This window comes from Lepisosteus oculatus, chromosome 7 (assembly GCF_040954835.1).
Source record: "Lepisosteus oculatus isolate fLepOcu1 chromosome 7, fLepOcu1.hap2, whole genome shotgun sequence".
NCBI lineage: Eukaryota > Metazoa > Chordata > Actinopteri > Semionotiformes > Lepisosteidae > Lepisosteus > Lepisosteus oculatus.
The window spans coordinates 16,423,952-16,568,130 of NC_090702.1; the positions used below are offsets into that span (position 1 = coordinate 16,423,952).

Below are 144,179 nucleotides of genomic sequence, written 5' to 3' on the forward strand. Positions count from 1 at the left end.
TGCAGTGTAGTTGTTTAGTAGAAAATAAATCTTCAAGAATAAAAATGGCATGTGAAAACACTTTCAAGACTGTGGAAACCATACACTGCAGGTGATGCATCATAATGATGTTACTATTCACAAAAAGGTATGATTGGCATTAATTTCCCTTCTTTATGAAAAATGGCAATCAGGACTAAACAAAATAATTTTCTAGAAATTTACTGAAAAGCAACAAAAGCCAAATATAGTACATGCACATACAGCAGTGGTTATCAAACTGTGGTTCACGTACCACAAGTGGTACACAGAGTGCCTCCAGGTGGTACGCCAGACAAATTTGTTGTGTGCACTGAAAAATTGGGAATTAAAAATTGAAGAATTAAAAAGTATGTAAATTTTTCATCTATAATTTACTTAATCGGTTTCAGAAAGCTTGAGACAGGTTTTCATATTTTCTATTTTCATAAAATTAGTTTGTGAGTCAAATACGCAGCGTACGTACTATGTTGATACACCTTAGGGTTTTCAAAATATCACACTTTTTATGTTCATTGGTAAAGTAACATTGATGATGAGAAAAGCATAAGTCCCTTCTGCTGCAATAACAGTATGATCTGTTTTTCTGCCAGATGTTACAAAATAATCTGTTAATTTGGTTGAAATCTCTCTCCTCGAATTGCCTTTTTGTGTTTGTTTGAGTCAACATGAGCTTGGAAGTCAAGTTCACCTTTATTTGTCACAGAGATAAAAGTACCAGGCTTACACACCAAACATTCAGCTTCAGCTTCCCATTCTTCTCTGCCACTTCGAAAACCCAGAAATGTATTTTAAGCTCTGCTGTGAATTTACACTTTGGCATTGTGTTTGAGAGTAGGAAAACGAGAAACAATTTCGCTCTCTCGTGACATAATCATACACATACAGGATGCAAACTGAATGACAACATAGGTCGTGATGCGAACTAGAGAAGTTAAGAAATTCTCCTTGTAACTATCTTTATAACTTTTGTTAATTATTCTTCATGGTGAAAATAATGGGGTTGAAATCCCGGACTTTTCTGGATATTTGAAAATTTCCCCCGGATGGAGATAGAAGGATCAAAATCAAGGACATCGCCGGGAAAATCCAGATGTATAGTAACCCTATCGGCCACCGACACTAGCTCTTCAGCTGAACCTAACACAGACAACACTGCTAGTGTTAGCAAGCATTGGAAAATGGCTACAAGGTGGTACGATCCAAATTAACTAAGTGCTCAGTGCTTTTTTTATGATGTATGTGATTTTGTGTGCACACTCATGTTGGTCATTGAGATTTTCAGTGGTTCCTATGAGAGGATGACTTGTAGGTGGTACTTGGATGGTTTGGTTTGATCAGGGGTGGTACTTGGTCCAAAAAGTTTGAGAACCACTGACATACAGTTTTGAGAAGGAAATTAAAAAATCAACATGAACAGCATAAGCTGTCTCTTACTTGTTTCAGAATCAATCAAAATCTGTTATTGTCACTGTTTATCTTCTTTACACAGCTTGCTCCATTACACAGTTTAACGTTATTAAGAAAACATTATTTTATCCAGATACATTGGTTGAAATTAAGTTTACAATTATAACCATTTTTGCACAAAGACAATCCAGTGAAAAAAAGAAATATAGTAAAAACTGTTATGGACATAATAAAAAAAGGATGTTGCAGTGTTGCTACAGTATAAACAGAGAAAAAGATGGAGATAAGATATTTTTAATGATTTTGCAAATGGCTGAGGTTTTTCTTTTTAGCTACAGTACCTAGAACAATTTAAAGCATAGGTACTTTAAATTAATAAAAAAGGGTTGTGCACAATTTTTGGAACCGTTCTACTTTTGTTCACTTTTCATGACTGATTTAAGCAAACTGGCTGATTACAAATTTAAAGATGGTCTTCTCTACAGTAACTCTGAATCAACTTGCACAGTTAGGTTCTCCATATAGACTAATTACATACAGACACATTAATTATTTTCTTTATCATAAAGACTTGTACAAGACAAACCATGATTAACATGCTATGTGTTCTATGTACTGCCTTCAAACCCACAGATGTTTATACAACTGGGTTCAAAACAGTTTAGCTGAGGGTGAATAAATGACTGACCCTAGCCATATTTTGCAAAAAATTACCATCAATAAGGACCAATTCTTAGAATTGTATTATTTCAGTTATGAAGAAAAACACTAAAATATAAATACATAATAGATGCATACATTGTACAAAACGATAACAAATGGAATTGTATATTTTGTTGGTTGTGGTCACTCATTCTAATATTAAATGTTATATACTGTATTTAAAGCAACGATATTGGGAAGGTTTGTCTTCAAAGCTTCATTTATATCCTGAGAGATATTCTCTATTCTCATAGGCAATAGTGTGTTCAAAGTTTAGTCAGGACTTAAAGGAATATACAGTATAACACTGACAGGCTCAAAGAACTGAACCTTTTTGATCTTGAAGAATAAAGAATATGAGGAGACCACTCTAAAGCATACTTTCTATTTTTATTCATTATTCATTATTCACTGTTTCTATCACTATTATTCACTATTTATTCATACTTTCTATTTTCATTGCTAAAATATGTTTTATGAAATTTCTGGTTGGTTTGTTTTAGACTCATGATCCTCTGAAATTAACAGAAATATCTAGGGAAAATAAATATGGGAAAGCGCAGTGTACAATTTTAACGCAACACCCCTTCTACACTTTCTTAAATCCATGTATTTATAAATAACACTCCAAGAGAAGTACTTCACATTCCACCCCTGACTTTCGTGTACAGTTTGTTCTGCATCTTTGAAGCTGATGCAGAAAGAGGGTTAAGCACATCTTTTCCAGCTGGAAAAATCAAAGCAGTGTCTTTGCTTTCAAAAAGAATGCTTACTATGTACTTTTTTAGAATGATAATATACTGTACATACCTTCACCACTAGCAATTACCTTCTGTTCTCAAATTACCATGAGCTTGTTGGATAATGTGCTGTGGTAATTTGAGTGAACCCAGCAGTGTTGCCAGGTTTTTAAGGAGCAGTGTATCCAAAGGCACACAATGACTCTATTACCTGGTGGACAGTCCTGGTCATGTCATGGAGAGCGTGAAGTAAGACAGAAAAATAGGAATATATTAATTTTTTGTAAATATTTTGTGAAAACCATCGCATCTATCGCAGTCAAACTTAATTGCCTTACTGATCAGTAGAATTAAATTCTATTTTACTGTTCCTGGCTGAAGACCGTGGAATCCTGGAATACTACAGTGAGTCCAATGCAAAGAAGCCAACTGGAAATAAATAAAGCTTATCTCTATACTAAAGACACATTCCTTCATATTAAATCAATCATTATGGCACTTCTTTCTCTCTGACACCCTCTTGTGGAAAATGCTTTCTGACATTTTTTGCAGTTCATTACTATTTACTGTACAGTATGTGTACAGCTTACCCCCTTTCAATGATGGAAAGGTAATGTTGTACCCTGAAGTCCCCCTGTATAAATTCTTTGTGAGGACAAGACAAGAATACATAATCAAGGTGTGAGATTCTGGAAAGCAGGAGGAATATAGCCAACTCTATAACTAACGAGCTCAAATCCTGGCTATCTCAATACATCTGTCTGTAATGTGATGCTGTCTGTAAAGTGTTAACATCATTTAATATTATCAACATTTAAGAATAATGTCTAGTTTCATGTATAGGACCTGTTGTGGGCACCATCTCATAGCACTTTCAAAACTAGTACATACAGTACAAGAATACAATAGAAAGTATAACAAATAGTCGGAATTCATACTAACAATGAGAGAACATACAATATGAATAAGAACTGTATAGTTGTCAAAAAACAGAAACAAGATTTAATTTAGCATATTGCAACTCTCACATATGATACTCTAAAAGCCTCTAAATTACAGTGTATTAAGAAAAAGCCACAGAAAAAAACACCTAATATACTAGAAAAGTACAAAATGTTAAAAAGCTTTTAAAATTACAGGAAGGTTTACAAGATTAAGATTACAGATCAGTTGTTGTGACAGTGGTTTTTGTCCTACAGATAACAGGTTTAAAACAGATGTCTGTTATACCTTTAAATATCACTAAAGCTTGGAAAATCAAGGCAAAAACAGATTCATTGATCTCTTCTGATTACAAAAGGATAATTTGAATGCCACTGATAAGAAAAATAGAGCATTAGCCTGTGGGGCTTTTTAGTTACAGGGCTACTCATGTGAGGGTTGTGGCTGGGCATGACAGGGAGAGTAATGGCCGATAAAGGGGATATATAGTATAATATATGGTGCATATCTATCTCCCCTTGTCAAACTAAGCTGACAGGCAAAAGATCAAGAGAGCAATCTGAAGGGCTTCAGTAGGAGATTGAGCACATAATGAATGAAGGAAGACTAATGGTGGAGCAGCAGGCAGGGAGTTGGTAGTGGGTGCTTAGTATTATTCATTTTATTAAAGATCTTTTCCATAGTTATTAAGAGTGCAGTTATGTTACTCAAGCTTTTGGCTTTCTGCAGTCAAAGAGTAGCATTTCCTCACACCAGCATGAAAAAGCCTATCAGAACAGAATGGTGTACAAGAGCTTGCACAAGATTTTAAACATTGTCCTCCTCTGGTGTTCAAAATGGTGATCTCTGAACTCTCATACTGTACCTCTAAAACTGAGTTGTGTGAAAAAGATTTAAATCATCTTCTGAATCAATCATTATTGATTAAGTCAGACTGTAGAGCAGTACTCCACCCTTGTCACATGTACTGTATATTAGACTGCATAAAAAGAACTTCACATAAAGAGTTCAAATAGTATGAGTTATAGTAGTTTGTAGTTATAAAAATATGGATAGAGAGTGTAAAACATGGTAAGGTTTGTGGGAGTGTGCAGATAATAAGAGAAGTGGAAGGGAAACACAACTGAAGTTATGGTAACAATAAAATGAATGTGTGAAACAAAAATGAAAACAATGTAATAAAAAGAAAGGAAATAACACAGTCCCCCTTGTTAAGTCAAATTTTGTTTTCATGGTATCTGGTGGTTGAAGCAGGAGTCTGTTTTGAGAGTGCTGGTCTTCGTCATAATGTGTCATCCTAGACAAGCACAGCAGATTAAGATGCTGATATTTTAGAGCTTCCTTAAGAAGTCAATTGAATGCAATTTTAGAGATTAAGTAACATTGAAAGTTCTGGTCTGGTGGGAGTTTTAAATACTTTCAAAAGACATTAGTCTGCATAATTTAGGTGGGCAGTGGGTAATCCAGATATGAACTGTGTGCCACTAACAAGTTAAATCTTAACTGTATTTAAGGAATGCAGTCTTCAGTTTTAGTTTGCGTGAGTGAAGAAAATAGTGTTTTTTGAGTTTCACCACATAAAAAGTTTTTTTCATTGACCTCTTTAGTCATAACTGAATATATATCACTCTCATCTGTGCAAAAATGTATAAAAATGATCATTTAATGTACCTAATAAAGCAGTATATGCACACCTTATATTAAACAAGTATTTAACAAAATAAAAGCATCAGAATATTTAATATGTGTACATTTATCATAGGTCCAGAGAGACATGTTAGTACTTCTAAATTCTACTGCCTGTAATTACTGTTGGACAACAACATTTTTTTTAGTTGTTATCTATCTAAGGAAGCATTCCTAAAATACATGAGCACTTACTACTTTTTAGTAGTAAATAAATTACTTACATAAAATGTATCAGATTTTGATTAAACAAAAACAGAAATGTTAAGTAGAAACTAAGAAGTGTTTTCTGGAAGTGTGCACCTATTATTCTATATTTGTAATTATGATAAAGCATAATCAAGAAAATATGCCCTCATGAATGTTTTACATTTTTCCTATCATTTTAAAAAAGTTTAATGTGGTCTAACATGCTTTCTCTGTATTTCACTACACTGGTAAATTTACCAAGGGATCTTCACTTAATAAATAAATTAGCCAGTGCCTTTTAAACCAATCTGGGTTCGATTTGGAAGAATTGCAGTATTTATGAGAACATCTTTCTTGGAAAAAATGTAAAAAAACATTTATTGGACAAATATATGTATCTCCTAGACATTTTTGTATTTTGTAGTTATAAAAGACATAGATAAATTAATGCCATATTGTTAAGTGTCTCATATTCATTCTTCCATATGTCCAACAGAAACAGATGAACAGCAAGCACATTTCTTGGTTAATTTCCTTTGGAAGATGCCAGATTATTTGGTGAATGGTTTGAGGTTTATTTTCTGCTTAGTTTCTGAAATGGGAATTCCTGCAAATAATTTAAGGATGATCATTTTATTTTATGTTTCAAAAAGCAAAATCCTAAATAACTCATACTATAAACCTACACAATAATAAAGTGTGATTGAGACTTTATTAATGATTTATTAAGTATCTTCATATTATAAAGACTGTGCTTCACAAGTGGGGACCCACTGCCTAAAATTAATACTAAGTGGAGTAAGTGTTAGTAAGCCATTTCAGCATCACACTGGCTCTGAGAATAATTACAGCTCTTCAGGGTCTTGCAAGTATAATCCAAATTGCATACGTAACTAAGGAACAACTGCTGTTTGTTGGTTTGCTATGGGTCTGACACTGTTCTTTACATGGTAAATTATCCATTAAAGCAGAAAAACACTTTACATCACATTGTGAGCATATGTTAACTTCAATAAAAGACACCATAGGCTTGCACTTGCACCTAGAGTTAAGAAAGGATATACTTCAGTTCTCTGAACATTTCATATAACTGTTGTCTTGTTTCCTTGACTCAGTGAAAAAAAGATGCCGGCAAGGCGGAAATTGACGTAGATGCCTGAAGAGACAGGATGCGCTAGAGGAGGCTAGTTGGCGAGGCAATGGACCGGCTTTGGTTCGAGATGCCACCTCAGTAAGCAAGTTGTCTTGTTTCTCCTCCCTTTTCCCTTAAAGCAGCCTTTGTGTACTTTACAAGCTGCTTTGCCAATAATAAGCTAAAGCCAAGTCATTACACTACTATTCCAAGTTAAACTGCCCATTTTCTAGTAGTTAGGAGACAGTGTGATATGAATTTGTGCAGATTAATCTCTTTAGAAAAGTATGGTATAGAAGCTAGTTTGATCCCAAGTATTCCAACAGTGGAAAAAGGCCTAGGTAGAGACAATAATTAGAAAGGCAGTAGGGATATTTAATTATAACTTAAAACCTGTCCAGTTTTGCTTGTTAATGTACTATACTAAGCTGACCTTGACATAATACTCCTTTCAATGGATAAAACCCCATACAGAAAATGTAGTATGCTACCTTGTGGAAGATGTGACTAGAGTCACATGCAACTTGATTTAACAGTTATACTGAAGAGGGTGAGCATTTGAATAGCCAAGAATAGTGAACCTTTTTTCAGCAGAATCCGAATTGCAAGCCATCTGCTCATAATCTGATTAAACTCCCTCATCATGATCCAAACGTCCCATATCATCAAGTTCCTGTTCCCAGTATTAATTCTCTACTACCTTTTCTATGCACTTACTGTATACATCATTGATTGAACTATACCTGATCAAAGCAGCATGATAAAATATCTAGCTCACAGCGATCATTATCACTAATGCCTTTAAAATTATGCCTGTCAACAAAGTGTGGAGCTTGTAAATGATGGTAAATTGAGGCATCTGCAAGAGTCAAAAAGGTTTTGGAGCAGTACAAAAGCAAAAGTAAAACAGATTGCATAATACTATTTATCTTGCTGGCATACCTACTGAGGTTCCAGAGGTTTACTCAGGCTTCAGGATCCCTGGACTCATGGATACTCTCAGATTCCTTTGTACTGTATAGCAAACCGTGCTCTATAATTAACACTCCTCTTACTTTAGACTTACATTTGAGCCAATATCTGTTCTCACCTATTCAGTCGTACAGTATATCCATAGCTAACATCATAGATAGGAACATTTTATATCTCTGCATATTGTCAGTCTTCCTGGCCCCTCAGCTTTCTTTGCATCAGTGGCCATTTCTTGCACTGCTCATGTTCCTAGTTACTCAAACCAGTTTGATGGCTATCCCTTCTTATAAATTCAGCACTATTCCTTTTTAGAGTTCACCTTCCAGTGTCTATTCCTCTCTCTGCTGCATTAATTTGTCATATCACTGTTAACTGTTCTCCTGATCACTGGACCCAACAAATTTCACTCATTCATTGCTTCAAATCAGAGACTGCATACATTCATTTTAAATTCTTAGTGATAAATTTTATCACTAAGACCAATTAGTGAAGGATCTCATCTACCCAGTCCAACCTACTACTCATTGTTTAACAATGACAGCTTTAGCAAGTTTGGATTGGTGAACTCACTATTTTTTAAAATTAAGGGTTTTCCATTAGGTAGCACAGTGGTTAGAATTTCTTCCATGCAGTCCCTGGGTTAATTTTCTGGGGTGCTATCTGCACGGAGTTGTATATTCTCCCTATATTTGCATGGATTCTTGTCCAGGTGTCCTGGTTTCCTCCCATAGTCCAAAGACAAACTGGTAAGTTAATTGCTTTCTAAACCAATGGACAAGTGTGTGTTTGTGCCTTTATGTACCTATGATGGTAGCCGATATAGGGTGTATCCAACATTGCTAGGATTGTTTCTGACTCCTCCATAAACTTGTACTGGATAAAATGATTAGAAAATGGATGAATGAATTATCCAAGAGTGTTATAATATTCTCATGTATTTCCCTTCTTCACAATAACTCAAAACATTTAAAGGCAATATGTCATTAACTCTTTCTGCTGGAAATGCTACTAAAGTTCTCTTCATACTGTACCTTTTATATTGCTCTTATACAGTATGTTCAATCTGCAAACTTTATTCTTGACACCCAAAGAAGGCTCCAAATAAACATTTATTTGTTCCTTTGCAAACTGTATCCTTGTTCATATTCTATATCTGGTTTTAGTAACTTGAAAATCATAAATTGGCACAATGGGGGTATCTTTCATTTCTTTCATATCTCCTCAGCCAGGCAATAATGCCCGGTCAGGTTCACTGAGTCAAATTACTTCCTTACTCATTTTAATTAGGTTTACTTGTCTGGAATGAAGTTTGAAACCAATGTTTAGGAGTGAGTGAAACCCTGACCTTGTTCACTCTGGCCTATCTATTTAAAATATATTTCTAGCTTGAAAAATTGCAAATCATAAATGCATACTCCTCTCCATCCCATCTTCAGGCTTGCAGCTTCCTGGATCATTCCTCATTAAAAGGGGGAGGGGGTAGAGTAACAGTTCCTGTTGACGTTCTCAGTTATTTGAGTATTGCCAATATAATAATACAATTGCCAGTATGAATTGCCAGTCCAATAATGCTCACTATTTCTAATCTATCCTCTTCTTCATTGTAATTATGGTTTGTTTGAAGTACTGAAATGAATTAAGTCAGATGAAATTGATAAACTGTGACGGAAAACAACATACAGTATGTAAACAGGATAATGTCTGGCATAAGATATTTTCAGGACTAAGTGCATGTTTCAATTTTGTGTGTTTATAACTAAAAAACAATAAATAAATGAAGAAGAGGAATATTCCATTAGGGGAAGAAATTAGATCATACAAAATTGTGGGGACAAGCATATGCAGTTACATCTGATGCTTAAATGAGTTCTTCACAGTTTCTCAGAAATTAAATCAAGAATGTAAAAGTAACAAACTTAAAAAAACGAGATGTTGTAAGAAGCCCCTCATAGATTTCTTTGTGGGACTGTGGTGGTGGATGGGAGGGGTATTACTGACAGCTTTGTTTATTGCTTCCAGATGTGGTTTACTGAGCTGAGGGAAGCTGTGACAGAATTCCAAAGCTTCAGGAAGATGAAACTGAGAATGAGTTCCATATGTTCTGTGAGAATGAGAAAGCTATAGAGAGGGGGTTGGGATAATAATGACTTTTGCCTTTAGACGTAAAACCACAAAGAAGCAAACGGTGAAACTGAAAATATAGTCTTACACAAGGTATTTCTCCTTGTTTCCTAACATATTTTTTTTTAAATACATCATTTACACTAGGTCACTGTGAAATGGTGTATGAGTAGTGATCTGTGAAGAATAGCCAGAGCGGATTTAAGAGGCCACAATCTGGGTTTAAGAGGCCACAATCTTGAATCCTAGCAACCCTATTGAAAGATGACAGTGTAAGACAGCTGAGATAGCCTTTTTCCTCCATTGATACAATGGTTTTAAACTTATTTCCTGGCTTTGAATGGAAGGTAAAATGTGCACTTACCTTTTCATTTTTATTTTTTATCTTTCCTACTGTATTTACCTGCTACATTCTTATTTTCCTATATTCTTATTGTCACATTATTCTGTTTCTTCTTAGATTTGACTTATATGCTGTCTTTTTTATTTAAATTACTGAATGTTGTTTATCCTATGTTGGATTTTTTTTGTCAATTTGCTAGTTTTGTTTATATGTTTTTCAGTCCTTTGCTTCAGCAGACAATCACTAATGCATACCTGTATGTCCAAAAATATAATTAAAACCACATACAGTATGCATATATACTGTACATCATGGTCCTATGTCAGGGATTGATTAGTGGGTTTGAATAACATCACCTGGGGAATAAAAACTCACCAGTGCCTTGAGCAGGACAGAAGAAAAAGAAGACAGTGAAAGACAGGACTACAACTAGAAGGCATCAATTGCAGGCCCTGGGGGAGACTCCATGAGCACCTCTTCTGCTTTATAGAGAAAAAGGGTAATATTCCCTCCCGTAGGACACGTGAACTAAATTATCTCAATTGAACTGTCGTGACAAAGGTACAGGACATACAGTACCAGAGTCACAATAAATGTATAGGCTAGAGTTCATGTTCCTGGTTTCTGTAGAATTAAGCAGACTGGAGAGCATGTGATTATTGCTGCAATACTGGACTATCGCAGGGGTTATCCCCAGTAATGATGATCCTCATGAATACAGCTGAGAGGACTGGAGTACCTGGGGTAAAGTAAGTCACTCAAGGATACAACAGCAGCAGTGTCCATAGTGGGGACTTGAACCCCCCAAACTTGCTTGTTATGAGTCCAAAGGCTTCTTAACTATGCTAAACAGCTCACCTGTACCCCCTGGTGCTGCATTTAAATTTAAAAGTACAGTAGTAATGGTCTGCAGTACTTTAATTCTAAGAAAGTTGTATTCGTTCTGGCGCGAGCCTCTTCTTGTCTTTTGAATCTAGACAAGGAAAATTCAATGGATACATTTATATTCATGGGAAAAATGAACAGGTAAAGAGAACATTTAAAATTTAAACTTTTTAGTAAGAAAATGTATGAAAAATTATATATATATTAGTAAAAAAATAATATGGCTAATTGTTTAATTCACAGCATGGGTTAGTATGAAAACAACAAAAAAAAGCCTTGCTCTAAACCTTTGTTCAGAAAAATATTTTCCACATTATACCAACATATTTTTAAATACAAATAAATTCCCATTTACTGTTAAAAATATTACATAAAACTACCAGTATGTCATAACACCAATATTTCCACCAGAGCCCCAGTAGGTATTCAAAGGTCACTTTTTGTAACAGACTTTTAGTACACTGGCATAATGGCATAAGTGTGCTTACTTCTGCTGCCTTGCAGCTCATGGGTCCAGGGTTGGTTTGCAGTCTGTAAAGTCTTCTATTAGCAGTTGTTGTTTTCCCCCGTGCTTGTATGGGGTTTTGCCAAGTTCTCATCTAAATCACATTATCTTACTGTGATTATTTAAGATATTAAAATAAATCTGTGTATCTACAAGTAAAGCTTATTTGGGACTATATTTGGTTCTACTATTGCTATGATTTTATATCACTGTTTTTCCTGGTCTAAATTGCAATGGTGAAATTGCAAATTTCTGAACTAGAGTGTATTTGAGTCTTTTGTGAGCCAGTTGCTCACACTGAAATCAGAAAATCATACTTTGAATGAGAATGTCTGCATTTCCTTTTCACATATTTTTTTCAATATACTCAAGTCATATATTGCTTTATTGTTTTCAGGTCAAAGTTCAATTTGCATTTTGTATGACGGTTGTACAGCCTATATCAATTTACCTAATAATTAAACACATGTAAGAAAGAAAGCTTGAAAATATTTTAACAACATAAAATATTTTGTTTTAATTTTTCACATGAATTTAAATAAATTAAGCATAAACACAAAGTTTCCACTGCCCTCTAGTGTACACAAATACTTTTTGGGAATTTAAACATTATTGTACATTATTGTTATTATTATGGTTTTAAATTCCTTTTAAATCACTTTAATAGTGAAAGCTAAGAAATTACATTACATGAAGGTATATGAACATAATGAAGTTAACAAATGAAATGAGGCTATTAGGTCCATCAATTTCATTTTGAATTAGTACAAATGCATGTGCATCATACAGTATGTAAAGTTTCTTTTGTGGGGTAAAACGTAAGATAAAGAACATATCTGTATTAGATACACTGAAGTAAATGTAATTAATCATTTAATTGCCTCAGACCTAGACTTAACATAAAGGGAAAGGGACTCTTCAAAGTGATGAAAACTATAGAGTAGGTTATAAATTTGAATATGGTCATCAAATATTAACATGATTCATGTTAAACCGAAACATACAGGGTTCTTCAAAAGTTGTGGTTTAAATGAAAGGGGTTGCGTAAGCTATGGTAAGTGCCTTCAGAAATATCCTGGCATCTTCTCTGATACAGTTTGCTTTTCCAGAAGAGTTTCCGTAGCCCTGTAGACTTCAGCTTCCGTGAGGGTAACTACTTAATACTGGAAAAGTAAGAAAAAACATCCATACTCATTTTGGAAAGATGTTTTTTTCCTCTCAAAATAAGTAACCATTAAACTCAAGTAAGAAAGAGTTTATAGTCATAAAAATATTTCCAGTCAGACAGTTTCTCTGGTTAAAACATTACCATGGCTGTCTGTTTGGCAGAGGGAATTCATTACATAAGTTTCTCAGGTCAGACAAGACAACAATGGTCTGTTTCCCACGGGTGTTTTGCTTCAAATTAAAATATCTACAGTATATCTTAACAAATTAAGGTCTTGTCATAAAATCTGCAGCTTTTCCATGCAAAATTCCTGGGATCATCTACATTCTTCATTATGTGACACAAAAATAAGAGGAAATCAGCAATAGGTGAGCCAAATCCCTCCCCCCCAAAACATGTGAATTAAATAGGCAAAATGAGGATATTTCTTCTGGAAATTCTTCTTGATTGTCAGAAAGTCCTTGATGTCTTGCAGACGCCAAACACTTGTGATATGTAACACACTGGTTCAATCTCATAACTGCAGGGTTACAGGTTTAAGTCCATGGCATTGACCTTGTCTTGTACCTTCAGTAAAGAACTATAACCTAATTTAATCCACCAGCTATATAAATGGGTAACAGCTTTGCTAAGTGATGTCTCTGTGAGAGACTTGCATCCTACCCAGGGGGTACAGTCACATGCTTTCTCACCCACTTGACACTACAGAAACAAAGATCAGAACAAGATGTAAGAGGACCCGGGGAAGGTTCATTTCTAACAGGTATTTCAGGAACGAAACACTGAAAATACTAAATATGGACCTTAGCAAAATGGCGGCCAAAAGAAATCAGCTGACCAGGAAATGGAAAGGGTCTATTCAGAGAAACAACGAGACACAGCTGAGCCGCATCAGGAGCCGAAATATAAGTGCCCCGGAGACAGTGAACAGGGCTGAAGCCGGTAAGGTGAATGCGGTTTGGAGGAGAAGAGAGGAAAGAGGTGCATGTTAAGGATCGGGCTAAGGAATAAGGACTACTGAAAGGAGAAAGGGTTTATGGTTTTGGATTATGGACACTGGTTAAGCATACATCGCGGATTGGCTTTATTACGGACTTTTGGAAATCGGATCAGATCAGGACTAAGGGAATGGATTGCGGACTGTATTCGGAAGACAGTTGGAGGAAGAAACGCCACGGATCTCTGGAAAGAAAAGTGTGGTGTGAGTACTACCGTCATTTACATAAACTCTCCCCCGGAGACACCACAATTGGTGGAGGATGCGGGCAACTCCCGCTCGGGTTTGAGAATCAAAGAAAGCAAGTTTTTTTTTGTGTTGTGTGTGTGTGTGGGTTACGCTTTGCGAGTGTAAAGAAAAACTATGGAACAATTGATACAGCAGTTGTCCCAGGCCACCCTCGCCCAATTCCAGGCATTAAAAGGACAACAAGAAGCTATCGAAGCGCAACGGGAGGCGAACCAAATCCAAAGCGAAACTAACGAACGAATTATAGAGGAGCAAAAATTAGTACGCGCAGAATTGTACAGATTAAGGGAAGAAATCCGGCAGGCCCCATTAGCAGGGAGAGGCACCACTCAGGCGGAACAAATTACGCTACAAAAGATGACTGAGCTGGATGATGTGGAAGTGTATTTAACCACCTTTGAAAGAACTGCATCTCGAAACGCATGGCCCAAAGCGCAATGGGCTGGGAGAGTATCCCCTTATTTAATTGGAGAAGCCCAAAAAGCATATTATGATTTAAAAGAAGAAGATGCAGAGAATTATGAGACTCTGAAAAAGGAGATATTGGCAAGACTAGGGGTAACCATGGCGATACGAGCAGTCAATAATTCACAATTGGAGCTACCAGGTGAACAAGCCTACGAGGTCTCAGATGTTTGACCTGGTACATCTGGCAAAGAAATGGCTCCAGCCTGAAGAATTAAACCCAGGACAGGTGGTAGAAAGGTTGGTGTTGGATCATTTCGTGAGGAGTCTGCCTGTGCACCTGAAAAGGAAAGTAAGTGAAGGGGATCCCCAGATACTAGATCGGGCCGTGGACAGACACCATGCCACAGAGGCCCTGATTAGGGAGGAAAAGGGGGATTTTCGGAAGGAGGAGAGAAGAAGCCCCAAGAGTCTGGAAACCGAAATGAAGTATCGGCCAATGAAGTATAGTGATTACCCGGAACTTATACAATTTAAAAAAACACTTCAGGGGAAAGTCTGACTCGAGGCCCCGGCCATGGAAAGAAACCCGGCGATGTTTTAATTGTCAGGAAGAAGGGCATTTAGCCAGCTATTGCCCCGGCCTGCCCGAGCCCATGCAGGTAGACCCCAGAGGTGAAGCCCAATGTAACTACCTTACAGCACGGGTTCCGACCCGAGAGGATCCCCATCTTACGAAAATTGAGATGGGGGAGAACCCATCGAGGCCTTATTGGACTCTGGCAGTGCTGTGACCCTGGCGACCCCTACAATGCTTCCAGGAGAACTAGAGATTCCGAGAACAGAGGGAATACCTATTACTTGCATTCACGGGGACACCAAGGACTATCCGACGGTCGAATTGAACATCTCTACAGAACAGGGGATCTACCGCTCAACGGTAGGAGTGGTTGAGCAGTTGCCATACCCTGTCATACTGGGACGAGACTGTCCCCATTTCCTCCAGATTTGGAACACGGTCCAATCCGCTAGGCTAAGAGCAATCCCCTGCCCGGAAGACCGTGGTGACGCCCCTACCGACGACCCTGATGAGACTGACCCACAAGAAGGCGGAACTGAACTTGGAGTTTGAAAATATGGAACTACCGAACTGGGAACCCCCAGAACGTCGTGGTAAGTTTGGGACGGCCCAACTAGAAGATGGGAACTTGAGACATGCGTGGGGGCATGTCAGGAAAATTGATGGGGAGTGGTGTACTGATCCTAATACAGTGAGTTACCCATATTTTATGACAAAGAATAATCTCCTCTATCAAGTGCAGCAGAAGGGACAGGAAGAAGTGAAACAACTCCTTATTCCCCGGCCCTACCAGATGAAGCTCCTCAACTTGGCCCATAGCCACCTCCTGAGCGGGCACCTGGGGGTAAAGAAGACATCCTTGAGACTCCTCTCTAGGTTCTTTTGGCCAGGGATCTATAAGGCCATCGAGAAGTACTGTCGGGAATGCCCCGAGTGTCAGAAAAGTGCGCCACAACCTTATTATAGGAACCCTTTGATTCCTTCCCAATTATTGAAACCCCCTTCGAACGTATTGGGATGGATTTGGTGGGGCCCCTGATCAGAACCACCAATGGTCACCAATATATTTTAGTAATAGTAGACTATGCTACCAGGTACCCCGAAGCCATTCCGTTGAGAGCTGCCACCGCCAAAAACATAGCTAGGGAGCTAGTACAACTGTTCGCTCGAGTCGGAATTCCTAAAGAGATCCTAACTGATCAAGGAACACCTTTTATGTCTAAAGTCATGCGAGACTTATGTAAGCTACTGGGTATACAGCAGATCCGAACCTCTGTTTATCACCCTCAAACCGATGGTATAGTAGAACGTTTTAATAAGACCCTGAAAAGCATGCTTAGGAAGACGATGCAAAAGGATGGAAAAAATTGGGATCAGCTGCTCCTGTATCTCATGTTTGCGGTTCGAGAAGTACCGCAGGCTTTTCCCCCTTTGAATTATTATACTCTCAGAAACCACGGGGCCTATTGGACGTGGTCAAAGAATCGTGGGAACATCAACCTTCCCCTTTACAAACTATCATTGAGCATGTGGAACAGATGAGAGAAAGAATAAATGTTATTGTTCCCTTAGAGAAAGAAAACCTGGAGAAAGCCCAGGCTCAACAACAACAAATGTATAATAGGGGAGCAGTTACGAGGGAATTTCAGATTGGGGACAGAGTACTGGTTCTAGTTCCAACCCCAGAGTGTAAATTCTTGGCCTCCTGGCAGGGACCTTATGAAGTGGTGGAAAAGGTGGGACCAGTCAACTATAAGGTCAAGCAACATGACAGTAGACGGCAGCATCAAATCTACCACGTCAATTTGCTGAAAAAATGACATGGCTCCGAAGTTCTGCTCACCCACTTTTCCCCAGACCCTCTGGAAGAAGAAACAGGTGCGGTAGCTGTGGGAGACCTGGCTCCGGCACAGAAACAGGAACTACAAGAATTCCTAACCCAAAACAAAGATATTTTTTCCCGGACACCTGGTCGAACCCACCTTATACAACATAAGATTGTCACGGAACCGGGGAAAAAGGTAAGGCTACCCCCGTATCGAGTACCAGAAGCCGAAAGGAAATTGATTAAAGAAGAGGTGGGAAAAATGTTGGAGATGGGAATAATCGAGGAATCCCATAGTGAGTGGGCTAGCCCGATAGTTCTAAATAAGTTAATAATTTGCCTTACATAGTTTGTATAAATGGGATCCTTTTTGTTTCTCTGTGGTTTCTTATTTTGGCTGCTTACATTAATCTCTATGGCTTTCCAACAGATATATGAAATTATCGCTTTATGGTACCTGAGAATATTTATATTATAGCTTATAAGACCATGTATGAAAATGTGTTAATGTATATTAGTCGCACTTAGTATACCAACAGAATAGCAGAACATAAGAATGGTTAAGAACAAAAGTAGCCATTTGGCCCATCCTGATTATTTCCTTAAGTTTCTTTTGTAAATAATTGTTCCAAGGATCTCATCCACAATTTTTTTTAAAAGAAAACACCTCTCACCTGGAAATTCCACAGATAACACTATGATTGTGGAAGTTGCCTCATGAACATTACAGAGTTATCTTTAGCCATGTGAAAAATGCAATGATTCATACTGTAACATAGGTAAGAATAATGATTAGACTCTAAAAGTCAAAGGCAGTTTAGTTCTGCTCATGAATTACAGTCATTTTAAATGTGCAGTCAAATCACTGATCAAACTGGAAATTTTCATCTGAATTTGATTTTATTCTTTTTAAACGTTGATGATGCTTGATACTGTATGTCAGCTTATCTTAGCACATCTTTTATTTGGTGTATTGCATCAAAGTAATCGATTCAAACACAACTTTGAGTTTATTCTTAGGATTTAAGTTATTTTTAATCAATAGTAAACAAGTAAAGATCTGTTCATGAACTTACTGCTTACCATATACTGTAACTTTTGGGAAACTAAAAGTGATTCACACCTGGAATTTTGTCTTCTCATTCTTCCTCCTTTGTTCAAAGGTTGAACTTGATCCCTGCATCCCACCAATGCAGCTATCAGCAGTTTTCATAGTAACTGAAATCACTCAGACAGTGGGTTCTTGTATGTGCCTATATAATAACAGATTTTGAGATTAGCAGTTTTGTGGTCATTTTTATGGTCAATAACTGCTGATGCAGCAGGTCTCACTAGTCTCACTACTGCATTAAATTGTTTTACCCAGCTTTTTCTCATGCTATAAAGCATTTCAAATTTAAAAATACATTTGTGTCTAACGGCAGACCAGAAGCTTTAACTGAGCACTAAGGGGTGGAGTTAAGGTCTCAAAATTAGGCAGAAATAATTATAAGGATGCAAATTCTATTGATGCAAAGTTTCACCTGGGAGTAAAGATGAGACAACAGCACTTCATTATTTTTTTATGCTCATGTAAATTTCTAATAAAATACATCAATTGTCCCTTTGTGTTTTTTTTTACTTTTTGCAGAATCCTTTGATATAAAGAAATACTTCAATACACTGTTTCTTTTTAAGGCTTTAACACAATTATCAAGTTTAATGTTTCAATTGAAATTGTTCCAGTTATCATGTTAGGGATTTAGATAAAACTTTTCAGAGTAATATACTACTTATTATTCTCCTACATTCCATGATATGTAGATATATACAGCATATACTGTACTTTAACAGTGCTAATTCTCCAGGACACCTCTACTCACATATTTTTATGGTTATGCTTAGAATTAATAAGGCTATGTCTTATTCTAGGTGACCCATAGCTGTATTCCTTGAATTGCAGTGTATAGGAATATATACTGTATTAAATCAAACTTATCCTTGAAAAAACACAATGTCTATCACTGCACTCCTCCTGGCTTCTAAATTGCTGAGACATCCAACGGAGAGAGTACTTGGACTCAAACAGATGTATGTAAAACAATTTAATACAGTATGATACTGTATATGATAAGATCACTTTATTAGCCATATACAATTTCTTGCACTAGGAATTTGTCTTTTTTTGCATACCCCAACTTGCTCTCCATGAGACACACAGACAGGGAGAGAGAAACTTGGGGTCAGAGTGCAGGGTCAGCCATTTATACAGTGCCAATGGAGCAGTTGGGGTTAAGGGCCTTGCTCAGGGGCCCGACAGAGTAGGATTTCTCTGCTGGCCATGGGATTTGAACAAGCAACCTTCCAGCCATAAGCGCAGATTCTTAGCCACAGTGCCTCCGCTCTGCCCCTTATGTAGCCTTATGCATTCAGCAATTAGATCTTTGAACAAAAAAGACTGAAAAAAATAAAGATTCATATACTCATTTCTTCAGTATTTCTGCTTTTGCCCATTTTTGTTTTGCTATTTGATGTGGTTGAACATGTCTTGAAACACAATTACTCCTTGATAACAGCTAAGCATCCCCTAATCAAATATCGTTGTGGGAGCTGAACCCTTTCTTAGTTAAGGTTTTCCCAAGTCCCTGGATGTATCAGAATACTGATGATCTGATCAAATCGATGCTGCCCACTGAAGCAAATAAAAAACAAAACAATGTTTAGTAGGGTTTAGATCAGGAGATCTAAATCTTATTAAGGAGAACTCAATCTAATGATGAATCTAGCGATTAATCAATCTTTTTATTTGTAGCCACAAAGTTGGCAAGCACCATCATTCTCCAAAACAAACTACTCCTATTCAAGCATTTTTCCTATTGAATCATCTCGGTATGTAAGAATACCCATCTCTTTATTGCACCCTATCAGTCAACTGTTTGTTGAAAGAATGTAGAGTATTAGAGTGGAAAAATAAATAAATATGTAGTAGTGAGACCGAGAAAATAAAAAGGGTAGACTATGTAAAAAGTGCAGAGTGCTGATGCGAATTGCGTCTGAGGCCTGAAAGACACCACCTGGATTCACTTTCACAGGAAACAGTCTTCATGTCAGAGCAAGAACAGGAGATTGTTAGAGTTTTAGTCGTTTTTTAAGGTGTGAAAGGTAGATAAAAGTGCATTTTGTTCTCCTGAGAAGCAAGGTAAGGAAGACAGAACAAAATCCACAAATGTAGTGTGGTCAATTGATCACCAGTTGTGGAAATGTACAGAGAGTGAGAGGGGAAAGTTTGTAACAGGAAGTTCAAGAGATTAGCTCGGTGGTCAGAGAGGCCTTGTACAAGATAAGTGAGAGACAAAAGAGTTATTTGCAATTACTAAATCCAGGGTGTTTGTGATCCTTTGTTATGAGTGTGGCTAAGAACAAACTGGATAAATTAAAGCAGTGGTTCTTAAACGTTTTGGACCAAGTACCACCCCTGATCAAACCAAAGCATCCAAGTACCACCTACAAGTCATCCTCTCATAGGAACCACTGAAAATCTCAATGACCAACATGAATGCACACACACAATCACATACATCATAAAAATAGCACTGAGCACTTAGTTAATTTGGATCGTACCACCTTGTAGCCATTTTCCAATGCTTGCTAACACTAGCAGTGTTGTCTGTGTAAGGTTCAGCAGAAGAGCTAGTGTCAGTGGCCGATAGGGTTACCATACATTTGGATTTTCCCGGCGATGTCCTCTATTTTGATCCTTATATCTCCATCCAGGGGGAATTTTCAAATATCCAGAAAAGTCCAGGATTTCGACCCCATTATTTTTACCATGAAGAATAATTAACAAAAGTTATAAAGATAGTTAGAAAGAGAATTTCTTTACTTCTCTAGTTCGCATCACGACCTACGTTGTCATTCAGTTTGCATCCTGTACGTGTATGATTATGTCATGAGAGAGCGAAATCGTTTCTCATTTTCCTACTCTCAAACACAATGCCAAAATGTAAATTCACAGTAGAACTTAAAAATAAATTCTGGGTTTTCGAAGTGGCAGAGAGGAATGGGAAGCTGAAGCTGAATGTTTGGTGTGTAAGCCTGGTACTTTTATCTCTGTGACAAACAAAGGTGAAGTTGACTTGCAAGCTCATGTTGACTCAGACAAACACAAAAAGGCAATTCGAGGAGGGAGTTCTTCAACCAAATTAACAGATTATTTTGCAAAATCTGGCAGAAAAACAGAGGATACTGTTATTGCAGCAGAGGGGACTTATACAGTTTACACAGTTAAACATCATCACAGTTACTTTACCAATGAACATAAAACGTGCAATATTTTGAAAACGCTCTCCATCCCAACCCCCTTCCCAGATAAGGCAATAGGAAAGATCCTCAGGGTGTCCTCTTTTTTTGATGTTCAAATATGGTAACCCTAGTGGCCGATGTATAATCCTCCTTGTTCTCAACGGATGGGCTTGATCTATCGGAGCTGGCGTCGGTACTCTTGGCGTCTCTTCCTTTCAGCCATGACATAATACTTAATTTTTGCAAAGTATATTTATTTTCGATCACTTGTTCTGTTGGCGAATGTGGTCCTAAGCTGTATCAACATAGTACGTACACTGCGTATTTGACACACAAACTAATTTTATGAAAATAGAAAATATGAAAACCCCTCTCAAACTTTCTGAAACCGATAGATGGAAAATTTACATAATTTTTAATTATTCAATTTTTAATTCCCAATTTTTCAGTGCACACAACATATTCCCAGGGTTATATGGTTATATGTACCACAGTTTTAAGTACCACAGTTTTAAACCACTGGATTAAAGCATTGCAGCAAAGCTAGAAAATCCTTAGCTAAATTGGAAGACTATGAATCCACTGTATGTAGTAGTAAATAAACACTATTACTGTATATTCCAACAGTATATTTATTGAGAACACAAAATATGGAAGAAAGGGACCAGTGGTGACAAAAGGAAAATATTTTAGTTTTTTTAATTGAACTAGTGACTTTTGCTTGTGCATCTTTGTGCCATTTGCTTTTCTTTTATTACTCTACCCACTGGGGCCCATGCTCTCTTTAAACAAATTTCCACCTTCTGGAGCACCATGGACAAAGGTGGTTTAATTTAGTGCAGACCTTTCTTTGTAGTGCACTTCTTTTCCTCGAACTTAATAAATTATTGCTCTGAAAAAATAACTATAAAGAATGTCAGTGAGGTTTTTTATGTGCAACATTGTTCTTCTGATTAGAAGACTGGACTTTTTTCTCTTTTAATCATTTTAACAACTTTTGATACTGTGGAGTGTTTGTTTTACACCATCGTTTGAGTACAACGTAACTAGATTTGACATGAATATGTTATGTGATTGAAAGGGCTTGTAGGACACCATACAGTTTCAATTTATCAGCTTCTTCATCTGACTCACTTCCAAATTATTGGTACCATTGATAAAGATGAGCAAGCATATGCTGTATAAAATAAATACGTGTAATAAGTGAAATTTTATGCTCAAAAATATAAAGAAACTACATTCTCTAGTGTATAGTGAGGAGGCAAAGGAAATTGTAAGGTCCAGAGGAGACGTGCTGACCTTACGTTACATCTAGGGACCACCAACTATCCAAAACTGCAGTTAGATGACGCCTCCATGCCAATAGATTATTTGGAATGTATAACAGAAAAAAAGATCCAAGAGAGTTCCAAGAGGTCCAAGGCTAGAGGTCGGAATGCGGGTTAAGCAAGGCAAACAAATCCAAAAAAGGGCGAGACGAAAGGGTTGTCGAAAGGTCCCAAGTGTCAGTGGTCAGACATTTGAGGACGAAGCAAGCTCAGGAGGCGGATAGATTCCTAATAACAAGCGAGGACTAGGAGTGAACGGAGGGTTTAAATAGTGAAGGAAGAAGAGATTGAATAATGAGGATTAATTGATGCCGGCTGTGCTTGTGACAAACAAATGTGTTGGAGTTTGCTAAACAGCCTCAGTAGTAGATTTGAACTGGGTGCTATGGTCAGCTGAGATGAAAAAAGAGCTGTATGGGCTGTACAGCAGCGGTGGATCCTACATCAACAGAAGGATACATATACAGAAAAGAACATAATAATCATTTTATTTGTTTAGAACCTTTCTACATTAAAATGCAGCTCAAATTGCTTTACATAGTGAGCATAAAATAACACAAAATATGAGAGGATACATAAAAGAATATGATAATAACAGTAATAGCAGATATAAAAATAAATGGAGTTTATAACTAAAGTTCAGGAGGGATGACAACGACCACGCTCAGTCGTACTCAGCTGTCAGTAATTAACAATCACTCCCATCACTCCCTCACGTACGACTTTTGCATCCCACCTCCACCCCAGCTCCACCTCCATAGCTACCCCTTGGTTACCCTGCGTGGGGGTCCTGGCCTCCTTGTCCTATGGCCAGGAGGTCGACCCTCAGTCAAGCGAGTTAAGCCAATATCTGCTCCATAATAGTTCATCACACTTTGATCTTCGGTGTAAAATTCCTAGTGAAATAGTAAAAACAAGAAATTAAAGAAAAATTGTATTGATGCAAAAGAAAAAGATTAAAGATAATTAAGAAAAATAAAATGTCAACATAAAATACAAGGGAAAAATATAATTAAAGCCAGCAGCTACAGCAGTATATCACCCTAGATATAAGGTGATATAACTCTCTATAGACATAACTGGCAGCCTACTGAAACTAAGCAGGTGTGAGTCTGGCCAGTACCTGGATGGAATACCTTCTGAAAAAAGCTAATATTGGTGTTGGAAGAGGTGTTAGTGGGGCCAGCAGGGGGAGCTCAACCTGTGGTTTGTGTGGCTTCCACCCCAATATAGAGACAGAGACACTATACTGTAAAAGGGCGCTGTCCTTCTGATGAGACATAAAACTGAGGACCTGACTTTCTGTGGCCATTAAAAATCCCAGGGTGTTTCTAAAAAATTGTGGGGTGTTACCTCGGCGTCCTGACCAAATTGCCCCCTGGCCTTTAGCACTTATTATCTCCTAATAATCTCCATCTATGAATTGGCTTTATCACTTTGTTCTCCAATTATAGCTGATGTGTGGTGAACATTCTGCCACATTATGGCTGCCATCACATCATCATGGTGGATGCTGCAAATTGGTGGTGGTGGAGGGGAGTCCCCATTACCTGTAAAGTGCTTTGAGTGAAGTATCCAGAAAAAATATTATTTATATAATATCATCTTCTTCTTTAATACATATACTCTATATGCTGGACAGGACACATACTATAATTACACATAATACTATATTATATGGTTAAAAAAATAAAGTTCATATTTTTATTTGAAATTACATATTTATAAGATGAATTTTATGGGGGAAAACATGTCAGTTTTTATAAGATTTCAAAGAGGATCTATTAGAATTAGCTAAGATAAGAAATATTGTCTGAGACAAATGTGTTATACGATTAGATAAGTATTAAACCATTTTAAGGCAGTTTCAGAGATACGATTCCAGTTTTCTAGGTGTTTCAGGAGTATACAGGGTCTATAGTGTTTAATCCTACACGGAAATCTAAAAGTACAGAATTGAGACATCGTCAGCATGCAGTCTCAGATCATTTACCACTTTTACTATTTGCAGTTTTGGTGCTATGACAAGATTTTCAGGAATATTTTGTTTATACAGGAAGTCATTTAAACACTACCTTTTCTAAGATTTTGCCAGAAAATGCAAGCTAGAAATGCTCAAAATTAAGAAGTCAAAATTACTTTTCTTAAGCAGGGGTTTGACTAGAGCAGTTTTAAGTTCTTCAGAAAAATACCTCTTTCTAAGGAACAGTTCAAAATACCTAGTACACTATTAGACTATCTAAGACGTCTTTAAATAAAAATGTTGGAATCAGATCAAGAGAGCAGGTTGAAGAATTTAGCTTTGAGACAATGAATGTAGTCACAGCATACCAAGGTTAAGTAACTGTAGGATTATATGCTAGTTCAGATGGAGTGGCTTATACTAGATTGAATGTTTGTAGTTTTCTTATCATAAACAACACAAACCTCTCACATTTTGATGAAGACACCAGGATAACCCAATCAGTGGGGGGTGATGAGTTTAATAGGCGATCAATAGTAAAGAATAATACTCTTGGATTTCTACCACTATCATTAATGATCCTTGAGAAGTACAGCTGCCTTTCAGTAGTATTTCCTTGTTATATATGTCTATGCACATTTTAAGTATTTCTTTGTGAACTATTAATTTGGTAATGAAAAATATGGTGGTGAATCAGAGCTATTATGTGACTATTTTGCTTCTACTTATTCCTGGGCCCTTGTTAAGGTCATCAACATCATGAATTCTACCAAATACCAAGATATTTGTCTGGCAGTGAAATGTCTTAGGGGTAGGCTAATGACCCAAAGCACATATTAAAATCCATAAAGAAATGGTGAGACAACTATAAATTAACATTTTAAAATCTCAGTCTCTGGACCAACTGAAAACCTGAATTAAAGAGGGCTGTCCATAAGCCCAGACCCAAGGATATAAAGAATCTGGAATGATTCTGTATGGAAGAATGGGGGTGTATAAGATCCCTCCCAATATGTTCTCCAGTCTCATAAAACATTATTGGAAATGGTTCAGTGCTATTATCATGCAAAAGGAAGGTTACACAAAGTACTGAAAGCAGGGGTACCAATAATTGTTACACTTATTTTTTCGGATATCAATTTTATAATTTGAGAAATGTGGAATTTAGCTTTCTACCATTGAATCATTAACAAAGTCAAAATATACAGCATTCTGCAAGTTGGAAAATTTAAACATAGCTCATTACCTGTGATGTTTATTTTATACAGACTTTTAAGCTCATCTTTATGAGGTGACGATAATTTTGGACATACTGTATGTATTACTAAAAGGAATTGTGATCAGTGGACTAGGCAGGTGTTCATAAGCCAATACTGAATCATAACAACCTATGTTTGAGACGTTTTGTTGTCGTTTTTCATTACAAAACTATAAATGCAGTGAATAATTTAATAATTAATATAATACTGTATATCTTTTTCTAAATATGTTTTAATTGTTTCCGTCCATTATTACTATTGAATAAGTAGCTTTGAAAGCAAGTGTAATTTCTTTGATTAAACATTCTCATAGCAAAAAAAGCATAAAAAATGAATACAGACTTTGCAAATTTTGTCATCACCATAGAAATTCATTTTTAGTCTCAGATTAAAATAAATTTACAGTATAATGAAATGAAACATCTTTTAACATTGAAGGTATATTGTAAAGAATAATATACTTTGACTCACAGTTTTCTAAATTTGCTAGAGAATGAGGTTAGCTGTAGAGGTTCACATTTGCATCTGAAGATTTAACACCCAGCACTCAAGCCTGCATTCTTGTTTGGCATGCATGAAAAAAAAGAGAAATGGGCTATACTCAATTGATTCCAGACGTCAGTAACATTTGGGATAGAGGGGGGAGGGTATGAAGACAGGGGGAGGAGGGGGAAGAGAAACATCTTCAAAAAACAGAGTTCTCCCTATCAAAATCAAAAACTAACCTTTGCCATTGTTTCATTATTCCTGATGAAGTGCAGGGTAAAACTGCAGTTTAGAGTCAGATGCTGCTGATAATGAATATGGGCCTTTTGATGTGAAAGAAGATGAAAAGAAACTGAGATGTGTTGATTTATGTTTTGCCATCTGTAAGTTATTGGACATGGTCCATACCTTGTTTCTCCATGGAAGGTATTACGTCTTCAAAATAGAGAAGAAGGGAAAAATAAAGATTTTGGAAGTTAATAGTATTAGTATTAATTTTAGTTAGCCCATTCTGTCTTTTTTTAAATACAATTCTCAGCTTTGACTGCTGAATTATGTTTCTCTAAGCCATAGGCTGTTGGCTCCCAGTAAAGGCATCAGCTGATTTTTTTTCACCTTTTTCCATTTTTTAAACTATTGTTTGATTTTTCTGGAAAGGTGATTAAGAGGCTTACGGAAGTTTGTGAGGCTGCTTTTTTTAGCACACAGATAAATTATTTTATGTTTCTTCGAACTAATTGAAGTTTCACTAAAAAAGAACAGATGCAGCCAGGTATGCATATGTAATTCCTCTCTTATAAGACACTGAAGAATCATCGCGGTAGCAGATGTGTGACCCTTGTGCACCTGCATTTCGTTAGTGAGCCATATTTTTCTTATGCCACACCGTAAGCCCATATTGATGACATAGCAGCTTTATAGTGCTGCGTGACTACATTTGGTTGCTGTGTTTTGTTAGCTCAGGACCACAGAGGTCTGGCACGGGCTGCTTGCTTCCTCCTAAGCCCCTATTCCGACAACGAACGCTACCTTACTGCTCCTGAAGTTGGGATATCAGACACACCATAGAGGTGCAAAGAAGGTAAGTGCTTTTGCAAACGTGTCCTGCAGTTTATGGGTACTTTTTTTCTTATTCCCATCTGAAACTCAGAATGCAGATGGACTGTGGATTGAAAAAAAAACCACTGCAACTCCTCTGTAACTACAGACTGCAGTGTGTAGCAGTGTATAAAGGTGTAACATGTAAATGGAAAAGTTACATATTGGAGTTCCAGTTGTACTTATGTTTTATAATTTAGATAGCAAAATATGTTGACTTTAGTTTCTAACTAGTATTTTTGACAGGTTTTAAAAGACGTTTGCAATCTTAAGCATTTTATGTAGGTAATCTATAGATGCTTCACGTTTGTCTCAGACAATATTTCTTGTCTTATCTAATTCTGATAGATCTTCTTTGAAATCTTAAATATAAATATATTTATAAAAAACTGGCATGCTTTTTTTTTCATAAAATCAGCTTATAAACGTGGACTTTTTTATAATTTATAATATGAGCTTTATTTTTTTACACTTATAGTCTTATGTGTAATTATAATATGTGTCCTGTCCAGCATATAGAGTATATGCATTTAGGAAGAAGATGATGCTACTCATATCTATTGTTTATCTTTGCTTTCAGCATATTATCTACATATACTGTACATGAAATGTGAATGCCCAGAAAGGTTTAGAAAATTCTATTACTTTTTGCCAGAGTTTGGAAAAGTTAACAGGTCCATCTGACTGTTTTATGTGTAGCTTCAGGGGATGTCTATGATTACTGCAGGTGTTCAGACACAAGTCAAATTACTGTTCTGGTCTTATACTGTAAGGTAGTTTTATGGTTTAACATAGCAACATTATAATTGTTTTTCTTATTTTCATTTGCAATGAACTAGAGACAAGGGGCATCAGATCCATCTGCTTTTCTTAAACAAGGCAGAGAACTTTGTCATTATTACCATGTTAAAACCATAGTAGAACACAGGTAAACATTGCAAGTGCTTCAGATGGTCACAGAGCTCATTAAATATATGGTGCAGAAACAAACTTAAAGTTTTACACTTGTATGCATATTATAACATATTTGATCCTAACTTTTGCGAATATATTTTTATATTATTGATCATTAGGTGTATCAGCAGAACATCAAATGAATGTGCTGTGCTTGGCAAGTGATTGACAGAGATTTTGATGATGATGAGCATCTCTGTTTGGAGCTCTGGCTCTTTTTTTTCAGAAGCCCTGCAGGCTTTAAGTTCTTGAAACACAAGCCACTGTATATCTATCTGAGGCTCCAATAATGGGCTTGTACTTGTAGACTGCATTTTTTGCTACTGTCAGTCACAAAAATGTAGAACAATTTTTACCATAAATAGCAAATTTGGCTTATAACAGCCTATGACTTTTAAGAAACTGTAAAGTACTTCCAGTCTGATGTAGCTGAGTGATGAAACATGTATAGAAAAATATATATTTAGAGGTTGAATTAATGTACTGGATATACTGTATATAATTTATTCTTTTTAGTTCTAACAGCTTTTGCTTTTATTGAAATGCATGTTTGATAAGAAATCAGAAATTACACTAATGAGGACTATTTAGTATGTAGGGAAACAATCTTACTTCTGAACCCTTGGGTTCAGTTCCAGTCTTATAATTATTAAGGCCTCATGACTCATTAATAGGAAACATATTCTCAAGACGTCACAAAATGTTTTTAGTGGCAGGAGCACAGCTATGGATAACAATAAAGAACTATAGAAATAATAAGAAAAGGTGTGCGAAAGATTTGCTTATTTCAATGAATTGTTAACCAAAATAAAATCATTTAATATTGTTTATACAGTACACATATAATATAATCAATTATGCAAACAAGTAAATTAAAAATAAATATCCACGATGAGCACATTCATATTGCTTGATTGTGATATTGAACCAGCAGCAGTAGTAGTAATAACAACAATAATAATTTTATTATTAATAGTGATGAAAGTGATCACTTAAAAATGTATGATTTGCAAAGACTATACACCTCAACTTTTCATGACCTTTACACTGAAAAATTAAAAAAAACAGTTTTATGTATCATTCAATATTTTCAACCCATTGCACGATGTACAACTAAGTTGGCAGGCTTTAGGATACTGTGTAACTGGAAGCAATATACAGTTTTTTTTTTCAACAGAAATGAGGTCCTAGAACTATCTGAAACAATACAATTTTTATGTTTACATCCACTTATGTTTTATTGTTTTATGATTAAGAATACCAAAGCTATGAGTGAGCTCAGTTTAATCTGCAGCTATACTGTAATTAAGTTGTCAGATATAAACAAAATGGGACAAATTGACCACATGGAACTTAAACAGACCACTCAACCAGATTATTTTCTGTTGGGGCAGGGTAGGATAATACAATGTTAAAAGAAGTTTTTATCATAGATAGCAACCTCAGTCATAGTTAAAAAAGCCACACTACACTTAGCCCAACAATGAAAAACAACAGCTGTTAGCCATTAAACAAGCCATCAAAGTTCACCACACATCATGAAAAGCAGCAATGCCTCAATCTTGTGATTTTATAATATCAGTTTAAACTTTCTACTGTATAAAACAGTTCACAAAGCATAGCTGAATACAATGTTCCCATAGCTCAGCAGATTGTCTTAGTTCAAATGTGATGAAAAGTTTAAAAGGGAGGGGGAAAATGAGCCAATGAATTGTGATATGATGTGTCTAATATACGTTTCATAATAAAAGTGCATTTTTACAATAGTAGATTAATACTATAAAGCACTAAGAATGCTGAAGTCAGTGACATACAGTAATAGAAAAGACTACACAATGAATATTACACACGAGAAGCAGAAATTTTTTAAATGTGGTATAATGCAGTGTTTAAAAATAACTGTTTTGGTTTTAAACTCTTGTGTCCCATCTTATACAGCAGTTTATTGGAAAAAGTCTGATTTTAAGTAACAACAAATTAATTCAATTTGCTTCTTAAAAAAATATGGTGTACATAAGAAGACAGTACTTTAACACAAAAACCATGTATAAAGATAAAGATCTAAAAAAGAAAATGAATAAAAAATTTACTTCTTTTTCTTTTTTTCCCCAAACAGATTTTATTGCACGGCATTAAAATGAATCATTTCCATCTCCCACTTTTCGCAGCACTTTTGAGCTCTGTTTTGTGCCAGTATTATGACTACGGAGCTTATTATGACCATCCATCACCGGTGCTAGGACCCTCTGGACCAAACTGCCCACAGGAATGTAACTGTCCAGTCAGTTTCCCAAGTGCCATGTATTGTGACAACCGCAAATTAAAGTACATACCAATTGTGCCTTCAGGAATCAAGTACCTTTACCTACAAAACAATCAAATTGATTCAATTAAGAGTGGCATTTTTGATAATGCAACAGAGTTATCTTGGCTTATCCTTGACAACAATCAGATTGTTAACAGCAATATAGGGAAAAACACATTTTCCAAGTTAAAATCTTTGCAAAAACTATATATCAGCTACAACAACCTAACAGAGCCTGTTGGACCTCTCCCCAAAACAATGAATGAGCTTAAAATCGTTGGCAACAAGCTTTCAAAGTTCCCCTCCAGCCTCTTAGATGGACTGGAGAACCTCACAGCTATTCACCTTCAGGAAAATCAGTTGAAGGATGATGCCATCGCAGGAGCTTTTAAGGGAGTCAAATCCCTCGCATACTTGGACCTAAGCCACAATAAAATTAAAAGACTGCCTATGGACCTGCCAAGCTCACTAGAGATGTTCTATATTGATCACAACAATGTCACCAGCATTCCCAGTGGTTACTTCCAGAAGTTTCCAAAATTGCAGTATCTCAGAATCTCCCACAATCAGCTGGTTGATTCTGGCATCCCACAAAATGTCTTTAACATCTCATCTCTCATCGAACTGGACCTGTCATTCAATAAGCTTCAGTCTGTCCCAGCCATAAATGAGAACTTGGAAAATCTTTATGTGCAGGTTAACAACATCAACAGTGAGTTTCTTTTGATTTTAGTATTTTTTTCTAAAACACAAGATACTGTACCACGAAATCATGTAGCTGAAAATATATACAAAATTATCTTAATTACTGCTTTATACTACTGCCTTATATGACTTTTTCAGAGAAAAGGATTTATCACCCAAATCCCTGAAAATTAACTACAAAGGCAACTTTTCTCTTGTGTGAATTTCTGAAATATACAGACACTAGGGCAATATTCCTTAAACCTTTCTTCCTAAAACCTTTACTGCCACACCTAGTTACCACATGCTTTTTTCCTAATAAGTAATCAACACAACAATTACGAAAATAATCTACATATTGATCTAAATATTGTAAATACTGTAAATATAATTTCCTTAATTATTCAAGAAGTTTAAAATTTGTTTTTATGGCAAGGCCATCACAATGTAAAATGGTTATAATATATACATTAACTCTTATAACTGGAACCTCATATATGTTTTAGAAAAAAATCATAAGAAAAGTAAGATATACAATAAAATATATTTTAATTTAATGATAAATTGCACAATGAAATTTGCATCTATAATTTTACAACCCCATCTTTTCAATAATTTTATAACTCTATATTAAAGCAACTTTGCATTATATTAATGAAATCATGTTATGTCATTTACCAAGCCACTTTATACCATACGGTATATTAATCAAGTATTAAATAAATGTGTAGAGACGTTTTTCTCTTTTTCATTATATTAGTAATTTCTATTGCAATCAGAGTACAGAAGGAAAGCCCATCATGTTTAGTTAATGAAACCAGAAAAGCCTAAGTAGAAGCTACATTCATGTAGCTGTATATGGCAGAAAATACAGTACTGTCACACCATACTCTAGAATCAGTGTATAATATTTAACTCGGTTACCTTCAGCAAATACTTTCTAACCAGAAGCATTTCAAATTATTGGAACCAAGGTACATGTTAATAAGACTGAAGTACTTTAAAAACATTATTTTAAGAATATGAATGCTAAAAGAATACACAACCACACGTCTAAAAATGCACTTCATGTTATTAATGTATATTCATATATGAAATTTGATATGCGTTTACAGTAAGTTTCTATTCACTTCAGTCTCGCATAATATTGACTCACTAAACATTAGTCAGAATCTAAATAATAATCACACAATGATATGTATATTTCATTTGAATCTGACAGCACATTATTGAATAATAAAGCTGTGAAAAGAAAATAATTAAATATTATTTTTATATTTTCAGAGATTGATTTGTCAAGCTTCTGCAAGATTACTGGGCCTCTAAACTACTCTAGACTGAGACATCTGCGTCTGGATGGGAACAATCTGACAAGGAACAACCTGCCAGTGGACATGGCCAACTGTCTGCGCCAAGCCAGTGAAGTCATACTTGACTAATGGCTTCTTTAAACTTTTACCTTACTTTATAAAGCCATTTTTCAATGTTAAACCTTGTCAAGGTCTTTCCGCTGAGCTACATCTCTTATATTAACAACAGAATTGACCTAAAATGTCTATATCCAAGGCTTTGAACAATGTTTGAGATCTTAACTTGGTTTCATTGTTGCAGCATTGGACAGCCTGTATTTAGTACTGTCATGTCTTATACTTTACTAAATGCTTGAATTTAAAAAAACAAAACTTGAGGCCTCCTTCATTCTCTTTCTGAGTTCTATGCAGTAGTCCTTCACTTCCAGAAAGCTAGCGCTGAGAAATTCCACAGTCAGCCTCTGAAAATTGCAAAATTAATGACAAATAAATACATAAACTAAGCGTTAAATTCTCCAGTCAGATAACAAATAATACACTTGTACACTCAAGCAAAGTTCAAAGCTTTTGAGAAAATAATAATAATTTCTTGATTTAACAGTACTTACTAACAGGTTAATGCCTGAGCTGATAGTAATTTCATGATAGTAATACGATAGTAATATCCTGATCCACCAGGATGAGGATTTGCATGAACCTTTTTTCCTATCTTTTGGTAGAAACACACATTGGGATAACCTGTATTATCAAAGAGCTACTGAACATAATATTAATTTCATATTAGCATATTATATAGTATGCTTTCAAAAGTATTGTGTTTGTTGTTGCTTCATTCCCATTTTTCTTTTGTAAGATTGTCTTTTATTTACATAGAAAAGCTTTAGAACACATACTAATAGCTGTGATTATCTAGTGCTGCAGGGAGAAAAGTCAAATGATAAATAATTAATAGATGGCATTAAACACAAGCCAATATAATCACAACAAATTCTGAAAGGCATTGAGCAACCTTCCTGTATAGAAAATAAAACTATTTTGTGGACCGTGAAATGTAAATGTTGGTCTTTCAAAGCATTAGCTAAAATCACTATGGTGTTGGTATCTGATGCCTCTAGATGAATGTAGCAAAATGAAATGTATGTTTTTATGTCTTCTGGGCAATGGGAAAATAACAGCTGAACACTGAATAAATGCGATGTGTAAAAATACTCAGACTTTTACTGATTTTGGAGTTGTGTCACGTTGCAGTTCAATCATAGCTGACAAATTCTCATAAGCAGATTTCCGTTCATTTATATCATGTAAACATTTATGCAACATTTTCCATTACTTGCATGCATCTCATGATAACGTTTTAAAAAAATAATAAAACAGCAATTTAAGATGTTGTGTTTATGGTTACCTTGTTTATTGTGGCATACATGACCTTGTACAATTCTACTGAATTCCATATATGACTTAAACTAAAAAAAATCAAATTAAGCTTTGCAATATCTACTGTAAGGTCATAAAATACAGATCAATAAATAGTTTTTTTAAAACCACTGGCTTCAAATGTTTGGTAAATATGTAATACTGTACACTGAAAATATATACTGTCTGTAAATTTTGCTGACTTTAGGAAAAAAAATAATGAAATAATTTTCTCATAATACCTATATATTTTAAGAAGTAAAAAAAGGAAACAGGCACCAAACATTATTTCCAATAGTATCTTTATTGATGTTAATCATGCCAGACATTATAATCTAAAGATGCATGTATTATGCCTCTGAGGTCTTAAAGTAAGAGAGTTATATAAATATATATATATAAAATAATTTAATCTTATTTTGCCTAACATTTGCTTTAAGCAAGAGGTCATTCTGTAGCAAGATGGCATATCATAAAGTGTGAAAAATGTAATGAATCTGGACCTCTCATTTTACTTTGCATTATACCATACAAAGTCTACCATAAAGTCTTTTTAAGAGGAAATGGACATTTGCAGTGAGTTATTAACCCATTGAAGGGGAAGAGTTTTTAAATGCTGAATGTTGACATAAATAAATACGTATACAGTATATTATTAGTAATATATTAAATAATAAATACATATTAAAACAAATTCAGTCCATGAAAAGAATACAAATGCTCTTTTGAAGCAGTGCAGACCACTCTGTACTGCTCTGTATTGATAACTGGCAGGGAATGGGTTAATATCTCATGAATCAGAAGACGTGTATTGGAGAGCAAGCAGGTAATGCCACAATGCTCAAAGCCCACTTCTGCAATTTTCGTTGTGCAACAGTGAAAAATGCCAACAAGACATTTACATGTACTTGCAGGCCAAATTATTAATATTGACTAATACATGCCCTAATATAAAAAATACATTTAATAAAAGACAAAAAGGAATTGTTGCATGTTCCTAACACTCCCAGGCAAAAGCTGTTAACATAGTTAAATGAGTAAAACATGAATTTTCAAGTGTAAAACAAGCTTTATTAAGTTCTGAAGATGGACTTTGTTCGGGTAAACAGGAGGCAAGGATGCAATCTGGTTTCCACTGAAACATCTCTTTAATCTTGGCTCTGGGCTTCAGTTAGCTAGTTTTTGGAACCCTTTTCAATGAAATCCATCTGGTGCTTCTTCCTTTTTGCTGAGGACAGTGTCTGGAAGGGATGGATTTATACATTTGTTCCAATGGAAAAAAATAATAATTGGATGGGAGCTGGACTCTTTTTTTATCACTCTTTTTTTTTAACAACTTCATGAACATGCCTGATACATATCAATGCTTCATATTCAGAAGATAGTAAAATGGGTTTAAATGCATGAATTACTGTTTAAGCCAATTTGCAAAAATATAATATCCATTGTGTTTTGGTTTTTGCAATTTCAAGCAAAACATTTGTATACTGCTTCACTTGGAAAATGATTTTTTTACATACCCTTTACAGTTTCCCACAGCATATTAAAGATTTATTGAGGGAAGCAGCTCATGCCTTGCAGAAGTATGGAGAATGTGGTTCAGACAAGAATCTGTTTTTTGTCTTATCCTACTTCCCATTTGCACCTTTTATACACTTAAAGATTAGGTTTTTATACACTTATTAAGAATTTCTGTCATTGAAGCTTACTGTACATCTGGCCTTCTGTATTCACATACCACATTAATTATTCACAGAGAGAAATGAAGGCAGATGTTTTGTCATACAACAAACGTTAAAGTAAACCATTTTTTATTGTCATTTTTTTCACTTTGCATTTTTATTTCAGTTCTTGCTGAGAAAAAAATATTTCAACAGAACATTTGGAAAGGAAAATCATACAAAGCATAAACACATTACAAGAAACAATGTCAGTTGAAAAATGTCTCATATTTGCTAATGGGTATCTGTCCACTGGCATAAAAGTTGAAAAACAGGTAATGTACTGTGAAAGAAAAAAATAAAAAAGCATGTACATTTACACTTTTTTATCTTTTTAAGGGTACCTGAAATACATACTAAATAAAGGACAGAAAATAAGCATGTTATAAATAACTGAAGAACTGTAATATACAGTATCATAGTTGTATTTCTTAAAATTAAAAGTCAGTGCTTAAAATCACTTATTAAAAATAAAAAAATAATTAGCAAAACAGTATCCTAAACTGCAACATAATATTATTCTTAGCATAATATTGTGAGAAAATAAAGTCATGTGTTATCATATAACTCATAATTGTAATCCGGCCATCCATTCCTAATTACTTTATCCAGTACAGGATTGCAGGGGGACTGAAGCCTATCCAGGTAATAAATGGGCACAAGGCAGTGCCTGATTTCCCATTAGGCACTGTAGGCACAGTAGGCACAGTGCCTAGGGCCTATGGAATTTTAAGGGCATACAAAGAAGGGAAATACTAATGGCAAACGAAAAATAATCTGAAACAACATGCTTGTGATCGACTCTTGGTGCTTCAAATCAATAATCATATGCTATCTAGCGTCTGTTCTAGAAACTGGAAGTATCGAAGTGATGGTTTAGCATTAGAATAATGTAGCGCCTGCACTGGTCGCCTTAGTGGCTACATCTCCCCTTAGCTACGCACCCGCAAGGCAGGCTGGATTTGAGGTCAGTGTGTCGACCGGAGATTGACCTCAAAGTGTAAATAGTGTAGAGAGTTTATGAGGAGCCATTGTAAATAGTTATCAAGTGTTTGCTGCTTTGTAAACTGAAGTACTCCTCCTTAATTCTTACCCTGTGTGTGTAACCCCTTCAAGGAGTTTCAATCTCTATCTGTCAATGTCCGAAGGGCAGAGGTAAATAAATGTGTTGTTTCCGGCATATCAGGGGTGTGCTTAATTCTCGGTCATTACAATAGTTTAAAGTGCATCATGTCAATTGACGTAATTCAATTGGCGTTTACCCTCATTTTTCACATTTCGGCATGAGAGTGCCTAGGGCCTACAAATACCAAAATCCTCCCCTGGAACAAGGTAGGATACACCCTGGACAGGATGCCAGTCCATCACAGGGCACACACATAAACAAACACAAACTCACACCAGGGCCAATTTTCCAGAATCCTTTCAATCTACCAGCATGCATTTGGACTGTGGGAGAAAACTGGTGCACCCAGGAGAAAACCACACGAATGCAGGTAGAATATACAAACTTCAAACAGAGAATACTATAGTTATAGCTTATGTACTTTCACAAAAAGTTTAAATTTGTTTTAAGCCCTCTGAACAGCAATACAGCTTGTGCAGTGAAGTATTGCAACTTGGCGATCACACAAAAGCTTGTTAGGTGCACTTCTGCACAACGAGGTCCAGGTGGAACAATGCCTGATCAGGTCCATAATGCCTGGAATGTCAACAGAAGCAAGGGAGAGGGCCATTGGCATGCTGCAGGCAGGCATGTCATGTGTCAGCATTGCCAGAAACTATGGAGTAAGCCGCTCCACTGTGTCCTGACTGCAGAAAAGGTTTCAGCAGAATGGCAGGATCATGTCCAGGCTCCCGTGAAGTGTAATTCAGGACCCTATGCAGACAGTATAATCCAGAAGTAAGTGGAGTAGGACAACGGGGAGGAGACGACGAGGATCAGGGCAGGTTGACAGACAGGTGCGTGTGACAGACTAGTGCTCGGGGGACGTGGCCAAGGCAGACAAGTCCAAGGAGTCCAGGGGGGAAATCCGGGGCAAATTCCAAGGTCCAAAACTGGGTGATCCATCCGAGACGAAGCAACACAATGTTAAAAACCGTAACGGGATCCGGTACAGGGACAGGGAATAAAAACAGGATGACGAGGCCAGACGCTCTGAGCCCTGGACTCAGATGGTCAGGACGCCATGATGAAGCCTATGCCGTCGGGTCACTCCTGCGGAGATAGGTGGGCTTCAGGCGTCCATCTCCCAATGCTGAGTCCAGAATAGCGAGAGTGCTAGGCTTAAATAAGGAGGGGCAGAATGGGGGGCAGGTGCACTTAATCGCGCCCTTAAGAGGAGGGATTACGATCGTGACAAGTGAGACTCCATTCTACTGGCCTTAGAGCAAAGTGACCTGTCAGAGGCCCTCTGCTCACACCTCCTAGACGTCACACCCAAGTGGTTGGGCCAGACAGAGGCTGTGATGGACTTGTCAGCAGTGGCATCAGGTCCTCTTCGCAGATGAGTCACTCTTCAGCCAGTTCCACGCAGATAGGAGGTACAGAGTGTGGAGGAGGAGGTGTTGTGTTTCTTTTTTCCATCAGTATATATACTGTAGCTATACAAAAAAGGCAAAAATTACAGAAAGATGGCAGAATCAAGTCATCATCCTAAAAGTGAAGCAAAATGTGTCATTTAAAATAAAGAATGAATAGCTACAACATGGTTCATATTTAAAAAAAATCTTTCTGGAGTGATTGGAAAAATCACTCAAGGTCTCAAAGTATAGAATCTACAGACTGATCTGGCCATTTGCTATCGGTTCATAAAAACAGTTCATCGAGTACAGTATCAATAGACATAGATAAAGATAAATCCATAGGAAATAGTCAAAACAATTAGCGTAGTATGTACAAATGGAAATATTATTTCTCCATATTCAAATAGTATCTGCTTCAACTTCAGTCCAGTTCAAATACTTTGCTCATGCTACATCCATTTTCAATGTGATTGTAAAAAAACATGACAACAGGTGAGAGATTTAAGCTAAGGTTCAGGATGATGACTGAAAGTAAACAGAGGAAAAGACAGCACACAGGGAAAAAATGCACAAGAGCTGCATATTTTTAATGTTAATGGAAAGAATAAAAGACAGGAAAATAGTTCCACAAAGACTAAACAATTAACCTTTTTTGCAGACTTTACTGATAGCGGTGAGAGATTTTAACTGCCAATAACTTGTAGCAAGTGGAAAATATAACCAAGGTAATGGATTATGCAATGTGTTGAATGTGGGAAATTTGTTTAAAGAATCCCATTAATATACAGTATATATAATTTAAATTCAATGATAATACTGAAAAGGCTAGACAAGGTGCAAATAGTCCAAATAACATAAAGTCTAATTTTTAAATCATCTTGTATAGACATAGACTTGTGGGTTTTAACTGAATGAGTCATAACATAAAACAATAAAGGTCATTGCACTGTAGTGTTTTTTTAAGCAAAAAAGGGACATAAAATGAAGCATAACCTGTACTTGAATACCAAGGCTGAGAACAGCTTCTGTCACACCACACTTTATAAAGTTTTTAAAATGCCCACCAAATTCTAAAATAGGAAACCATTAAGGGTTTTCTTAGGTACACTGTAAGAAATAAATCCCCTTAATCTTAATCATGATCTCAAATACTTTGTTTTAATTCAGCAGTTTGTGTGATTGTCTGAATCCATGACAGCCCTTTTAATATTTTTCCAAGCAAGCACATATACAGTATAGTATGTGATCTAAAACGCATGCCTACAATGGTAGATTGTGAATTCTTTGTGATGGACAGCAAACATCTTCTTCGTAATTGCTTATGCAGCTTTTATCATAAACATAACATTTTAAAGTGCAATCAGAATAATAATTGAAAAGGTTGTCCTTTTTACTCTAAATTTTATATTCTTTAATTATTATACTACCTGTAATAGAAGTCTGCCGGATTAAGCCCTAGATCACTGCAACCCTGTATTGGACTACGGGGATATTGAAAATAATTGGATGGATTTGATTAAAATAGGTGTAAAATGCAAGACTGCTAGTATCATTGATTCTTTTAATACATTTTTCTCAATTTTCCAAGGTAATTAAATACACAAGCCATTCTATATTCTCACACTGATAACATAAAACTCATTCAATTTAAATCCAAAAAGCATAAACTTTTAGATATGTTTTTCTTTTTATTAGCAAAGAAAAACAAATAAGCCTTGGTGTAATTAAAAGAACATTGCTTTTACAATGCTTTCTCTCTCTCTTTTCTCTCTTTTTTACAAGCAAATCCTAACTGTTGAAATAATTTAAAACAACTTATTTTTATTCACAATACAATAAAATCTGTTTCATTTCATTCTGTTTTTTTATTACATCTCAGTGTTTCATTTTTCAAATGATTTTTCTGTTTCTTAAAGAATAAGAATTTTTAAAATTATTTTCAGGACTTTCATGCCTTGGGCATTAAATGTCATGATATCTTAAGTAAAATGTTCCAATTAGCAACTTTCCAATGGGAGTCTCGTTGTATACTTTAAGACAAAAGTTGCTAACTGGTATAAATTTGTATTTAACACAGGATAAAAATATTTTAATGTATTTTTAATTTTAAAAACAATTGTAACTATTAATACTTTCAAAGAAAAATATTTATAAGTTTTGCTCTATAATAATCTTTTTCCAGAGGAATAACAACACTCAAGAATTACGTGAATTTGAAAAATATATGTTGTTGCGTGTTTAGTCATGGAACACCATTTGTTCCCAACTGTGGCCCCAAAGACAAGCAACATTGGCAACATTTGAAAGAGGAATAGATGAGGTAGAGGAATGGGAGCTAAGGAACAGGGACTCCCACCAAGTTATATTGGACACAAGTGCACACGACAGGAGAGAGAGAACATTTTGAAGTATGCCTACTAAGCAAGAGATGGGACGCCGGATAGACCTGGGTCCAAGAAGGTGGAATCACTGACAACATGTGCTTAAAGATTGGAATTTGGACCCGAAGCCATAGAATGGATTGGAACTGAGTTGCATAGGATTCTGGGCACAGAGGTAGAAGAGAAAACAGAAATAAGGTTATAAATTAAGGAATGTTCATTTGATTAACCTGGGGTCTGAAGCTCAGTGGGTTTGCATTAAGGAGAAAGTTGAAGATTTTGAGCAAAAATAATTTGCTGATGTGGGGATGGATGAGTAGGTCACTGAGTGATGTTGAACAACTCAGGCAGAGAAAAATGTGGAATGCCTGCTAACTGAGCAGAGGTTAGGACGTTAGACAGACCCAGGGCCAGGAAGACAGTAGGGGCTGAAAGAAGAGGAAAACAGGGTTGAAGACACCACAAGTGATGATTTTGGACCATATAGGACACCGATGACAGAGATTGAGGAAAGAGTGGGAGTTAAGTTGAGTATCATTGAGAAAGGTTGTGAACCTGAGACCGGAGTGGATGAAGACTTTGGATATGGGAGCAGCAAAGGGCAAATGAGTAGACATAACAGTTTGGCTGAAGATGAAGCTGTCTGAGATTGAAAAGCAGGTGACGAGACAGTGAAATGACAGAAGGAAAACTTCTGACAGGCTGGTCATGAGGAGGCAAAGGTTTCCATCCATGATCAAGAAAAGGTCGATATCAGAACAGCAGAACAAGGAGTCCATGGGGGAGGCAAAAAAAAACCCAAGATGAATCTAAAGGAGAAAAGGCTGAAGTATAGTATTCATAGTTTATTAATGCAGAAAATGAGCTCCGAATGATTACAATTTCAGAAACATGAAAATAATTGAATTTTGCTGCTGTCACACCTTCTGAGCTTCTTTTGAACTGTTTTCACCCCTTCTGAGCAAAAGTGTAATATTGATCTTATGTTGTAAATTGAATAGGTTTCATAATGGGATCACATACTCGACTATAAATGCAGGGCACCAGACTGTCCATAGACTGTCCTTTACTCAGGTATCCCTCCAACAGCCCCACCCTGTAGCGATGTGCTAGTCAGGACCCTATTCAGACGGTATAATTCGGAAGTAACTGGAAAAGGACATGGGAAGGAGATGATGAGGAACTGGGCAGGTTGACAAACAGGTGGGCGTGGCGACAATGCACTGGTGCTTGGGGGGTGTGGCTATGGCGAATAAGTCCAGAGGAGTCCAGGGGTTAATTCAGGGGAAATCCAAAAGTCCAGAGCCGGGTGATCCATCCAAGACAAACAAGACAAGGTTCAAAAACCGGAATGAGATCCGGTGCAGGGATGGGGAATAAAAACGGGTTAACGAGGCCAGACACTCCGAGCCACGGACCCAGATGCTCAGGACGCTGTGGTGAAGCCTATGCTGTCGGATCACTCCAGAACACGCTGGTAGGCGGGCTTCCGGGCGTCCATCTTCCAATGCTGAGCCCAGAATAGTAAGAGCATTTGGCTTAAATAAAGAGGGGCTGGATAGGAGGCAGGTTCACATAATCAACTAAAATGAGAAAGAGCCTGAGCACAGTTAAGAGGAGGGATTACGATTGTGACACACCCTCAATGCCAGACCAGCAACCTATTTACTTAATATACCGTATAGCTAATTTCAGTCTATTGGCCCTTAAACCAGACAAAGTGAATATGAGGGTAATAGGTCCTAATTTAGATTAATAAAACACTTTGGGATCCTCAAAAATGATTATGTATGTTCAAGAGTATTCAGGCCCTTCATATGGTGTCCCATTTTGAGAACTTAAAAAATTATGCAATTTTTTTTAAACAGTTTTTCTAAACCTAAATGCTGAAGAATTCAAAGGGCAAGTGAATTTACAGTAGATGTCAGAACAATAAAGTAAAAACGATTAATAATATTGATTGCATATGATTCAGGCCTGTGAATTCAACATTTGGTGGAAGCACCTTTGACAGCAGTTAAAGCTGCAAGTTTTTTGGGGTAAAACTCTACCAACGTTGCATATGAGCTTGGTGCAAGTCTTTGCCCACTCTCTGAAGTTGCTTGGAGATCACTCATGGATAGCAGTTTTCATGTCTTTATATAGATCTTCAAGATCCTCTCCAGGGTAACTGACCTTGTGCTTTGGGTCATTTTCGTGCTGAAAGGGGATTTATAGCTCAATTTACAGTAGATCCAAATATTTATTTTCTCTATGATGTGCCGGTAGTTTGCTTTATCTATGTTGCTATCAGTATTGACAAGCATCCCAGTCCCTGTTGATGAGAAGCAGTGATTGAGTGCTGCACTATGTTGTGTCACATACTGTATAACTCTTTCCATTTAGAACAAAAAGTTCCAGTTTTGTCTTGTCTGACCACAAAATCATTTGCCATGTGTTTGCAGTATTTTTTTCAAATGTCTTGTCTCAAACTGGATTTGTGATTTCCAGTGGGTGTTTCCACTCTAATATACAAGCTAGCTTTGTTGATTGTCTGGGATATTGTTGAGTCATGCACATTTTCTTCCTTTTCAGCCAGTGAGTTTTGTAGCTCTATCAAAGTTACTGCTAGCCTGGAAGTTGCATCACTAACCAGTTTTTTCCTTGCCCAGCAGGTCAGGAGGAGCTGCAGCCAGATTTAGGCAGTGTCTGCGTGATATGATACACAATCCTTTTCATAATATTCCACTTCAAAATGTTAATTAGTGTTTTTCAATGTCTTTTATACTATTTTCCAAATTTGTGCTTTTCTATAAATTTATTTATATTGGTCTTAGTGCTTGAATTAGGTCGAAATTCACTACCTGAATGAGGAACTTGTCAGGGACAGGTGCATTTATTTTGAAATTATGTGAACTACCATTACTGTAAACAGGCCACACAAATAATAGTTTGAATAGTTAAGGTAATTTGTTGGACATAAATTAATTTAAGTTTTCCACAACAAGGCATTTAAATATGCAATCATGACTTTTTAATTTTTCTTTACTTTTTTGCTATGAATGTGTAGAGTAGGTTGTGTAAATTAAAAGAAAAATTAGTACTTCAAAGTGTCGCACTTGCTAGCTTTAAATCAACAATATTTGAAAATTGCAATGTCTGAATACAATTGCAAAGCACAGAAGATGCTGGAAAAGGTGTTCAACTTTTGGAATACTTTAGACACATATTTTGTATTTTTGTAAAAACAAAAGACAGATTATGAAATAATTTCTGTGGAGTAGTTACACAAAAATAATATCTGCTTACTGAAAAGGTGGCAAACTTGAGCTCCAAGATACAAGGTCCAAGTTAATCATTTTTATAAACAGGGCTTTTCCAGATGTTTAAACATTGAGTCATTTGTTACAAAATTGAAAAGCTAAAAAGTACACATTTTCAAAAGCAGCCAAAGCTAACTCATAATACAGCACCATTAAACACCCCTCACACTATGAGGATTAAAAAAATGTAGTTAATATTATTTTATTGGTATTTTATTGGTAGCATGCACATGGAGTAAACAAAAATGGAATCACCATTATTAAGTCACTTAATCAGGCATTGTACCATCAAGTGTGGCCCATATGCCCTAAGCGTGCAATTAAATAGAGTGTTCTAGCATCTTTACCTCAGAAGGAGGGTTGCTGCATCATTCTTGCATGAGAAAGTCAATCAGCTCATGTCTGGTTGATAGAGGTGGAAAACACTGTGTCTCAGTCACCATTCCAGAATGTCCCATAAATACTCAATTGCTGACTTATGGATAAAATCAGTGTCATGCTCTTCAAACTATTGGGCGGCCACACATTCTCTTTGGACAAGGGCATTTTTATTCTGGGCATCGTTGTCCTGGAAGACTCCCGTCCTGATGAAAATGTACCATTAAGCAGCAATTAGCATTGACATGACCTTCTAAGTAAACAAGTGTACCCAAACCATTTCAGGAGAATGTGCCCCATGACATTACAGAACTATCTGAACCCTTCACTTTTGGATCCAAACACTCAGGGCGGTTCTTCAGATTGACACCAGATCATATATCAAAAATAAGGTGAAGGAACTGTCTACAACATTTCTGAACCGCTCACTCAAATGCGCATTACCAGGTGTGATGAGTGGCTTGATTACTGTACCCAATTGGAGTATCCCTTAACAGTAACAGTATCCCTTTCTGTGCAGCTGTCAATGGACCATTGTTGATTAATATAACTGTGCATTTGCAGTAAACATATCTGCAACCGCTTTTCTGTTTTGCCTTGTACTTCAAAGAAACACAAGGATATCACAGTCCTGGAGTATGCACTTTTACCCACTGTTGCCCCATGACGCTGACATCACTTTAGACACTGTTCCTCATGAAACATCAGCAAGGTGAGCTGTCTCGGTCACCAAAGCTCCTGTCCAATGGGTCCTAGTAATCACCTCTCCTTCCAAAGTCACTTTTACACGTCTCTTGTTGCAAACATGCTTGTCATATTTGTAGGCAACCAGGTCTATTTAGAATGTTTATACATGGCCTTAAGCAGCTGGGATGTTATTTCTTTAATGTATAAGACAAAATGTGTGAAAGATCTTGCTTTTCTTTTTATGTCCACTGTCTGTATTATCAAAATTCAAGTTCTTCTTGCAACAAATAATTTTAATTTTTGTTCTGGCACTAGAAATCTTTATCACATCGGGAAAATACCTTACACCATCAGAATACGGAAGACAAGTTGTAGTTCTAATACCACAATTCATTCATTTTATCCTATTGCTTTTCCTAGATGTTTAGAGTAAAAACTAAAGAGCTTCTTAGAATGATGTCCTGTTCACTGCATAACTTTAAAGATTGTTCGTTGGTTAGGGTGACCATGTTATCCACAACAGCTAGGACATTTTAGAGAGGATGTGATCCATGGTTTTCATGGTATGACATAAAGGAAATTAAACCTAAATTATAATTGCATTTATAGTGCCTTGCAAACGTATTCAGACTGTGGCACAGTTCTCACATTTTGTTGCTTTAAACATTACTGTCATGACACTAAATAAGTTAATATTTGGTATATTCTACTCTATACATTAGGGAAATAAGAAATAGATAACTTTATGAAATTAAAATGGGATACGTTATGATTGAATAAGTATTAAAACCCTTTGATATGGCTAATCTAAATTACACAAAATTCATTAAAGACCACACAATTTGTTTAGTGTGCAATAAAAGAGGTTCAGATGATTTCACAAGACATGCACTTGTCTCTGTAAGGTCCCTCAGTCTGGTGAATTTCAAGCAAATGTAAACAAAATATTTAACCATAAAGGAGCTTTCAAAACAAATAATAGATACATTTGTGGAAAAGCACAGATAGGGAGAAAGGTACTATATATCCTTAGTATCTATATTCTTAGTCACTTCAAAAAACCGGTCTGCATGGCATAGTGGAATTCAGAAATCATCATGTTTGCAACACAGCTTTTAAGTCATAATGTACACATACAGTATGGCAAAAGGTTTTCTGGTCATACAAGATAAAAATAGATTTTTTGGTTTACTGTACATGCAAAACTAACATAGTGCACCACTCATTCAACACCATCCCAACTGTAGTGGTGGGCATATTGTGTTATAATTCTGCTTCTCATCAACAGGGACTGATAAGATTGTCAGGACAGATAGAAGCATAGATGATGCAAACTATTAGCAAAACATGCTTCTGAAGGAATGGAAAATGTATCTGTACATTAGCAAAATAGTATTATGCATTAACAGAATAATTGTAGGTTGTAAAGGAACAAGTAATAGGTTTATTCCATGCTGAAAAGAGAAGAAAGAAAACACACCCGAAGAACCCTTCACACCCGAAGAAGGCTCCACAGCCGAAACATTGTGTTTGCTTTCTTCTCCTTTACAGCCTACGAATGCAGACGCAGCTACCCACCTGAACTACTAACATAATCATACAGTAGGTTGTTTTGCAAAGGTTTGTCTTGTTTTCATCACACGTGCACTAAATTGGGATGAGGGGTCAAACAAAATGTACCTTTGGTTGTGTCTGTGAGCAAGTTTCAGAGGAAGTAAACTCATGCTTATTGACCACAAGGAAACTAACATTTATCACTTTGGGGTCATTTTCAAGTAGTAACTTAACAACTGACAAGAAGATTTGAAATTGGGTATAGGTTTATGCCATATGAGGGATTTTTGCTTTTCAATGTACTTTACTGTATGTTACAATGTACTGATATCCCCAAAGGCTTCTTTTTACATCAAATCCTTTTTACCTTAAATTATAGCTTGGTTATTTCTGTTCCTCAAAAGGAACCTTTTCCTTTATTCCAGCTTTTAATTCAGATCTAAAACTGAGAAAAAATATCTTTCAGCAAGAAAACAACCCTAAGCACAAGGCCGAAGCACCTGGAGTGACTTTCCACTTTCCAAGTGATATGATTTAGGTTTTAAGGATGTCAAGATGAATGGGCAAAAAACGGCACCAAGTTGTTTTTGGCTGCCAAAGGTTCTTCCACCAAATATTGAGTTTACAGGGCTGAGTAATTATGTTATCTTCATATTTCAATTTTTTTCTCTTTAGTTTTTGCTGACATTTCCTCAGCAAAAACTAAAGTATATAATCTTACCCTTAGAAGTCTGTAGGTTCAGCACTTAGGTTTTAAATAAAATATTAAGTTAAAAAGAGATACATACAGATTTTTTAATTTAAAAAAGGGGGAAACCAGATAAGCAGTCTGGATACTTTTTCAGGGCATTATGTAAGATAATTCACCTCTTGTTTATTGCAAAACATTTTCAATATATAAAAAAGTACAATGGGAGATTTAGATTTTACATACTGGTTCAGTACATACTGGTTCCAGTTTGGAAATGGTACTTTATTTACTGTCAGTATATGGGCATTTTCCAGTTACAGTGGGCTTCTACCATGAAATACACATTGCAAATGAATATACCCCAGTAAAAAATAAGATTAACGTGGTTTATACAATCACATTCGATTATTTAAATAAAACATGTTTTTTAAAGCATGTGGGGTACATATTGTTTATGAATTATTAAAATACAACCTACTTTAAATAAATCCTCAAAGCGCCATCACAATGGTATAGATAACATGAAAAAAGAAAACTGCATGATCTCCATAAATGTGTGCGTACTACCCCAAACTCCACCAAATGAAGTTGAGAAGCTGATAATCAAAATAATCTCCATTTTTTAACAGCTTTGAGGTTAATGTCTATGATTAAAAGGGGTTTAAACTGCAAAGAAAAATGTTGAAACTGTAATGTCTCTCTAAAAGTGTCACTTCTGTCTCAGGGGGATCTAAGGCAATGCACAGCAAGCCGGATGCTTCCCAATCGTTACATCAGCCTATCGTCATGTTAGAAGCAGCAGACACCATATACTGTAGTATTTTGTTTTTGTCACAGAATGAACAGATTTTCATGGAAGAAATGAAAAAAGGCTGTCAGAAAGCTAACAGAAGGATTGTTGGCCCTTGGGATTTGACAAAAAGTACAGTGACAGCACATGACTGTTACATGCCTTTCCTAACAGAAAGATAAATTGATGTCCTGGAGCGACCTCCCCATGCTCTACCATTAGGGATGGAGTGACATGCACAATTTAATTTTATTGCTGTTGTGCTATGCTTTTGGGAACATTTCTATTGAAACCATGTGAAAATTTTCATTTGATCCTACTCATAGTTAATGCAAGCTTCAGCCACCACCTTTTATGACAAAGTGAGAGAAAAGGGTGTTCCCCCAGTAAAAATAAAACACAAAAAAGTGCCTGTTAAAGTAAAGCACATACAGAAACAAAGCCAATGTGGGCATATATTTGCTCCATCTGTCAGCTACAACAATTAATTTAGTTTTGTAAGATGTGTTGATACAGACGTGTGTCACAATACTGTTAATTTTCAGGAACTGAAGCCGATTATGTAACCTACCGTACCATTTTAAAGTCCTAGGTGACAAAACACAGTTGGTTCCTCCAAAGCAGCAACAGTCCAGCACAAGACAGGTAGATACAATAACTGCATTCTTTTTGTGATATATATCAGCAATAATAGTAGAATATTACTGTCTAACAAGAAAAAATGAATCACAAAAATAAAATTATCCACAAGGAACTCATACCAAGAAACTGTAAACCACTTTCCCTAATAAGCTCCTTCCCTCGCACTGAAGAGGAGATACTGTAACTCCGCATAGTACAGTACTTCAGTTGGTTCTAGCATTAATTTTAGTCCCAACAGTATAAAACCCAATGTTTCACTTTATGTTCCCTGACCTGGCTGTTTGCAACAAAAAAGGATAGGGAAGGAGTTAGTGACTCAAAACCTATGATCTCCACTGGCCAAGGCTTATACAGTATATGATCTAGTTAGCCCACTGATCCACTCACCAGGTGCTCTTGTGATGATCTAAAGGCTTAAATGTGAGGTGTGAATGTTCAGGTAATCATGGGAGGCAGGCAAGTGTAAACAACAGGGGGCTACTTCCAGGTGTCATGGTGCACTATCCTTCCTTCCTTTATCTTTTGCCTTTCCTGTCTGTTCCTTGTCCAGTCACAGCATGCACTGCAATGTGTCATCTCTCACTTTGTGGTAATGGGCAAACAGTATGACATTCAATCGGTAATGATCTTTGTCTGCTGGGCTGTTTGTACTAGGGCATCAGGTCTATGTTAAACCAGCCACAGGGTAATCTGGGATTGTTGCCAAGCGGAGCCTCCTAAAAAGCCTTTTCAAAGTGAAGGACTTTGAAATTGTCTTATTAAAGTCCTTAAGTCACCAGGCTGTGGTCCTATTCTACCCTACTCTCAAGTTCCTTCCTGTGTTTACCTCTTGTAACCACCATATGTGAGCTCACTGTGGAGTTTGCCAACCAACTCCCTCCTAACCTTTTCTCTGTGTTTCATTACCCTTTCAGGATACGATATGATACAATCCAATAAGATCGTACAATGCTTTGTTGCCTGATTTCTCCAAAATTTGTCTTGCATGAAAGCAGCTATGTTTTACACAAAGATAAACTTTTAGATTATTCAAATGATAAAAGTAAACATTAGATTCAAAATAAATATAACATTACATAACAGACATCAAGCTATACATATTAATTTTATGTAACTCCTACAGGAATCCACACAACTACACCAGAACTCTGTAAATTTTCTCCCCCTACAATTATGCTAAGACCATATAATTACACATTATCCCTTCACTTTTGCACATGATCCACTGATTGCATTTGCCCATAAACAATTACAGTACTCCCTTAGTGATTATTTTGATTGATAAAATAATTCTTTGTTTTGTTAAGCCTACATTGAAGGACTCGTAAGGAAGGATTCAAAAGGAGCAGCTTTAAAGTGGTAGAAGTGGCAGTTGCAAAGATTTCTTGCTCTTTCTGATTTCCATTTGTCTTTGTAGAATGCAGGTACAGTACAACTCAGGCAAGTGGTCACACCATGTTACATTTAGAGATTAAACAATACAGGAAATGTCAAACACTGCAGCAGTAGCAGCAAATTGAGTAAAAGGACAAACACCTGGCACATAAAACTTGTGCTATAGTCAATGTCAATGCATGCATTACCAAAAATGGACAATGAAAATCTTTAATGGGTGGTACTGAGATTAAAAAGTTTTTGAATATAATAAAGGTGTTCTCTCTTTAAGTGTATTTGTGATCTATTAGACAATGTTGGGAAGTGATTAAAAAGACCACTAATGAAGTAATCAAATGAAGTAATGTTAAGATGATATAAAACTAAGATACTGTAGATCTCATTTAAGAGTACCATTAGCTGCTTTAGTTACCGTGTTATAAAAAGAAGAATGTCTTCTGGAATGATTTCAGACAAAATGAAGTAGATTTAAATAGTTCTAAACTTAAGAGAAATAAGATTAACTTGAAATTAAGCAAATATGGATTTAGTTAGGAAAACAAGATGCACGTCTTCACATAAAGAGATGGCTGTCATCATCAGACTGCCAAGCCATGTTTTTGCAGCTACAGGGTAATTCACCTCTACTGATGGCTGATTAACTATTCAAATCAATGCCCTGATTGCTTACTCACAGCTGTTATTGTGTGTGTATATATATAAAACAGTGTTTTATGGTCAATCAAGTATACTTCACTTCCTTCTAAAATAACTTGCAGAAAAAACATTGCAACCATTTAGATTTTTTCTACCTATGGTAATAAATATTTAATCAAGCATCCAGACAATCACTAGACTTTTCAATATGTTTTTATGAATTTCAAATATAAGCCATGTGTGTGTACAGATGTTGTCAGTTTTTCTATGATCCTTATTTAAGCTGCCTGTTGGACGAATATAAGCATGTACTGTAGCTGAATACAAAACAATATAAGGAGGACTTTCTATATTAAGAAACCACTCTATTTTTCCTTCATATCCTTTTACTAAGCCATTATCTCTCCCTTAGAAAACCTCTGCATTCTTTAGCCTAACCTGTCAGAGCATTTTTCTAATGTCTCTGGACAGATACTGACTGATAGATGTGCCCTACAGCAGCTGTTCTGTATTTCGAGTAAAGAGTGAAAAGCCGACTGGCGCTGAGGTATTGCGGTATTTGAAGATGCTTTGAGGGTTAAACAGTTTCTCGCCACCTGTGAATATATATTGGGGGCTGCATTTATACAGCCCAAGCATGCAGTCTTAAGTCAAAAAATCCATTGGCTAATAATCAGTGGTGAACATCAACTCAAGGAATTATATACCTAGCATAAGTCAATGTCAAAGGTATAACCTTAGGCAATAATGCTTACAACAATACCATTATAATAAGGTTGGCTACAAATGCATGGACACCACAGTGTGTGCTTAATGTTTGACGAGACACTGTCCTACTGAAGATCAGCACAACCAAAAAGAAGCCGGGATTTGCACTTCTTTGCATGTCTCATCAACCCAGGGAAGTCAAAGCTACATGTTTTGGAAAACCAGGTAATCTTTTTTTTATGTGTATGTGTGTTCAAGACTGTGGGGGGGGAGTTATTCACCTGTGTTACATTATAAATGTCTACATGAGGATTGATTTGGGGCTTGATATCTTAAAAAAAACATGTATCCTTTCAATTACATTTCAATGGTATCCATCTGTTTTGTGACCCTTAATTTCTTCACTCCAGAATAACAGTGAAAAAATGTAATGAATTTAATATGCTGTCTTGCCCATGAAAGATCTACTCTTATACTTTGGAGCTGGCTTTCTAAATAAGTCACCACTTTATTCACATGACAAGTTTCCCAATAAAGCATCTGTGCTCTCTACTATAACATAAACCAAATTATACTTAGATTCCCCCATCCCAATATTTGTTTTTTGTTTCATTTTTTATTTCTGTAAGTGCTTATAGGTTTTGGTTGTGCTGACTGAAAAAAACTATGTTGTAAAATACTGAATATTTCCAAAACATGTTAAATGCAGAACATTTTACAACAAAGTGTTACAACATTTTTTGCACTGCATGACTTTTGTTCTTGCAGTCTTATCATTAAAATTGCACTAAAAGTTTGTGGAAAAAAAACTTGAATACCCCATATTTTTTATTTATTTATTGTATTAAAGTCTGCCAAACAACTCAGGCCCTGCTGGAAATTCAGTGGTCTTTTCATTCAGTAAATAATCTGGCTCTCAACTAAACCATAAGATGAAACCTAACCCAAACCTTTTTTAAATGAAATATTTGCTATAATTAACATACTTGGCTTAATCGAGGCCATTTTCCACTAACCAATCTCCATATTTTTTTACCATTTATATTCAGAAAAAAAGACACACTGTAACCCAACATTTGTTTTCAATAAAATGCTTTTTTGAATAAATATATAATTCTTCATGTAGAAGAATAGCATTGTACCCTGTGATATCTAAAATCCTGCTGAATGTAGATAGAGTTTCTTTTTTTTTGCTCCTGCCATAACAACATGTATGACAGTGTTGAGATCTTATCTATACTAACAATTGTAAAGCTGTTAAGTAGTGAATGGCATTGAAGTGGTATTGAACATGCAGTAATATTATTCAGCCTTTTTTCACAGCAGGATTTCAATATAGAGTAATCGTATTTTTAAACAAATTGATATAAGTACTAAAGTGAAATGTTACAGTGGAATGGACTAGAAAAAGCCTTATTTGAGGAGGCTGAGGGGCAAAAATTCATGAACTATAAATTGCATTAACTTTGCCAGCCAATATCCATTACGTTTTTGATGTTGAGTGGGAATTAAGCTCTGGGTGTTCCTGTTGAAAAATATAATGACGTCAATCTCAGAAACTAGTCCAAATTAGTTTTTCATTCATATAAACAGTATATTTAAAGAACATTTATGATTCACTTTTGATACAAAAGACGACTGAACTGGTGTGCTTAACTTGTGCTTAATGTATTCACACTGTTGATGTCAGTTGTTATTAGATTGGGTATATATAGTATTTGCTTATAAAATGGCAGGGTGGCACAGTGGTTAGCGTTGCTGGAGCTCTAGGTTCAATTCCTAAGAACCTAAGAACCTAGGGTGCTATCTGTTTGGAGTTTGTATGTTCTCTCTATGTACACATGGATTTCCTTGGGGTACTTTAGTTTGCTTCCACAGTCCCAAGAAATATTGGTACATTAATTGGTTTCTAGGAAAATTGGCGGTGCTGTGAGTGTGTGTTAGTGGTTGTCCCTGCAATGGACTAGTGTCCTGTCTAGGGTGCATCCTGGCTTGTGCTCAGTGATAGGCTTTTCTCCTCATTTAGCCCCTCTCTTTATGAGCTTTTGAAATGAAATCTATATAATAAATTGGCTTTGAAGAAAATAAAAAAAAACTAGGCTTATAAGAATTGTCTGGAGGTGCTTGGTTAATAACTTCATTCTGTATGTTTATCCTCCATGTATCTAACTATATTTTCTGAGTTTGTCAGAATATTTTAACCCAATTTCTCTGACCCTGTAATAGGCTATGATGAAATATGGTGAAATGTGACTCTGATGTAGCTTGGTTTGAGGAAATTATTTGATCTTAATAGGTTCTTCTGTATAAAGAGAAGCACATTAAAACAAGGACTACAAAGGTATGTCTAGAACAAAACATTTTTGTTTACAATTTTCTTTTTTAATCTGGCTAAAGGTCAAACACATGCTTCTACTTTATTCCACCTTGACTTCAACATGTTAATAAATGCTAAAATCTACTGCAACAGGGCCATTCAAACCATAAACTATTTAAATAATACCGTAGGTAACTCTGTTAATATTATTTGTAGCATTTTGCATTTTGGTGTTTTATTTTATCCCCCCTTAAAATGCATTTAGATGTCACTAGATATTTAAATATATGAGATTGTATTGTATGTATGATATATTTAACACTATTTGCAATAAAATAAAGCAATAAAAAAGGTAAGCACCATGTAAGGCTATTGCATTCATATCTGCGCTTGTCTACAGAATTATTGTTAATTATCTTTCCTTTCCTGGGGAAACCTAGAAACCTGCTGAGGTGGGTAGCTGCATCAGCATGCATAGTCTGCAAAGGAACAAGTAATAGGTTTATTCCATGCTGAAAAGAGAAGAGAGAAAACACAACATTTTGGCTGTGAAGCCTTCTTCAGGATTCCCCCCCAAAAAAAACCATCTCTGTGCACATTATACATTAAAAAAAAAGTGAAATTATACATTAAACAATCATTCTGCTTGCCTCTGCCACCAAGGTTTTTGGACATCCCAAAAACCCAAACCCCTATAAGTGAGACTGTTAGCCATTACCCTTTCGGAGAAACCCCAGATCCCCTAAAAGGATTTGTAACCAGATACCCTTTAACTGTTTCCCCTTAAAGGCAAGCAGAAACTTTCCTTGTCTCTCTCCCTTAAACTTAACCAGAACCAGGAATAATTCAACCTTTAATTTTACTTACTTGACTGATTCTGTTTGGCCAAAGATGCTAATCAAAATCTTTACATGCACCCCTGATACTCCTGGCAAATCTGATAATATTTTCTCTAAGTCTTGTTGGTTACTGACGAGGAACCTTCTATCCAACCTAGTGGTGACTAATACAGCTTCCACCCAAGAGGTACTATTCCTTTACTAAATACAGACTGTTTTGTTTGGGCTCTCGATTCTTCCATGTGTTCTCTCCATGTACCTGTGTGATTTTTCTTTCCTTTTTTCTCTCTCTGTCTCAAACATATTTAAAGAGACTTCTAATTAACATCATCTGCAGCAAACATGTGCGAATGTGTGCACTTAATCCACATTCACACATTTGCCCCACTCTTTCGAATAACCTTGAACACAAGAAACTAATCGCTATATGATCCTACAAACACCTTTACCAATCACACTAAACTCACAACAATAGCTGCATCCTTACATCTATATAGTCAAAAGTGCAGAATCCAAAACAAGGGATGCTGTAAAAATTGTTCAATTCACTAATTAGAACTCATTTAGAAAATTGCGTAAAATGTTACCACATTTCAAAAAATATATTGTTGTCTGGAATCAGTACAGAGGTATGTCCTACACTGACATATGGAAGCCCGTTTCCGCCAGGGAGGAAAAAAAAACGCGCTATGGTATCTCAGAATTCCGACTTAGTATCTCAGAATTGCGACTAAGTATCTCAGAATTCCGACTTAGTAAGTCAGAATTCCGACTTCTTTGTATCTCAGAATTCCGACTTTGTATCTCAGAATTGCGACTTAGCAACTCAGAATTCCGACTTAGTATCTCAGAATTGCGACTTAGTAAGTCAGAATTCCTACTTAGTAACTCAGAATTCTGTCTTTATATCTCACATTTGTGACTTCGAAATAGCCATATTTCATTGTCTGTCCTTTTGTTATTGTAACGGATTCGGGTTCTAGGGCTTGTGCCCTCGCTGCTCCCACCCTAGTTCATGCCTCGCTGCACTGGCTCGAACCTGAGTCTTGCCAGCTGAGCTAAAGAAGACCTTCTTTTTTAAGTAAAAAAGGACATACAATGGAAATACGTAAAAAGTATGTTTCAGCTTTTATAATTGTGAATTCTTCTGGATGTGAAGTGCCTATTTCTGTATCTTATTTCATATTCTGTCTACGTAAATAAAAAATATTTTTAAAAAGCCCACCGTGCACTATTCTATCCGGGTACTATGGAAGCCTCACTGGCGGAAATGGGATTCTATAAAAAATAGTGTAATTAATTTGATTTTTATCAGGGCACTATACAGGACAAGTCTTCAGGCTTATAGAGCCTATGATCCTGTACGATTCATGAAAATAGTGTAACGAAACGGCCGACATACAGGTTGTACGATCTGGTTGCAGTACACCACCCTCCCCTGCGCATAACAGGGATGCTGGCCGCTGGGGCTAAAGAAAGTGTTCTTAAAGAAAGTGAGCCAGTGCAGCGAGGCACGAACTAGTGTGGGAGCGGCGAGGGCACAAGCCCTAAAACCCAAATCCATTACAATAACAAAAGGACAGACAATGAAATATGGCTATTTCGAAGTCGCAAATGAGAGATATAAAGTCGGAATTCTGAGATACTAAGTCGGAATTCTGAGATACCATAGCGTGTTTTTTTTTTTACTCACTGGTGGGAACGGGCTTCCATACTGACAGGCTGAAAGTATGGAACCTTTTAAGTCTTGAACAGAGAAGACTACAAGGAGACATGATGCAAGTTTTCAGAATCTTCCAGATTATCGACAAAGTCAATGGAGTGCACTTCTTCAGAATGAACAGTGAACCGTGACACAGGAGGATGTAGAAACTCATCTAAAACTCGCAAAAACAGCCACTTATGTCACGAAGCGTTCTTTCAGGACCCTATGCAGACAACACAATCTGAGGGGGAGTGAAGAAAACATGGGGAAAAAGGCATGCAAGGGGCTGGAAGGAAAACAAGGGGCGTGTCCATGGTGCGCTGGTGTTCGGGGGAGGTGTGGCCGAGGCAAACAGTCCAAGGGAGTCCGAGTCAAATCCATGAGTGAAGCAAATGTCCAAGTCGGAGCAGGATCCGGCGGAGGTTCAGGGGAATAAAAAGAGGGTAACGGGACCAGACGCGGTCTTGTGGGTAGGTGGGCTTCCGGGCGTCCATCTTCCAAAGCTGAGTCCAGATTGACGGGAACGTCTGGATTATATTGCATGGGGGGGGCAGGTGCGGGAGATGAGTATAAAACAAGGAAGGGCTGGAGCGTCCTTAAAAGGAGGGGTTTACGATCGTGACAACTTTTTTTACTGAAAGGGTTGTAATATGGAACAAGCTACCCAGTCATGTGGTTGAAGTCGATACACTGGCTTCCTTCAAGAAATGGCTGGATGACATACTTAGATCAGTAAAACATGATAGTGCTTTAGGCTTTACAAAAATTAACAAAGTAAAGAAAGCATTCCTTCTGACTATAAACATTTAAATACAAGAAAGGACTGAAAAAGTCAAGCAGTCAAAAGATTTTTGTATTGTCTTAAACTTACATGTTATGTAATATGTATTTGTCTTTTTCACTACTATACCAAGTTAAATTGGCTAATTATCACAAATGTGCAATAATACTGGGTTATCAAACATTAGCCAAAGAGTAAGCTCATTTCTCTCCCCCATGTCACAGTTGTGGTCACAGCCATTGGCCTGGATTTAGTTCAAACCTTGTTTGATCCATCATAGCCAATTCACAAAGCAGACACCTTCAGTGATGTTACCGTCCAGTATCACATACAGTACACAATACATGCCGTGGTTCTCTTCTGCTATCCAATCACAGTGGTCCTCTTTGACAAATCAAATGTCACATATCTACTGTAGCTCGATAAGAGCATGTCTTTGCACAAAATATGATAGACCTGAACACACACTCCTTCCAGATCCGTCCTCCAAATTTGGATCAAGCTCAAATTCTGAACCTCCCTTAGTCTCACAGTAACATTACCTATTTTTTATGATCTCAGAAGGTGATTTTTTAAAATAGTAGGTATTCTTTGTAATTATGAAATCAAAGAAAAGCACAGCAAATAATGTCATGTGGTTGAAGAGAACTGGAGAAATTTACAGTATATGTTTTTATAAAAGTGAATGGAATGCTAGGTTTATATTCATCTGGTTATTACTTTCCAAAAAGCGATAGCAATGTTTTGATATCACTGATATATAGCAAATAAATAGCATGTCACACATTCAGAGTTTATTTTTATGTCACACAATGTCCCATTCATCTTGTCTTTTACAGATCCTGTTTTCCAGTTAAAAACACTAAAACTCTGCTAAATACGAAGCAAAGCAAGCTGCTTCTTACTTATTAACACAAGCACTGTGTTACTATTTTCTCTCCCTCAAACAGGTCATGCTGATCACTGATCCTAGAGCCAGTATAACGTATATTTCAGTCCTGCAGATTACCAACCGATATATACACCCCTCCTTTTTAATATGAAGATGATTTATTCCTCTAAACTTCATAATGTAAAATTTTGCATAAAGAAAATTAAATTTCTCAAAATTAATTTTACATTAACACTGCCAGCTTACTGTTTTGGTCTTGAGATACAATTGGACTAAGATTCAAAGTAATTTAGCACCAGGCTGTTAATTTCCATTGGTGGTCGTGATTAATTGTTATTTCACAAATGTTTATTTGTTAGCCATGAATGGTTTAAGTGGCATTTATATCACCATCTGTTATTTAAAAAAAGTATAAAATGTGGAAACGTACCTCAAATGTTTGATTAAAATTAGTAAAAAGTTAGATATATTTATTCATTTTTAATATTGATCTCCATTCACTTTGTAAATTACTTTAAAATACAATCAGTTTAAATACAAATACAATGTCTGGTTGCTAGCTTCATCTGGCAACTCTCTTTGAGATGTTATCAAAAACTATTCTTGTTTTGATCCAACACAGTGGCTCAGTGAGAAGCTTAGGGACGTGGAAAAGAAAGAAGAAAAAAGTGGTTTTGTGACAGAATAACTAAGATACATTTAATGAGCATTAAACTGAGTTATGTTCATCAATAACATCACAAAAACATATAATAAAAACAATGTGAGAGCTTTCTTTTAATAAATCAGACTGTATTAGTGTCACAGTAACTGGACCACTGTCTCGATCATAAAGGGATACTGAAGCTTAGAGGCAATTTGCTGTGGGATTATACTGTAGCTCTCGTACTTGTAACCGAATTGACGAAGAGGGTTTGTGATATCCACAAATTAAGTGATATCTAACTGCCCCCGCAAGTATAAGGGAGAAATAGTCTGTTGTCTGTTTCTTGAGCAACTGAGACATACAGATCATTTTAGGTAGGTTCAGTAAAAAAAAATTGAACTTATTTACATCATGAAAATCTATGCAATCCACAACCAATCTAAATAAAAAAAATGTAAGTCTTTTAAACCTAGATAGTTTGCTTTTCTGTATTTCTACAGTATGTAATATATTTGTTACTGTATATATTCCTTGCGACTATGACAAGGTGAACATCAAATTAAGTTCATATGTCTGTACATGCCATCTGTATACTCCTAATTTGTACCTTTTGACACATGCTATAAACAGGGTAATGTAGGTGAGATGAGCAAGGCCCATGCTGTTACAGTATTCAACAACAGTTCTGTAAAGTATTGTGCCAAGATTGTGCCTGTCCACCAGCTGTACTACTTGTTTCTTTGATCTGCTCCTATATATGAAAAATCAAGAGCTCGGGAAAATTAAATCCAGATGTGTTTGGAAAGAAAAAATACAGAATCTAAACTAGCACCACATGACAAGTAAATGAACATCTAGAAGAACTGCTACAGAAAAATAATTCCTCAATTAATTGCTCTTCTTTCTTTCCTATTAGCAGCCTGTAACATGTAATTGTATACAGCATTATAGGCTGTTCTTTCTAGGGATAAGCAATGTCAAACATAAAACCTTAATCAAAGGAGACAGCATCCAAAATTTTACCAATCCAATAACATCTGCGCTTAGAAGCCGAACCAGTGGTGCAACATAGTTTTTAGTTAATTTGCAAAGTGTGTTCATACAGCAAAGATCAGAAAATTATAAAAGCTTTAATTTACATCAGACAAGTACTGTATCATTTCATCTTATGGACATAAATTGAAAAGTATTTTTCTTTTTAGAAAAATGGTTTACAATGGTTGTGCTGATGCAGAGATTTATAATAGTAGATTTGTCTATTTGAGGTCTGGTTGGTTATTGTGAGCAGGTTTTATGTGCATGACTGGTGATTTTTACTAGGTAAAAACAGGTATTTGATGACCTAGTCCAGGTTTCGAAAAGTTGCTGAATGTGCAGTATGTGCAGTATGTGCAGTAATTAATGCATTAACATTTGATATGCTACATCTGGCAGGAGTTATGCTAGATAATTTTGATTCTGTTTGTTGTGATGTGATGGTTTGTGCTGTTGAAAGACACAGTCCAGTGACATAATAACAATCCATATTCAGCTCAGTCACATACAGAGTTACCCATAAACGTACAATCCTAGCTCAGCTGGAGAAAATAGCACAGCACATGCATATATTTTCTTTTTCTTGATAGGAAAACATAACTGGAAAAAAAATAATTCTTAATAAAAGTTACCTGTTCTTGTCGAACATATCCTTTTTCTCTCTGTGAGCTTTTCTTAATAAAGTTTTTTTTCAGATAAAGAAAAATGTAACAAAATAATTATTTTACAAAACAAAAAATTAACTGTCTCCAGGGAGTCTTAATCCCTATCTAGTGTGTTATTATATTTTAATAAATTACACATTAATTGTGTTAATAAAAAGGCATGAATGTTGTGTGGTAGTAAAACCAGTATCTTATGAATATTGCCCTATATAATTGTCTTGAAGGATGATACATATATAATATTACATTTCTCTTTTGCAGGCTGAATACTAATATGAAGATGTTAATTGGGTTTACTGTTTTGCTACTTGCTAGCGCTGCCTGGTCTCAAGAAATGCCTTATGCTGAATACCTAGAACAAATTCAGGCATGCCCAAAGGAATGCCGCTGCCTTCCAAGCTTTCCCAATGCTGTATATTGTGATAGCAAGGGGTTGAAGCAGATACCCACCATCCCCCCATACACCTGGTACTTGTACCTCCAGAACAACTTAATCGATGCAATTTCAGAAAAATCCTTCAAGAATGCAACACAACTCAGATGGGTGAACCTCAACAGAAACAAGATCACCAACAAGGGTATTGACAAGAATGTATTCAAGGCAATGACACAACTGCTGTACCTGTATATTGAAGACAATCTGCTAGATGAAGTGCCCTCTCCTCTTCCAACAAGCTTAGAACAGCTCCGTCTGTCAAGGAACAAGATCTCCAAGATCCCTGCTGGGGTCTTCAACAGTATGGAAAATCTTGCAATGCTGGACCTTCAAAACAACAAACTGGAGGATGCAGCCATCAAAGAAAATACCTTCAAAGGCTTGAAGAACCTTATTCAGATTAATCTATCCAAAAACAAACTGAAAATAATGCCTCCTGGCTTACCAGCAACCATCATGCAGTTGTTCCTAGACAGCAACTCCATTGACAAGATCCCTGACAACTATTTCAAAGAAACACCCAAGGTCTCCTTTCTGAGGCTTAATTACAACAAGCTTGCCGATGGTGGCCTACCAAAGAATATTTTCAACATATCCACCATCCTAGATTTGCAGTTATCTCACAACCAGCTCAACCACGTGCCTCATTTTCACCCTAGCTTGGAGCACCTGCACCTTGACCACAATAAAATCACGAGTAAGTAAAAGCCCAGTTTTGTTTATAATTTTTAAGATTTTATATTAACATGCTAAAACTGTCATGTATCTTTTTAAATAACTAGCTTTGTCTTGGAGAGCTGCATTATTTACTCATACTCATTTTCAATTAAGTAATTGAACGAATTGTAGGCATACTTGGCTTTATTACTTAAAATAAATGTGATTATCAACCATTGAAACAAACCTATGAAACTCAGGACCATTGTCCACTGTTTTTTTATCACAATGACAGAAACTTTGAAATACAAAATATTCAATTGTGAAATGTTATGCCATTATAGCTTCCATTGATAACAAATTTGGGTATTTAAAAATGACTGGAACAGTATTGTAATGAATACAATTGAATTATTTGAAGGCCATATATCCATGTATTCATTCCATGTAATAAATCTCATCTTTTTGTATAAGAAACAGTTTGGAACCGAAGGAATTGATAAACAAAAAATAAGGCGTCAATAAATGTCTCATTTATCCTAATTTAAGAGGTCTATAATAAGAAATTGAATATAATTTTTAAAAGTTACTACTAAGTACTTTATTTTATGATATTTTGGGTAAACAAAAGATCTTTGATCATCCTGTGATTTTTGATTACATAAATTAACTTCTATATAAATATTCTGTCTGAATACTGATAAACCACAGGAACAAAGCACCATTTTGCTGATTAATGAAAAATAAAAGGTTTGTATGAAGTGAACCCTAAATCATGATTCAATACCTTTAAGTACCTCTAGGCTAACTCAAAATTTCTGCACTGCTCTAACTGGTCCATCAATACGAAAGTGATAAAACATCAGAATTACTTGACAGTCATGTTCCACTTAAAACATGGGTGCAAGACACATAAAAGACACATACATTCACTTTCAGACATTACTTGTCAGGATGCCAAATCTCAGTGATTTTGAGAGAGAGCATACTCTAGTAATGCTGATGGAGGGTCTGATCTGGTATAGCCCCACGAGAGCACTGGCAGCCCCAAAGATAATCCCTGTCCAGGTCAATCAAGGATATGGACTCCAAATCTGGAATGACATTAGGAAGGACCATCTAAAAAATCAATTCTGTACAGCTACAACAATGGCTGCAAATAGACAGGGTAGATTTCATAATGAGAAGACTATAATTAGATGTTTCCCTCGATTCAGAATGCAATTTAAACATCCATACAATGGCAACATCCTAAACTCTGAACCAAACACAAGAATGCACATCACAAGTAATAGTGAAAAGCCATAGTAAAAGTTAACAACACATGAAATCATATTGCTGTATAGTTATCTTTGAGGTAATGCTATTCCTTCTTCCTTAACGTCCCCCTTTCAGGCCATAAAGGCCCATGGGGAGGGCCACCATTTTTCTCAACCATCTGACACTAGAGGTGGAAGTGATGTGGTCAGCATCATGCTCCAGCTGGCCAATTACTCCCAGAAGGATTAACCTCCAGTACTCATTTGGAAAGCAGGCTGAGTGGACCGGGGAACTGTTTTGGAACGAAATTAGCACATGCTACCTTGCTTGCCCCTCCTACCTGGGATTGAACCCAGGACCTTCCAGTGAGGAGCTAGACGCCCTTGCCATCTGAGCTAACATGGCTCCAATGCTCTTTCATCGTACACTATATTCATTTGATGTCAATGCTACACTTCTAAAGTGTCTTAGTATACAGTGTAAAGGCAGAAAAAACAACAGACAAAAAGTCATCTACAGTAGCATACAGTACCGTGAAATCAGAAGAACTTTTGACAATGTTTGTGCTGTTGAGTAATCATACTTTTGTAAACACAGGAGTGAATGGAAGTGACATCTGCCCCATGCCTGTTGGAGCCACCGATGACTACCACGATGAAAAAACTCCACGCCTGCGCTACCTTCGCCTTGACGGCAATGAGATAAACCCCCCCATTCCGATGGACCTTATGATGTGCTTCAGACTTCTGAGGGCTGTTGTTATTTAAGTTGGGTATAGAGTTCAATTTAATACATCCTTTCCTATGTCCAATATGCGAAACAATTCACTATACTAACCATGAATAAGTCAGTGAAATAATCTGTAGATACAAAATGATGTCAGCAGTGTATTATGAAATTGCCTCCAGCAGATGAAACTAATTAAATATGATTTCAGGAAATAAAGATAAAAAGCCAAGCCAAAACAATAATGTTAACAAAGAATACAATTATTTGTTTTTTAAATATATTTTGTAAATATCAAATTTTGAAAATATTTTTCACAATTTCTGTACCATTCAGCCTATATACCTATGTACACAACTACATTAGTATTAAAATAATGCACAATACCAACAGTAAAAATTGAACAAGCTCTGTATATTTGAACAGGTTTTCTGTACTTTAAAAGTAGGTTTTGCGGGACTATAATATACAGTAACTGTTTTATTGCTGTTGATTGTTTGATTCTACCAAGTGTAATAATATCATTCTATTTACCTGAACATCCATCCTACAATGGAACAACAAAACAGGAAACTAAAATAAGAATTGTGTATAATCTGGGTTATAGCTGGCCTTTAAAACATAAAATGTTTTCATTTAATGTACCTAGCTTTTGTCTTAGAACATAGGAATAATGTAGTCAACATGTATTATACAATCAAGTATTCCATTCTATTTAGCCTCACACTTATTGAGTAAATCTTAACCCATCTCATTTGCCAGTCGGACTGAGACCTCCTCTTTTAGTGTTGTCACTTAGGTTCGATCTGATTCATCTGACAGTTGAACTTCGTTGTTCACCCTGTTCTCCAAATGACTTGGACTGGCCCATACTGAGTACAAAGAAAAATGCCAGTAAGAGCAGGTCTCAAAAAATGGCAATATGGAAAACAGAATAAACTTGTCATCGATTGCTGTCGTGTATAGTACTGTAGCTGTAGCATGTTTAAATGAAAAAAGCCAATGCTTAAATTTATTCTTTTTGTAGTTACCTTGTCAATAATGATTTGAATTTTCAGTGCACATTGAAAGAGAATACAACAATAGTTAAAAATAGTACAATAACAACATTGTATTAAAATATTTTAAATTTAACTTAATACATAGTCTCTAAACAAAAAAATATTCTGTAACAAAAAATGGTGATTCAGTATAGAGTTTTTTTTCACTGTGGCTTAGGCACATTACACTGCTTTAATTATACTAGATACAACTATTTATTAAAACATTTACTGAAATTAATAAATGGTTGACAAAATGTTGTTATTTTGTTACCTTGAATATGTGTGTGTTCTAAGAGTGAAACAAGGTTTGAGTCTTTCAGAGATATGATAATGTGATCTGTTCATTTTAATGTTAATAAACATTTATCAACAAGTCTGTCATTTTATTTTTGAAACATTTGTGAAACAAAAAAGCTTACTCACTCATCACTGTGAGTTCTTTTGCACAATTTTTGATCCTGTTTAAATATTTCAATATTTTAAGCCTTAACTGAACCAATAATATGAAAGTTGACCTATTGAATCATGTTCATGGCTTAAATATGTTAGAGGTTTCAATGTAACAATTATATTTCCTAAGTAGTAGTCTCCAACTTTACCATTTATCCATTTTCAATAACTTCTGAGCTCAGGGTCAGGGGTGAAGTGAAGCCTCAACTGTAACGGAGCAGTTCTTTCTGGACCCTATGCGGCCGTCACAATCTGGGGAAACTGAGGAAACACTGAGGAAAAAAATAATGCAGGAGATGGGAATGAGGGCAGGGGTACGTGTTCATGGTGCGCTGTTGCATGGGGGAGGTGTGGCCAAGGCAAACAATCCAAAAATAATCCAGCAGGGAATCCAAAAAAATGGGCAAAGTCCATAGCCAGGTGGTCCATCAGGAACAGACAGGTTAAAACCAGGAACTGGGACGGAACTGGCAGGGGAAACAGGAACAGGAACAGAGACAGAGACAGAGACTTAAAAACATGACAGAGCCAGACGCATCAGGACCCGGGCTCGCATGATATGGGAATCAGATGCAGAGCCTGGAACTGAGTGTCTGGCTTTTAAGGGGGGCGGGAATGAGGCTGGAACAAGGGGCAGGTGCACAAAATTAGGTCCAAAGTGAAAAGAGCCGGAGCACCCTTAAGGAGGAGGGACTACAATCGTGACATCAACTGGCAGATAATGGGTGTGATGCACCCAGGACATAAAAGGTCTCAGTTCAAACAATGTTTCAATAAAATGAAAATAGAAAGAAAACCAACAGTCTACGATTCCAGAGTCTCAAGGTCCAGAATTGGGAACCTGTGGTTTATAAAAACCAGTAGTCACAGACCTTAATTATCACAAGTCCTGGAAGTACGTCTGAGGATGACTTTTATTTTATAATGCTAAAATTATTTGTATATGTGTGTCATTGAAATACTTAGAAATGTGTGTTTGTTAAAATGCTAAGAAAACTTGAAAATATGTATCCCAAATTCCAAAGACAGGAGTAATAATTCATAATGACATGCATCAGTGAGTTGATGTCATCTACAACTTTGATATTTCCTCCTGGTGTTGGAGGGCTCTTCTGGTTTTCATTCAACCCTTGGTGCATAGCAATGTAATTCAAATCAACTCTGCACTTTGATCTACATGAATTACAGTATATTAATTGGTTGAGTATTATAGGTTACCTATGGAACCCAGTGAACTGCAGCCCTCCAGGACAAGCTGTGAATATCTCACATACAGTATACTGTACAGTATATACTGAGTATACACTAATGTAGAATTTTATTTTTTTAACAATGAGGCAGAGAGTGGAGAGCATAAATACTGTATATTATAGAACCCAAACACCATGTACAGCTACACATAGACAAATTTATGTCAGTTTCTTGTTGGTTTTCATACACTTGTCTAACTTTTTCTTCTGACTATTACTATGACTAATAGGTTTAGATGTGACAAATTTGAGAATATGAATATAATATGTGTATGTAGAAGTTTAAGGAGGTATATTTTGATGTAGCTGTTAAGTTTCACTTAGGGTACATGTTGTCTACTATCAGTGAAAGTGTAGTGCCATGCTGAGTGCCAGTGAGTGTCACTAAATAAGGATTATTTTTTGCTATTCCACACATTAAAAAACAGAAAAAATAAACAATATGAAATAAAATTGAAAAGTCCTGAATGCATACATTTTCAAATCCCCTGCTGTGGCAAACCTAAATTGATTTATCCCAACACAGTCCATCAACTAGTCACCACCGTCCCTACTGTGAAGTATGGTGGTATCAGCATTATGTTATGGTTCTGCTTCAGCAGAGACTGGGCAGCTTGTTAAGACTGATTGGGACATACTGCACATGCAACAGAGTTCTGGCAAATCTTAGAAGAAAATCTGCTTCAGACTTAAAACTGGGACAAAAAGTAATCTTTCAACAGGACAATGACTCAAAGCACAAGGCCACATCTGCAGTGCAGTAGAGAAAGAATAAGTAAGTAAATGTCCTTGATGGCCCAATCAAAGTCCTTACTTGATTAGTATTGAGAATTTGTGGAAACACTTGAAAACTGATGTCTAGTTTGAGCACTCAGTTTTTAATATAATATTAAGTTTAAAAAATGTGTATGCAACATCTTGTGATTTCACTAATTGGGACACTATATTAAGGGTCTGAAATAATTTGCAAGACACTGCATTTGTAAGTTCTTGTAATCTTCATACTTACAAGTCTTTGTACTTTCACTAAATTCCAGAAAAAAACATACCTATTAAGAGAGGCAAATTGAAAATGTAAAAAGCACTGAAACAATGGAGGATGTGGAAACAAACATGAAAATAAGACATAAGTAGTAGTATTGTATCAAGCAAGAAAATGTACCTTCTAATATTCCTGAGGACAAGGAGGCAGAGGCTCTTAGAATTGAACTCAAAAGCAAGCATGCAACAGCAGTCAGGAAAGGTTAAGACTTAGCTGTGAGGCAAGTATTTTCTGCTTTTCACCTGTTTTATGAATAAGTACACATTCACTTCACAAGCGGAAGATGATATGCACTTACTGATGGACTTCCCATAGTTTTTACAATTTCTATGAGCTTCTGTATATGCTCCAAAATTGTATTGGTGGAATTTATACGAAACCTTAAATTGACAGGTATAAGACATTAAACATTCCCTCAAACAGAGAACCAAACTTCTGAGTTTTAACTATTGAATATCAGTGGAGAGTAGCCAGCAAGTGGAGATGGTAGATCATAACCTAGATTCAAAACTTGAGTCACATCTGAAAAAAGCACACAATTTTAGTAAATTGAAACCAAAATTATCTCATTAAATTAATTAAATAACATAATAATCACGAAATACTGTAGCATATCTAGCTTCAAGTTAAACATTATATCTGTACATGCATGCATAATCCCTAAATTCTCACTTTCTGCGTCGTAAGACTTGGCACCTGCGTACTGTACTTGCCAGCAATAAAGAATGCAGAGGCCTTTTCTTTACTTTAGTCTTCCTTAACACTCGATTGTGAAATATTACTGACATTGCATTTAAATTGCTTTTTAATATGCTGGGTTTTGAATTGAATTTTATTCAATTATTCCTTGTCACGTTAAAAGCAAATGTACAAGCAATAGTTAGAAGCACAGTGCCTAAAAAGGATCACCTTTCAGGGGTGTGTTATCTTTAAGGAGCAAGCAGTCACTATGAATTAAGGCAATTACTGAAGAGCATGGAAATTATGTAGGATTCACTGGTACATGCCTTCAGTGGTTTGTCAATTAATAAAAACGAGTGAAGGTTTTAAATCTAGTCCTCACTAATTTTTCAATGTGTTCCACAGGATCCTACACACTTGGTTCTTGGTCAATTTATGTGAATTTTGGTTCAACAACCATGCAGATCACTACCAATCTGATTTTTTGCAGACCACAAAAACCATTGCTGCTCTGGTTGTCACATCTGAATCTGGCTAATATTTAGGTACTGATGCAATGGAAACTTCTTGAGGTAAACTGTGACAAAATTTAGGTTATGCTTAAACATAATCTTGAAAAAGTTGGTGAATTTAGTGTTGTTGAGTATGGTGTGAAAATAAAACATCATTATAGTGAAACAATATAGTGACGGGGACACTATACTGTAAAACAGGTGCCGTCCTTCGGATGAGACTTAAAACCGAGGTCCTGACTCTCTGTGGTCATTAAAAATCCTGGCCAAATTTCCCATTGGCACTTACCAATCATGGCCTCTTAATAATCCCCCTCTATGAATTGGCTACATTACTCTGCTCTCCTCCTCACTGATAGCTGATGGCTGCCGTCGCATCATCCAAGTGGATGCTCCACATTGGTGGTGGTGGAGGGGAGTCCAGAAAAAGCGCTATATAAGTGTAAGCAATTATTATTATTATTATTATTATTATTATTATTATTATTATTATTATTATTATTATTATTATTATTATAATAAAACCTTTGAGAAAATTTTAAAGCCTTGATGTTACTTCTAAAACTTTGTTATCATTTGAAGCATATGTATGTCAGGAATGTCAGAAGACTGTATTGTGTCCATGCACCTAATACTGAAATACTGACATATGTTTTTATTTCATCGAGATAAGAATACTATAGTTTCTTATTTACAGGTGTATCTAGTAATATACTAAACAAACTAAAAACCTCTGCATCAATAAATGCTTTTAATCTATTAGTACTGTAAGTTATTCTCTTTGTTGAATTGTATTAAGAAATATAGTTTCTTATTTACAGGTGTATCTAGTAATATACTAAACAAACTAAAAACCTCTGCATCAATAAATGCTTTTAATCTATTAGTACTGTAAGTTATTCTCTTTGTTGAATTGTATTAATTGTGCTTTTCTTCTCTTTCCTTTAACTTGCATTATATTTATACATGACCTACAGTATTATGCAGTTCTTTGTTTTTTTAAGAAAAGTAAAATTATTATTATTATTGTTATTGTTGTTATTATCATCATTATTAAATGACACCTATTTCTAAAACATTCAATTTATTCTGTATAAGACCATCATTCTTCTGCAAATTCTTAACGTATTTAATGTAAGCCTGTTGAGTGCTTGTAGCCCTGTAATAATGCACTATTGTAAAATATTGTGTGAAATACGCAACATATAAATGTGCTGTCAAAAAATATATTTTGGATAGAAATTGGGAATATTTACCATCTATACCAAGAACCTCACCTATCTTTCTCTTGTTTGACCTCATGTTCATGGGCTACAATTATACCTTAGGGCTTACCTCTACTTCTAGTGCATTCCTACTGTCAGTCTACATAAATCTCCAGGTTAGATAAATTGTGTTGTAGTCTCTGAAGCTCATTTTTTTGTAAATCTGATTTCTTGGTAGATCAGATCCTTATGCTGAGGGTTCTGACCAACTGTGGAGACACAGATATAGTTGAAACCACAGCAATTGCCAAACATACTTTTGTAACACCGTCACTCAAGTGTGGAAAAACAAATTTGGTCAAAGGTTTAAATCTAAAACATCTTTAGGCATAACTCCTCAAAGACATGTAACTTGGAACAAGGATATTGTTTTAGTTTTAAAAATAATGAGGTATTCCAAAGGAATGGTCTTCATTCATAGATTCTAAGATTTAATGGCAATAAAAAGTCTCTTAACTGTAATATGTTTGAGTTATTGCAAGTAAGAAAAACTGGATTGATAATATGTAATGACGAGCAAAGAGCACTTAAAAACAAATGATTGTTAAATTACTTTTGTCATTTTAAACAAACATTTGCTTCAAAATCATAAGGTTTTCAAAGAACATACAGGTATACTGATGGTGCATCTTGAGAACAACATACTGTAGTATGTGCTCAGAAAATCAGCTTTCCTGAAATCATTATACCATGAGAATTGTATTTCATATGGTGTCTGTTTTTTTTTTCAAGCATATCTAAAAATAAAGTGAAACAAAACTACACAGCGGTATGGTTCCTGTGATCCTAAGAATGGGCAGCAACCTCTCTCCAGCCTGTCCCTGAAAAACAGTAAAGCAGAAAAAAACAAAATATTACAGGTCTCTATTCTTGGTTTATTAATAGAATAGAAGAAAATTATAAGTATATACAGTATAATAGTATGTTAGAATAGTAATATTTTTTAGTAGTAATAGCTTATTAAAATTTAGTTTTTGGGAAAGTCATGTAGGTAGCAGTGTGTATACAATATGTCATTACGGCTCTGAACTTGTGACTGATATGTTATAACTTCAAATGTACTGTAGCAGGGGAGGCTTCTGCTCTTACACCCAGAATGGTATACACTTAGAATGGTAAAATGATCTTCTGAACAAATTGGCATGCTGCAGGCTGTTAATGTAAATGAGAATTTGATATAATTGCCTTACGTGGTTAAATAAAGAGCTAATCACAGCTCCTTTGCCCTCCTGCCTTGATTCCACCCTGGGGATCCTTCTGTGTGGAGTTTGCAAGATCCCCTAGTAGATGTGTTGGTTTTCTCTGGGTGCAGGGAGATATTCTGCCTAGGTTAACAAGTGCCTCAGAATTGTGTGTCCAGTGACAGACTGGTTTCCTGCCCAGGATGTATCCTGCCTAGCTTCCATTGTGTTCTGAGATAAGATCTAGCTCACTGTGATCCCGAAGTGTAATAATTGTAACTGAATTAATGGTGGCACGGTGGTTAGCATTGCCGATTAATTTACATTTAAATGGGAGTTGAGTAATTTACATTTGAGCTGGTTGTTTAATAATTCGAGCATAAAAACATGTTTAGTAGGGTTTACTCACTTGCATTATCCAACCAAAAATCTCCACATTCAATGAATTCAGTATCAGAACCAAAAGAAATTTCATAAAACTGTATGAAAAACTTTAAATAATAAATTAAAATGATAATCATACTATTATTACTATGACTACATTATATGTGTCACGATCGTTACTCCTCCTCTTAAGGGCGCTCCAGCCCTTCCTCGTTCTGTCCCATTCCCCACACCTGTTCCTTATTCCAGCCCCTCTTTAGTTCCACCTTTAAAGCCAGACGCAGGCGATTGCTCGGGGCTTCTCATTGATTTCCGTGTCGTGAGAGCCCGGGGTCTTGCCACGTCTGGCTCCGTTATCATTTTAGTTTCCTGTTCCTGTTTCCCTGCCCCGCCGGTCCCGACCCGGTTCTGGTTTTAACTACGGATGGATCCCTTGGTCTTGGACTAACCTCCCGTCTTGGATTCCCCCTCTGGATTTACCCTTGGATTGTTCGCCCTGGATTCACTCCCCCCGGACACTAGCACTGCATGGACACGCCCCCCTGTCTCCTGACCGACTCCTGCATGATATTTTTCCCTTTTGTTTCTTCACCTTTTGGATCGTGTCGCCCGCATAGGGCCCGGAAAGAACTGTTCCTGACAATATGACTATTTAAGTTAATAAAAGTAATATTTTTATTCTAAAAATAGCACAGTAGAAGTCTAAAAATGTGCTGTTATCAACTGAAGAGAACTAGAAGAATGAGACTGAAAGACGAATGTAATTTTAGCCTGATCTTAAAATCATTTTTTTTCATAGTGTGAAGTCTTCACAATAATACTTGAATGTTGTAAATAGAAACAGCAGAAAACAGTTTGCCTTATGTTTGACGTTTCAGGGCAAAGTGCATTCTGACTTTTTGCCTCCTTTCTTTTTCACACAGTTTTACCCAGCAGGGGCATGAGAGAAAATTGTTATTGTTTATTTTGTTTTGTACCTCCATGGCACTGACTGGAAAGGTGTATGAAATTGCCCCAGAAACGTGACTAAAGACACACAGTTAGCAAATTAAAGCTGCACTTCCTCTTCTTTCCTATTTCAGGCAACACAGCATATACTGTATTATTGCAACTCTTTACCCATTGCTGGAAGAATGTTGACTGAATTTGAACACAGAGACTCCATTGTTTAGTTGGGCCCTGATGATTCTCAAATGTAAGCAAGACATGCACTTTTTAAACCAAGGTAAAATTCAGTCATTAAACCATATTTTGAAAAAGGAGCCCATTACAATAATGGTATTTTATCTGAGAACTGTTGGTCAGTATTGAGTTACAGCCAGTGCATATAAATAAGTTGCTTGCTGACCAAAAGCAACTGCTTTCCCCTCACTGTGTCAGTCCTTTCTTCCACACAGTAGGGCACATATCAGGACTAACTGTGATACCACCCTCCCACAGCCACTGAGACCCCTTGTAATTGGGCAGGTCTAGATACCCTGAGCTCCTCAATCTTACAACTCAAGACCATTTGAGAAGGTAGAAGGCAAAGGTAAGCTTTGAGGCTTTCTTGGTTTTATTTCTCAGGTTTAATCTGTGCATTCTGTTTTAAGCCTTAAAAAGACTTTGCTTGCCTATGCTCAACACCTACAGTACTCTAGCAATAATGACATTTGTCACATGGTCCGCCGTAACCAGGTTTTGGCATAGTTTTCTTAGAAACCAAACAGCCTTTTAGTATGGGGCTTAATTTTAGTGTTAAAGGTTTTAAATTCCCATGTGATAATTATGATATCTCCAAGACAACTGACATGAAGGGGGGGGGGCTCAGAAATCATAAGTCTGATGTCAATTTTAATCATTTTGCTTTGTAAGATGTTAAGAAGTTGTTGTCAGGTAAGGAGAAGTTAAATTTAGACTTTAGAATTTTCTTAATATTTATTTAAATATTGGATGTTATGTGTTTTTAATGTTTCTCAGTAGTAGGTATCAATCATGAATAATTACTATCACTTATGAAATTGTTAAAATATTTTAATGTTAAATTATTAATTGTATTATTCTTAACCTACAAAACTACATTTTGTTGTAATACAATAAGCATTAGTACAAGTCTTACTAATATTAGTAATGCAGTTTGTACATTCGAGCATACTAAAATGTAGTTAGAAGATAATGTATCATGAAGAGCATATATATACATATGAACAAGAATAATCTTAAGGAAAACTAATGATAAAATGTCTTATAATCAAACATTATAAGACTAGAATGTTGAAGCTTCAGCCAGAGGAAACAGAAGGTCTGACTGCCTGCCAGTCTTCCTAAGGTTTCTTCACACTTATAGTGTCAATAATACAAACTTCAAATGATTTTCTCTCTTCCCGTCTTTAGTTATTATACTATAGAATAGAAAATGGAAACTAACACCGTACTGTCAACGCTGACAAAAGGTTTTGCTATAAGGGAAAATAATCAAGTCTTGCATACAGTATGTCAAAAACTATGGAAACTCTGAACTTTCCAAATAACTGTCAGAGAAACCCATACTGAATTTCAAAGCTAAAACAAGAATTGGCAGGTTTGTGTTTTCTGATCCCGGGGATGCTATACAAGAGCGATGTATTATTTCAGTAAATGAAGTGGTAATTTATCTTATTATTCAGCACTACGTATTTTAAAGGGTAATTATGCTGAACTGTACAGTTTTGGTCAAAGGTTTATATGTGAGGGAACCTGAATTCCTTCTTATCCTTCAATCTGTCAGTAGAAGTTAGACTGCCATCCTGCCCTGTAACCCCAGTGGAATTTCATAAGTGCATGCCTAGACCAGTTCTTATAAAAGCCTTCTTTCAGACCAGAGAGTTTCAGTTTGCCTAGTTGCTGTCTCCTAAAATTACAGACGCTGTAGTTGTACTGCAATGTCCAAAGTTTGCATGTTGGGTCTCCCTGTTAGCCTGCAGGCTCAGCCTTTTCTCTCCACAATCTTCCACAGCCAAATAAATAACATGAAATAAAGTTAAATTTTAAATGCTAGTGCTTTAAAATATAACTCACAAATTTAATTACTTAAATAATGACTAAGAGTAAAGAATTATTGTCTTTTCTTTGGGAAAAGGTGCTGAATATCACAAATATTCAAAAGAATCTATTTACAAGTGCTACAGTATTTCACATTTATTAGTTTTTGTAGGTCTCTTAGCTTAATTTGTTGTAATGATACAGTACATCCAAAAGAATATTGTTTGGAATAATGAATGAAATCCAGGAGATCATTCAGCATAGATAATTTTCAGCACCATAAAGAGATGAATTTATACTTACATATTGGTTGAATTTGGTGAATAAATGCAGAGACTTTTAGTGAAATTGACATAGATAGTACTTTTATATTGTTTCTGTTAATTGTTTAAAAATTAGTTATACAGTATAAAGGGTAGTGGTAAACCCTGACTAATACATCCTCTTCTACAATTTAAAAACAATTTACAGTAAGTTTAACTCAATGTTGAGAAGATCAAGTAAAGACTTCCTGAAGTTAAAGGTCATGTGTGTGACTTGTTGATTGGGCTGGAAAAGGCATTCTATAGGCCAAAGACTAGAGCACAAGTGATATTTCAGTAGTTCAGTCTAGTTCTAATAAGAACAAATGAGTTAATGAATATAAAGGGATAGTGATATTTAACTTTGGCATTATCATTGTCCAGAGAAGGAAATTACAGCACTTAATGTCAAAACCCTACAATTATTAGGAGTGAACCAGAAAGCACGGTGCAGGGGTGAAGCCGTGGGGGATGCAAGTGTGGTAGAAAAGATGCATGCAGAGTTTGCAGCCAGTGATCATTTATGCATAGGAGTGTGGAAGTGTGTAAAATTCGTTCTCGTGAACTTTAAATAGCACCATTTTAATAGTTTGGTCAAATTTGGTCAAATTCGTTCGTCTAAAGACAAAATATGCAATATTTGAGAGTAACACTGATGGAGAATGAAGTGAATGAGGAGCACATACAGTTTGTATGAAGCTGATGCAACAAAAGTCGAAACAGGTCAACAGCTGGTAGTATAGCCACAGAATTCTACCTCATTTGTGATTGGAGCTCTGTGGTAAGAAGCAGAAGACACTTTGGCAACCTAGAAGAATACCCTGAAGTGAGTAGACATGAATGAGTAGAGAAATAGCACTTGCTGAAATTTGCTCGAACCCCATATTGTGGTTTAAGGCAGATTTCAATCAACCCCCAGAAGAATAGAAAATTATTTAGGAGAGGAAAGAGTTGAGTGCTGACACCGAACCAGATGGACTGTAACTGAGGGGTATGGGAATATTTGGGGGGGGGACCATCATCACAGCAGCAGTAGGGAATGGGCACCAGGGAACAGCAAGAGCTATGAATGAAGATGCTCAGACCCAGTCCTAACTGAATCCATATGCTCCCACTGTCAGGGCAGAGTGAGCATCATTATGTCTTTACAGGAACAGCAAAAAAAAGGGAAAACGGTGAAACAAAACAATGAATATAGGCTAGGGCCATAGATGAGGTGGTTTGGATGCTCAACCAGAAACAGAGAAAGAAATGGGGTAATGAGAGAGCAGAGTGAGATTAGGAAAAGAGATATGGGGTAGGAAGGGTAACAAAGTGGCTTCAGGTCATTGGAATACCATTGAGGATTAATAACATGAACTGTAAGAAAAGAGCAGGCAGCAAGCACAGCAGGAACAGAGCCTTATGTATTTGATGGAACATTTGAAGTTTATGAGCTACTTGCTCAAGAAAAGGCAAGAAAGAGACTCTGGTCCTCGTTTTTTAGGAGTTGAATTTGAGAAAGGTATCAATAATACATAGTGAGAGAGATGTGTGTTTCTGCTGAGGCTAAAACGCGGACTGCTATAGATGAGGTATACACGGCACCCAATAAATATTTAGACATAAGAGAGTGGAAGTGCAAGATTAGGATTTGACCTCTTATCGAACTTCTGTTACATTACAGCATACTGTGTTTCACCAATGTTGTTGAAAAGTTATGTACTCTATTGTACTTTCTGAGATGGATGGCATTTGCATATTTAACATTTCTTTAAATTTTTAACATTTAGTGTTTTGCAAATAATGGGAAATAATAAAGAGAAAACAGTGTACAAGTATCATTGTTTCAGCAAAATGGATCGGTGATACTGTATGACCCTGTACTGTAGTGAGGCCTGAGGTACATTCAAATACAGAGGAGGTGTATTTATGTCACCTAAAGGCACATACTGTATCTTATTGTGCCTTATTGTGATGAGTTAAAGACTAATTGTAAAAAGAATTCAAAAAGAAGATGTTTATTTTATTAAAATACATAGGGTAATATTCCACTCCCAAAGTATTTCCGTTAAGATATACTTAACAAGTCTATAATATATACAATACCCAATCCGATATAATATCCAATGAATACTAAAATTTGTAAATGTACATTTTTTAACTTTTATTTTGTAATATTTACATTACAAATTCAATTAAAAGCTAAGCCTGGAATATGTGGGATCTGACCAAAATGCCAAAGAGTATATTTTATGCATTTGCACAAAAGCATTTAAAGATACCAGAACTATAGCCAACAGGCCAATATGCCTGATCTTTCTAACCAATAACTTGCTTTTTCCTGAAGGCTTGGATCATGAAGACCTTTGTGAATATAGTACTAGGACTTTTTGTTGTGAAAGCAGTTTTTGCTGTTCCATCAAGGCAAAGAAGACAGGCCTTCGACTTCAACACATATGATGCTGAGCACTATGATGTGGATTTGGAAAACCTCCACTTGGAAAATCAAGACACCTTCAACTATGACGATGAACTTACAATTGATGAACCCCAGGTAAGGAACTTTCACACTTCTCTCTGGTGGAAAAAAAAGCTTGAACAGAAAATAGATACAGAATGAGTAAGGAAATGTTCCAAAGGACAGAAGGCAAAGATTGTATAGGATACTGCAGAGAAATTACCTTTTTCTACTAATAATGTTTATGTTCTTTAATGGATTTTGCAACAATTTGAAAACTGAAGCTGTTAATGGATACCAGTACAGTATACCACTTCCTTCTTCAATAGGATGCACTAGGGTACTATATTCCAAATTTAGGGAACAGCATACTGTGCTTCACATACATGTATTTAGGACTCTAGTATTGTGTGTGAAGCATACTGTAACTATTCTTTTCTTATCTCTGTCACGGATGTCCAAAGGGACTAACTGTGGGGAGCAGGAGAGCGGAAAAAGACCCATATGCGTAGCGGCAAGACAGGAAAAAGGCCCGGGCTCATTAGTGCAAAGAGTTCAGGAATGCCGTATAGAAACCTATGCCCTCAGGGAGCGGACGTGGGGCACCCTGGTGCTAGGTGGGTCTCAGGACATCCGAACGTCAATGCTGAGCTAGGACAGAGTGCAAGACCCGGAAATATATAGCCCAAGGGAAAGAGAGGGACAGGAAGGACAGCAGACCGGAAACTAGGGACAGGACAGAGAAGGAGCGCCTTCTGGCTGCAGAGGGCGTGACAATCTCCCTACAATACTGACATCAACCTTATTAAACAGAAGGGTCTTAACATTCACAAGGGTTTGTTGCAAATAGCCAAATTTGCATATAACCAAGTCAAACCCTGTACCATTGCATAATGAGCTAGAGCTACATTATATACTGTAGTATGCATGATTAAATGACATAAGAAACCATCCCTTATGAGATAACTAAAATACAAACACATTTGGTAAGTCAACTACAACAACAGCAATCACATGAAAATGAAGAACATGAATCCCTCCCTCCTGGTTGGCATCATACCTGACCCCCATCCTTCAACTTGTGAGTTGTGAACCATTTAGAGTTACATGGTTGGCCCGGCAACCAGGCACTCACTGGCGAACACCAACCCTAGGTCTGACTTGAAGGGATATATACCAGTGTCCCTAATCCAGGCACGGTTCTCTGAGTTTTTTAAAGGAACCATCATGGGAAATGACTATGGTTCTCTCCATGAGAAAGAAACAGCTAGCTCAAGTGGAGGAGTTAAAGAACCTTGGGGTTTTGTTCACAAGTGACAGCAGGGGGGATCTGCAGCTGTAGTAGTACAAACACGGTACCAAACTCTAATGGTGAAGCGGGAGTTTTTGGACAAAGCTCTTGGTTTTCCCGTCAATCTACAGCCCTATGCTTACCTTTGGTCACAAGTTTTAGGTAGTAAGATTGTGTCTACAAGTGGTGGAAATGAGGTTTCTCCATAGAATTGTTGGGCTTACTCTCTCTCCATGACAGAGTGAGGAGCTTTGCTGCAATCTGGTAGGACTTTGGAGGGGAATCATTACCCCTCCAGATCAAGATAAGCCAGTTGATGTGGCTCAGGCATCTTCTAAAACCCAGAACACTGTGGACGGATTATATCATTCAGGTCACATGGAAAAGCCTAGTAGTCCATCAGGAGGAGTTGGAGCCTGTTGCTGGGGAAAGGGAAGTCTGGTCTGTTACCAATGTGAACCTCACCAGGAATAAGCAGTTAGAAAATGAGATTATAAGAGAGTAATCCCTCCTCTGCATACAGCAAATGCCTGCACTTTCTTCTCTTTCTCCGTGATTATCATGTTTCCCTGTAATGAAACGGGGAATAAAATAGTCAGTGAGCCCGTGAAGTTGTCTTAAGCCTGCCATTCCCTATGCCATTGACACATACAGTAACCGGGAATGTTTGTTACAATATGAAAACAAGACCACTGGGTAATAGTTTATAACATCACTTTTCTGCAAATTACATGTCTATACTGTTTCAAATTAATCAATATTCTGCATCTCAATTTCAACATATTATACGGTAGAATGAGCATAGTCAGTTCTCTATACAGATAAATCGTGGTAAATCGTTTGGAGTTTTTAGCAACTAAATCTTCCCATGGTACAGTGAATCTTCACAATCTCATTACTTTGCACAGCTTTATTATACCTTCTCTTACAAAATAGTATAAAACAAATACAACTATTCATGGAAGCAGGAAAGACATGAATGTTGTAGAGATCTTAGCTTGAGGTTTGCAGCCACGATAGATGAAGTTAGACAAGGACTTGACCTTGTGCCTGACCATGCTAATAGACTAAGAGTAACTAAATTGGATTGAACAAATCATTGGATTGAGTTCTGGATTTCCCATCCATGTAAATGTTACATGTGCGAACATTTATTACATGTTTGAATATACATGTTGTGTAGTAGTACCTTGTCTGCCTGGATGTTTCCTTGCCACTTGCATTTTACATATATGAAGAAACATTGGATTCATCCACCATATACAGTATTATGTACTAGTAGCACTATTAAAAGGCAAAATAAGTAGATTAGTGAAAAATCAATTCACAAGCTAAATTTAGGAGGAATTTCATGGTACATCAGCGCATTAATAATTTAATAATTCCTTGCACTTTTATAGCGCTTTTCTTGACACTCCACTCAAAGTGCTTTACAGGTAATGGGAACTCCCATCCACAACATCAATGTGCAGCACAACCTGTATGATGTAACCGCAGCCATAGTGCGTCAGAACGCTCACCACATATCAGCTACTAACGGGGAGAACAGAGTGATGAACCCAGTTCATAGATTGGGATTGTTAGTAGGCCATGATTGGTAAAGGCCAGGTGGAAATGTGCTCACGTTACACCCCTACTCTTTTCGAGAAGCACCCTGGGATTTTGACCACAGAGAGACAAGACCTCGGTTTTACGTCACCCGAAAACCTTTGCCATCTTACAGTATAATGTCCCCATCACTATAATGGGGCATTAGGACTCACATAGGCCACAGGATGAGCACCCCCTGTTGGCACCACTAACACCTCTTCCAGCAGCAACCTTAGTTTTTTCCCAGATCTCCCACCCAGCTACAGACCAGGCTCACACCTGCTTAGATTCAGTGGGTTACCAATTGTGAGATGCAGCTCTTCCACAGACTGGCATGGAACCTTTAATGACTAAGCAGTCACAACCTTGATAGACATTTTATTAAAAAGATGTCATTGCAGACAAAACTATGTCCCTGGTATATTCCAACCTATTGCACAAGGGGATGGTGTATTTATTTTTCCATTCTTCCTGGAACAATTACTGCAATTCATCAGAGTGTAGTCCACTGGACACAGCTGATGGACTACCATTGTCAAGTCTCACCACAAATTTTCTATTTGATTCAAGTCAGTACTTTGACTTGGCAGCTCAAAGACATTTACTCTTGCTAAACCACTTTTCTGTAGCTGTGGCCTTGTGGATCAGGTCATTGTTCTGCTGAACTATGAATTTTTAAACTAGTTTTTGATTCTTGACTCAAACCCTCAAACAAATGTTAAGCTTTGACCATAGATAGTCATAATTATTAATTAAAACAATTAACAAATATAATACAATAACAAACAAGCATTTAGAGAATTAAAAATAACATTCAGGTCAAGACGTAATAGACATTTACTGTATGGACAGAATCAGATGTCTGTGTAGAAAATGGCAGCATCAGATGCTTCAAAGAGTAGTCTTGTTTTAATATTTTTATTCATTATTTTTGGCTAATATTTTGGCAGCTGCTCAGATTGTGTGGCAATGTAGCTGGTGGGGAATAAACATGCATAGTTGGCTTATTCTCATGCAACAAAATTTTCAGCAAATGCTTTCTTAAAGCAATGTGAGCAAAGCTAAGCATGAATTCTTCTGAGATATTTCGTTTTGTCAGCATTTCTTTAAATTTAGATTTAAATTTAGATACAACTAATAACATGGCCAACTCTTATCTCTGCAATGCCTTTGGATAAACCATGCATAAAATACTTTTCAGCATTAACAGACATGAAAAAACATTAAATCAGACATGACCAGTATGTCAACAAAATTAATTTGTCATGTAACTCCTTACCCTGAGGATCATGTCTTACAAAACAATGTAAACAGAATAAAAAGTAAAAGAAAACATATTTTTTTCTTGCAGACAACATTGTGGGTTCCATATTTTATTCTGTTACTGTATCTAGCACTGCATACAATCAAACAAAAAGACAGTGTTTTACACTGGGACAGCAGATAATAGGCATAATCATTGCTTATTTTCTTTCCCAAACTTTAAGTACTTGAGCAGACTGACTCCACAGATAGTTTAATAGTTCCTCCTGGCTCTAATTTTCCAATTTGCAAGAAATTACATCACAAAAATGCAGGTTATGTGAATTTGTATCCAAATAATTATTAAAATTAATAGATAAATTACATGGGCAAAGAAATAAGAGGACCCTGAGGCTCTCAAGGAATAAAGTCACCCACCCCTGAAATGCTCAAATAGAAACACAGGTGATTGTTCCATATTTTTTTTCACATTCTAACTCTATTCTAAAATCAGTCTATGAATTGGCTTCATTACTCTGCTCTCCTCCCCACTGATAGCAGATGTGTGGTGAGTGCACTATGGCTGCCGTCGCATCATCCAGGTGGATGCTCCACATTGGTGGTGGTGGAGGGGAGTCCCAATTACTTGTAAAGCGCTTTGAGTGGAGTGTCCAGAAAAGTGCTATATAAGTGTAAGCAATTATTATTAATTATTATTATTATTATTTGATCAGTGAAAAAATATGTAGGTATTGTTCCCGGGTTCTAGCTATATACAATACCTTAGAATCAATGGTCAGTATTGTTGTGCTCTCAGAAGATTTACATTTACACAGTGACGAAGCAGATTTGGTTTGCTACTTGCCATTAGTCAACTGTAATGCTCCAAGGGGGCAGACAGTTGGCTGAATAGTAAATCCAGGACATGGTTGTTTACAGAGACACTCATGATTTCCTCAGTGAAAATCTCAAACAGCAGCTGTCCCTGTTGTTGACTGGGCATGTGCAAGCTCTCAGTGTCATCAGTGAGAGCTACACCAGACCCCCATCTGATAACTTATCTCTTCTGTTGACTCACAGAGCTAAAAGAATTAGTGTGACAGTGTCAGGCTTGGAGGATGCATCCCACCTGTGCAGGAGCAAGGGTGAACTTGGATCAACAAGTTCAATAGATGAACAAGGATCAAGTGGTGAACTGGGTTCAAATTTGGTGCACTTTAAAACACAACTAATCTAAACTGAAAATAAATATATTAAAAAAGGTTGATGAATTGTTTTCTAGTATGTCCAGACACTAAAGTTTACACAGGAAAATGTATATTACTCAAAATTTCTCATACAGTACAGTATGTACATTTTACATTTACATTTTGTTTGGTAAAAGATAGGTAAATGTTTATACAGGTAATGTTTATAGGTAAATGTTTATGAATGAGCAATTTCTATTCTGCCTTAAATTGGTTACAATAGTACTACATGTATATTGGAACAGATAGCAATTAATTCTGTTGCTATGACTGCTGTCCTGTGCCGTTTGTCAGCCTGCAATTGCCCTGGGAAGCCAGAGCATTCTCCTCTTCAGATATCTAACTAAATCACCTTTTTGTTAGCACATGAATTATTCTATTTCACTTTTCCTTTATACTGCTGAGAAACATGCAGTGCTCTGTCATTATTCTTCTCCTCTGGACTTCCTCCTGCAATGCTGCCTCTTCAGTCTTCAAGCCTTCACATCCTGGACCCTTCTTTGCTGCCCCCCTCTTTCCTGTCAATCCACACCTTCAATCTGGGGCACCATTCTTTGTCCAGGACTTTAGGCTGACTTCCTGCTCTCATCAACCCTCGACTAATGCAGCCCAAATCCTTTGCTTTCAATCTGCCCTGGAGACTGGTTCCTCTCTCCGACCACCTTCGTCCATGCTGACTTCGTGGCTTTCATTTGGGATGGCCTTTATTTTCCATCACAGCAGGGCTCTTCCTCGCTGTCCCCCCTGTCAGCACTCTTCTTTCTGGGTTGCCGTGGTCACCTAGTGTAATGGTTCCACCATCTCACAACCAAAGGATACCCAACCTAGTTGTGGTTACACCAGCTGTGCAGCATAGGCACAGACCAAGCAGAACTCTTTAGCCAATCCACACTTTCCCTCCTCAGGCCATTTAAACCCTGCGCCTGACCATGCTGTGTTCATTATTGTTTACTTTATATTGAACTCTACTGTAGATCCTGTCTTTCTCCGGTTTTTCCTAGTTGTAGTATTTTCCTCCTTCCCCTTGATTCCTTCGCGTTACCCAATTTCTTGTTTTGTTCTTTGAAGTTGTTTCCTTTTTGCATCTTGTTTTTTTCTCTGTCTGCTGTTCTTAATGTATTATTTTCCTCCTTGGATTACTTACCTGGTTTTAGACTTTAGCCTTTTATTGTTGTCTTTCTGGATTGCCTGCCTGGCTCTGGACTTTTGCCTGTTTCAAAGCTCCGGGTGTGGATTGTGCTTTATTGTCCTCATTTGAATTTCTCTGACAGTTTAAACCCACATAGGGTCCATTTCTTGAATATCTGAGCTCAGACAGCCTTTACACCTGGTTCCTTTTTCCTTTCTTTTTCTTTCTTCTCCCAAGCCACCTTCCAGTAGAGCCCTTTCCTGTACTCCTGTGCTCTTGGGCTCTGGCTAGGAGCTCACCATACAGCTGTGTTGCCCAGAGGCTCCAGAAGCCAAGAGAGGATCAGAAGACAGATATAAGCGTGACCTTCCTCAACAGATGTGTCCTCAGTTGGTCCAAAAGGTTCATGGGTTATCCGGAGCTGACTGCACCCTGGTGCTTTCGCTGGGGCAGTTGCTTCCAAGGATACTCTGTTGATAGCACATACCTGGCCTGATCTCAAGATGAGACTCCCCGTTAGGGTGCCCTGAATTGACCTGCTTCCAGGCCTCCCTGACTGGACTATCAAATTGGAATTCCTTGCCTGGTTATCACTAGGTTGGACCCCTCTGCTCAGTGTAGCCTAGCAGGTTTAACAAGGCTGTAGATCTTGGTGACTTGTTCCCTTTCAGCTCATTGTCAGTCCTTTATCTTTCCAGTTGGATTGCTGACAGGACAGCCTGTCTGCACCCCAGACTCTACTGGAGACCAGCAGTAGGAATCAGCTAAAAACCTGAGAGAGTGACACCCCAAAAGCTAGGACTTCTTGATTTCAGTCAGTGAATTTTGGTAGAAAGTTTCACTGAAGGTTGGCATTTCGCTAAGCCAGCCTTTCTCTTTCTATTTCCCCTGGGATACTAACAGCCAGATTCTCTGCAGATTTCCTATTCATTCCCCTTTACTCATTCTTCTTTGTTTCTGACCACCCTGGACTTTCTAAGCCCCGCCAGACAGTAATCAACTATTGTATTTACACTCATTTGTCTTTTCACTTTTTCCCCATACCAGTGACCTGAATCTTCAATCAGTTGGGACATTTACGTCTTACTCTGATTCTGTGCACTTGGGTTATTTCCAATTGCATCCATGGCTGTATTCAGCCACACTATGACATCTGTTTAGGAAACAAAGAAGAAAGCAGAAAAAATGTTTTTGCTGTATTCAGGTGTGAACAAAAACTAATGTTTTAGCTAATAAAGGGTACTCAACAGATTGCAGCACAACTTCAACGTTACATACAGTAGCTACTGGACTATATATTTAGGACTTTGAGGTAATCTTGTTTTGCTGATGCTGACAGCAGAGGAGTTAAAGGAAGAAATCCCAAACTCTCCAGAACTGATGTCAATTATCTAGTAGAGGTCTTGAAAATAAATTTTCCACAAGTGCAGGACTTAAATATAATGTTTCTTCAAGAAACATTTTATGTTTATTTGTAGTGTATAATTTGCATTCTATACCAACTGTTTTCTTTGTTTTCATAATAAGTTCCAGCACTGTACATCTGTTATTTTGTTAATGTTGTTGGATAAAGAAGATGAATGTGATCTATGCAAACATGAAGCAGAGCTTGATCTAAGTATAATACATTTTTTCTTTTTTAAACTTCACATTATCCAAAATACGTAATAGTGCACAAACAAGAGCTGCCCAGGAGAAAAGCTGAACTAAACAAGGAAAAAAGGAGCGCTGACACTGCCTGAAGACTCCTGTTGGGCCGAAATTCACTGCCCATTTTGTGATGTGCAATGTTTAGATTAACTCTTTAAATTCTTTGTGAATGTTGTGAATTGCACTTTGTTGTTTTATTCTGTTTCTTTTTTTAAGGGGGATTTGTACCTCACTTTCTGATCTAAGACATGTCTTTCTTACTGAATCTAAAAATTACCTGTAAAGGGACTTGGAACTGTATGCAAAGAAAATGCATTTTGCACTTAATAATGAAAATGACTTCACATTATTCCTGTCATATATTTGAAAAGTTTACTTCTGCCTATTCACTTTTCATTCTCAGAAATATTAAAATCAATAGATTACTACTACCATGATTAACGACTACTTGCACTGCTACTCCTACTACTAGTGATGCTGCAGCCATAATTGTTTACTACCTCTTCCACTCTTACTACTACCATGACTAACTACGAATAATAAATTTACTAAGTACTACTACTAAAAATAATAGTTACATCGCATCAGATTTTTCTGAAATTTGACCCATCAATGTTATGGCTAATATAATTTGGAAACAGGATGAACTCATTTGTTCAATGCTCTTGTTTCAAAGTGTTCACAAAGACTGGGTTCAAAGGCAATGTAAATGAAGCAAATCATTGAAGCAACATGTTACTGTAGATTCTCTCCAATGTTTTAGTCTGCCTCCAAAGTTTTTTTAATGCTTTCTGACTTACAAAACTGCTTCATTGGTTGATGTCTATACAGTAGATACTGTAAATACCTCCTAAAAATTAAAACCTCTGTCTGAAAAGGTACTTCACAGGCAGACATAAAATTGGCTTCTTAAACTGATGAGCAGCCCGCTAACAGAAATAATAAAAATATGGTATATCATTGTGTTTAGTTTACCCATGTCCTGTTGAATACAAAACACTTAGAAGAATGTGGAGTTATTCCAAGCTGTATAGTTTCTAGTTTCCTGGCAACAATTGCCTAACCAAGCCCTATCAAGCTTGCCCAAAGCTGTGTTTTAATTTAAGCTATTTTACAATGGGTAAAAACATGTAAACTATTGAACATGGGGAGCATCCTCTGTTTCCAAGAGTACCCTTCAGCACAGACCACATTTGAAATCATGTTAATTTTTTGCAATGAATGTTTGGAATTAGAAGACTTGTGTAATCTTTTTCAATTTGTTCCAGCTTTTATCAAATGCAAAATTATGTTGGAATGGTATCATAAGAAACAGCAGGACTGAATTTTCGAAAAACAAAATGGGCCAGGACCTTAACTTAATCCTGATGTACGTTCTTCAATGAGCAATTTGGAAACCCACAATCATTTGTATTTTTTCAAAATAAATAAGATGATTTTAAGGTAAATAACTGAGGCTTACAGCACATAGTTCATTTATACTTTTAGAAATGAAGAAATGGCTAAAAGACTGTGATCTTTAATTACTGCATTTACTAACATTCTAATCTAATCTTGATTCCCAACCCTTTTCTTTCCTTTTTCTTTCCATGGGAAGATGAATTAAATGAGAATTGATTATGGTATTCATTGCATTGTTATAATTTCCTTCACTGTGATCTCTACAAGGTTAGGCCAAATTGCTCAGCTATATTAAATGATAGAGGTTTATGGAATCTAAATATGATGGGACCTTTTCAGTCTCCAGTTCTTCCTTGATCTTCCTCAGCAGTAAAACCTTTTGAAAACACTTCTTTATTCCCCCAGAGAAAAAAAGTGAAAACTCCTTATCTTGGGTTTCAACAGAGGCATAATGTTCCTTACTTAATTGTCCTGGGGGAACATAATGAAAGGGGAAGAAGTTACCATGAGTAGTGTTTCTGCATTTAAGTGCTGTAAACGTCTGCCAGTTAAACCTTTTTAAATATAGATTGAACCATCTTCTTTGTCAACATTTTATTGATTTTTCTCTTCTGGCCCTGGACTCCTGAATGTTTTGCAATTAATTTTAAAACCTCATTGGCTAAGGACTTCAATAGTGATTATATAGATCAACTACATTAATGGTTAATTCATTTATGTTACTAGCAGCTCTGGGGGAATAGAAACCAGAATGCCCTGTGGCCCTCCAGGACCATGAGTGAATATCACAGCTTTGGATTCAAAGAGTTCATTGATCTTTTGTGTTGTAAAGATTGTAAATGAGTGAATATGGCCCAGAAAGCAAGAGAAATATAGTTTAAATTGACTTATGATCTCAACTCTGATCTTTAGATAGAACACAGTTTAGTCAAAAATATAACATATTGTAAGAACAGTTTAATTTGACTGCGCTGATTTGGTGCTTCATGTATTTGGAAACCTGTACAAAATCCTATGGTACCTTAAAAGAGAACAACCAAAATAATGACCTGTCTATTTCTATAGGAACAAGAAAGATTAACCACCAAATACAAACTGACTGCCACAGTGTCCATGTGTTGTTCTTGGCTCACTGTTGCGGAGTTCAATGGATTTCATGGATGTGTAAACTGCTGGATGTCCCTCATTTGGAAATGTTTTAAAACAGGGTCCCTGTCATTAAATTGTATATTCTCATATTCACAATACATATTCACTTTATTTTGTACTTTTCTGAAATATTTTGGGGAATTTTTAATTTAACAATTTAATAATCTTTCAGACAAGGCTTTCTGAAGTCAAATGTTTGACTATCCTCTCTATCTTGTTAATGCTTTCATAGCCTGCAGAAACATAAACTTATGAGCCCATATTATAATTACTTTTCCCTGTGGCTTTATTAAATTCTTGTTCCCAAGAGTATTTTGTAATGTAAAATATACTGTACTTTCTTTTTTGCTTTCCCAGTTGAGCAATACCATGGGCATTACACTTTAAACTACTTTAAAAACTTTAAAAGTGATTGATACCTAAATAAGTTTTGTATTTTAATCAAAATAACATACTGTATGTTTGTGTCTTAAGCAATTGAAAATGTTTATATATTAGTCATATAGTACATACAATTACAAATAAGATAATATGCACCTTTTTAATATATATTATGTTGCAAAGCCTGGGAAACACATCTATACTATGTTATCTAATGTTTTTTCATAGAGTGAATTACCATGTGCTGTTACCATGAGTGTCTTGGTTCCACAAGGACCACTTTTAACTTAAAGGACATGAATGCAGGAGAGAGAGTCTAAAAACCTCAGACAGAGGCTTGCAATATTGTTTAATGTTCAGTGTGGGTTTCCAGAGACCTCATGTGGACCAAGTTGAAATTGCAGAATTGAAATCAGAAAGCTGCTTCAAGTAAATGTTTTACACTGAACTGTTTACCTTAAGACTTTTAAAACAGATGAGCATTTACAGTGAAATGATCCATTCAGACTATTTCTTACACATATGATTTCTGTTCTTTAAGTTTAAGTAAGGGTTTAAGAAACAGTTATTATTGCACACATCCATTATTTTCTTTCAATTTGTGTGAAAATATTTAGATATAAATACAATATATAAACAAAAATAGTTTAAATATATGTAAAAAAAATGAACAATATGCCTGATTTTTTAATTAGATTTTAAATTTATTATAATAGTACTAAAAATTATAATCTTATGGTGGCATCTCTTAAATGGAACTCACGATATTAAAATGAACTGAGACATAAATGCACCTAATATATGAGGAAGAGGGAAACAAACAGTTTGATAAGGCTAATAAATCAGTTTAAGAAATATATCTCTAAAAAACAGATCAGCATCGTAGCGCAGTATTCAGCATTGCTCATTTGCAGTGCTGGGGTTTTAGGGTCAATTTTTGTCCTTAGCCAATGAGGTCCTCCAATTCTATCTGTGTGGAGTCTGTATGATCTCCTCTTGTTTGCATGGGTTTCCTCTGAGTGCTCTGGTTTTCTCAATGGTCCAAAGACCTACTGGCAGGTTAGTTGGCCTCTGGTAAAATTGGCCCTAAGAATGAGTGTGTGCAGCTGTAGTGTGTTTGTGTCTGTGTGTGCCCTGTGATGAACTGGCATTGCACCCATTGCTTGCCAGGATCAGCTCCTCCTCTCCCTACCTTGTATTGCATGAAAATAAATAAATGGACGGATCTCAATAAAACATTTGAGTAATAAAATGCATTCTTTTACCAAAATTACATATTGAAATGTACTGAAATATTAAAAGCTATTCAACTATTTTACCTCTGTGAAGAATTTAGACACTTTTATTCAAACTGTCATGTTAAAATGGTACAATTCAAGGACTTTTTCCCAGCCACGAAATAGCCCGTATTCTATGAACATCAAGTAAATTATTCTAGGAAGGGGCGAGACAAAAGCATGTAATCTAAAAATCAAAACTTTACATTTATTTATACTGTAGGTGCTCAACATGTTTCAGTTGCTGCATCTTGTCTAATGAATAAACTGATCTACACATCCAATTCAAGATGCAATATGTGCGACATCTTGTGCTTAAGCATTTTAATTTGTTACACATTACCATACCAATGTGTAATGCGTAAGAATCTATATGTAAAGACCTAAATGTTTTAGAACTAGAGGCACACACTTTTGTTCTCTATACTGTCTATACTCTGCCACAGGTCTGGATTAAACAAATGATCAAAACTCCTCAATACTTTGAAAGAGGAAGCCTTCCATAACAATTTCATGATTGCAGATTTTGCCGTTCTGGAATCAGCATTCTTCCCTTCCTCATCTTTCACTATTGAATATGTGACATTTCCCTTTAAATATTTGATGACATTCAAACACATTTTTGTCATCTGTGAAGTTATTAATATTATTTAGAAAAAGTTCCCCCACTCTTTGTCTTTATATTCCTTTGATTTCATTTCTAGTTGAGAAAAGTACCTCTATGTATTAATTTGTCTATAATTTTCTTTCTTTAAACTGTAAAAAAAGCTTCCCATAAGGTTTGTGAACAGAAATATTTGTGTTACCTGAAACGGTCATTTGAGATTAGATGAAAAATAAAGCATTAACTACACTGCCCTCATGTGGGTATTTTGTGCAATGTCATGTTATGGACTTAAATGACCAAATGAAAAGATGACGGCCTGTGTCTGACTCTTGACACAGATTGAGATTGGCACCCTGCCACCCCTAGTGAACAGATATCAGCAACCCAGCACTTCTGTGGAAGAGGAGGAAGAGGAGCTTCCCCTCAAGCCCCTCACCCCTGCACAGAGCTCTGGGGGATCGGGACTGCTAGGACCTGACACACAGGCAGGTCAGTAAAACAGAGATCACAGTTACTACCTGCACAGCAGATTTCTTCAGGTTTTTTCTAAACCATGACAAAGTAAAAATGAAGTAAAATTAGAATAGGAGCTGACTAGCTATAAATACATTTCTCATGGAAAATTTGGATTTACAAGGGCAAATAACCTTCTGGCTGTGAAATACTGTATCTGAAGATTCTGTATTTTTGATGTTGAAACATTTTCGCTATAATATTTTATTTAAGGCAGATTATGGCTGTATTTAACTGAACTGTACAGACATGAACTGAACTGTAGTTAACTGAATTGCTATAGGTTACCTAAAAGGGTTAGGAACACAACACTAATTAATAAAAACCCAATAACATTTAAGAACAATAAAGTCATAGCCCACCCTGTACTCACAGACAGTAGTGGACAGAGAACTGACATTTATTGGAAAACCAGTATCCATGTAAAGGACTCTTAATTCATGTCTATTATTATCTGTAACTATGGTAGGCCACATGATTTTTTTTTTGTATTTACATGAATCAAGTAAGTTTTTCCTTTATAACAAAAAATTAAAAATCAATGACCATACCACACTTTTATGTGTTATTTAATTTAGCAAGGAAAAAAAAACAATATAGTGGCATAAACTAGAACCAATTGTATTTGAAGATGTTGGTATAGTTTTCTCAAAGGTACCATCTGTTCTGTCCCTCTCAGGTTTGCCCACCTGCCTACTGTGCACCTGCCTGGGAGGGTCAGTCTACTGTGATGATGTGAAGCTAGAAACAGTTCCTCCTCTTCCAAAAGAAACAACTCACTTCTATGCTCGCTACAACAAGATTAAGAAGATCAACAAGTCTGATTTTGCAGAAATGAGTATGTATGGTGGTTGCCTCACATTTTAAATCCAGACTTTTTCATTTATTGGGAAATTGCACACCTGATTTGTGATTTAGAATTTCTGGTTGTAATAATTGGCATCCCCTATGATGCTTAGAGCAGAATGCGACACATGTATAGTCTCTTTTGACATGCTCAACCACAGAGCTATTCATTGATTGTTACAAAGTGGCACAGTGGCTAACCGGAGAGACAATCACAACTAGAGTAGTGAAACATTTCACACTGGTGTCACTGCAAGCATACAGATTCTCAACAAAGCTGCAGGAGCTGTTTTTTGTTATAAGAACAAGAAAGCCTGGCCTACTTAATCAAAGCCATACTGTTGTAGTGCGGAGTATCATTGTCACAGCTGGGTATCTTTCACATCTGTGTCTCCTTACCATACTGTACCAAACTTTTATTTCGTACTGATTGTTTTGAAAATGCATGGAATGGGCATCATCTTCTGCACCTCAGAGACTACTTAACAGGCTAGAAAGGTTATTCAAGCTAAAAGGTTTTTTTCTTTGTCCTTCACCAGGTGAATTCCCAATCTTAATTGGGGACAAAAAGTGAATGATTATCTAGTACTAGTGTGGCCTATAACATAGTAAAACTAGAACTCCTTAAAGCATCACAGACCCTTCAAGTGGTCCATATTCAGGACTGGACAAACAGCTTGTAGATGACGTTTAATATAGACAATAGCATGGTGCATGGAGGTCGAAAAAATAAACTAGAAAATAAAATGGGACACAAAGATATTGAAGAAACCTGAAGAGAATGACTCACGTGTTACCATATTCAACTTCTAGACATCCTGATGAGGTAATGAATAGGCAAATAGTATTTTAGGACATACAGTGCCTTGCGAAAGTATTCGGCCCCCTTGAACTTTTCAACCTTTTGCCACATTTCAGGCTTCAAACATAAAGATATAAATTTTTTATTTTATGTGAAGAATCACCAACAAGTGGGACACAATTGTGAAGTGGAACGAAATCTATTGGATTTTTGAAACTTTTTTAACTAATTAAAAAATGAAAAGTGGGGCGTGCAAAATTATTCGGCCCCCTTGCATTAATACTTTGTAGAGCCACCTTTTGCTGCGATTACAGCTGCAAGTCGCTTGGGGTATGTCTCTATCAGTTTTGCACATCGAGAGACTGAAATTCTTGCCCATTCTTCCTTGCAAAACAGCTCGAGCTCAGTGAGGTTGGATGGAGAGCGTTTGTGAACAGCAGTTTTCAGCTCTTTCCACAGATTCTCGATTGGATTCAGGTCTGGACTTTGACTTGGCCATTCAAACACCTGGATACGTTTATTTGTGAACCATTCCTTTGTAGATTTTGCTGTATGTTTGGGATCATTGTCTTGTTGGAAGATAAATCTCCGTCCCAGTTTCAGGTCTTTTGCAGACTCCAACAGGTTTTCATCCAGAATGGTCCTGTATTTGGCTGCATCCATCTTCCCCTCAATTTTAACCATCTTCCCTGTCCCTGCTGAAGAAAAGCAGGCCCAAACCATGATGCTGCCACCACCATGTTTGACAGTGGGGATGGTGTGTTGAGGGTGATGAGCTGTGTTGCTTTTACGCCAAACATATCGTTTTGCATTGTGGCCAAAAAGTTCGATTTTGGTTTCATCTGACCAGAGCACCTTCTTCCACATGTTTGGGGTGTCTCCCAGGTGGCTTGTGGCAAACTTTAGACGAGACTTTTTATGGATATCTTTGAGAAATGGCTTTCTTCTTGCCACTCTTCCATAAAGGCCAGATTTGTGCAGTGTAAGACTGATTGTTGTCCTATGGACAGACCCGCCCACCTCAGCTGTAGTTCTCTGCAGTTCATCCAGAGTGATCATGGGCCTCTTGGCTGCATCTCTGATCAGTCTTCTCCTTGTCTGAGCTGAAAGTTTAGAGGGACGGCCAGGTCTTGGTAGATTTGCAGTGGTCTGATACTCCTTCCATTTCAAGATGATCGCTTGCACAGTGCTCCTTGGGATGTTTGAAGCTTGGGAAATCTTTTTGTATCCAAATCCGGCTTTAAACTTCTCCACAACAGTATTACGGACCTGCCTGGTGTGTTCCTTGGTCTTCATGATGCTCTCTGCGCTTTCAACAGAACCTTGAGACTATCACAGAGCAGGTGCATTTATACAGAGACTTGATTACACACAGGTGGATTCTATTTATCACCATCAGTCATTTAGGACAACATTGGATCATTCAGAGATCCTCGCTGAACTTCTGGAGTGAGTTTGCTGCACTGAAAGTAAAGGGGCCGAATAATTTTGCACGCCCCACTTTTCATTTTTTAATTAGTTAAAAAAGTTTCAAAAATCCAATAGATTTCGTTCCACTTCACAATTGTGTCCCACTTGTTGGTGATTCTTCACATAAAATAAAAAAATTATATCTTTATGTTTGAAGCCTGAAATGTGGCAAAAGGTTGAAAAGTTCAAGGGGGCCGAATACATTCGCAAGGCACTGTATATTCAGAAGTGTAAAAATCATATCAAGGGGATGTTAAAATTGTATGACAGACTAGTTTCACCGTATTATGTGTACTTCTCAATACCAAGAAACAAAAAAATATATTTCTGCTCTACAACCAACTATGAGAGAAGACCATCAACAATTAAGATATTTTAAACCCTAAAAGGACATTGACTTAGTTAACTCAGTGGACTTCAGAATAAACATTATTACACAAACCAGATATACAAGTGGAAACTATGTTCATAAGAACAGGACATATTTATTTATAAAATTGGATGGGGAAATGTGGAACAAGCTACTTAGCCATATTAATCATCCTGATGATCTGGCTTCTGTCAAGAAATGTCTGGATGAGATCATTGGATCAAATAGAAATGAAAATCTGAGTGAGCTAGATTTGTCAAATGGCTTTCTCTTGTTTGTAAACATTCTTATCTTACATTCCTACCTTGGTTAATGCCCACTGAAAATGTTTATGTTTTGTTTATTTGCATTGTTTAATATCAGTTGATTGTTAAAAAGCACTTCTACTTTAGATCTAACTTCTGATGTTCTGTTACATTTTAGAGTTCATTCCATTTCCCAATTAAACATTACCCTAAGAAGTGCATTTACAATGTCAAAACTTGTACTCTCTACAGCACATAGTATAATAAGTAGGATACTTACAGTGTATATTCATTAAATTAATAACATTCTTAATAATTCATATAAAATGGCCACTTTCTAAGGTGAATTCAAAACATATTCTTTTTTAATTAGCTTACCAATCATATTTGTGTAAATTAAGAAATGTGACAATGGTTTAAACTTGTAAGTTGTGATTGTGTCACACTCGGAATGGGTGTGAATATTACTCAGAGCTGGTTGTTGTTTGTAGACAAGATGAAGAGGATTGACCTGACGAGCAATCAGATTTCTGAGATTGATGAGGATGCATTCAGGAGCCTGCCTCAGTTGGAGGAACTGGTGGTGAGGGAGAACAAGATCCGCCAGCTGCCTGAGCTGCCCAGTACCATGACCCTGATTGACGTCAGCCACAATAAGCTGGGGAGCAATGGAATCAAGAATGAGGCCTTCAAGGTGAGATATTACCCAAAACAAGGACAAAACCGGTGTTGGCAGGTATTTTATTCATGACTGCAATTTCCCTTTCCACTACTTGAAAAACACAATCTTGCGATTATGTCTCAATCTATTAAAATAACTTGAATTTAGTATGTTTTTTTTGTTTTTTCTCTAAGCAATCTCAGATAATCCCTTTTGCAACAGTTTTGAATGTGCAAGTGCTACTCAGTGAGGAAAGTCAAAGGAATAAACTCTATAAGATGTCTGCAGATAGAACATTCTGAGTTGTACTTTCTAGCTTCCTAGTTTACTGACTCTTCCTAAAAGAATCTAACGCGTTAATTCAACAAGCCAATCAAAAACATTTGCACATCTGAATGATTCTCAAGAATTCCTCATTTTTTATTATTGTAGCATTCATCACTGAAAAAATGCTTTGTTGGGTTCTGTTTCAAATTTTAAAGGGTTTGAAGAGTGTTTGCCAAAGGTAGAGTATATGCATATTTGTCTACAGCATGTGGCCAAAACATTTCTCATGTTATCAGAGAGTTAAGTTAGAAATGATCTTTACAGACATAGAACAACACCATATGGAAAATGTAGTCTTATCTTTGTTTACTACATTTTGATTACATTTTAGAGAATAGTAGCTCTTGGTAGCAATAAGCTAATAAAATATTGTAACGCAACGGGGGCTCAGGCGGGCGCCCTTGCCGCATCTGGTCGGCCCCATCCCGACTGGAGGCTCGAACGGGGCTCTTTAGCTCACGGGGCTGGGTCGCTGCAGAGAGACGCGGGAGTCCCAGGTTTGAGCCTCCAGTTGGGATGGGGCTGACCAGATGCGGCAAGGGCGCCCGCCTGAGCCCCCGTTGCGTTACACTGGTGTCAGTAGTGGGATGGGATAGCCCTTCGCCGGGCACGGCGATTTAAGCGGGGGAGAGTGTAACGCTTATGGCCGACAAGCACTGTGTGTAAGAGCCGGCGTACCAGAGCAGGTGACGTCACCGCCCTTCCCTGTGATAGCAGGACTACAGCTACTGGGCTGTAGAGAGATCTCTCTTTAGCTCACGGGGCTAGGTCGCTGCAGAGAGACGCGGAAGTCCTGGGTTCGAGCCTCCAGTCGGGATGGGGCCGACCAGATGCGGCAAGGGCGCCCGCCTGAGCCCCCGTTGCGTTACAATATAAAGAAATGTAGTATGTTAATATATCTTTTCTTCATAGATTTTTACTGAACATGATATATTTAATAAAGTACTAAAAAATAACATGAGAAAATATGCCATTTCAACTTATATAACTATTCTTTGCACCATGGTTTATTCAGAAAAGCAAGCACTTTTAATTATAGGGGGAAAATAAATACACTTTCTTTACATAACGTTGTGTTAATGTTAGTTCATCCAGCATTCTCTGCACAATATGATGTCCTGCATTGCTTAGTGCTTGTTTATAATGTTTTAACTGCTGAAGGAGGTGAAGAATTCTATTTGTTGCTTGAGTGTCTTAATATATTTCTAAACAGCAGAATACTGTAGATGTGTGTTTACAATAGCTATGGCAATATCTATGCAATTTCCCCCAGTAATAGACTTGATTTGTTTGTTTAGGATATGCATAATCTAATGTATCTGTACCTTACTGACAACAACCTGAACCACATTCCCCTTCCTCTGCCTGAACCTCTGCGGTCTCTTCACCTCCAGGTAGGTGTTTTCAGGTTTGCTCAAATTATTCTTCACACCTCCTTGCTTACCTGTAACTTTTAAGTAAAAGATTAATTATTTTTTAATAATGTATCATATCTGTACAGATTCCCTTAATAATATTGAGTTGATTGGATTTAAAATGTTTGGCATTCCTTACTCAAAATCCTATGATGAGAAGAAGAGTGGTCACAGCTTTCACAAGACAGCACACTCCATCCCACCCAAGAATGCCAGAATTCAAATAGTCTGAGAATAGCATTGCCCAGCATTTACATTGTAGAACAGCGGCACATCAAACTTTAACTCAAAGCAATGGTAAATGCTTTTTATTTCACCAGTAATACACACTTCACACACATACTGTATAACTACTGGAATCTTCAGACTCAGAAAGGCGTTCAAATATTATATCCCATAGAGGCTGCAACATCAGAGTAACATGAGGGCTTTTCATGCTAATTGTAGAAAATCAAATGCAACTCAGAGCTACCAGTCTCTTTCTCAGAAAAATCCCTGCACACCAGCTTAGCTGCATTACAATGCATTACTGTCTAAAACAGTCCAGTCCCTAAGGTGTCAAAGTGCCTCAGTAAAACTGCTAAACTGGAATCTCCAGTATTTCCTACACACTGAAACACACTGAAGATATTACATAAAACAAGGATAAGTGACAATTTACATTACAGTTATGCAGAACCAAGGAATACAATAACTATTTACATACAGTCAAATGTTTCTGTCTGCCCCCAGAATCCTAACTCTTGAATACTATCCTAGCCACATCTACAGTGCTTTCACATACTGTAGCATGGACACATACTGGATGTAGTAGATTTCACTCCATGCCGGTATAAAACAACTGAACTATTATAATAGTTTATTAGTATTTTAAAGGAGAACTGCAGTACCACTTTCTCAGACCAGTTATTGAATCTCAGTAACAAAATAAATTAATTTGCGGTATCACAACATTTTACAAATTTCAAATTAAGTGTAAAATCATTAACTTTGTGAAGTACTGTATGGCTATCAAGTTGTTGCTGGCAGATGCAAAATTGCTGTGTGTGTGTGTAAAGTGTGTACATTAAAACATGAAAGCAGACCTTTCTGCTCACTAGTCACTGTAAGCAAATGAAAATGTTGTTAATTACTATCTGTGTATTTTCGTGGGTTGGCAGGTTGCTCATTTTTTACAATACTTAAAAGTAAGCTTCCTATTAATATAGTGGCAAAATTCACTTGGTCTAAAGAATGTTTACAATGTAATAGGGCCACTTTTGCATCATTGGATGTTTTGCTACCTAGTTCTGAATCACAGACAATTATGGCAATATGACACTACGCGTACATTTAAAACTTTGTCTCTGTTGTGATGTAAATTGGAGGTTGTACGCATTACCATATACTTCAAAATTTCATTGTGGTTTGAAGTGCGCTCATCATTTATTACTCTTTATAACCCTGAAATAGCGTTGCAATTCCCCTTTAATATGACAGCTGGGTTGGAAAGAGGATCTTAAGTACTTCATGATGAATCGATTTGATGAATCAATTGATTCGATTAATTGATTTGATGAATCAATTTGATGAAGTGTGCTTCTTATAGAATTAATTTTGCCAATAGTGTTAGATTTAAAACCTGTTATAAAGACTTTGATGAGATCCATGTCAAAAACACTGTAGTGCCTATACAGTAGTTCAGACTTCCCACCAAAAAGTAGGGTGTTATAGAAAGGAAATTGAGATGAGTACTCCTTGTTAATCTTTTGCTTTATTATTTTAACTTATCCTTTTCAGAACAACAACATTCAAATGATGCACGAAGACACATTCTGCAATTTGAAAAATGTCAATTATATCCGCAAAGCCCTTGAGGATGTCAGACTGGATGGTAATCCCATTAACCTCAGCAGGACACCACAGGCTTACATTTGCTTGCCTCGTGTACCTACAGGACGACTCTATTAACTCTTTATCATTTTCTTTTTTTTAAATCAAAATAAATCATCTTGTCTGCACCATCTGAGAAAAGAGCAATTTTTTCTGTAAACTTTAAATCCATTTATAATTTAACAACCTTGCACACATATCAGTATTTTTTTCACATAACAGCCTTCAGTGACCAATGTTAACAGCAAATAATGATAATGTTGTAAAAATGAAAACAGCTGTACTTTATATGCAGAAGTTATAATCAATTATTTTAGAAATGATTAGTAATATTTGTTCTTTTTGAAAGGTAATATTGAATGTCTTTTGAAATAAAAAAGCATTATGCAAAAAACTTTGTAAAGTCTGAAATATAAACACAATTCTCTTAAGTAATAATTAACTTTTTTTAATGTCAACTACAACACTGGTTATATACAGTGCAAAGACTATATATTTACTGTATAAGCACGCACAGCAGCTGATACACGTATTGGCTCTATTAAAGCTTTGTGTGACTGAAGGGGTCAGAGGTGGGGCATGGAGTTATTGGTAGTTATGGCCTATGTGTGTGCTCTGTAATTATTGCAAATATTATATTGATGTTATTTCATTGAATAAAATTGTTTGAAGGACCTCTCCACAAACAGGAGTGGCTAAACTTTTTTATTGTTAGCTAACTCCGAGAATGCTCCGAAATAACAAAAAAACAGAATTTCTAAAAACAATAAAAAATAGATTAATCCCCTGTTTCGTGACTCCTGTAAAGTCGTAATACGAATGATACTGCATATCGTTACTACTGATACCACCATTTTTTAGATACTGTATTTCTGAAAAGAAGGCTTATGTACTGAAAGTACAATCAAGAAACAACCTAAAAAAGTAGAAAAGTGGTGGGATTTCTGAGACATTTTTAAAAAGGCATTATCAATGTACATCATTTATTTTCCCAAAGGATTCAAATGTGTTGTACATGTACAGAAGCAGGCAACCCACTTAATACACCACTTTGGCACTACAAGGCATCCATTACACACCAACCCCACTACACAGCAGATCAGGCTGTAAAATGAAACTGTTTCACCAGCTGCATGAAGGGGGAAAACTGGTTAAGCCAGATTGTTCAAACACAGAGTGGAACTAAACCAGGATACCTGAGTTAACATCCCGACTCTTTACAAAATGTTTCATGGGACCTTTAATAATCCAGCAGTCAAATACAAAGAAAAGATGCCAGCAAATCTTCCACCATGACTTACAGCAAACAACTTGGCTTTCTTAAATGTCTCACAATCCTCTGATCCTGGAATACCCCTGTATCTTCCAGTTTTTGGTCCAAATAAGGTCCTCACTAATCAAGCTTAGAGGTACAGTATAAGATCACTTTATTAGCCCTATACAATTTCTTGCATTAGTAATTTGTCTTTTCGCATACCCCAACCTGCTCTCCATAAGACACAGACACACAGACATGGAGAGAGAAGCAAGGGGTCAGAGCACAGGGTCAGCCATTTTATATGGCGCCCCTGGAGCAGTTGGGGTTAAGGGCCTTGCTCAGGGCTCCAACAGAGTAGGATACCTCTGTCGGCTGTGGGATTGGAACCAGCAACCTTCCAGCCACAGGTGCAGATCCTTAGCCACAGAGTCACCGCTCCACCCCGTATGTGACCTTAAATGACCTAAAAAAGTAAAAGATTAGTGATTAGAATTAATCAGAATTGAGTCAGGGGCTGAGCTTTAGGCTTTGTGTTATTTACATTAAGTTAATTGTTTCCAACTAGAAATTAATGGCTCTGTAAATTCACTAAAAAAATTGAATGTGAGTGTTTGACACAGTGTCATTCCTGTCTGTTTAGAAAACATAAAAGAAACACATTTCACATTGTGGAGCCTTCTTCAGGTATGAGCTTACCTGAGCCCTCCTATCAGAAGAAAGCTCCAAAGCCAAAGCATTGTGTTTTTTTCTTCCTTTGCTATACAGTGTGGACCTCTGATTTTTACCTGTCATTTATGGTATTGTGGCAGGTTGTCCCACTCAACATATTGTAGTAACCATTGGACTACCAGTAGAGGCCACCGCAAGAGGTTTACAAATTGGTTTCAGCAAGTGTGTAATGGACACTGACTGTATAACTGAAAATGGAATGTTTGGAATGTGCATTTTCATACAGGGTAAACAATTTGGTTCTGTGTATAAGGGTGTGTCACTAGGGAGTAGTTTTCTGGAAATCTTTTTTACTTTATTGAAGCTTTTTGTGTGAAAATATCTTTAAAATAAAGCCAAAAACTTCCTGGACCTCAGTCACAGCTACCATCAGACTTTTGTGTGTGTAGGTCCCCTGAGCCACACTCCAAATGTATAGATCTTCCACGATATGCATTGCCTTCACTCAAAGACTCTAATCTCAACAGACTGAATGCTGAAAAATCTGCTACTTATTGAATACATGTAATTGCCTCCTTTACTATGATTGATATGCAGCACACCGCCCACCAGAATGGCAGGGGGCGGGCAAGGAGGTGTTACCAACCCAAAAGCAAGGGTGACACAGTCCAGGGAGAGGGCCGGGCGGATGGGTCTGCAGGAGGAGCTAGGCTGAGCAGGGAGCAGCTCTTAGGGGGATCCACTCCAGAGACCAGGCTAAGCACAGTCTGTCAGGTTAGGTAGACTACAGAAGGTGCCCTGGACTGGGCCCAACAGTGCACCCACTGAAGACTGGAACCAGAGCCGAGTTCCTGAAGAAAAAGGAGAAGACGGGGAGAACCACCAAGGTGTGGAGCCGTACTGTATTCCAGAGTGCAGAGTAGAGCTGAAGGGGCCGTTGGGGCAGAGAACCAAGAGTGCGCAAGGAACAGGCCAAAGCAGATTTACCGATGGTGCACCTGGACCAGGACTGGTAAGAGACCCTGGCCTTACCGCCACCACAATCAGCAAACCGGATCAGTTCTGGAAAACACAGCCACAGATGGGGATCCCAGCCTGAGTGTGTCAGGAAGCCCTGGCTTCCCAACAGGGAAAGTCCAGGCAGACAGGGAAACAGGAAATGGCAAAAAGCAGGGAGGAAGACTCTGCTGGGAAACACCGGGTGGTGGTTTGGGAATGACGCAATGCCTGATTGGCGTGAAGAAGCTAAGTAGAGCTTAAATAACCCGGATGCTGTGTGACTTCTCACTGTAGCCCAGTGACCTGAATATCCTGTCTCCTCGGCAGTCAGTGCAGGGCAGGCAGGAGGGTGGAGGCTGAGCCTATGGCCACTACAGCTGCATATACCCCGCCACCTCACAGCAGGGCAGATGTAACAGTATCTGGTGGTACGCCAGTCCATCAGAGGAAAGGCACACAGAGACTAAGACAGACATGCACACTGCCACACCTAGAACCATTGTAACATGACAGGTTGAATAATAGTGTCTGAATTCTTTGTAGAATTCTTGGGTGAATACCTTAATCAGTATAGTCTATTTCTATATGTATTTCTGTTAAAAGAATATATTTTATGACTCAATTGTTTATTATTTATTATTTTTAATTATTAACTGCTTCATCAAATGAGGGTAAGGACTTCAGGCGCTGATGCTGGCAAGCAACGGGCACAATGCGGGGTACACTGTGGATGGAACTCCAGTCCATCACAGGGCACACACAAACACACTTCGGCTGCACACACTTACTCCTACAGTAGGACCAATTTTACCAGAAACCAATTAACCGACCAATATGTTTTTGGGCTCTGGGAGGAAATCGGAACACCCGGAGGAAAACCCACATAAACACAGTAAGAACATACAAACTCCACACAGACAGGACTCCGAGTCTGGAATTGAATCCACTGGAAGACAGCAACGCTAACCACTGCACAACCATGCCATTTGTTTTATAGTAATAGAAATCTTTAATAAAAATTGTGCCCAAAATTGTGTTGCTTCCTGCAGTTTTGCACACTAAAACATAAAACACAATAACCCAAAATAAACAAGTGGTCTGCATTACTGTTTATTAAAACATTTATACAAAATTAATTAATACCTTTCGTAGAATATGTGAGTAGCAGATAAAACCTCTGGTATCTACAATGTTTACTAACATTCTAGGGGTGTGGGAGGTTAACCTTGCTTTCAGGAGATATATTTCTTTTCATATACTTAAGTGACCATGAATGCAGTAAAAGCTAGGGTGACATTTTGCAAACAGAAATGCAAAGTGAAAGATTCAGATTTAAAACTCAACAACTGTTGTAGGAAAGTATGTGGTTTATCTTCTAGATTAAAACAATGCACTATTGCCCTTTTTTCTAGCCAGATGCCAGAAACTAACAGTGACCCTGGTCAGTACTGGGATCGGAGACCTCTGAGGGAAACTACAGTAGGTCGATGTTGTGACACTCGTCCCTAGATCGTAATGGCCACAATGTCTCCTTGTGTTGCAGAGAGGTTTTGCTGTCAGTAATAAGTCGTTTCAATGGGACGTTAAAACCAGTCAGGTCCTGTATACATTAAAAAGTAAACATTTAATGACACGGTGTGTGAACAGTAGCCTTCTCTTTAATTTAACTGCGGGAACAATTACTTATTCACTTGATATTCTACTGGTGTATACAAGCCATGTCACCGGATCTGTGCTGCACTAGTGATTCATACAGTAATGGGGCTATTTTTTTATTCTATAAAACATTCAGGGATTTCAGGCTGAAAAATAAGAAACAAATGCAGTTAAATACATGTAAATAAGTAAAATCATAACCATTATGACAAAATAGTATATTGAAATGCTTTTAAAAGAAATGAATTTAAGTACGTAATTGTAAATAATCGACTGTGAAAATATTGTGTTAAAATAACGCAACTTAGGGTTGGTTTACCAGAAGTAAAAGAAAACAGTGCAAGACGAAAACTTTTTAACGTGTGTTCCTTTGCTAATACATTACAGCAGCTTATCTACGGGTACGACAACAAAACGTTTCGTTTACGTCTCAGATGTCCTCTAAACTTCCTCCAAAATGGCGGCCGTAGCGTCATAAACGTTCATATCACGTCCACTCAGAGACCGTTTGTCATTTTCTTCTAATAGATGGTCTTTAAAAAATAGATTTATTTTTCTAGACGTTATTAGAAAAAATATATCTATTGAATTTACTCTTTCTATCTATCAATGATTAATTATTTTAAAATTCCAGCTTTCTGACCTCTTATAGCATCACAGACTCTCCACTAAAACTGTATCTTTTCTTTTTACCAAGATTTACGGTAACATGTGTTAATGACTCTCATTACATCCGGATTCTGGAGGACCGGAAAGCGTCACAAAGACTTACAAGTCGGTGTCTGATTGGCTGTTGCCTTGGAAATAGTCACGTTTTGAGATTCGGGGACTCTCATTCTGGTTGCGGCGGTTCTGTGAGTCTGTCACAACTTGAGCGCTTTCTTGGGAGGTGTCGCGCTTTTTGCGATTGCAGGTACTGTTTCTTCTGTTAATTTTCCTTAAGGATTCAATTTGTACTTGTACGAATCTGCTCACAACGTAAACTGTATTGGCGATTCTGTTTGAGTAACGTTGTGTGACTGGTGCAGCTGTTTCGGTTTTAACGGAGGACGCCTTCCGTTATCGATATTTGACGATTTGAAAAGAGGCTAAAAGTCTTTTATGAACAGTCTGTTTCGTAATATAATGTGCATCGACATCATGGAGACACAAAGGGAGATCGAAAGTGTCACTTGTCGGAGAAAGAGGCTTCTAAGATGGAAGCAGGGGAGCTGTTTCCGCGATGATGGCGAGAAACGTTTGAAGAAGTGGACGAGTGACTTGGCGAAGCTTGCTGCCAGGAAGTACCGAAGGCGAGGCCGGTGTGGACGGGGCTGTAGAAGTCACAGGTGTCAGAATCGTGTTATACTAGACCCCTGCGAAATCGCCTATAGGCCGAGGCCTGCTCTTGGCAATGGCGAGGTTCCTGCCAGAATGGGCGCCCCCGAAAATACTACACAGTATTTGATGCACATTGAGTATGAGGACCTGGTGAGCGACACAATGTCTGACTCGAAAAGCGATACTAAAAGAAACCTGGATGACGCAATTGATGTTTCTAGCCACAGGCAACCAGAGCTGCTGTACAGTGAGACGACACCACAAATCGTTTATTCTTCCCTGGACTATGAATTTGAGGATTCCTTTGAATTTCAACAGAGAGACTTTGAGAACATGTTTATGTCCTGCCAGGAATCGGTTTGACTGTGTGGGGGGAGGGAAAGCTGCAATTGAAAAAAGCCAAAGAGGGCTTTAGATGCCTGTTGAAAAGCTTACAGAAACGACCTTTTTGCCGTGTATAGTAAGGAGAATGTACGGAGTAAGTTTTGTTGTAATTTAAATTTGTGAGAAGGATTATGTATGTTGTGTTTAATCTTTGTTCTGAAATGTAAATAAGGGGTGTCTTGGGAGTCTGTGTTCCACAAAATGACACAAATGGAAACTGTTCAGTAAATTTGAAATTTGTTTCTCTTTCACAGATTTGATCGTTTTGTGCTGACTGGTTCCGCTTTAAAAAAAAAGTCATTATTAATGGAATTTCCTTGTCTCGCAGCAATGAATCTGCGGTCTGTCGTCAGAGGGCGCACTTTCCCGAGTCTTGCATCCTGCAGACCTTAAAATCCTCAACTCACGGGAGTGTGCGAATTCAGATCTGCCTTTGGCATCTGGTGTGGTCTCCAGGTAAATGTGTCAGCTGATGGTACAGGTACACTGGCATGTTTGCAGAAGCAGTTGTATTATCTGCATCTAGTGATTAATGCTGAAAACTAGTACTGTGTATCTGATGTTTAAATTGCTTTAGGCACTGTGTAGGTGTACAAGGTGTCTTTGGTATTTAAATATTTGTTAACGGGACACTTTTTTTCTTTAGGATAAGTGCCTTCAGACTGCATGGAGAATGTATTGTGCAAAGTGAAAACTATTACTGGGGGATATTTATGGCACGCGTCTGTACCTTAACTTGTACGTTTTTTATCCTGAAACTAGGTCGCAATCCTATGGATCTTCAATGCGTGCAGTTGGGTACTTGATGCCCTCCCAGTGCACCTCCAAGCCACCCGTGTTTCTCGGGTTAAGGGAGAAACGACATTTGTTAAGTCATTGTTAATCAGTTTTTAAATTTTGCTGATGGGTATGCCTTATTGGATGTAATACCTTGTCTGGTTTCATTTGACAAACCTAAATAAAACAGTCTACAAAGTACCTCTTGTCTGAGAAGAATTCATTGTGAAACCTTAAGATATTCACTACGTAATTGTGCTCAATGAACTATTGACATCTGTAGCCTGCATTTGTTTAATGTAAAAATCTAAGAATGCAACCTAAGGATTTGTAATTGTGCATAATGATTTTAGAAGCAGAAATTCAGTTTGATGGTTTCTGTACACATTGTGTAAACCTGCTGTAATACAAGTATTATTAGAATCAATCTGAACATATGCAAATATTTAGAGATTATACTAGCAGTTAATGTAGTAGAGTTAGCAGGTCATTTTTTCTTGTGTCTGAATGTTCTTACAATCCTTTCCTTCTGTGCACATTATTATACTGCATTAATATGTGCATTCCTGATATAAACAATTGACAAACATATCAGAAAATGTCAGAAAATTCTACATGGGTGCAGAGAGACCTGGTGGTGAATTGAAATGAAAAACAGACCAAAATGAAAATATTTTTTCTATTGAAGTAAGCTTTCCATTGACATGATATACAAATACTTCATAATTTTACACATTAATTCTAAGTTTCGTAGTTTGAAAATATTAAAAGGCAGATGCTGTGTCTGTAACTTTGTACTGACCTTAACATTTAAGAGGGAGACAGAGGAACAGCTTTTACAGTCCCATCATTGACAGAAATATCCCTCTATCTTTGTTGGTCAGCAATTTGGATGTCAATTTGATGCTTTTCACAATTTTTCAGATCATGTAAAAACATCTGTAAGTCATCATATGTCCATTTGAAAAATGTCTTGATCGTTTATCAATTTTGAAGATGCTGACAAGGTAGTAGTTAATCTTGCCTTGACTGTTGTAACGCTCTCCTTTGTGCTCTGCCCTCAAGCTTGTTAATCAAATCACAACTTTTCCAGAGCAGCGCTGCCAGGGTACTCACGGTAGCAAGGAAGTTAGACCACATCGCTACTATTCAGCAAAGCTCCATTGACTCCCTATTTACCAGAGAGTGGATTTTTGTTTCTGTTTTTAAGGTTTTAAAAGAAAACAATCCCATCTCCCTGACAACTTTTTTTCCAAACTTCATCCCAGTCTTCAAGATCAGGTAATCTGCTGCAGGGCCCTAGAACAAAGCTACGTACTATGGGCGGTGGTGCCTTCTCTGCCTGTGCTTCTTGCTTGTGAAATAACCTCCGTGATCATTTCAGACAAGCAGTTTCAACTGGGATCTGTAAAAGATCTTAATTTCCTTCTTTGCCAGCAACCCTCTCGACATCCAGTATTATAAAATTGTTGGTTACCGTTTTTTTTCCTTCATAGAAGTTAACAGTTTACATTGAAGCATATTGAGATCCATTGTAATTAAATTTGCTATATAAATGTGTTTTTTAATTCAAATCATAAATTAAGATAGGATCACTTGACTAATTCCTTTGTTCTGCAGCTTCTGTTTACCGATTATGAATTTATTGTAGTATAAAAGTGCCATCTGAATTTATCGAGTCATTAAAAAGTAGCAGTTGGTGAGTTTGTATTAAAATATTGTAAAATTATAGTGGTACTCTACTATAAGGGTTTCACAGTTTTTGTGTAAACTGCACTGTCCAAAACATGTTCGTTGGGTGATCCAGGTTTGGTTTTTGTTATATCCAGACATTTTCAACAGTAGTGTTAGGAGATTTGTAATGCATGCAGGATTTCATCATCCAGGACTGAAGTTTGGGTATGACTGTTGTGTGAAAAATTTACATTTGTACGAAGGTCTTGCATAAACTACTAAAGAGCCAAAAAATCTCTGTTTATAACTAGATTTTTTATTCTAATAATATGCATTGAAGTTACATGAATGTGTAGTATTTTACTAAGAACTTTGATTACATTCTAATACTAACCTCTAAATTATGGAGGGGAAATCCCACTATGAAAGGTATAAAGACATGATTTTACTTGCCTGGGACTGTTCTAAAAGTGTAAAGTAAAAAAGTACCGAACATCTAGTTGACCAGCAATTAGAGATCAGCCTGACCTGTAAGTTATTTGATTGGTAAAGCGTGCCCATTTCATATAAAGATAGATTTCCAAATTAAGATTCTTGACTAATTTAGTGCAAAATAATGGTACATTGACAGGCTAGTTTGATGTATAGTAGTCATAGTCAGTATAGTCCAAACTAATTGGGTACATTGTCCCCTACCATTTTTGAAGGTTTCCGAGCTATTTCCCACTGGACTTGTATTTAATGTAAACTGTCAAATGTTTTTTTGGAATACTAACCTTGACATTTTAATGGGTAACTTTTGAAAATTTCCCATCAAATAAAAAATACTTTGATACACTTGCCAAGAAGAAGGTAATGCGAGCTGTGAATATAGTCAAGCTTTCTATCGCAGTCTTGACTTGTGCTTGAATCAAAATTAGTTACATTTCTCTAGTAACTGCAAGTGTCTTACTTTTATTTTCCTGTGTAAATGTCCGCTTGCATTTTGGTGCTAGGTTAAATTACAATCACATTCATAGGTAATGAGTTGTGCTGTAATTCTTCAACACGATATACAATTTACTTTATGAAAGCTTTGATGGAATAGGACAAACTTCACATTTCTCAAACTACCAGGGTCATTAGCACCATGCAAGGAAAATAGCACTGAGCTTTGTTCTTTAATGTTTTAGATTGGAGATCGCATTGGGAGGGATGATGTACCATTCCCCGTGACAGAGGTTTTCTAAATCCTTGATATCCTTGGGTCTTCGCTTACGGACAGCCGTCTTTAATTCAGACTGCAGGTCTTCAATAGGGTTCATGTCTGGAGACGTGAGTGGCCATTGCAAAATGTTTATTTATGGTCAGTTACCCATTTCTTTGTGGCTTGTAATTATGTTTTGGGTCATTATCATGCTGGAATTTTCACTTGGGCCCAAATTTAAACTTCCTGGTAGAGGAAGCAAGGTATTTGACTAAAATATCTTGGGATTTGGTAGAGTTCATGGTGCTGATGACCTTAACAAGGGTCCCAGAACCTGTAGAAGCAAAATAGTCACATGATATCGGTGACTTACCACCATATTTTACATTAGGTGTTTTCATTTCTGCATGTGCATCCTTCGCTGCTGTGTGGCCAAAGAGCTCTATTTTCATCTCGCCTGACCAGAACACCCAGTACCAGTACAGGTGCCAATGCTGTTTACCAAACTCCCAAGTGCTTACATTTGTTGGTTGTCCTCAGAAACGATTTATTGGTCTGGCAACATTTCCAAATCAAATGTTGGCATTGAGAAGGTGTTTAATTGTAGATTTGGAGACTTGGTGACTCCAAGATGTGACCAATTTCTGTAATTCTCCACCTTACCTCCCAAACCATCTTCACTGTGCACAATGACAAAATACACTTGTCCTTTACCAGGCAAATTGCCTGATTTATGAAGGAAACAACAATTTATCTTTTCATTTGTGAGTTCTTTGCCTTTCCACCATGTATGGTGGATTACAAAGCAATTTTATAATAGAATGGTAATGCAAATTTAAATTTATTTTATATTCTTTAAAACAATCTTTAAGGGATGCCAGTGATTTCGACACCAATCTTTTCGAGAAAATAAAACCATTGTAAACAAAACGTTTCCTATGGGTTATTGAATCAGAATACAATAATATAGATTCAGTACCATATTACCCTATTAGTGGGAGTGTTGCCACAGGTGATGAGGTGATTTAAGATGCTGAATGTCAAGCTTACTGAAAATCAACCAGTTTCAAATTCTTCCTGAAGTGCACAGCACATTGAATAGAACATGCATTCTGTATGTTCTTGCAAATCCTCGTGATCTTCCAGTTGTTTTTTGATTGACATAAATGTTACCCCTTGAATGCATATTTATATTATTTATTTTTCATTTTATACATTATGTGTCTATTTTGTAAAAAATTGTATTCTTGTTTGTGATAAACTAACTTGTAGTTATTTTACCCATGTCTCTGGTGCATCTGGTGTTCTTTTATAAAGTTTTTGTTTTGCCCATGACTCCATTATCCATTTCTATAAAACGTGAATATAAAAATAAAAATGATGGAACTAAAACCCATATATTGTTACCAGTGTTTTTTGGAAAAATGCGGTTATACACTTCTTTACCAGAAGAGGGTGCTTAAAGCACATCACTAGATCTTTCAGTTTTGTTGTCATATAACAAAAAATAACTTTCTCTTGTCACCTTCTTTTCTATATACTGTTAAGAAAAACATATGTTTTTTTAATATTACATAACTTATGTAATTTTTCTAAAGTGGTCATCGAAAATGATTTTTTAGTGTCTTAACATCGACAATGGGGAATTGCTTAAACTCATGTGTAGTACTGCTTGTCAATGGGATTCCACAGAACACAAAAATGATTTGACCATGCTATCAGCATCTTAATTTGATGAAGTCCATGGTGTTGATTTGTATTTGTTGTATTTCCTTGTTATATTTACATCTTTCAGACTCAACCAATAATTTGTTACTACTCACAGCTTTATATTTGTGATAACGAGTTAGTTATGTCAAGCTGCAGAGTTGTTCTGTTCACTTACCACAGCAGTAGATTATTTCTTATTCAGGTCTGCAGCTGGGACATGATCTTACCCTATGGCTTCCAAGACACCAGTTAGTTATAGACTTTCTAATTTTCTAAATATTTTGGCAATGTGTTGCCTTTACAGCTTGTTATTCTGAGACACCATAAAATAAATTGGAATAAATGCACATCAATTTGTAATTTACTGTTGTAAGATGCTGGTCTTGGAAAATAGTACCAGTTGCTGAGGTATAGGTATTAATCTGAATGGAACACCTAAATGCATAATGGTATTTTATATGACATGAGCAGCACAGTGACGGTAGTAAGCGATGATGCCTTGGAGTGCTGTGGGCCTGGGTTCAATTCCAGACTCGGGTTGCTATCTTTGTGGAGTTTGTATGTTCTCGCAGTGTTCTTGTAGGTTTCCTCTGGGTGATCCAGTTTCGTCCCACAGACCACAAACATACTGGTACTGTAGGTTAATTGTCTTCTGGGAAAATTGTCTCTAGGTGTGAGTGTGTGCATGTCTGTGTTTGTGTCTGTCTGCCCTGTGATGGACTAGCATGCTGTCTAGGACGTACTCTGCTTTCAACCTGTTCCTTGCTGAGATAGGCTCCCTGATTCCAACCTAACCCTCTATTGGAAGAAGCGACTTGAAAATGGATGGTATATAACATCTTTCCAATACATGGATTCTGATGCTTAGAGTGAGGCAATTAATGAAAAAATGAATTGCAGTGTCACATCAGCAACTGACTTGCTTTAAGTGAGTGGTTTTCAACAACAACAGTTACGCTTCTAACTTTAAATGCAATGCATTGGAAGTCAGCATTAACGTTACAGTAGGTAAAAGTGGTTCTTTTTTGGAATTAATGTAATACTTTTATAAACACCGACAGACAGTGCAGACCTTTGCTAACAATTCTCATAAAATTATTTTTCAAAGGTATGACCTATTCGTGATGTCATAGAAACGTGCTGATAGCATGGTAATTTATAGACGTCATGTCTCGCATGTGTCTGTGAAATGCATAAAGCTTTAAAGTCTATAAAAATTGTAGATGAACAGGGACTGCTGGTCCAACTGTGAGTCATGTTATAATAACAGAAGGCAGACGTGGCCAAATGAGCCTGTTGTATGTGATTCCTTCTCAGTGTTCCTATAATCAGTAGTAGGGAATTTGCGTTTCTCAGAAGTATTTGTTGGCACAATGACAAAATTGTTGAACTCTGTTTATTGTTGCTGTCTGTTATGCCACTGAGGGTTCCCTGCTCCATCGACAAATGACACGGGTATTTTAAAGCTTGAATTAATTTAACCTTGCCCAGGGAATGGTGCCCATACTTTTTCCTGGTCTATGAGGGCCCATTCACCTGCACATTTTATTTGTCTTTTTAAAGCAACAGTAACTGAAGAAAGAGATGGAAAAATCTCTCCAACGTTTCCAGTTAAACTAGTAACTAGCTGATTGAACTTGGTAAAAGCTGAGTTGAATGTGAACCTGTAGGGATGCTTGTTAATGACAGGACTTCACAGAAACAAGGATTTTCCAACCTTGGAAAATTTCTAAAGATACAGAACAGTTTAATCATTTCTTAAACAGGTAATTTGTTAAATTAAGTGATTAAGACCCAAAGGTCCCTTAACTGAACAAATACTTGTTAAGTTACCAAATAACTTGCATTTATATACTTTGCAAAAGTACAGTGGCTCTGCGGCTAAGGATCCGCGTCTGTGGCTGGAAGGTTGCCGGTTCGTATCCTGTGGCTGGCAAAAGAATCCTAATTAGTTGGGCCTCTGAACAAGGCCCTTAACCCCAACTGCTCCAGGGGTGCTGTATAAATGGCTGACCCCAAGCTTCTCTCCATGTCTGTGTGTCTCATGGAGAGCAAGTTGGGGTATGCGACAAAAGACAAATTCTTAATGCAAGAAATTGTATATGGCCAATAAAGTGATCATCTTCTAAAAGGTTAACTGTACAAACAGTAGATTACAGACCCTTAATCTAAAACATACAAAGGCACATCCACACTTGCAAAGAAATTCTGTTGCTGAATGTGTGCACATATTGAACATTCCAATCATGAAATAATGCACAGAATTTAAAAAGGACAGAAACCATAGTGTACTAAAATGGCAACATTACTGTTAAAATTTTATTTTAACTGTACCTGAAAATACTTAGTCATATTAGTTTATTTGATATATTTTATTATTTAGTGTTCCTCTGTTTTTTAATGCTTATTTTGTAATTCTGAATTGTATGTTTAGATGATGTCATTGGTTTTCCAAGTAAATTGACTTAAAGAGGTACAGTATATGCTGTTATTAATGCTCACACCTTCATTAATGTGCTGTTAAGGCACTCGGAAATAAAACCACTATAAAACAGCAAATAAAATAATAATGGAATAAAATCTTCAGTACAGAGATCTGTGTTTTATAAAGCATATATTGAGCAACCAAGAACTATCTTTTCCTACCTTTTAAAACTCCCTCAAAAGCTTCATGTAACACAAACTGTATTATAATGTATTCAAAGCAGCAACAAAGTGATTTCCCAGCAAAAGGAAGCTGCAACATTTTGTTTTTGCTGTAGTCAGCTCTCTTTTGGAAACCCTAGCATTATTGTGTACTGCTTACTGACAGATTTAGTGCAGATAGCCAGGCTGCCACTGAACAGCCATGTATGTGCATGGAGTAGAGACAAAAGGTGACCTTCAACACTGCTAGCAGTGTTTGTCGCACTGATTCATTTGGCAGAGAAAGCAGCCGGGAAAAGGGCTAAATAATCCCTCACTCCCCCTTTCCCCACTAACTCCTAACAGTAAACATCCTGTTCTTTCTTGGTAGCTTGGTGACACTGATGAACAGGTGGTCTCTCACTCGCCTAATACCTTTTCGTTTTTTATTGTATTTTTTCTGCTAAGTTTTATTTCCACTGGTTCCACTTGATGGCACTGTTGCTCAACAGTATTAATAGTTTATCACAAAAAGTATATACAGTAGCTTAAGCTTTATCAAAAGAGTTGTATATTCCAGAGTAACAGATCATTTATCATAATTCTACTTTTTGAATAAGTATTACTGTTCACTACATTGAATTTACAAAAATATGCATTTTATGTCATAGCTCTTACATTTTGAATATATAAGCATTTTTCTCCATTAAATTTAATTTTCAAATTATATCATTCCAAGAAATATGTAAGGAATGTTGAACACCCAAGTAGTATTTGGAATATTCTCAGATATGACCTAAATTCTGTGCAAACCACTGCCAGCTTTGAATTTTTAGATGACTTTGTGAAATTTTGCACATTTAAAGCAGAAATTTAGAAGGGAATTTTCATGTAGATTTATAAATGTGTGGTTATAGAAATGTGTTCCACTTTTGGAAGTGTGGGTCAGAATATGATGTCCCTTAAATCCTAACAGTCTTGGATAAAATCTTAAAGCAAATTTATTTAGGATCAGATTGTAATAAAGTGGCACAGCGGTATAGAGCTTAGCATTGTTGACTTGCAGTGCTAGGGCCTGGGTTCAATTCTTGGGCTATCTGTGTGGAGTTTGTATGTTCCCCCCACGCCCGCTTGGAGTGCCATGCCAGCACATTGGTTAGCATTGCTGCCTCAAAGTGCTGGTGTCATGGGTTCAAATCTGGACCTGGGGTGCTGTGTGGAATTTGCATATTCTTCCTATGCTTGTGTGGGTTTCCTCTGGGTCCTCTGGTTTCCTTCCACAGTCCAAAGACATACAAGCAGGTTAAGTGGAAGCTGGGAAAATTGGCCCTGGTGTGAGAATGTGTGTGTCTGTACCCTGTGTTGTACTAGTTTCCCGCTGAGTGTGTGTCTTTAGCCCCTTGCTTGCTGGGGTGAGCTCTGGATCCTCCCAAACCCTCTCTTGGATAAAGTAGTTAGAAAGTGGATGGATAGATAGTGATATGTAATATAAATTACAATAACTTACTAATATGTCCTATTGAACCTTTAAAGAAACATTACATTTTTTAGAAGAATGAATTATAGATATTTTGGATATTGCTAAAAAGTTTTGATGTCTTTTTGATTAATTGATCAGTCACGACTGTGATACACTCTCATGTCATGCATACTGGTTTTCAGAGGAATAAAGTATAGAGATTTTGGCTATTGATTAAATGATTTTGGTGTCATTTTGATTTATTGATCATTCATGACTGAATGTGTTACACTTGAGTGAGTTTGTTGCATAAGCACTAAATGACCTCACTAGTGAAAATGCCAGTTGGTCGCAAATGATGAGGTGAATTGGACTGTTGAATGTCAAGCATGGTGAAAATCAAGAATGAAAAGCACAAACATGGAACCAATAAGAAAATGTATTCATACCATCAGTGTTTTGGAAACTGGGCTGCCACCTCAAGTAGATTCACCAATAGTAGAGACAAATCCTGTAGCGAAGAACCAAACTATTGTCCAGACAACCCTGATGATTGTCAGCAAGTATGGCGTATGTGAAGAACAGACCAGGTGGCAGGGAGTTTCAAATGCAGTGGGCTGGACAGAAGTCACCATAGAACTCAGAATGTCTGTTGATGGCAACCTCTGTTGTGTTACGCCAATATTGCCCTAGGACCTTCCTTGTTTTTCACTCTTGTAACAAAATTATAGCTAAGCTTCATTATTTTGTGTTGTCAAGTATGTTCATTGAGAGCCCTCATAACAAAAGCAGTTTAAGGTTCTTAAAACAATTAGTATGCTGTGGACATTCCTTATAAATACAATATAGCCAGAAAACACGAAAGGCTTAAGAGTATACTCTTAAGAGTAAACAGGGAGATAAATGTAGTTTTCAATATAATTGCATGGAGAATTATTTAAAACAAACATTTTACTATAGTAAACTGTAAACCTAACTGAGCAGGGGGTAGGACCTTAAATTTCCAAATGTAATATAATTGCTATTGGTCCAGATAGATATGAATGAGTTGAAATATTTCTGTTCATTCTCCTTCTCAGGTGAAGTGAACGGAGTACCAATAAAATTTGTTGATTGAGTATAATAGAAACATGTGGTAGCTTTTTGTTCTTTTTTATAAGGGAATGACAGAGCCAATCTGAGTAAACAACACAAGGTTTGGTTTCCTTCATTGTCTCCAGATTCAGTAAGAGACACCATTAAAGCAGTTTCGCATACCAGCTTGTCTAACACGTACAGAACCAAAGGCTCTACAATAAAAATTAAATCATTCTGAAAAAGCATGTGACAGCCAAACATAAACTGCTATGCAAATTGAAGACTGACTTAAATATAAGTTAATGGACTGCTGAAGTTGGCATTGATGTTGCTGATGCTTTTTCATACAACTTAGTTTTTATTATTTTTATCTTTTCAATATTTTTGTCATTTCTATTTTTTAGGTAGGTTTGTAGTTTTTTTAATTGTTTTTTTTTTCATTTTACTTTTTGCCTCTTAAATTTGATGAGCACAAAGTTTGAAATTTGTCTTATCTAAACAGTAGTGTGGCTGCGTGGGCTTTTGCCATCTTGTGATGCAGACTTCTTCAGATTTCTGTTGTGGTTACTGCCGCAGTCTGCCTGCTTGGATGCTACTGAAGGTTTATTCCCTGCTGTGTTGCAGGCTAGTTGCGCCTCTTTTAATTTGGAAGTCTTGATTCTGCACTGGCTGCCTGCAGCCGGCCTAATTATTCAACTGTTTTTGCAGTCTATATATTGAAGACGTGATGTGCTGCTTCAAATCCCAGTTTCTGCTTTTGGATGTACCTTTTCCTTACCTAACCTGTATTCCTTTCCAGAATATGTTTCCATCTGTTGCTGTGCATTGCTGCTTGCTCACCTGCGTGCTTCCTGTTTGAGTATGGATCCATCATATTCTCTGTTGATCTATCCATCCATTTTCTACCTCGGTCACCCAATACAAGGTCGTTGAGGTGCCCTGATAGGACGCCAGTCCGTATCAGGAAACCCACTCAAAACACTCAAAGATCATACAGATTCCACACAGATAGTACTCCATCTCCAGAATTGAACCCATGACCCTAGTGCTGTGAGGCAGCAATGCTAACCATTTTCCTACCATATTGCCCCTCTTTGTTCATAAACAGGGGAAATTATGTTACTGTTAATAGTGTTAGTTTTCTTTTTTCAGAATCAGCACACAATCTCTCTTGGCAGAGTGATATGTTTAAATAACTGTAACAGCACCATTAGTGCTATCGGGTCATGCCAATGTCACTGTTCACCCCTGTGCTGTGGTTTTGATGATGTGATATCTTCATAACCTTTCAACGTGTACTGACAAGACTCCTTCCAGATTTACTCTCTTTAATAATCAGTATATAACAAGGCTCTTATTCTGTAGAACTGTATATTCCGGATCAGAAAATTGTTCTATTGTAACTGTAACTTAGCTCCTCCTGGATAGTTATACTGTATGATGAAAATATCTCAACTGGCATAGATGGTTTCATAGCAATTCAAGTACAGTAGATGTTGATCTGTATATTTCCTGTGCAACACTTGAACATATGAAAACTATATTTAACAGTGCTGCTTGGAGTCCAACACTTTGAGACTCAAAGTTGACAGAATGAGTTAGCGAAGCGTGAAGGAGATCTCACCATGATCAGATTATGCAGTTCAAGACCAGATATTTCCCAAGAAAGCACCTCCTCAACCTCAGTGTGTGCTGATCCCTAACACAGTAGGTTTTGACAATAACATCCTATTTTTTGGAAGTCTGTTATTGACCTGATAGGTAATACTACATGGTAAGCCATTCTGTCCAAACACTGTCCAAGTGTCTCAATACCTCAGTGACATCTGTATAAATGTGACTTCCCCTGACTTCTTGGTTACTGCAGATTACTTGTCTATCTTGTATCGTTTTAATTTTATTCCAGCATTTTAACTGGCATTTCTCTGTGTATGGCTGTCTTGTTTGACTTCAATGTCCTCTAATATCTTACAAAGAGTAATTGTAACTACTGTAAGAGGGCAGTTCTAGCAAAAGGGAAAATGAGCTGCTCTTTGTGGTCACCTGGTAAAAATCAGGAGACAGAAATTTCCAACTGTGGAACTGCTACCTGGGGATATACAGTACTGTAGGGTATTTATATTTATCAGAAAAAGAAGAAAGTGACTGACTGAGCAACTGTGGTACTAAGTTCTGAGAAGTACTTTGGGAAGAGTGTTTGTAATGTGACTCGGAGACAGACTTACTGTACTGTAAGTTGTGAAGCTGGTAAGCAGTTTTGTTGTGCAGTGTTTTTATTTCATTTTTCCTGCACAGTAAATAAAGAAGCAATAGTTTTACACCTAATGACTGTGTTTGTGTTTCTGTTTTCCCAGGCCTGCCACTAGTGTGTCAGGCTATCTATAACCTGGGTTTGGTGATCCCAACTAGGATGGTGGTGAAAAACCCCAAAACTCCACTTATTTTGACTCAGTTTTGTTTACAGGTTCTGTTGCTTTTCTTAATGAGATGCTGATACAAACAGCAATAGTCCAACTATACTGTATCTAGTTTCTTTTGCTTGTTCTTCCCTTGAAACAGAAACAAACTGCATTCCATGAAGGTACAGTAGCTAAAGAACTCCTTGAGTGTTTGTGGAGGAAGATGGAGCTGATGGTTCACAGGTTTATTGAAAAAGATTTTAAAAAGTACAATCTTGAAATCGTGAAAGTAAAATCTTGAAAAAATTGAACAAGTAGGGATTCTTTATGGCTGCCTTTTCCTCCTTCTGTTTCTAGTCTTACTGAGAGGATCCCACTGTCCTAGTTTGTACAATTAATAAAATACTTCAATCAGTTAGCTTTGCTTTTCTCCCCTCTACTGAACTGTATAACAACATGTATTAGCAAAATAGTGATAATCATTAAGTGGTCTTGCCTTATGGCAACTGCACCAACTCCTGCTCTCAGAAGTTTGTTTTTTTTTTAAAATAATTTTACCGCTGTACCAATGTTTGGATGTTACTCACGTGACTGAGTTAGCAGCAAAAAGAAAATTACCACATCTCCTTTGAGCCCTCTTCTGCAGCCTACTTAAATCTAGGTTCTATCCTCAGTCCATTTATTATTAATCTCATTAATGAGGTCATTAATGAATCCCTAAAAAATTTTGGAGCTTACATGTTTAAATTGTGTGGCTTTTACACCTGTGTAGAGAAAACCTGGGACATTGAAGTGCTGTTCTATTTCTATTTTTTATTCACAAAACCTTTGCAAGTGACAGGTTACAGCTCAATTGCAGTTTTATCTTTTATCTTTTATCTAATATGCACTTTAAGCCTTTGAACCTCTCTAGTCTTGGTTTACAGAAAGATACACTACCTAAGCCCTTCTTAATGATTTTCTATTGTATTCTTACTTTGGGTCACTTATTATTCTCTTTTTAAACTTAGACTTTAAATTTGTAGACATCCTTGTTCCTCGGATAGTTCCACAGGGTATATTTTTAATGTATAATGTGTCATTTTACTCTTGCTTTTATTAGGTCAGTTTTATGTGTATTCATTTTTATGGTTCTGTTATGTGTTAAGTGTATATAATATTGTACACGTCTTTTTCTTTTGAAAATGTTTCATCGGTAAAAGATTTGAGGTAAAACAAGGCTAACAAGATTTATAGAAGACTGTTTGTTATGTCCTTTCTTTGCTATATTTAGGTTACTGCTTTTGGTTAAGAAGAGTGGGAAATACAATACATCAAGATAGCTAGAGTCTGAAATTAATAGTTTTAAAATGACAGTTAAAAATGTACAGACCATAACTGGTCCCCTAAAGTGCTGAAAAGGCTTTTTTCGGTTTGTTTATGTATGTTAATTAAAAACCCCAAGGAATTTTTGTATTACATGTATTTTGCAAATATAGTATATGGACATTTTAGTATCTTAAAAACTTTCATTTAAATTAGGGACTTTTAGTGGTTTTTGTATTTAAATGCCACTGAAAAATAAAGTGTCACTGAAACTCATCATACTTTAATCTGATGAAAGGTTTAATGTTAATAAGCCCCAGGAATAATTCATACACTGTTTGCAACACCTTTCAGTCTGCTCTGATGATTTGAAGTCACTGTGAATGCTAAGTCAACAATTGTTTGCGTGCAGAGGTGGTTAAACCAGCGAGCATCTTGTCACTACAGGTGCAGCAAGATGTAACAATGGCCATTTCTACAAATAAACACCCAGCATGCTTCACTTTTTTCCATTATACACCCTTTTCATAATAGGAGGATGCATCGTTTGATAATCTGTACAACCCTACTTAATTGGGGTCATTCACTTTTTCTTAATACAACTGAACCACATAGCGTGAGAACTACTTTAGTATTTTCTAGACATTCAAGAGAAACCATATAATCAATTTTAATGAGCACTTACATTTCCTGTATTTGAATAACCATCTTGCACACATCAAGTGAATACTCTTTTTCCATATTAAAAGTAAATCTTTTAAAAGATTTATTCTTGCTATAATTATGTTGCTTTGGTGTGCTGTTAAGAGAGACTGATGTCAATTTTGACAAAACAATGTTGTTCATCATTTTTGGCATTGGAAGAATGTAAAGTGTTAATTTGGGTGTTTTATCACTGTTGTATTGATTTAAACTTTTTTAGCACAGTGATGATAAATGTGAGGGAGGCTACATCCATTTGTTCCTTTTTAACTGAAGTCTTTTTATATTAGTGAAATGTTTTTTTGTATAAGTATAGCATTCTGCTTAATTTCTGGATAAACTCCAACAAGGTTATTTCTGGATTGATTAACTTAAAAGGGTGTCTTAATTTGTTTTTCAGTCCTCTGTAGAGAGGACAAGAAAGATTCTCTCTCATCTCTGGAAAGTACAAAAGTACAGTAGTAAGTGATAATTCGACTCACATTTTACATGGTACTTTGCATTGCATTGCACATCTTCTTTTATGCATAGTATAGTATTAGAATTTTCTCTTGATTTTACTTCTGAGTAATAAAATGTTTACTGTACGTCTCATCAAAATATTCTTAGGAAATGGTATTTCAAAGCTGGTGGAAAGATAAAATGATTGACAGCATCACTGTTTCACAGAATATGTATTTTATGAAGAAGCATACTGTAGGTAAATTAATCAATCTGAATTTTGGAAATTGGCATCCTGAAGTTCTGAAAAGCTGTGTTTTGTGCTAAGACAGCTAACACAGAAATAGAAACCATAGTACCGATTGATTCCTGTTGTGTTCATTAGGGCAAAGCATTTTGCTCTGTTATAGTGTTTACATTTTTGGTGAGTAATCGACTGTTTTTTTAAATCTTGGTTTCTTTTAATCACCCTAATTTTGGAATCTTGGCTTTTCATAACAGGTCTGATACTTGCACAGTAGAAATGAAGATTATACCACATCCTCTGAAACAGATTTTCAAGCCACCTGTTTCCTATTCGCAATGGAGGCCAGAGAGCCAATGATTGAGTGCCTGAATATTCAAGGGAGAGCGCATGAAGTTCTCCTTGGTGATTTCAGAATCACATGGTGAGCTGCAGATGTACCTGTAGGTGTGTGGCAACCTGAAGATACCGACTCTAAGTCTTACTGCTTACTGAATTCCAGTCACAGGTGGCTAAGTATGTAGTTTCAACAAATATTTTGTTAGTTAAGAAATAATGTTTGAAATGTAAGGCTTAATCTGTGGTCTTAGTAGACATCTTTACTGGTGGGTCATGCATGACTTTATTACTTAATGCAAAAAAGATACAAGTTTGCATTTTATGTTAATATGTTATTGTTTTTAATATATTGTTGAACATTATAAATAAAAAGTTCTGTTGTCCTTAAAGAAAATTAATGACATACTGTACAGCTAGTTTTATAGTCCATAAATAATTAGAATGTGAAACTTTTTTTTTTTCAGTCAGAATTAAAGGCTGTTTCAGATGAAGGGAAATCTGTAAACAAATTATTTTGTCTGTGAGCTTTCTTTTTGCTTGTTTCCACAACGGAATGTGAAGCCATGTCTTATGTGGCAGCAGATCAAAGTGGACAAATTCTTTAAAAAGAGGACTTTCTCCTCACTTAAAATATAAGTACTTACATGGTATAAGAAAATTCACAAACAAGCTGTCATTTGGGTAAATGAAAGAGATGGAAACAATTCACAATTTTAGTCAAAAACACAGTGAGCTTGAGTGAAGGTTTGTGGGATAGCTCTGTAGCTTCCTTTAGCAGATGTCATGACAGTGCTTGGAAGCAGATAATATCGGCAACAATATGCAGAGCACTGTGAACAATGCTGTTTGAACCCACAAATGAAAGATGACTGAGAAAGGATTTGACATTTATTTACATACCAAGTAACACCAGTATTTTTTTCATGCCAGGTCTTGGCTGCAAAATGCAAAATGCTGCCCAGATTTTACTTAATAGAGTGTACAATTTAGTACCCTGCTTAATAGCTTTTAAAAGTTTTTTTTTTTGCTTGATATTTCCTTATAAGAAGCTTTGTGTAAATATAAGACAAGGCCCAGACCATAAATCAACAAGAAAATATAACTTCAGCTGCTATAATCTTGAAAATAATCTTGAAAATGTCTTGCCATAGCAACATGTTTCCTGAGATGAAAAACATATAATTTAGTCTAGAATAATTTAATTAGTGCTCTGTTGAGTCTGGGTTTTTGTATATTTCGTATCATAGTCTTTAATACTAATATTGTTGTGCAGCAGATAAACAATCATTCTTTTAAAACTTCCACCTTAACAATGCATACAGCAGATTTGGCTGTGTCTAAAGTCAAATAAAAACACCGTTTGCCAGTGTGAACATTATTTAATGCTTCAGCAATCTCACCCCAGTGGCTACCTGTAGAGTCAGTGGATATTTTATACTATATATGAAATTAATCGAATTGTCATTACAGTTACAGATTACAAGATTACATTACAAATCATACAGATTATTTTATTTTAGTATCACATATAGACTATAACATTAAAAGTTTATGGATAAAGTAGTCTGTTCTGCATGTGTGTGGCTAGTAGTTGTACTGTAGCTCTCACAATGTAATAATTCTGAAAGAAATCTCAATGTTACCAATTTATTTTGCCACACCACAAAATTGCACATTTTAAATTTAAAGATCAAGAATATGCCATATGTTCAAAAGAAAACCAATTGATTAGAATTTATTAGTTCCTAGATACATTTGTAACACATTTGTAACTTGCTGGTTACTGAATTTTTGTTTTAAGAAGCTCTGCAATGGTATTCAAGGACAAGTATAATTACACAGCTTTACAAAGAACTTAATGTTCATGAATTTATTAGTTGATAATGATAATGTGATTCAGTGGGAGAAGCTGGAGCTTGTAGAGTATAGGAAGGGGCTCCTGGACTGTGCTGGGAACCTGAGTGTAAATAGTGCGATCATGGTTCTTACCCTGCTGGGCCCAAAAGCATCAACAACCCAAATGCGCTGGCAGTCTCTTCAGGAAGCGCTCCCTCAAGACAAACCCTCAGAGTTAGAGAAGGAAGAGGAGACCAGTTCAGAGGGTAACAGAAGAAGTCTCCAGACTTGGAGTGTGCTGGTTTACCACCGGAGACTTGGAGGTGCTGCCATTCAGGGAACTGAGAGAGCAGGAAAGCATTTTCATGAGTGTGTGCAGTCTAGAAATGTAAGCCTTGAACTTAAATGGTATTAAGAAACTGTAGTTTATGAACTGTTTACAACAGTTTGTCATAAATTTAAATAACATCTTAGCCATACAATTATTGTTTTAATTATATCTAGTAGTTGTGGGTGTAGTAGCAGTTCCAGTTAAATATTTTGGGATCGTGCAACACCATGCGATGAATTAATGATTTATCTTGGTGCACTTTCAGATAGCTTTTCAGAAATTGCATTTACTAATACAGCATATTGATCAGGTGTGTCTGTTATAGAGCAACAAAGAAGGATTAAATCCAGATGTGCATTTTTACTATCTCATTTGGCAAACACATTTATGCAAAGCAACTTATTTGCATTGTTTTATACAACTGGGTATTTGTGGGTGAGGCACCTTGCTCACCCACAAATGGGATTTAAATCTATACAAAATTATAGGTCATCCACCCTGAATTATGTCGGTCTGGTACTATGTGTGTCTATCTTGTTCAAGGTTCAGCACACCAAAAGGTGAGGTGTACATTCACAAGGCCATGACCATATAAAAATGAGTACGCAGTTAACTCCTTTTCAGTTCAGCATGACAGGCCAGTCATGTTTAGCAATTATTTCAGTCAGAGGGAACATATTCCATTTAACAAAGCATTACTGGAGGTGAACATCTGAATAATTAAATTACAAGGAAAATGCAGAGGGGTTACTCCTTACAGTAATGCCTTTTACATAGGATTATAAATTGTAGATCTGTGAAAAATGAGATTCAGTCATGCTGATTACAACTGGGTGATCTGATGTTTTATGTCCATAAATGGAAGCTGATGCTGTGAATGTTTAATGCTATCCCCCCTGGAAGTAGGACATAAACTGCTGAAAGCAGTGATGTTTGCTGTGATACCATAGGGACCAACTCTATGTAACCTCTCCTCATTACTCATGGAAGAAAGTGGCAGGCCAGTGTGTGCTATTTTCAGCACTTTGTAGGAGAGATGTTAATGGGGTACAAGGCCACATAGGGGGAGTTATCAGGAGACTTGAAGGTAAATGATGCCGCAGGAAGAGATATTTGTAATCTGACCCAGTAGTGGCATTTTATCTAAATGTGTCAAGGACACTTGAGCTTTGCTTGGCAATGCCACCTGCAGAAGTTTTGTAGGAGACTTGAAATCTAATGACAGATTCTTGACCCACATAGCACTTCGGCGAAGTCTGAAGAGCTCTTGGCAAAAGTTTCGTATTCAGAAAGTCATACACTGGTGAACTGGGTTGAAGAGTGGGTGGATTACACGGTGACAGTTCTTGTACCTGTGGTAAAATAAAAAAAGGAAAATAAAAATGCAAGTCTAGGCAAAATACAGTTGGATAATGAGTTGACAGATAATTGCTAGAAACTGCAGTAGATTGAATCAGGCTTGACCTAGAGAAATAGAGAAAGTGAGAAGCTGAAAAGATTGCAATATGACTGATTTCTCCTAGGGCACTTTTTTTTACATTCCAATAAAATGTCTTGTACTTTATAGAAGTTACTATGGCTGTAGCAAATGTTAATTTACAGTGTAAGTATACTGAATTCATATACTGTAGTATACTTTATGTCACTGGCAATTAAATTTCTAAGAGATATTTGTGAATGCTTCTGTTACACATACTATCGTGTATTTTTTAAAAATGAGTATAATATATTCTCATATGTATTCTTAACATTGATGGCACAATAGCTCAGTAGTTAGCATTGCTGCTTCACTGAGGTGGAGCCCTGGATTCAGTTCCCGATGAGCTATCTGCATGTAGTCTGTATGTTCTTTCTATGTTTGCATCAATTTCCTCTCACAGTCCAAAGACATACTGGTTGGGTAATTGGCTTCTAGAAAATTGGCTCTGGTGTGATTGTGTGTTTCTGTTTGCATGTTACCTGCAGAGGAATGACGTGCCATCAAGTGTATATACCACCTTGTTCCCGTTGCTTGCTGTGATAGGCACTGGGTTCCTCTGTGACCCTGTGCTTGATAAAGCAGTTTACAAAATTGCTGAATGGCTATACTTAACACTATTTTCATTATTATCATGAATTAGTGGACTCTGAACAGAGCAAAGTACTGTTCATAACAGAACTGTACTGTTCACTAAAACGGAAATTCATAACACAGAAAGAAAATGACACAAAACACAAAGTCAAAGCTACGCTGGAGTGGCATAACAAGAAGAAATTGAATACCCATGAGTGCCCCCTGTTAAAATCCTGACTTGCCAGAAAATCTGTGGACTTGCTATCAATAAGTCAATAAGAAGAATGCCAAACATTGCACCACCAGAGTATCCAAGGTTGGTAGAGAGAAAAAAAAATACTGTTTAATTACTGTTGTAACAAACAAATGCATTCTGGACCCCGAGATGAAGCTGAACATGTGAGTTTTATTGCATGCAAGGAACACTTCAATAGCACGGGTGTTCAGAGAAAACAACGCAAGCAGTTACCTTGCGTCATGATTTCCATTGCTACAAGGAATTTATCAGGATGTATGGTTTAAATCATGTTCAGAATAATTAGCTATTAAGAGAAGTTGTGGTTATCTGTGTGCCTAGAATTCCAGAGGTCAAGGCGTCTTTTCTCCCTTACAGTCTTGGGGTAAGCTAAAGTTTCAAAGATAAACAAACTTCCACAGGATTAACAACATTACTGTCAAAGGTGCATCTACCAAAATAATGAGTTAAGAGGCTCAACACTTTTACAGCCAACATATTATACTGTTTGTATATTGATTCTCTGGTTTAGTTCTTCTTAGTGTATAATTACTTTGTTTGGTTTTGTTGTCTTTTATATGGATGGACAATACATTAGCAGTTTTGCAGTCAGAAGGGTATAACCCCTATCTTGAGTGACTGTTGGAAGAGTTTAAGAACGGATAACATTTTTTGCTTCCTTATGTGCAATTCATAGTATACCATCAAACTTTGTAAATGTAAGTACTTCCAATACTTGTAATACTGCTGTCTCTTGTATACAATTAGATTTTACATGGAACAGTTTTTTCTTTGCTCAGCTTAGTTCACATTGTCAATTTAATATATTAGCTATTTCCCTTTTATCCTGCATGGTTCCCATTCTCTCTGAGACACTTCCTTTACTGTCTTTTATTTTATAAGACATACAAATACATTTTATTCAAGTCTACATTGCATTTATTTTCAGACTATTTACATCTTGGCTTTATATCTTAATGTGCACATGCTATGTATTGCACTGTATTTAATATATTACATTTTCTGTGAGTTATAAAATAATGCAGCTGAAGGTCCACAGACCTAGAGGAAACTTTTTATATTTGAAAATAGACATCATGTGGTATTTTATTTTCCACATTGGGTGCACAAATTGACCCTAGTCAACAGACAAAAAAAACTTCAGAAGTCTTTACTTTAACACATTCCACAGGGAAAAAATACAATTAAAGCAGTAAATCTGGTCATTGATATTTGTCATATTCAAATAAACATTTTTCAGATTAAACATTTCAATATAAAACAGCTTTTATTTGTCAAATTGAATAGACCAAAACTTTTTTCAAAGTAATATCTGTTGCATACCAAATTTATTTTTTAATACAATTTTTCCCCACATGCAGTAAAACAACTTACAGCTAAAGTTGAAGTGAAGTTTAATTATATGTTAAGCAAGGCAAAAAAAATGCCATAATGAAGCATTTTAGGTCTTTACCTTGTTCTTTTGTATCTACATGCTGCATTACCTTTTGTGTAAAACTACTATTTAACCAGTGCTAAATATATCCCTTGTCTAGACAGATTTAAAAATACACAAAAAAACAATCATCTTCTAAAAAAAATATTTTCCCCGCTAGACCACCTATGTTTCACATTTGATTTCAATGCATTTATGGAGCGGCAAATGCAAGTATTGGCACTTCCAGTCTGAATTGTTAAATCACCTGCATTCTTCACTTCTTCTCATTATTTGAGCATTTCAGGGGTGACTGGGTGAAGCTAAGTTGGGGTTGGAAACACGGGTGAATACTCAAGGGGAAATCACTAAATTAGCTGCAATAGGTGACTTTAGCTCCATATAAAAGCAGTTCCCAGGACAGTCAGAGGTTGTCTTTTCACGGACCCTCTCGGTTTAATAAGAAGTGAGTAAAGAGACACGGCAGAGGTAATGGTTTTGTTAAGCACTACCAGTTAAAGGGGGGCTTATAACGGGATAAAACTAGTAGCGGCCTCGGCCGTTTTCCAGGTTGGGACGCCGGTAAATAAGAAAAAGGTTAATGAGCGTACCTGGCCAACCGGAATCGCCCGAGAGAGGTTATTTCCACTGCTATCCAGGGAAGACGCAGTAAGGGTTCATGTGGAGACCCCTTGCCACACTGTCTAAGAGGGGGTGATCTACCGAAGGGGATAATGCTGATGGGTTTGCCACTGCACCATACAGGGTTTAATGATTGCCTGGGATTTTGTTTGCACATACCCCCCCATTTATCTTTACACCTTGTGCAAAGTCACCATTTTTTAAAGCTGCATTCCTAACCAATTCCCTCTTTGCTTAACTTGTCAGTTTGGAGGATTTGCCAGATTTGAGGCAGCTTCTGAGTGGTACGATACACCTTCCACTTAAAGTTAAAACTCATGCTTATGTGGATATTCTGGGTCTTTGAATTTCTTTTGTAACAATTTTGTGAATCTGTGTCTACCTATGAAGGGAATTTATGGAAATTGATCTATTTATAGAGAAATATGCCACTTACTGTGTACAGATAGAAGCTACTTAACTTGTGACACGTCAAAGCAATTTTGTACACTCACAATTGCAGAGACAAATAACCCTATTTTCAATACTGTCTGTGTCATCTTGGGTTTTTCTCTTCATTTGCTGGCTTTGTTCATCTTTGCACATATTAATTCAACCTAGTCTAATGTACTTAATCTAACCAGAAACTGTCACAGTTCTTAATCTTCACTGTTCAATAATTAATCTTCAATAATTCAATAATTATTCAGTTCAACACAACCTGGTAGTGGAGTATTTAACTGGACTCCCCATGACCATCATATCAACTCTTCATCAAGTAAGATCATTAACTTTCCCTGCTGATCCTGCTTACCAGGGACACCCCTCTGTAAGAAACTCTGGCCCACCTGTTTGTTGATATTAAGGCACAGGGAGCCATACAGACTGCTGTGGGGAGAAGGTGTATGTCATTACCTTGCTAAGGGATGTCCTACTCCTCCACATGCTAAAGCAACCAATCTGCCCTGGATCAGTAGGTTAATCATATTTCTCAGCAGGGGACTTCAACCCCGTTGAGCCTCAAAAAGTATCATGGAGAGCACCTGTTTAGAACTTATGATGCCCCTTAGTACAGCCAGTCTTAGCTGTATTTTCTATAATACCCCTAGTTTGTCCCACAGAACTGTAAGCCAGCCCTCTCTTTCTGATGGAGCTCTCACTCTCCCTTCCTTCCGGGTTGGGGCCTAGACACAGACTGAAACACTTTTCCTCCTAGTTAGTCTTATAAGCCTCCTAAGTAGCTCAGAGGGGCTAATTCCCCACGGAGCCAGTCTCGACAATTTCTTTGCCTCAGACAGAATTTCATTTCCTCGGAGTGCCAGTTACTCATTCAGACCTACTTTGCCTCATCTTGCAGTCTTTTCCAATTAACAGGCGGCCATCCTGGCTCAAGACTGCACTACTGGGGTCCCTGTGGTACCTAAACTAAGGTTTTTCATATCAAAATGACTTAATGCACATGCAATCAACATTTTAGTATTTGAGTTGTTTTTGCTGACTTATCTTTCACTCATTAAAGTATCCAGCTTGAGTATTCATGTTTTGTTTTAAATATTCATATTACCTGGCCCAGGGTTATCGTGACATAAGCATAACCCTCTCCTCTTCTGGCCTTTTTTATATCAAATTTTCTTCCTTTATTTTAATGCACTAAACAGAACTTGGCTCATTGGGCTGTTACCTATAACCTTAGTTGGATGCATAAACTCTATCAAGATTAATATCCTATCTAAAGGTTTGTACATATTTCAGCACATTCCAGTAGTTCTTCCCAAATCCTTCTTTAGATTTCTTGAACAAAATATCTTCTTTTATTTGGAATCGTAAGTCCCAATGTAAAGGATTTAATCAAAGATTAAAAAGGAAACTGAATGCATTACCATACCTTGTTGCACTGCCCATCTTGGTTACATATGGAACCCTTCTCTTCTCTCTTTCCTTTGCTTATCTCTTCCAAATCTCTGGCTTGCTTTTTTTCCTACCAATTTATTCCTATTTTTATATTGATTTATACAGTACAAGTACCGAGTCTTCCATGCCATGATAATAGTTCACATGTATTCATTATCGTATACTGTATGGTATCATGTAATCTCTTTCCCTGAAAAACCAATAAACAAATTGAGCCTAAATGTTCATATCCATGCATCATTCATGGCTCAAGAAAATGAGACATAATTGGAAGCCTAACAAATCTGAGGATCCTGGGTTCAAATCTGGGGCTGCTGTCAATATGGAGTTTGTAAGTTCTTAGTGTTTGCATTGGTTTCCTTTCATAGTCCAAAGGCATGGATGGATGTTTGTCTTTTATGCCTTCAGGCATGTAGGGGCAGCAACATCCTGTTGCTATTACCATAACATTTGTTGGGTTTTTTTATGGGACTGGGTTGTTAGCCTTGTGCCCAACATGGGACACAAACCTGGACATCTCAAGTCTCCATGAAATCAGTGTCTCCTCCCTGACTCCCACAAACTATCCACCATCTCCCAGAAATTGCCCCCCGCTCCCTGGTGAGTTATATACCTGTATATACAAACAACACACTAAAAATACTATCATATCAGCAAATTATTTAAATGTATAGCTGTGATTTCTTTCCCCTCCCTGAAATCAATTTTTCAAAATGGGGATGTCTGCAAACCTGCTACCCTGAGATTTTAATCTCATGCTCTACCAACAAAGGTAGCCGGGGCCTCGAGTACAAAGGTATTCTGTTAGGTTAATTGGCTTCTGGGGACAATTGGCCCTGGTATGTGTGTGCGCATGTTTGTGTTTGCCCTGCGATGGCCTAGTGTCTCATCCAGGGTATATCCTGCTTTGTACTCGTTGATTGCCAGGATAAGATCTGGCTCCGCTTCACCCCTGTCTTGGATAAAGCAGTTAAAAATTGATGTATTGTTTCTAATTTGTTTATAACTGAAATATACATTTTTCTTAGTATAGCTGCACTATTGATTCACTAGTTCTACTTTTGGCAACTGAGTCTTTTTTAATTAAAAATGAATCATGTACATTATTACTATAATGCAAGGAGTGATTAAACATGATATTTATTTGATCTTTTACGTGAATCCCCTTGCTTGCTAGGCTGTGGGAAACGGACTCAATGCATCAGCACTGTATGAGGTTTCGCCTTGAAGAGGTTTTTAGTTTTGCATAATCTCTTATTTCCTTAGTGGGAAAGCCTTAATGATTCATCAGTTGTTCTTAATGGTAAATCTGAAAAGAAGTCTTGAATTTTTCTATTGTATTTTCATCTAAGGGAGAGTTGCAAGGAATTATCAATTCTTTATGTAACTTTTAACCATTAACCTGTTGGATTATATAATGTGATTATAGTACGTCTTAAAAAAGATGCATTTCACATCCTGTTCTGTTGGTCTCATTACTCTGAGCATGAAATGACGACAAATAGAATGCCCAGAAATGGGTAATTGCAAATTTGCATGTGTTAAAGTGATACAGCAAGCATAAATAACATGCAAGTGTTTTGCTATGGCTCAGTGAAGAAGAGGGGGAACATAATCACTGTGGTTGAAAAGCTGATCAACACATTTGTGTTTTCCCGAATTGACTACTGTAATGCTCTACTCGCTAGGGTATCTAAATCTACATTGAACAAACTGCAGTATGTAAAAAATTTGGCAACCATAATCCTGACCAGGTCTAGTGCAAGTGTTCACACTACTCCTATCCTGGAGTCCTTGCACTGGCTTCCTGTCAAATTCCATGTGGACTTTAAAATCCTTATGCTCACCTCTAAGGCTCTGCATGGCTTGGCACCTCAGTACCCATCTGAACTATTATCGCCCTGCTCCCCACCTCGCAACCTTCGCTCTTCTAATTCTGGTCTCCAAACTATCCCCAAGCCTGTCTACATTGTATGGGTGACAGGGCCTTCTCCTGTTATGCCCCCAAGCTCTGGAACTCGGAGAGTCGTCTTCTCTAAACTCCTTCAAGTCCAGACTCAAAACCTTCTTTACTTAACTGGTTCCATTCTGTACTCCTCTTCTCCTACTATACTTAGTACCACCATCTACGGTCTCAACTGTGTATTGTAATTGTTTTATTTTGTGTATTCTTTTCATTTATTGTTATCATTCTATAAATTGCTTTGAGAAGCCACCCTTAAACGTGCTATATAAAATAAAATGTTGGCTAGAACAAAATTGCATTGAGGGGGACACTAAATATTAAGAATTATTTTCTACTGTTTCATCACTACATTACATTGTTTTTGTAATATCTTTCAATACACTGCTCATGTCCACATAGCAAAGGCCACTCAAGGTTTTGTTTGAATGTGGAATCAATATAATTCATTTGTTTGAATGTGGAATCACCAGCTGTATTAGCAGGTTTTAACCCACCCTAGCACTTTGGGGTTAGATCTTGCATGAGAATCTTTGAACATATTGTTTAGCAAATACTGCAGAATTTGTTTTGAGAATTTGTTACTCATGTCACATTATAAATTACAAATATGAAGATTAATCAAGAGGGTTTTTTTTTTAAGTCTGTAGAACTTTAGGTTTTCCCTAATTGGATTAAATATTGAAGGTGGAGGGGTGAGGTTAACCTTCTTCAGGACACTGGGAAAAGAACTGGAGACTAGACTATGGAGGTGCAGCGGTGAACGGGGCTTTATTTCAGCTGAAGTTCAGGCACGACATGGCAACATAGCAAAAAACTATATCCTCCTATATAGTTTCCTTTTATAGCCAGGTACAAACAAGCCTAGCAAAACCACAGTCCAAAAGTTACTTCCTCATCTCGATACATGTCCTCATCCTCCCTTTCTCCCCCTATCAGACATACATAATTTGTAACTGTTAGCAGTCTACACATTTAAATCAGAATTACAAAGCATGTTTTTTAACAAAAGCACAAAAAAAAGTTAAACATAAGCAACTTTTATAGGTATAAGGTGATTCGATTCAAATGTATGAATTTGTACAAAAAATATCAGGAAATGCAGAATTGTAATTGTATTGTCAGAACATTGACATGCCAGTGAGAACTGCAGAGGTATGCAGAACAGATCTGCTAAGATTCTCAAGCATTTGGGCCTTTTCTGTCTTTTTTATAGCTTATTTTTGATATTTGAGGTTTAGTATTTGTTGTACAAAACAGCTGTAAACAGTTGGCCTTCATGAGATGACTTTTTGAAGTTAAGCTTTATGCACTTTTGTGTGAACAGTTAAATCCACCAACACATATTCTAAGCCATTTTATCCAGTACAGGGTTGTGGGGGACTCTTGACCCTAACCTGGCAAACAATAGCTGCAAGGTGAGGTGTCTAATTTTAAAATAAAACTCAACATATAAAGATTTTTTTATTATATTATTGGTTATTTTTTCTTAATTGTCAATAATGCGATGTACTGTACAGTAGAAGGCTTAGGAAAGATGTGATTTCTTTCTCTTTTGAGTAAGATCTACTAAGGTATGAGAAATGCATCTCACCTGGATAAAAGAGTACTTATGATTAAGAGTGCTATTTAAATTATAGCCTTCATTAAAACATTCACTTTACCTAGGAGTGATCTTTCCAGTTAAGAATTAAGTCAGCTGTCCAATAAAGAGCAATTAACTTTATGACAGTACTGTTTGAGAGCTCTTTTTTTCCTTTAATTTCTCAGATGAATTTAATGTTTTTTTATGGCTATGCCTGCAAAATATCAAACAGGTGAAGTATTCGCAAAACATTATGGTTGAACTCTTCTGTAATTGTCTGTTCTGTGATAGCATTATATAATGAAGCCAAATTAAATTTATTCTCTCTTGATGTCAGTTTTGAGACTGTGCAGTAGCTGTTAAACTTCATATACTGTATCTATTATTCAGTTTTGGAATATCAGAAGTAATGAAGCTCGTCGATTCCCTGTTACCTATAACCAGACAGTCCCTTGCTGCTCCATGTGTGTTTTGTATTAAACTACCCATCCATATTGTTGAAGCTCATGTCTTTTTAATTTCTTCTTTGAATGTCTTGTTGGTTTTAAAGTGAGACGTGTATATACTGAACCACATTGTGGAAGGTATTAGTGTAATTGATCTGCTAATTTAACTTTTGTCAAAAGGTACAGTAAGGCAGCAAACAGCAAATCCTTCTACATTGTGTTAAAATGTTAAAACAACTAATGATATGACTCGCAATCAAAGTGTGAAACCAACTTTTGTCATACAGTATATGGAAGGACAGGACAAACATGAAAAAATGTGAAAGAAACTTCTTTCTGAGACTGTATACTATGTATACTAAGAGCTGGGAAAACATTGCAGTTTGTCTGTTCTGAGGGGGGAATACCCAATGTGCAGTGCTTTACAGCAATAAAAACTGAAACTGCACAAGCTGGTTTCCTGCTCTTCTGATGACGTATTTCCCACAATAATTTGGCAATATCACTATCATTAATTGTAATAGGTTGGAGAAAATTAGTGAAGATAAGCATTAAAATCTTTGGGGCAAAAAAAAACTTAATACCCTCTACAGACAGTTCTAAAGAAGGCTAAGAGCATTTTAATGTGTAGCAAACCTCCTCGTACTAGTGATTTTTACACTACTCCCATCTGGGAGACACCTCTGTGTCTCCATTTATTACAGTAATAGACTCAGGAGATCTTTCCTCCCATCTGTAATCTCACTCTCAAACAATATAAGGTTTGCATTTTCTCCTGAAGCCCTGCTGTACTATATTCTTTGTTGGTAATGTTTGTCTGTGTGGTACTGCATTGGACTCTGCTGTGAAGCAAACTTCCCCCAGGGAATAATAAAGCTTGAACTGAAAAGAGACATCCAAACTGATTTAAAACATTTCCTGTGCAAATTGTCTAGCTGTCTGATAAATTTTCAAGCAACATTTATTATGTTACTTAAGTATGGAGATGGATGCTGGGGTGGCACAGTGGATGAAGTGTGGATGAAGTAGTCTGAAAATGGATGGTTGTGGATGCTTTGCTGTCTCATTCCCCCATTTAATCTTATTTATCTTTAATAAGTTTATTTAACATGGGGATATATAAACTTTTACAACAAAGAATTCAGTAGTTTGTCATTCACCTTTGCAATCACCAGATGAAGTGTAATATTTAGGAGACGGGACAAAACCGAAAGTAAAATGTTCATAAATTCTAACAGGTGGGGGTTGAAGCCGTTGAATCATAGAGAAACTACTGTATGCAGAGGGAAATCTAAAGAGTTTTCCGAGAAACAAACAAAGCTTGAAAAACAGTCCAAACAATGAGGTCAGGTGACTTTATTTTTACTTGGAATTGTATTTTAGTTTATTGTGCTTTTAATAGAGGCTTATTTAATGATTTTTCTAATTACTTTCAAATGAACAATCACTTTTTCTGGTGTGAAAGCAAATGTGGTCCGTGACCTGGAAAAAGTACACTAATCAGTTAGTCTCATATATCCACAGTAAAAAGAAGCAGCATGATTGAATTAACCATCAAACTGGGGGAAACAAATCATGATCCCTTCTAAAATTTCTACAAATAGTTATCACAGGAGTATAATACAGCAAATTATCTGATACCTGTACTTTAAAGCGATAATTATTAGTTTCATAAAGGAAAAGTTCAGCTATTATCATACTGAAAAGATAAAAAAAGGAGACCTAATGTGGCGCAGCAATGACTAAGCTGGCACCAGCCTTGATACCAGAGCTAGCAATTTAATTAGCTAACACAAACTCCTGAGTGTCATTTCAATACCAAATAGATTACCAACTCAAAACCTCAGATGGCTGTAATCTAGTTTCATATAGACAAACCTGTCTGCTATATGGAAGACTATTTTGTCTTCCATTTAATTTCTAGAAGTAGTTCAGTTAGATTGCTTCATAATACATGCTCCAGTGAACCAAAAGTCCTGATTTTGTATAGTACCAGATATATTCTAGAGAGTCCTGTAGAAGTTAGTCCAATGAGCCAAAAAAGCAGTACATTTAACATAACCATAACTCAGCCAATGTCTTTGTTTACCCACAACACTGATAACCCACTGTAAATGTGTAATATCCAGCACCCGATGGGAGTCAGTAGGTTTGTTTCCCTATATTGTACTGCATGTCTCAGAAAATTGTAATGTTTAGGATTTTGTTTTATAAATAACCATCAGTAGCACATACTGTACTTTTATGTTTGTAAACATAATTAGAGAGAATTAATTAGAATATTGAAAATAATGTAATAAAATATTTCTTATCATGAAGTGCTTCGAGCGGTTGGTCAAAGCATACTGTACATCTCCTCCTCACTGTCTGACACCCTAGACCCACTTCAATTTGCATATCACCAGAGCATGTCAACAGAGGAGGCTATTGCCACTACCCTCCATACTGCCCTCTCACTCCTGGATAAGAAAGGAACATATGTGAGAATGCTGTTTGTTGATTACAGCTCAGCATTCAATACCATAGTGCCCTCAAAGCTCATCATCAAGCTCCAGGACCTGGAACTGAACACCTCCATTTGTAATTGGATCCTGGACTTCTTGATGGAACGTCCGTAGGTGGTTAGGGTGGGAACCAACATATCCTGTACCCTGACTCTAAACACTGGAGCCCCTCAAGGCTGTGCACTTAGACCTCTCCTCTACTCCTTATTTACCCGTGATTGTGTCGCCAGGCGCAACTGTATTCCTTCATTACATTTGTGGGCTATACAATATTGTATGTCATTGGCCTGATCACACATGGTGAAGAGTCCGCGTACAGGGAGGAGTTTGAAACCCTGGCAGCATGGTGCCAGGAGAACAGCCTCCCTCTCAACATCAGTAAGATTAAGCAGATGATTGTTGATTATAGGAAACACCAGGGAGGATATTTATAGCAATGGGACTGCAGTGGAGATGGACAGCAGTTTTTAAGTTCCTGGGAGTTAACATCATAGAGGACTTAACCTGGACCCACCACACCAACATCGTGGTCAAAACAGCACGGCAGTGCCTATTCTTTCTCCGCAGGCTAAAGAAGTTTGGCATGCCGTCACATATTCAGGCCAGCTTCTACAGGTGCACTATTGAGAGTATCCTGAGTGGTTGCATCACTGGTATGGAAACTGCTCCGCCCAGGATCGCAAAGTACTGCAGACGGTGGTGAAGTCAGCGCAGTCTTGAGCTGGTGTGAGCTTCCAAACATCCAGGATATCTACTCAGCTAGATGTCTTAAGAAGTCCAGGTCCATTCTCAAGGACCCCAGTCATCCCAGTCATAAACTGTTTTCTCTCCTACCGTCCAGTAAATGTTACCAAAGCATTCAGTCAAAGTTTAACAGATTATGGAACAGCTTCTACCTCCAGGCAATAAGACTGCTAAATAGTCAACCTGCAACTCCTTCAGCAAGTCACCCGTAATGGTTACACGGACACGGTTTTCATTGTGTTTGGCATACTGCACTATTTGGACATAATATATTGCATACGCCCTGGACACATAGCAGCTCTATTTATACTGAGTTGTGTCTGAGTTTATTTTATTTAATTTCTATTGCATTATTACCTATTATTATGTAACCTCATTTCATAACTTTAATTTACTTTACCCACGGTAAGCTCATAGAAAAGACATTTCATTGCCATCAACTACTGCTGCATGCTGTATTGTTGTGCATTCGATAAATAAACTTTGATTGATTGATTGATTGATTATGAAAGAGGACAAAACTCAATACAGCAAAAAAGCAAAGGCCAAAAATACTTTTGGTAGAATAATTTATTTTTAGAAAATTGAAATGTACCTTAATTTATTTGTGTTAACATGGCAAGCCAAACTAGATCAAAGCATATGTTTGAAATATAGTGTTAATATAACAGATTCTGGAAGGAAATAAGCATATAGAAGTCAAAGACTTTGCTGAAGAAGGCTACTACTGTTGATAGGCCGCATCCCAATTTCACCGAGTGCCATTTGTAAGACCCTGAAGAGGTTTGTGAAACCAGTACCATTGACAATAGAAGAGATCAAAGACGAAAAACAACAAGATCCTAAAGTGATGTGAAGGTCTTTGATGTACATTCTTTGTGTGAAAGGTACTGATCCAGTTCAGACCTTGCGGGTGGCCTTCCTGAAGTAAAAGTATTAACATTTTTTTCAGGTGGTGATTCAAGGTGGCCCTTAAAGAAGAGTACATTATAAAACATAGTGGTCTCAATGGGTGTTAACTACTACATAACTCTATAACCTTTGCTGGGAAAAATACAGTAAAATAAAAAGAATGAAATGGACAACTGAAATGAAACAGTGGGATGATCAAGTTGGGAAAAATGGCTTTTTACAAATGAGTCTAAATTTGAGCTCTTTGGAAGTAATGAACACCATTTTGTTATAAGGCTCACTGGAGAACAGCATTTCAACTGGTGTAAATCAACTGCATTAAAGCACAGTGCTGAATTCATGCAAGTGTGGAGCTGCATATCAGCCAAGGGTGTTAGTGACTTGAATAAAATACAAGGTCCTGAAACTGCCAACAAATACAGGCAGATTCAAATTCAATATGTTATTCCCTAAATTATGTCTCTTGCTGGCAGGGATTCATCTTTAAGCTTGACACTGACCCAAAGTGTAGCCAATATAGTGAATATTTAAAAATTATTAGAAAAATTAAAACCTGTTTGGAAGAGGTGAAGTAACAGAAATGTTATGGCCTTCACAAAGTCTTGATATAGACCTCATTGAGGTAGCATGGATAATGAGAAAGTTAAATGGCGACCAAACAACTTGAATTTTAGAACGTGTTTTTTTTATAAGGAACAGCATTCCACAGTCATTTATTTATAAACTGTATGGGAGCACAAAGCAAGATCTCAAGCTCTCTATGAAGCAAATATTAATGTTCTAAACATTAATTTGACTTTGCATATATAGTATATGTGGTAAAGTCAAGTGCTTAATGTATCTTTGTGAATATTTGCTTAGTATAATTTGCATTACAGTATATACCAACTTTGTCTTCTGTTTTTATCATTCTAACACTCTTTAACTTGAAGAGAATTTAAGATCTAAGGGTCTATTTTTTATGTAAAAAGTCATTGATCACGATATTCCTTCTGCAAGCAGATAAATAGTAATATTCTAATCTCTTCTGAGTGTTTTTAATGTTTCTACGTATTGCAACATATTGTATTTTGTGTTCATAGTGTCATACATGCAAGGGCAAAGGTGACAATACAGTCAAAGTCTAAATTGTAACAATTTTGAAACACTAAAGATATAACAAAAAACTACACTATTAACTATGTCTCGCTGTAAGAAATTAAGTTTTGTCGTGAAACATATTATGCATCAAAGAACTAGGTCTGCCAGTTCCCAATGGCAATTGCAGTGTCTGGTTTCCCAAAGCCTCACTAGTGGAGTTTGGAATAGTTCTTATGACAGTTGTCAAGCCAAAAGGAATCTGTGTTAGCCCAGCATAGAAATGGGAACAAGTCCACAGTATGAAAATGTCTAGAAGACAAAGGTTATTCATGACAAAGTGCCTCTCAGCACTTCAGTAGACACGTAGATAATGTTTCAAGGGGAGTCGTCATTTATCTAACATGGGTCATTCAGGAGAATCTAAATGTAATGCTATTCTACAATGATGTAGGAAATTTTAAGTAGGGAAGTAGTAGCTTCAGGTCCGTGACAGCATTTTGAAATGTCTGGGGATTGTTCTCCTAGGTCAGCAACTACTATTTTGTACCTTATTTTTGGCTGCATAAACCATTGGGAAAACTTTACTGTCAACAGTTACTTTCTGATAGTCATTCTGCATTTTCTAAAAAAGATCTGTTTCAAGAAATAAATAGGCCATATCAAGTCAAAAACACATGAGTATGAACCAGTCTGAATGCCAGTACTGTATTTTTCAAAATGCATCCTGAAGATTCACCATATTAATAACAGTACTTAATTAGATTTATAATTTTAGAGTTTTATACTGTTTCGTACATTTTACAGCATACTTAAAAATCTCTGTAAAGCTTCTTTCATGTGGCACTAATCTTATCTTTATTTTTGTTCTATATGTGATTGCTTTCTATACAAAGAAATTAATCTTTGAGTAAATAACGTTCAAAATGAGGGGATTCAGAACATTCTGTCATTTTAAGAAGATATCAATGGGCAAGCCTTTCCAGTTCTGTTCCTTATTGTACATTAAGTACATCTCGGTGTACATTAAGTTGACTAGTTGATCTACAGTGGCCCAGAAGTGCAAAACACAAACAAAAAAGAGAGCACAAACAAAAAACAGCAAAACAGAATATGTTCTCACAACGGTCATGACATCTATTGTTAGGTGAGAGGGCGGTGCTGAGTGGAGTGCACGTGTTTAGTTCTTGGTGAGATCTTTTTGTGAATTTTCTAAAATCATAAAACACTGTGATAGTAGGATGTTTTGTCCATTTTGTTGAAGGCAGCTTGATGAAAACTGTTCGTTTAGCCCACATTATGGGAAATAAGTAGGATTTCTTCATGAAAACCTTGAAGGGGCTTCAGGGAGCAATCAAGCGATTTCAGATCGAGCTGGTGCAGTATAATCCGCAACGTTATCTATTGAAATACTGTACAATAAATAATGTATCTTAAATAGGAAGAAGTATTTTACAGACTTTCTTTTTTTCTGCTAGGTCAAGGTAAAACCTCTTCACTTTCCCAGTTCATACATTTCAAAGACCAAAAGCGATAGGAAAGATATCAGTGGTCTACATCCAACAGGAAAACCATTAAATCAGATGTGCATTTGTTTTACATAGTGGAAAATGGTAGCAAAAAAAGTATAGTTTGTTTTGTCATCTAATAAAATTCTTCTCTTTTTGTAATAAAGTGGGATTAGAAATGCTGTGCAAATTGTCCTTTCTGGTCTGGCCATAAAAAGATATAAAGGCTTCAATTAGTGCTATTTTCAGTTTGTACACTGTATGATTTTGAACAAAGTCAGGAAATCACAGCAACTCAGAAAAGTTATGAAATTGACAAAGCTTGCTTAGCACTTAACATATTGGTAGTGTATTGGTTCATTGGAGTTCAGAGATATGAGATTTCAATTTACATATTCTGTTCATAGTAAGTGAATTACTGTACATACCCATGACCCAGGAGTGCACAAATAAGCCTGGAATACTAGGATTTTCTGGCATCTGCCTGGATATAAATAAGCTAACATGCAGAGTGAAGTTAATTCCCTACCAAAGATATCAGGCAACTGATTGGACAGAACTATAGTGCTAAAAGTCTTGTGTAGAAAGCTGGTAGTGCATTCACTACCTGTAAAGTTGCGTTGTACAAACATAACTCAATTCACATTTACATAGGTTAATATTCAGTACCTGTTTGTGTTAACAGATCTCTCATAACCACAATGATCGGTTCCGTCCCTCTTTTAGCTTCATGCAAAATCTGTGCTTCTAAGTTTATAGTGTTCTATGGTTCTATGGTTTAATTTTTGTGATTTTTTTCAACTTCCTTTCGTCACTTCAGATTCTCACTTAAAAAACAAACAAAAATGGTACAGTTTGTAAAATGAAGTAGCTAGCTGCCTTCCGCCACTTCAATCAATGGATGCTGTGCCTCAAAAATGACTCAAACAAATTTTAAAAGAAACACTAATCATTAACTCCAGAACCCATTTGATTTATTTTCAGTATGAGCAGCCCTCGCTCTACTCAGAATATGAATATGTTTTATGATTTATCGAAAATGTGATAGTCACCAATTGACTTTCAATGGCAGGTACTGTATGTTATTGTAGATGAAATGCTAAAAACCAAGAATGCTGTCCACTATGCATAATTGTTTTCTTATTAAATAATTATTTGCATTTATACAGAACGTTTTATCCTAAATGAGTCTAAACCACTTTGCATGAACCCACTTCATTCACCGCTGAAGTACAGCTCCCACCTGGCTGATGTGTGGCAGCCATTATGCTCCAGAAGGTTCAGCTCTTATTGGAGGAGAAGTGTATACTTCACTGACAGAAGGGCTGCTATTCGGTGGGTGCCAAAAGAGCCCTGGTGGGATAATCTTACCACTGGCATCGCCAAACCAATTACACACTACCTGGCACTAAGGCAATCCCAGTCACAGTTTGCTTGTGACATGACCCAGGCTAGAACTTTCAAGGTCGTGATTATGCAGCACATTCTGTGCTTGAACCAAAAGCCTTTAACAATTGTAGCCACACTTAGAAGCCCTCTCAATGTGCAATATGCATGTATGAATATCTGATTCATTTTAGGAAGAATGGGAATGATTTTTGCAGTACAGTTAGTCATTTTTCATTTATATGATTAGAACTTGGAGCAGCTTGAATTACGAACTAATTATATGAAGAAAGCTTACAGACACATTCACAGCAATTGGAACAGAGGGCAAAATTCATTTCTTGGAGTCAAAAACCAATGTGAGTGTTCACATAAAAGGAAAATAACACAAGATGGAGTTGGGTGCTTTCTTCTTGGCCTTGAGTAGAGTGCTTGTACTGTAGGTGCATGGACCAAATCTGTACAATAAACAAAAGTTCATATTGTCTGTGCAATCAAATGTGAACAAATTCTTTGGTCAGTGAATATTAACTGACAGCAGGCAGCTGTCATCATTAATGACACCAGTGCTTCTGAAACATCTAAACCATCTGGAAAACAAGAGATGGCTAATTCCCAGAAACAGCTCTCTGGGAGATGTTGGCAGGCAATTGTAAGTAGAGTGACAGAGTTGCCATGATAAGAAAAGGTGAACACTGGGAAAGGGGTTGGTCATTATCCATACTAGTACATATTGCTGTATGATTGAGAACTCCACAAATAATGGATGCAACAGGGAGCCAATGCAGATTTTGAAGTACTGGTGTAACATAAAATCAAGGGTAAGAGGGAAGAAGGTAGAAGCTGCATGACAGATTGAAAATAGGAATTCTTGTAAGTGGCAAAAAATGTTTTAAAGAAGTATAATGCAGTTGTGTGACAGATCCTCCTCAGTTGGTAGTATTGCATAGCAAAAAAGTCTGCACATTAAACCATCCTTATTTAGCAAAGGAGATGGCAAGCAGACCATTCCAATGTTATGATGCCTTCCCATCTCGATGCTATGATCGATAGAAGGCATGCTAACAGTAGTTTCCCCTTTAAACAGTAATAGTGCAAGTAACCTCACTCTATTAAATCTATATTGGCAGATCCACCAAATACTTAGCAGAGGCTGAGACAAGACAAGGATGTAACTCAGAATACACAGCAATAATGGTTTAAACCTAACTTATCAGTTTTAAGTCCTTTCCAGTGTCCCAACTGATCTAACCCTGAGATTTCATGGTGTCACTATCAGGAAGACTTGGGATGGTCTGAGTAAAACACCCTCTTGTCCTCTGCCCATCTTTATAGGAATTGATGTTCACAGACCCCCGTGAGAATCCTGCATGTTGAATGTCTCTTCTCCACTCTTTGGTGACTCCACCCTCTTTGTACACACCAAATTTGGCTCTGCAAGGCAGAGATTTAAATATTTCCATTTCATTTTCACTGAGTGAAAAGCAGCATACAGAGAAATGTGAAGTATGGGAAGGGGTAGGACAAGTAGACAGAGGAAGTCCAGGACAGTAAAAATCCAGCTGTTTAGCCAGCCAGTAAAAGACATTTCATAGAGTCTAGGAATATATGTGTGAGCAAGGAAATCCAGGGTATGCTAGGAGGTAAAAGTAGCTAATGCAGACTGGCAGTTCCAGAGAACTCCTTAAATGGAACAAGATGTAAGAGAATGGCCATCAAATTATAAGAGAGGTTGTTTAGGGGGAACATGAAGTCAGGACTGATGAGTGCTGACAAGAAGAATTGGAAAATTAGTCATAATGGGGAGTAACGGAGAACTACAGGGAGTACCAAAACAGGACAAATGGGGAAGCAGTACTAATGCCTGTGGGGCCCTGGAGCTGGGGGTGATTCACTATTGCTAGTGCTACAATCTACACTTAATCTAATGAGCCAGATAACACCTGTGTGAGACCAAGAGTGTGTGACCAGTTGTACTGTATGCTTGTAAGCATTAATTAACCCCCCACATTGCATAGCAATCCAATAAAATTTACTGGTTCTCTAATGAAATGTGAAACAGCATGTGGTGCTCCTGTCAAATCAAATTTAGAGATTGAAGATTGAGGTGGACCTTTAAGATAAATGTTCAGCACATCACCAGAGCTTTAGATAATGTTTCTGCTGTTCCGTTGTCAAACATTTATTTAGAATGGCTATATTTATTAACATAAAAAAGACGTTCTGCTGACTACTATAATGTCTTGATTGCATTCCAGTTCAGATTCCTCGAAAACCCATGTCATTCTTATAGTCTTGAGTCAGAAATCAAGTAAAATTGTTAATTGGCTCAAAATACAGCCCATTTAAACAAGCTAATCTACTAAATAAAATTAAAGATAGGTTTGTGGAGTTTTAACCTCACAAACATATCCTTATATTTGCAGTACCTTTGCAGCATCTTTGCAGAAATAGAATGTTTTCCATACAGAAATGTTTATAAATAGTGCAATACCCAGTACTGTATGTTTAGCTAAGAAAAAGCTTACCTACAACAATTTTGTCTTTCTGACCCTCCAGCACAAGCATATACATTTGTTTAAAAAAAAAGATTAGGCTCAGAACTAGCTCCAGTGTTTTTTTACAATCACTCAATCCCATGATTTTTTTTTCATCCCTTTGTTCATTTTGTAAGAAAAGCCAAATTGCTTTTATACTCTAAACAACTCTAAAATTAACCAGTTTTTCATTTCTGTTTATATTCATATTCCAACATCCCACAGACATTATACAGGTAATGCTGATTCTTTTAGAATGCATATGAAATGAAACAGGGTTTTATTGCAATTGAAAAGAAAATCCATCCATTCATTTTTAAGCTTCTTCAATCAATTCAGGGTTGTTTGGGAGTCAGAGCCTATCCTCAGCTAAATGTTCACAAGGCAAGATAAGCCCTGGACAGAACACCATGGCAAAAGCAGGGAGCAGATACAAACTGCACACAGATAGCACCTCAGTAATAAAACCCAGGGCCCTAGCCCTGCAAGGCAACAATGCTATCCACTGCACTACCA

At 36.8% G+C, this 144,179-nt stretch overlaps 3 protein-coding genes and 1 long non-coding RNA gene across 5 annotated transcripts; all 4 read left to right on the top strand.

Moving 5' to 3' along the window:
• Positions 1–26,428: 26,428 nt before the first annotated feature.
• On the top strand, positions 26,429–33,919 carry lum (lumican). Its single transcript, XM_015352691.2, has 4 exons — positions 26,429–26,569; positions 27,145–27,267; positions 30,355–31,255; positions 32,512–33,919. Exons 3-4 carry the CDS (start codon positions 30,376–30,378, stop codon positions 32,664–32,666), a joined length of 1,035 nt encoding a protein of 344 aa, XP_015208177.1. The 5' UTR covers positions 26,429–26,569; positions 27,145–27,267; positions 30,355–30,375; the 3' UTR covers positions 32,667–33,919.
• Positions 33,920–51,088: 17,169 nt separating this feature from the next.
• On the top strand, positions 51,089–64,730 carry kera (keratocan). The gene is made up of 3 exons (XM_006633559.3): positions 51,089–51,586; positions 60,503–61,374; positions 63,192–64,730. The coding sequence occupies exons 1-3, from the start codon at positions 51,570–51,572 to the stop codon at positions 63,359–63,361; spliced, it is 1,059 nt and encodes a 352-aa protein (XP_006633622.2). The 5' UTR covers positions 51,089–51,569; the 3' UTR covers positions 63,362–64,730.
• A 7,749-nt stretch (positions 64,731–72,479) lies between these two features.
• epyc (epiphycan) lies at positions 72,480–99,138 on the top strand. Its single transcript, XM_006633615.3, has 7 exons — positions 72,480–72,659; positions 76,760–76,966; positions 90,173–90,323; positions 91,027–91,185; positions 94,572–94,774; positions 96,367–96,462; positions 98,263–99,138. The coding sequence occupies exons 2-7, from the start codon at positions 76,769–76,771 to the stop codon at positions 98,431–98,433; spliced, it is 978 nt and encodes a 325-aa protein (XP_006633678.1). The 5' UTR covers positions 72,480–72,659; positions 76,760–76,768; the 3' UTR covers positions 98,434–99,138.
• A 4,576-nt stretch (positions 99,139–103,714) lies between these two features.
• On the top strand, positions 103,715–109,674 carry LOC107078029 (uncharacterized). Of its 2 annotated transcripts, none has more exons than XR_011190061.1 (3): positions 103,715–103,850; positions 104,970–106,699; positions 108,265–109,674. It is a non-coding gene; the product is annotated as an uncharacterized lncRNA (long non-coding RNA). The 2 variants fall into 2 exon arrangements; XR_001479012.2 differs by lacking the exon at positions 108,265–109,674 and having other exon boundaries at positions 103,741–103,850; positions 104,970–105,097; positions 105,404–105,619.
• Positions 109,675–144,179: the final 34,505 nt, after the last annotated feature.

Bases quoted from the DNA above. Each gene is read 5' to 3' on its own strand.
- lum (XM_015352691.2), top strand. From the start codon at position 30,376: ATGAATCATTTCCATCTCCCACTTTTCGCAGCACTTTTGAGCTCTGTT. The intron at 31,256-32,511 runs GTGAGTTTCTTT...TTATATTTTCAG, and splicing joins GCAGGTTAACAACATCAACA to AGATTGATTTGTCAAGCTTC.
- kera (XM_006633559.3), top strand. The intron at 61,375-63,191 runs GTAAGTAAAAGC...TTGTAAACACAG, and splicing joins TGACCACAATAAAATCACGA to GAGTGAATGGAAGTGACATC.
- epyc (XM_006633615.3), top strand. From the start codon at position 76,769: ATGAAGACCTTTGTGAATATAGTACTAGGACTTTTTGTTGTGAAAGCA. The intron at 90,324-91,026 runs GTCAGTAAAACA...TGTCCCTCTCAG, and splicing joins AGGACCTGACACACAGGCAG to GTTTGCCCACCTGCCTACTG. The intron at 94,775-96,366 runs GTGAGATATTAC...TTGTTTGTTTAG, and splicing joins TCAAGAATGAGGCCTTCAAG to GATATGCATAATCTAATGTA.